This window comes from Triturus cristatus, chromosome 9 (assembly GCF_964204655.1).
Source record: "Triturus cristatus chromosome 9, aTriCri1.1, whole genome shotgun sequence".
NCBI lineage: Eukaryota > Metazoa > Chordata > Amphibia > Caudata > Salamandridae > Triturus > Triturus cristatus.
This window is the reverse complement of record NC_140592.1, coordinates 925,657,303-925,801,481: the sequence shown is the minus strand read 5'-3', so window position 1 is coordinate 925,801,481 and position 144,179 is coordinate 925,657,303. Positions and strand designations below refer to the sequence as shown.

At 45.5% G+C, this 144,179-nt stretch overlaps 1 protein-coding gene across 2 annotated transcripts; it reads left to right on the top strand.

The window, feature by feature from the left end:
• The first annotated feature begins 48,160 nt into the window (after window positions 1-48,160).
• Window positions 48,161-142,731, top strand: LOC146799074 (uncharacterized). 2 transcript variants are annotated; one of them, XR_014968841.1, is made up of 3 exons: window positions 48,161-48,259; window positions 49,412-49,669; window positions 142,516-142,731. XR_014968841.1 is itself a non-coding variant. In XM_085626479.1 (2 exons), the coding sequence occupies exon 2, from the start codon at window positions 50,535-50,537 to the stop codon at window positions 51,570-51,572; it is 1,038 nt and encodes a 345-aa protein (XP_085482605.1). In that variant the 5' UTR covers window positions 48,161-48,259; window positions 49,412-50,534; the 3' UTR covers window positions 51,573-52,621. The 2 variants fall into 2 exon arrangements, 1 of the variants encoding a protein (XP_085482605.1); XM_085626479.1 differs by lacking the exon at window positions 142,516-142,731 and having other exon boundaries at window positions 49,412-52,621.
• Window positions 142,732-144,179: the final 1,448 nt, after the last annotated feature.

Below are 144,179 nucleotides of genomic sequence, written 5' to 3'. Positions count from 1 at the left end.
CCCACGCACTGCTGTTTCTCCCACCGGGGTTATGCTAATGGAGCGAAAATGAAGCAGCAGCGATGGAAGGGATTTGGTGAGGATAAGCTCCTACACCGATCGTTCCGGGACCAGGACTTTTGAACAGGGAGGTCATGTCATTTCAGCATTTCGCTGGTAACTTTAATTTTCCGTGACTGTGTTCCATCTGGATTTGATTCACAAATATGCATTGGAAAGAGAAGCATTCATTATGTTATTTGTGCTATGGAAAAGAGAACTTTCGAAAAATACCAAAACTTACCTGATATTTCCGATGCATTGTGGGAGATATATGCTGAACAGTCATGTGATCAAGACCTTTAAAACTACATGCACGTACGCACTTTACATATTGCTTCTTTCCCGTGACCAAGGCAGAAGCGCCGAAACATGTAGGGGCTATTGGAAGCAAGAGTGCTGTTTTTTCCTTGATTAAAAGATTCCTGACCCCGGTAATGGGCCTCTGTTTGTTTGTTCACATGCAGTGATTTGGCGGACCTCTCCGTGTCCGCTGTTTGAGAGGCTTCCCTGAAGGGTTGGGGACTCCCTGAACGGAGGTTTGTTGTACGGATTCAAATCAGGAGTATGACCCACGCACTGCTGTTTCTCCCACCGGGGTTATGCTAATGGAGCGAAAATGAAGCAGCAGCGATGGAAGGGATTTGGTGAGGATAAGCTCCTACACCGATCGTTCCGGGACCAGGACTTTTGAACAGGGAGGTCATGTCATTTCAGCATTTCGCTGGTAACTTTAATTTTCCGTGACTGTGTTCCATCTGGATTTGATTCACAAATATGCATTGGAAAGAGAAGCATTCATTATGTTATTTGTGCTATGGAAAAGAGAACTTTCGAAAAATACCAAAACTTACCTGATATTTCCGATGCATTGTGGGAGATATATGCTGAACAGTCATGTGATCAAGACCTTTAAAACTACATGCACGTACGCACTTTACATATTGCTTCTTTCCCGTGACCAAGGCAGAAGCGCCGAAACATGTAGGGGCTATTGGAAGCAAGAGTGCTGTTTTTTCCTTGATTAAAAGATTCCTGACCCCGGTAATGGGCCTCTGTTTGTTTGTTCACATGCAGTGATTTGGCGGACCTCTCCGTGTCCGCTGTTTGAGAGGCTTCCCTGAAGGGTTGGGGACTCCCTGAACGGAGGTTTGTTGTACGGATTCAAATCAGGAGTATGACCCACGCACTGCTGTTTCTCCCACCGGGGTTATGCTAATGGAGCGAAAATGAAGCAGCAGCGATGGAAGGGATTTGGTGAGGATAAGCTCCTACACCGATCGTTCCGGGACCAGGACTTTTGAACAGGGAGGTCATGTCATTTCAGCATTTCGCTGGTAACTTTAATTTTCCGTGACTGTGTTCCATCTGGATTTGATTCACAAATATGCATTGGAAAGAGAAGCATTCATTATGTTATTTGTGCTATGGAAAAGAGAACTTTCGAAAAATACCAAAACTTACCTGATATTTCCGATGCATTGTGGGAGATATATGCTGAACAGTCATGTGATCAAGACCTTTAAAACTACATGCACGTACGCACTTTACATATTGCTTCTTTCCCGTGACCAAGGCAGAAGCGCCGAAACATGTAGGGGCTATTGGAAGCAAGAGTGCTGTTTTTTCCTTGATTAAAAGATTCCTGACCCCGGTAATGGGCCTCTGTTTGTTTGTTCACATGCAGTGATTTGGCGGACCTCTCCGTGTCCGCTGTTTGAGAGGCTTCCCTGAAGGGTTGGGGACTCCCTGAACGGAGGTTTGTTGTACGGATATATATATATATATATATATATATATATATATATATATATATATATATATATATATATATATATATATATATATATATATGTATTCACTGAAAAAAACATAGGTTTCAGGGACATTCTAGTTAGAAATTAGCATTTAAAAAACCTTAGAAATTCACTTAAAAAACCATAGGTTTCAGAGACGTTATAGTTAGTTGGACATTTGACTCATTTAAAACCAGAGAAATTCGCCTGTTGTAGTTAGTTGAGCTAACTATAACTCACACGCTTGCAATGCACTGCTGATGACGTCACATATTACATCACTCATGACATGGTCAGTGACATCACTCATGACATCACTCATGACATTTCAAATGACGTCACTGATGACATCATTCAGTAAATGTGTTTTTCTGTAAACTGTAAATATTTTTCTTATATATCTATGCCAAGGTCTATTGAAGAATGAGTCGATGTATAAATGCCTGAATGGATTATTTAGTAGATGCATGACTGACTCTATAAGTCACTGATTGAACGTATGTTACTGAATGCATGGATTAGTGACTAAACTGTGTGAATGTCTCTATTAGTCTCTCAGTTGGTGTGTAAGCAGGTGCATGCGATGGTGAGTAGCTACATCAGTGTCTATATGGGTTATTGATTGTTTGTATGAGTATCTCTATGGGTGTCTGAGTGTCTATCTGAGTGGGTGGGGGATGTCTGACTCTGTGCATACGTGTCTGAATAGCTGTTTGACTGGTTCTATACATTCAAAACTGCATCTCGGAAGGCCTGTATGGGTAGCTATCTGTGTGTACAGGTGTGTTGATTAGTGAATTGATGTCTCAGTTGTATATATGTGAGTAACTATATATGTTTTTAGACAGTATATGTGAGTGTTGGGGTGTATAATGACTACACATGAGAGAGAGTGATTGCAAGAGTGTCTACATACACGAATGTGTACTTGTCTTAGTGATTGTATAAGAGAGTAAGTATGTGATAGTATCTATATAAATAAGGGAAGTGGTGTGTGTATAAATAAGTCAGGTGGTGTGTATATATCTGCATAGGTGAGTACATGGGTGTGTGATTGATTTTTGGCATGACTGAGTAGATGTGTGAGTAACTCTATGGATCAGTAGCACTGTGTGAATGTATGTATAGGTGTATGAGTGGATATTATACTGATGTAATGATGAGTGACAGCATGTATGAGTGACTTTATCAGTATATGTCCAGCTTACAATATATAGATAGGAATCAGTGGATGGGCATCTAGTATCTGGTATTGGTGTGTCTATGGTTTCGAAAATGGTAGTCTGTATTTTAGAGTGGGTGTATTAAAGGTTATATTAGAGTGTGAAGAGGTGTGCCAGACTATCACGTGGATGATGTCATCAGTGATGTCATCAGTGATGTCATTTGAGATGTCATGAGTGATGTCATGAGTGATGTCACTGACCATGTCATGATTGATGAAATATGTGATGTCATCAGCAGTGCATTGCGAGCGCACAAGTTATAGTTAGCTCAACTAACCATATAACAGGTGAATTTCTCTGGTTTTATATCAGTCAAATGTCCAACTAACTATAACTTCTCTGAAACCTATGGTTTTTTTCAGTGAATTTCTAAGGTTTTTTAAATGCTAATTTCTAACTATATCGTCCCTGAAACCTATGGTTTTTTCAGTGAATTTCAAAGGTTTTTTTAAATATCGAACTACTATTGTGCTATATGTCATTACTACTGTTTTTTCTAACTTTTCAACTACATAAAAAAAACTGCAAAACCACTATGTAATGTAATATATTTCACAAATTACAGTGAGTTAAATAATACAAAATAATTTAACATTCAGAAAACAATTTTTCTCCCTTTTTTTGCTGTCATCAGCTACTACGTAACTTCACTATTCACAGTGATGTCAGAGTAGTTTCATCATAAACAGCAGGGAAAAAAACAATCAACTAGATTGTTAAAAAAACAAATGCCTAATTCTCACAAATATAATACAAAATCAACAAAAATAACACATCCAATACTATTTCCAATCTTCAAATCTTACCTTTACTTCGTAGTTTCTGTCAACATTTTCCCAATGCACCAAATAATGTATCAAAACTTTTGGTTTGAAAGCATCCAGTATGAATTCCTTAAAGTATCTTTACACCTTCCCACAAAGCCGAATGGTGTATCTAAAGTCTTTGTTTCAGAAATATCAAGTATGAGTTGGGTAATTCATAAGGCAATCTCGGTTTCATTTCCAAGTGCGTATCATTGCAGTGACTCCAACTATTATTACACTTTAAATAAACTGTATAATGTCCACTTGTGGTAGTACTTCCAGCATGGAAAACAATAGCAACTGTTGCAAGAGTTCTTCCAGAAATAGATACTTGACTAGCAACAAAATCTTTCATTTGGTCTACAGCGTTACAGCATTATAATCAAATATTTTCCATATCTTTGTAGGCATAATATAGATAGCATTGTTGATTTACAACAAGAACAGATCATTTCGTGATCAGCTTCTTTTACTAATTTGGAAAATGGTACAGATTTGCAGTCAGGTATTGTCAAATACAGAAATCATTCTCTGTCAACTATAGTGCTTGAAGTTAATGAACACTGTTCACATTTATGTTCCCATTTGTAACTGAGTCCAAATAAACTCTCAATCTGAATTCCTTCATCTTCTAGTACTCCAAGCATAACCATCAGAAATTCTTGTGCATCTTGTTATATATTAGCACTGAACGTTAAAGATCCTGTACATGTATCCAACAGTTGGCGAATACCAGAATCAGAATGGATCTTATTTCTATCAGTTCTCAATTTTTAGAATAATATTACCATAGCAGTTGACACCAGAAGCATTTTCTAATTCGGATCCGACAACACCATCACTTGTTTGTATTTTCTTCTTCTTTACATCTTTTCTTTCCTCTTGATTTTGTTTCTGCTTTCCAACTATAGTTGATTCTTTACCATGTTTGAGTTTTGATCACACAACACGTTTCTCATAAATAGGATATTCACCTAAACTTGGAGCATAAAGCCTTCTCAAACGATTATATTCTCTTTCACAATTAACATCAGCACTAACCTTGTTCTCATCAAAATCAATTAAATAAAAAACCAGACAACGTTCTAACTCGAGATAATGCAACATATACCATTCCCTCTTTAAACACAGTTCTTCCTACATTTATCAAAGCATTATCTACACTTAAACCTTGAGATTTATGAATAGTTATTGCTTATGCTAAACAGAAGGGAAACTGTTTTCTACAAACATACAAGTCTTTTACAAGCAAAAAATGTACAGCACAACGCACAATCTGTCTTACCTCTGTAATCTGATCAAATTTAACTTTCAAGACTTCAATTCCATTTCTATTTGGTATTTCACAAAATCAACAACTTTCCCCATTGCTCCATTCACTAAACATTCTTCTACATTCAGATTACGGCTCAAAATTACCCAACAGTTTAAACATACATCTAAATTCTTTTCTAAGCCAGCAGTTTTTGATACAGACTTTTCCAAAGAATCCAATTTAGTCTTTAGGTTTTCTGAAACAGGAATTGTTGTTCCTTGATGCTCGATTTTATCAATAGCTTCAATGTGAACTATTTCTTCATTTTCCAATTTCATAAGCTCTCTATTAAATGTATAACACTCTTCCACTGTAGGCATTAAGCACACTATAGACTTGTTTTCTTTCATTTTCTTGTACATTGCTTCTGCTGGTTTGTTTTCATTTGTAAACAAGTTCTTTAGTAGACAACTGTGAAAAGCTTCTTTACCATGTTTGCTTAGAACACCAATTCTTACATCTTTTAGAATATTTCCATAATCTTCATCACTTGCTTGTCGCATATTCTGAGTTCTTTATATTCAAAATGTAACCACAGATTCACATTTCCAATACTTCCCAGAGATTTCTTTGTGTCTTCATGTAGAAGAGTTTTAAACACTGGTTCTCCTTTTACATGTGTTTGTTGTAGCAGATCTCCAAATACAATTAAATGTTTTCCTCCAAAGAGAACATCATAATCTGTTTTTAATACCTGTTGCAATCTTAAGTGTACAAAAGCAAGCATTAAGTTTGAGACCATGCTCACCTCATCAATAATTAATAGTTTCATTTTCTTCAGCACTCTTGACACTTCATGAGAAGCTTCTCCAGACAACTTCTGATATTGTAATTTATTATCATGCTCAACTGGTAACATCAGTAATCTATGCAAAGTAACTCCTTTAACATTGTGTGCAGCTAATCCATTTGGAGCTGTTACCACAGAACATAAATGTGAACCAGTAGTTTTTTGAAGATAACTGGTCAAAACATTAATTAAAAAACTTTTACCTGTCCCAGCTTGACCACCGATGTAAATCAGAAGAGGTTTAAAAGATGAACACACATTCTTTTTTTCATGCAACAAACCATGTTCTATCTGTACTCTCACTTGTACATATATTTCTTTCTGTTCAACATTAGTTGTTCTTCTAACTTTTCCAATGTAATATTCTCCTCATGTGCTTGTTACATTGCAATTTCGACTTCATGCATAGCAATCGCTGCTTCATTTTCCAGTATTGGTTGTCCAAGAGGATCTTGACTACATTGACAACTACTTTGACTATCATGAGAACTTTCATTAGCTATTTCAGCTGCAATAGTCTTTTCCTGTTCAACTTCATCATTCAACATTTTTAAATATGTGGGGAAAATTGTACATGCAATGCTATCTTTACATGCATTAAAAGAATCTTCAAAGCAGTCAAAGTCTCCAAGTAATTCACTTTTGCTACGCCATGGTTTAAAGAGTTGGAGAAGTGCTAAATAGTAAAATTCTCGCTTATCTGGAGTTTCACAACTGAGTTTCTTGTAGTTTATAAGATTACCCTTTGCATGTTTCACTAAACAACCATGACATCCAACTACTGCATATTTTCCTTCTTTTAAATTCTGTTTAACATTTCTTTTGAAGCTGTAATGTTGAAGTACTTCATACAGACATAGCTGTTCCAGATGGCGACTCCTTTTCGGATAGTATGTGTCCAACATATTAGTTTTAAGAATGTCTGTACTGTCTGGTTCATTTGCTGCTAAGTATTCAATTTCTTCTAATGATTTCAACACTCTCTTCCGTGAGCAGGCAAGACCTAAACTTACCCAAATGATTCACTTTGAATATAAACTTGAAGAGCACAAGCGGTCTTAACATTCATAGGATCCAATTTCTCAGTGGGAAAGCATTTTCATAGTAAAGCTGTACAATTTTTTTCATAACGCTTTTCTCTTAGGCAATTTCTTCCCACATTTGATTCATCTCTGTTTTTTCTGATTTTGTTATGTACGATGTAACATAACGGGTAACAGCAATTGAGTTATCTGCAACATACTGGATGTCCGTGTTCGCATTCCACATTTTTAAAATGACTGGATTGTAGTCAATGATATGCTTTAACACTTCTGTTCTTTTTAAGTTGTAGGTATTCTTTGGAGATTTCCTAATTATTGTGTGCCTTACAGAAGAAAAAAAAGAATTTACTCTTCCTTTACAAATGACTGGATATGGAAAACCAAACCGACATTTGGTGTAAAATTTTCCTTTAGACTTGTATTTTCTTCTGCAGTACTTTCCACAACGGTGACTTTGGAAACGTAAAACTTGCTGTCTCAAGCTTCTATCTCCTTCTTCTCTCGGAATCTCACATGTCACATACTGTTCGATGAAAGACAATACTGTTTCATCAGAATCAGTTCCAAATGTAGGTACATCCTTGACCCATAGTAGCATATGAATGTGAGGTGCACCTCTTGCTTGGTACTCCTTTCTCCAAAAGAAATCGGTAACTTCTCCAATAGGTGGATTCTTTTTATTGCAGATAAAATACATCATACCTTGAAACCTATGATTAAAATATCTGCACACATTTACAGGATCCAATGAACACAGTTTACCAGGAGTCTTTATTTCAACATTTTTAATAATAGAATTCACTTCTCTTAGAAACTCAACCAAATCTTCCCATGCATACTCTGCACAGCTAAGTGTGACAAACCAAGTTGGTGTACCTAAGTTCCGTAACATACACTTGAGTTCTCCATGACGACGATACCAATCCTCATTTGTTCCACGTTGACATGCCATCAAATTGATTAACTGTGCTTCTAAATTTTCATCTATTTTTTCAACTTTCTCCACAAATTCTTTCGTAGAAAGAAGTGCTTGATGAACTCCAGTTTTAAGTATGTGGTTCACTGCATACGACAGAGAAGATAAATCACTTTCAAACAAAAGGTGAAATATGTATGGAATGCACTGTCGAAATCTAGGATCTTCAGAATATAATCTTGTTGACCGATATTCTGAATCTAGAATACGTACAGGTCGGTCATCATATCGTCCCCCTTCTCCAGTAGGAAACAGCTGTGGAAAACAACGAGCTTCCAAGCTCTTCTCCCATACACTCATTGGAGATCCTTGTGCTTTTTTCATTTGAAACAACTCAATGCTGCCTCCTATTACTTCTTTTGAATGCAAAGGACATATTGTGTAATGTTCATAAATCTCATCAGTCCACTTTCTCGATTTGACCACTTGAAATTTCACATTCATCTTCTAAACGTATTACCTGTTCATCCACATTTACAGTTTTGTAATAAATATTGTTCTCTATAAGATATAAGGTAGCCTTTTCAACTTTATTAACATCCACAAATTCTAGCCATATTTTCCAACTCTTTGTTGCTACACCATTTACTAGAATGACTACTGCCTCATTTTCCTCTTTCTTTCCAGCAATAGTTTCAATATTTTTCTTAAAATCCAAAGGTAAATACACCACTCTTCCTTTCAGCCCTCTTTGCAAGTCTGTTGGTGGCAGTTTACCTGTTTTAGGCTCCATCCGAATTATAGTTTGAAAAGGATGAACAGATTGAATTAGAACCGACTCATATGTATTCAATTTTGCCCGTTCCTCCGGAATAGCTACTAATTCTAAGTTATTATGTACTCCTCTAGCAGGCATTTTGTTCTCTTCTAATTTGTTGTAACAATATTTACATATACGTTGATCACTACCTAACTCAAATCGATCTTCCACCAACAAGAAATTTGTAAATTCTTCCCACTTACTAGTGTTCTCTTTTTCACTTTTCAAAGACAAATCAACATTCCTAGTTTGACTTTTATAATGAGTACGTCGACAACAAACACAAACATAGTTTGGTATTTCAGAGCACACTACATTAAACCTTCCAATTTCTTCTTCAAACTGATCAGTGCTAATCACTTTCCCATCTCCTTCAACATCTGTAATTGTCAAACTTTCACTTTCTATTAACTGCTCTTCTGAACCAAAATATCGCATTTCAATATCATCACACTTTTTTTGAACATCTGATAAAGAACCATATAAAAGAGCTGTATTCAGTTCACTTAAACATAATGCAGGACTTTTTACATAGTACAGTTTCCTTACAAACTTCCGCATTTCTGAATGGTGTACTGCTAACATCCTCAAGTGATGAAAAACACTTTTGCACACTTTTCTTGAAAGACAAGCCACAGAATGCCCATGTTTCTCAGTATATTTTCTTACATTACATGGATCTAGACCTTGCAACAACTCAATCTTCTGTTTAATACTTTTCTGTGTATATTCTCCTAGCAAATTTCACATTATATCAATAGATTCCTGTTGAATACTACAAATACTGCTACAACCCCACTTATACACAGGAGCTTGTTTATGTTTCCCTTGCACTTCTTCAACTATTAACTATTCTGCAATTTTGCCAACCAATTCCTCTTTTGGAAGGGGACAACCATCCTGAACTTCATAGCAATGACCTCCAGTACCAACTACAAATGGTAAACTATTTTCCTGGAAGTAACTTTCCTCATTAAAAAAAGGCTTACTACTAGAAGTATGTTTCCAATGTCCACTAAAGATTTTGCAAAAGTTGGTTCTGTTCACGGGTCTTTTTCTTCTACCTTTCTCTTTCAACACTTTGATTACTTTATCTAATACTTTGATCCTCTATAAAATCACAATGAATAACTTCTGTTTTAAAGTAAAAGCAGTATCCACTATAGTTTAATCGCTGCTTCTGTTTGAATTGCATCACTTTCTTTTTATATTTGCAGCATGTTCTCATTAAATTCTGAATCACTCTAGTTCGAAAAAGTCTCTGATGAATTTCTTGAAATAGTTTTTGTCTCCGGGTAACATATACTGTTTCTTTATCATGTTTTCTTTTCCTTTTATTTGAAATTGAAGTCTCCTTCTCCTTACTTGAAAAATTCTTCTTTTTCCTTTGTGTGATGTTATTTTCATTAAATGTTTGTAATATTTTTTTCAGAAATTGTCTAGTGTTTTTACCAGAAGAAACTGTTTGTGTAGTGCTCTCATTTTTTTGTAATTCAAATTCTTTTCATTTCTGCAAATACAAATGCTTCTTTTCTTGTCTTTTTTTCTCAGTTCTTCTAGGCATTTTCTAATTTTTATCCAAACGAAATATTTTTTGAAAAAAAAAAATAGATTCAATTATTTTTTACATCAGTTCAATATATTACAATAATAACATACAATTACATCAATTCTACTGACGGCTTCCAGAGGCAGTGCTGCAACGTGATGGAGCATGGAAGGAGAGCAGTAGGATGACGGGTAGTTCCATAGAACATACAGCAAGTATTTATTTAATTATTTACATACACCTTTACAATTTACATGTAACTGCGCTACCTCGTACTTTTTACCTCTCCACCGCACCCCACCACCTCACACACTCCCTCTGCAACCCACCGCAGACAACTTTATAGATAATATTTTTAAAAATTGTAATCTATATACTTAGGATGATATTATCAACCAAACGGCACACAGAAAAATTACCATATTTAGCCTAACAATTTTATCTACAACTTCGCAAACATAACACTGCACCCAAAGCTTTAATTGGAGAGGAGGGAGTCTGAGCACCGGCAGTTTATTTTTGGGGGCCTCGAAACGGATCTCTGTGGGGCTCTATTTTCGGGCCTCTCAAAGGTAGTCTGTTGTTTTTTTTTTATTGGACTGTAGTGAGACAGTGAGACCATGCACATTGCTCACTACTAAAAAGTGGAGACCACATGCCGGGTAAATTGCGTTGTAGGAGAAAAGAAATCCTTTAAAGAGAGCCATTTTCTCTCATAATTTCCCTTCTCTTTTTGCGGCGCAGGAGCAACATCATCGTGGCGTGATTAGCAGAGAGACCACCAGGCGCACAACGCCCATTGCCCCAGACTCCCTGAGACAGCTTCCCAATAGCGCACACAGAGCCGCACCCGAGTACTTCACAGATCTTCAAAAGACCATTTGCTTGTAAATGATGCTCTGTTTTGTTCCACCCCTTTTTAGAGCCCCTACATCCCCACTTTGCCTATTGCTGAAAGAACTAGCCTCCCCCGAAATTTTGCTCTTGTTGTGCCTTTGTAGACGACCACACGCAGCCAACTCCAATACAACCCTGCTCTCACCTTTCACAGGGTGTTGTTGTAGTGCTACGAAAACTCACGCTTTGCCTGGCTCACTTAGGTGCATATTATCAAGAACGGCGTTAAAATTAACGCCGCTTTAGCGGCAGGAAACTGCCGCCAAAGCGGCGATAATGAGCTTGATAATATGCCCTTGTGAATTCCCATAGAAGCCCAGCTTCACACCACAACCTGGCTGGCTATGGGAATTGACAAGGGTATATTATCAAGCCCATTATCGCCGCTTTAGCAGCAGTTTCCTGCCGCTAAAGCGGTAAAAATTTTAATGCCGTTCTTGATAATATGCCCCATTATCTTTCTAAATTAACGTCTTACACTGAAAAGCTGCTTTACATTTCTTTCCCTACGTCAACCTTTGTTTAAAACACCACCAGAGAAGGGTGGTGAACTCTGGTCCACAAAGAGCAACTCAAAGCTTTCTTGTTCTTCATCAGAAACTTCATCTGCCTCTCAATGATTATCGCCAGCCTTTTCGACCCCTTAAGAGGCTGGGTGGATGAGTATAATACGCAGTATTTAGGTTCGGCGGCGGAGAGTGCACAAAGATAAGGAAGGATAGTTGAATAAACGGCGACTAGATGGATGGCCAGATGGATGAATGGATAGCTAGATGGATGGATGAATGCATATATGGATGAATGGAAGGATAAATGTATGCATGGACCAGTACTTAGGATACACACGTGGGCTGATAGATGAGTAGGATTGGTTCTGGGACAGATGTATTTATGAATATATGGGCCTATAACTGGATGGATGGCACAGTGCTTACCATAGGCGAGTGGGCTGATAGATACTTAGAATAACTGCAGGGACAGATGTATGTATGTATGTAGGTAGGAATGTCTGAAAGAATTGAAAGATGGTTGGATGGCGCAGTGCTTAGGATGAATAGATGCAGGGCTTTAAGTGGGCCGGCTCTGAGCACCGGCAGTTATTTTCAGAAAAACTCGAAAAGGGTCTCTTTAGGGCTCTATTTTCGGCCCTCGCAAAGGTAGTCAAGTTTTTTTTTTATTGGACTGCAGTTAGAGCATGCACAACGATGTGCGCACGCTCATTTTGCTCACTACTGAGAAGTGGAGACATCATGCTACGTGAGCCACATTGTAGGAGGAAGGGCAATCCATTAAAGAGCGTGTTTCCCGAACGTAGGTTAATTCGAGGGGATTTTCTTCAGCACACAATGCTAGTTATCTTCATGTAGACCATGCCCATACTTGGACAGCCCACACCCCTTTAACAGGTTTACCCCACCCCTTTTAGAGCACCCCTAGTTTTTTTCCCACTTAAAGCCCTCACTGCAACATAGTAACAAAGAAATGGTCCAAGCTTCCATTTAAATGTACAATGGCACCAAGTTTCATAATTTGCCATCAACTCAGGCAGCCTTCTACTACAGTGCAAGAGTATCTATCAGCACGAAGATTTGTTATCCACAGAAATGTTGTGTGATTTGCGTAGCTGTATGCTGGAACACTCATCCCCAAAAGGTATTAAAACATGCAAATTTGCGAGAAAAACGTATACCATACCATGAACCGCTTCATAAATGGACCCAGTGCCACTACACCACCCTCATCTCCATTCTTGCTCAAACTTACGAAATCAAAGAAAGACCCCAGCAAACCTGGTAGAGTCACTACAGCAATACAGGGACTTAATTTGAACAAGTCTCTGCCGGAACGCCCAGCAACAAAAGGTATTAAAACATTCAAATTTCCGGATAAAACATATACCATGCCATAGAGCGCTTTATAAATTGACCCAGTGGCACTACATCACCGTTACTAGCTACACATGTGCACGTTACAAATGTCCGTGTTATAATCAGCAACATACCCACCTCTCCTACCCCCACCCCTTCCCTTGCTTAACCTTATGAAATCAAAACAACAAGCCCCAGCACTCCCGTTAGCGCCACTATAGCCATATATAGCCTTAATTTCAACAGGTGTCTGCCGGAACGCTTATCAGCAAAAGGTATTGAAACCTGCAGTTTTCCAAGTAAAACATACACCATACCATAAGGCGGTTCATAAATAGTCTCAGTACCACTTTACCACCTCCACACCCGCCCTTGCTTAACTTTACACAATAAAACAAAGAGCCACAGAAAACCTGGAAGGGCCACTATAGCCATACAGAGGCTTAATTTCAACAGATATCTCCCGAAACACTCATCAGCAAAACGTATTAAAACATGCACCTTGGTGGGTAAAACATATATAATGCCATCGGGCACTTTATATATGGACCCAGTGGTACTACATCACCTTTAGTAGCTAGACATCTGCATATTACTAAAGTCTGTGTTTTAATCACCAACATACCCACCTCCCCCATCCCCACCCCTGCCATTGCTTAACCATACGAAATCAAAGAGAAACCATCACCATTCCTAGTGGCGCCACTATACCCATGCTTGGGCTTAATTTTTAAAGGTGTCTTCCGTAATGCTTATCATCCAAAAGTATTCAAACATGCAAATTGGCGGGTAAAACATAAACCATCCCATAGCACGGTTTATAAATGGGCCCAGTGGCACTACACCACCTTTACTAGCTATACATCTGTATGTTAATAAAGTCGTTTAAACACTCTGTAAAGTGTATAGCAGAGGATGGGGAGAGTAAACAAAGTTGTAATTCCCAAACTTTTGATATACCGTCCCTTTACTGTATGTATATTAAGGACATTAAATTGAATGAAAAAATTGACGAGTGTCTCAAAAGAGATAGTGAAACTGAGCACCGGTAAAACCTGGATACCTACGTATATTCAGCACAGGAACACAGCCTGACAATTACTATCAATTGTAATGACATGTACTTTACTAATGTCTAGAAACATACAGAAAATATGCCGAACACTTTCATTTCTTTTTTATCTCTCGCACATTTATAAAACATCTCTTCTAAAGAAACACTCCCCAACCACTTCTATTTCATAAGAACAGACAATAATTAATACATTTACTACCATATATTTCAGTATATCTACCTTTTTATTATTCACTAGTCACAAACTACTAAAACTATTAACTATACCCAAATGCAAACCAGAAACCATGTTCATATTATATCTCAACCTATATTCAAATGATTCAAACTATGCGTACATATAAAAGGAACGTATCACTTTTACTATCTCCATCTCCTCTCCATGTAATCTCCAAACACTGTAGACGGCCTCACAGTACAACAACCTACCTCGACTTATATTCAAACCTACCTTTCACTGTCAAAAATGAGACCACAACCTGTCCACATAACATTTCTGGTTTAGGTTTTATCGCTTTTAACGTAATAACACATACATCTCCTACCCCCCCTTCCCCACTACTTCCACATAAAGTATAATTTGCAAACATGGGACATTTTGTTTATCTCGCCTGAATACATTAACAAACCCAAATTAACGCTGTACCTCATTTTGAAAACCATACAGTGCTTTAAAGATGACAAACTACATTTCTTCTTTGCGAAAAATTTCTAAACATATATAAAATACTTATATAACAACAGGTCAAACTTTATGATTATTTTATAACCAATATGAAACACCACACTATACTAACAGGATATTATTTTGAAATAAAAAATACTTTCAAACTTAAAAATATCACCTCCAATACTTAATCACTACTACAGAACACATAACACTCTTTGTTCATTTCTACCTCACCTTTGTAGTTGGTATGTATGCAGATTTCAAATGTCACACACACATGCCATTCTTTCTTTCTCACACAGTACATGTAATTCACCGCTTACGTCAAGAATAAAACCAGTAATGGCACAATTTCTCTGTCTCTCCACATATAAATACATGTAAACAACAAATCAGAATACTTCATTCCTTCATCGACATTCCAAAACTTATCTACGTGTCTTATCAATCTTACAACTGTAATAAAATGTAGCCGAGTGCGTCCATCATGTAATGATGTGACTTCACATGTCTGTCTCCGATTCCAGGCCCTACCCCAACCACAACCACATAATAGGGAAGTTTGACATTTGAGCCAGCACATAGTATTCAGCATTTCCCAAATTAACGTACCTCTGTTTAGTCCACGGGGCTGAGTAGACCTCTTAGAATCCTCATGATGTTTTCACTGTAACACAAATAACTTCCTTCTGGATGTTGAGGCAGTCCCGTCCTGAGTCCTGAGTAACAAATCAGTCCGACTCCCGATCCAAATGAGATTGAGAGAGATAGACCTGTAGTGCACTGCTGTTGATGAACTAGAATAGCAAATTTATTTGAGCATTTTGTGTAGATTTGTATTTGCTAACTAAACTGACTGGTCTGGTCTATGAAGAACCAGAAATACAAAATATAGCAAGGAGTGGACCATGCAAGTAAATCTAGCTAAGTGTGAAGGAGCCAACAACCTTCAGGCAAAATCACCCATCAGCCCCCAAACATTGCAAATAATCTAAATCAAGTGTACAAAATAGTTGAAAACCCTCACTGTCTGCCACTACATGAATCATCACTCAGAGTCACTCAAAAATATATCACTCATTGGTGCAATAGCTACCTGTTCCAATCCAACCTTGGTGGCACACAATTGTTGTATTTTATCTCCTCTTTTCCCATGGAATCAACAAATTGGCAGTCGTGTAAATTAAATGATTTTCACTGGGACAGCACTGCTAGGGAATTTAAAAAAAGGATAGGCATGGGACAGAGGCAAGCATTGTGTCAGATGTCCATGAGAGGAATGGGGAGGGTTCTTTACTGCACACAGGTCGAACTCCAATCCGCCCATACATGTGCCTAAATGGTGGTGCTGCATAAGTCAGACACAAATATATAATGTTCCTCTAGCTATAGTCATTTTTTGTTTTGGCAAAGCAGTTCAACGATGATCTGAAAGTTCTATGGTAGCCTATTCAGTCAGGGAAGTAGAGTTCATCCTCAAACTCATGTGGTTCACCCAGATTTTGGTCAGCTAACACATTTGAGTCTGACCAATTGCCCTCTTCCACCTTCTCCTGTGGTGTTTCAAGAACAGTGTAATTGTGTGGTATGAAGTGTTAGTTCATTTTAATCATGGTCCTTTTAAGTGTGATACCTGCACAAGCTTCACTGAACACAAGCTCAGCAGACACACTGGCTACCGGACAAGCCAGATACTTTATTTCCAGTCTGCTGAGCGCTGACGATTGACGCATCATCCCACACCAATAGACCAATGGATTTTGATCCAAATAGACTTACCACCCAGATAGTCTTGGAACATCCTCTGAATGGTCATTGGTGATGCTAGTTTCTTGACCTCTTTTGCCTTCGCCTTTGCACTTGACTTAAGCCATGCCACTTGAAACCAAGCCATTGCAGAGGTTGGGTCTGAATCTTCAGTTGCTGTTGTTGTTGTTGCCTGAGTTTTTGTTGATGGTGTTAGCTGCTGTGAGACAACAGCACTGCCCTCTCTAGAGGTTGAAGGCTGCACAGCCAGAACTTCTGCCCAGGACTCTAACTTCCAGCTGCTCTTCTTCCAGGTCTCTTGCTTGCTTAGCAATCTACATCTTGTATAGTGAAATAGCCCCTTCTGAAAAAGGAATTCAAGTGGGGAGCATTTTTTGTACAATGGATCAAATGTTGCAGCACAGATGTACTCTTTGGTTGACACTATGTCTCTTGTCAGCCATGGATTAACAGGCAATCAAAGGATTAAGCTCTCAACCAACTCATGTGCTCCTCTGTTCATACCAGTGAACCTTTGCGACACATTTTTTAACTAGTCCTGTAGCAGATGCAAAAAAGGCATAGCCTAGCTTGTCATATTGAACTCTTTGCTGACTTCGTATGTGAAAACCTCAAGAGGAAGTAGCATCTATGTCAGGCCTTTGACTAGGCCTCATTTGTCCATCTCCATGGTCAGGCTTTTCCCAGTTGCATTCCCTCCTCTTGGAAGGACATAGTCATTGATTGATCTGTACTGCTCAAACAGACATTGCAATATGTAATAGGTTGTGTTCCAACGTGTTGCCCCTTCTGGATGAGGGTTTTAACTGGTACACTATTACCAAGCTGAATGACCCTCAATTGATTCTGGGTTTTAAAAGAATGTATGAAATAAGTGCAGATTATTCTGTAGGTGGTCAGTAAGTTGCTGACTATGTCTTCTTATTTGAGCAAGTCCTGAACTATCAGGTTGATGCAATGCGCCAAAACAGAACTCTTAAATAGCCACCATCTGCCATGGCCTTGACTATATTACTGCCATTGACCGAGGCAACAATTCCAATTTTGAGACCTCTGGGTCACAGCCATTCAAGCACCTTGCTGTTGAAGACTTCCAAGATGTTTGCAGCTGTATGGGATTTCTCTATGGCAAGCAGCACTACTGTTGCATGCTGCCGAACGCCCTTAAATGTTTTTTCAATGCTGTGACATGGAGATATCTATTTCCTAACCCCCACAAAAGAGATTCAGTGTATAGGGATACACATGTAATCAGTTGCTTGACAACTTGTTCACATGTCTGTCATCAGGTGGATAGTGTGAATAGCACTCTGTTGCAAAGCTTGTCCAACCAATTGCAGCACATTGTGATGGATCACCGGAACAACAACTCTGGCAAAATAGGTCCGGCTAGGAACCTTCCATTTCAGGCAGATGGCCATCACAAATTCTAAAAATCACACTCCTTCCACAAAATAAAAAGAGAGGAGGCTGAGTGCTAACATTTGAGCCAGCTTTCCATTGTACAAATATGGCCTTGGGTGGTTGTGTTCATAGGGCCCCTCCTGTCTAAACATGCCAATAACAGTAGCCTCAATTTTTTTTGTTTTGTGGTGCCACTGATGCAGGCAACTTCCAGAGAGAACCAGGAGGAGCTAGACTCAATGTGTGTCTTGGGGCATTCAGTTCATGCAGTGGTGTCTCCATCTGACTCTTGTGCCATTTCGAGGTTGCTGATGTAGCGCACAGTTGGGGACAGGGCTGCTTTACGTAAAGCTGTCACCCTCTTCTTCCTCATCACATCCCATTGTGATCAAAGATGATTCCCCTCTCTCATCACCAAAACCACCTACAGAATTTTTTCAAGGTGGTCCTCCCACTGGATTACATGATTTTTACATACGGGTCATTTGGCCTTTTGTACCATAGTGTGAACCAGCCTTATCTAGACAAACACTGGTGTGGCAAATGGAGCACATTGTAATGTTATCGTCCTGCTTGCGAATTGTACTGAAGTCCCAAACTGGGGAGCAGAGATTTTTTAGTGTGCCACTGCTAATCCTTGAAGAACTGAGGGTGGGTGGGTTTGTTGATGATTGCCTCTCTGCAGTGTGTACCTCAACTGAGGTAGTAGTGGATGCAGGTCTCAGCTGGGGTCTTACAAATATGGAAGCTGGTGGTAGTGGTGGAAGCAGTGTCACATCCCTCAGAGCAGGATGAATAGGAGGGGTAAAGTCAGTATCCTCTGAGCCAGCTTCCATGACAATGACTGGCTCATCCTCCTCATCCCCTTCCATAATTCTAAGGCTTTCAGGTACTTTCCTTTTCATTTGCCTCTCGTGCTGGGTCTTGGACTCAGTCAGGGTCCAATCCGTGTCCAGATCATCAGAAGGGGGGCTTGGAGAAGATGGCAGAGTACACTTTTTCCTGGAAATCAGGTAGCCAATGGTTCAAGAATAGGTACATCTTGCTCAGCAGGAAGCTTAACCTCCTGTTCTGCTGCTACTTTATTGCTGGCTGTGACTCCTGCTGTCTACTTTGCTCAGTTTCCGTTGATGATTGGGTACTAGTTTGAGACAAATCCGATTCAGACTCACTGCTCATCGCCATGATTGCAATGGCTGCCTCGCTCAGAGACAATGGCTTAGATGTGGGAGTGCTGCTCCCAGCTTGTTACACAGAGGGTTGTGCGGCAGGCACACAAAATTTCCTGGAAAAGGATGTGGGCAGCAAGGCAAGGTGGCAATCTGTTCTTCTCTTCCTCACTAGCCACTTTCTTGGCAGCACCTTTGTTTGGGGTCATCTTCAAGCTTTGCCAGTTGTCAGTTGACTGTAGAAAAGGAAGACAGGAGGACTCACATGTTGTGGTCACATCACTTTGTGCCGGCCACAGTACTGTCTGCCAGTACTGTGGGTGATGTCCCTTGTGCACCTAAAACCAAACAAGCAAGAAACTATTTGGTGAAACATGGCATTTTTGCAGTTTTCATTATTCATAATACAGACAATATACTTTAGTGAGATTATCCCAAATAATTAACAACAATGGTGTATCCATTCCAAAGTCAAACCACACCACCATAACATAATATTTAAATCAGGATGACAACATACAGATGCAACTGTTTGCTTTACGTGTATCTAAGGGGAGACACCAGTGGCAGACAGTGAGGTTCAGGGGAAAATTGAATAATCCTTAAAAAATGATTGCTGGTGTACGCCTAAGTCAGGCAGTGGGTCCAGGGGAAAATTGAATAATCCTTAAGAAATTAATGCTGGTGTGTGCCTATGGCAGGCAGGAGGTCCAGGCGAAAATGAGTAATGACAATCCTTAAAAACACGAATGCTGGTGTTTCTCAGGTGCCTATGGCAGGCAGGGGGTGGAGGAAAAATGTTTTTAAAAAATTATTTGATTTAAAAAATAAATACAACCATAAATAAAATAAATAAATAATAATTGCTGGTGAGCTAGGGGCTATGAGAAATCCATTGGGAGGCCGGGAGGTGCAGGAGAAATAAATTTAAAAATCCATAAAATATTGAGTACTGTTCAGATATACATATACTACAATGATCTACGAGACATTAAACTGATGTCAGGAGAAAAAGTTTTTAAAAAAGGATCAAAAACAAGAAGGCAAGGCCCTAGCCCTCTTCTATCAATCTTCTTAGAAAATTGGTTTGAAAATTGGGCAAAAAGGATGTCACCCACAACCTGGCTGCACAAAATGGCTGCCGGCCACATGGTCAAACAACAAAAACAAGCAAGCAGGCATGGACACCACAGAGAACACATGCATGCCTAAGGAAAAAGCACACCGATTGCCTATACAAAATGGTCACCAGCCACATGTTCAAACACAATAAGCAAGGAGTCATGAACAACAAAGAACACATACAGGCCTATGGCAAAAGCACACTGGCTAGCTACACAAAATGGCCTCTGGCACATGGTCAAACAACACCAACAAGCAAGGAGGCATGATAAACAAACAATACATGCAGGTCTATGGTAAAAGCACACTGGCTGGATACACAAAATGGCTGCTGACCACATGGTCTTGCAGTAACAACAAGCAAGGAGGCATAAACACAACAAAGAACATATGGAGGCCTATGGCAAAAGCACACTGACTGGCTACACGAAATGGCCGTCGGTCACATGGTCAAACAACAAGCAAGGAGGCATTGATAACAAAGAACACATGCAGGCCTATGGACACTTACTACACAAAATGGACACCGGTCACATGGCTTGGAGAACAAAGACAAATGGAGGCCTGCGGCAAACGCACACACATACGCACACACACATTGGCCAGAAAAAGGAGGCATGGTAAACAGTGAAGAAAACACAACCAATAATTCAACAAGAGCCAAAAACGAAAATTAGGTGAACTATAAAGATTTTACAACAACACAAATATTCTCAAAGCATTAAATATTACCCCAGTAAAATACACTTTTTGCAACAACAACAAAAAGAAAATCCACATTTTTTATTCATTACAATGCCATCCCTGGACTTGATGATGTTTTGAAACAACATAAGCCACAGACAAAGTTGTTTCATGTAGCCAATACCTATTACTGGCTGGATACCCCATGGGCAGACTAGACTACATAGTAAAATAAATGAATGCTCCAAATTTAAAAAACATGGAGAAAATGTACTGGACTGTGCAACCTTTTTCCCTTAGAAAAGATAAAACATTAAATGCAAAATGAAATACTAGGGCCCTATTGCAACCCACCATAACTACAATCAAATTTAAAATCAAGTTTAAAAATTAAATAAAAGTACAAATAAATAATGGTGCATGCCCTTTATCAAACACATACGCCCTTGTACAAATGTTTTGAACTTACTTGTGATGTCACAAAAACAATGCCCTGAAAATCCAATGGTGTAAATGCAGCAGGAATTGCAGACATAGAGAATGATCCTTCACCCTGAAATCCAAATGAAAAGTGACCAGGAGAGAGACAGTGCACTGGGAGGAGCCTGCTAGACATACAGAGCAAGTTAAAATCTCTGGGGCATTTCCTTCTTATTGACAAACAAGTAACATTAAAAAATGCATTTCACGCTAAAAAATAACCTGAACTACCTGAAGTAGAATATTCACTCGAAAAGGTAGAAATCTCACTCGCACTCACTAGCAGCAGAAAAATCTCTTTGTGCTCGCCAGCATGCGCTAACAAAAGCCTTGTGGGCGCCACCGGGATTATAGTTCTACCACACGCCAGTTAGCAGAATTCTGCGAACTCCATGAGCGGAATTATAATACTGCCCCGACCTAATCAATGGTAGATTGTGTTATGTTATGTTATGTTATATATATATATACCACGCGCAGATACTCGGCAGACTATCCCAGCGCGTTCTTCTGAGAAGAAAACGCAAGCCAGAGCAACAGCTAGAAGAGAAGGGTTTTTAACTGTTTCTTAAAGATCACAGGGTCTTGTATGCTGCGCAGCACCAGGGGCAGGGCATTCCATGCCAGAGCAGCTTTCCACACAAAGGAACTCCCACCAAGCCTTTGGCGTTTGAACATAGTGGTCTGCACCAGGAGTTGAGAAGAAGAACGCAACTGCCTCACTGGATTGTAGAAAACAAATCTCTTCTGTAGGTAGGTAGGACCCAGGCCATGAACAGCCTTATGGGCAATAGCCAAAATTTTGAATTTTATTTGGGACTCCACTGGGAGCCAGTGCAAAGAGCATAAATGAACGCACACACTACACCTGCTAGATAGACCCAGCAGGAGTCTGGCAGCCAAATTTTGAACAACCTGCAATTTATTCAAGAGGTAGCCAGGGATGCCCACATAAAGTGCATTGGTATAGTCCAGGCGGGACAAGATCAGGGTGCAGACAACAGTTTCTTTAGCCGGTCTAGGGAGAAGAGGAAGAAACTTCCTCAGAGCTTTCAGAGTGCCAAAAAAAACGTCCCAACCACCTTCTTGACCTGGGTTGAAAAGGTCAAGTTCTCATTGAACCAAACCCCCAGATTTTTTGCAGCATTACCCATTGCACTAGGCAAGGGGAAGCCTGGGGACCACAGCCTCTCTCTGAAATTGGCAGGAAATACGCCAGCGAGCCAGCGAAAAACAGAAGACAGGCAGTGTTGAGCAGAGAGGACTGAATCATCGTCCCTTCCCCAAGAGAACAGAAGCTGGGTGTCATCAGCGTAGGCCATCACCTTAGCCCCTAATGTCTCCGCTAAATAAACCAGCGGGGTGACATAGATGTTGAAAAGAAGGGGACTAAGGGATGACGCCTGTGGGACACCTGTGGCCACCCACTGGGGCACAGAGGCACATGGTGGAAGCCAGATCTGCTGCGTGCGGCCTTCCAAGAAGGACCTGATCCAGCCCCAGACAGACCCGGATATGCCAATCTCCGAGAGGCAATCAAGAAGCAGGGAGTGGAGCACAGTGTAGAATGCCGCCAAGAGGTCTAGCATGACCAATGCAGCTCTCCCGCCGGCATCCAGACACTCACGGATTGCCTCTGACACCTCAAGCAATGCCGATTCCGTGCTATACGAGGCCCAGAAGCCAGATTGTGCCGGGTGTAACAAACTTGATACCTCAACGAGATTGGTGAGTTGATTTTTAACCACCTTCTCACAGACCTTAGCCAGACTTGGCAAAAGCGAGATTGGGCGGTAATTTCCAGGTATCAACAGGTCAAGGGACGGCTTCTTGAGGAGAGGGAGAATTTGTGCCTGCTTCCAGGATGCTGGGACAAGAGCCTCCCATAAAGACATGTTAACAATTTGATTAACTTCGGGATTAATGATGTCCGCAGCCGCGGCCAGAAGTCTTGCAGCACAAGGATCAGTTGGAGAGCCCGACTTCAAGGCCTTAAGAATTTTAAGAGATTAAACCAGATCTATTGACGCAAAGGTTGACAGCGTACTAGCAGGACCAGCTGCAAGCTGGCCAGACGGGGAAGCCGAACCGCCGTGGTACAGGAGGAGAAAGTAGCTTGTATAGTGCAAATTAGTACAAGAGTATTACACCAGGACTCCGAGACTGGCACAACACGAGCCTGAGCACTGGGAGACATAAAACTTTGCACAAGGGAGAAAATGTATTTTGAATTATTGTTGGCCTGGTCAATACGTGAAGTAAAGTAACGGCTTTTTGCAACCGCTATAGCGGTGTAATAGCTTTTTTGTTTGGATCTAAGTGAGTGTTTCGCCATAGGGCAATAGCCACTAGAACGCCATGCCCTCTCCAATATTTTACGCTCATGTTTCAGGGCTTTCAACTCTAGAGAAAACCACAGCTTGGAGGGGGAATCTCTTGCCAGCTTAGGCCGACAAGGTGCAGATAGGGCGGACACCGAGTCAGAGATCCAATCAGTGAACCTGGCCACATTCCCCTCCAGGTCTTGCTGAAAAGAAGGCCGAGAGGCAGCCAAAGTGCTGATGAACTGGAGAGGGTCAATTTTACTAAAAGTCGGAGGGCGATGGCAGCCGACCAGCCTGGAGGGCTGGGTGACTTCCCAGGAAAAACAAATAAGGAAGTGATCCGACCAAGAAACATTGTCACTTCAGCATTACATTAGTGTCAGGCTTTTCATGGTTAGAAAAAGTTAATTACTTTCGGGTCCGAAAGTCATGACATGCACTTTTTTTGTAATTTTGCCTTGAATTTATTATTAAGATATCAATTCCACTGAACCTAAAAGCCAAAACGTGTTTGTGTCAAACATCATATAATCAAGTTTGAGTGAAAAGAAACAGTTTTGAGTGAAGACAACTCCAGTAATTTTAACATGATCAAAGGTCTTGTGATATCAATTCCTGTGACATCACTACGATCAAAGTTCATATGATGTCACTTCCTTTAATTTCAATTAGGAGCACAGGGCATATAATGTCCTTTCCACTACCCCAGGCATTTTGATGAATCGATGTCCAGATTAGGACGAAACCCCATATCTGAGCAGAAGTGCAGAGGGAGTTCTAGTGACTGTTTTATATTGACCAGGTTCACTATATAAATATCACATACATTACATACATTCCTAGCATTTTTCCCTGCGAGAACCACATACAATTACGTTATGAGCACTGAACAATGCAAATATGGACTTTTCTCACTCCCCATGGCTGGGGATGCCTAGTTACCACATCGAGCGCTGTCCAAGTGTGCAAAATGTGGCAGCAGGTTTAAAACTTAGACTAGGAAAATTTGAATGAATTTCTCAGGCACTAGCAGCCAAACTGCATAGGTTTAACAAAGCATATACATCAAGATCCGGTTTTTGACTTGTAGGCCTGTCCATTGGTTAGGTCAATGCTACTTGATGAAAACAATGCATCAATATGTTCCAGGACAACAGTGTAGGTGATATAACCTTCAATTCCCTGCAAACTTGGTATAAATTAAGAGGACACAGGAGATATATAACATTGGTACTGCAGCTATAGAACGAGCTTCCAGGAGAAAACCCTGCTATGTGTGCCACATCAGTAAATTAGTAAAAATTCCTAAAACGTTTTAGTCATTATCTGATTCACGTTTCCACTTTCCACCCATCATAGCTGCCCCACTATTTGATTTTTTTAAAGAGCCAGGCGTCTCCATAAGATTTGCTTTCAGTGTGTCCCTTGTATGTATGAATAAATAAGTTCAAACTCATGTCTGAAATTCCCAGGAAGCTTGTGTGCTACAGTAGTGCTTAAACGAAGGCAATTGTCACTGTTATTAAGGCGCAATCAGCCCCCTGTGGCATGATAGAGTGCTGAGCACAGCCGGCTTTCCCGCATCCCCAGCAGAGTCGTTATCCACTCTGCTGGTATCTTATTGCCTCTGTGAAAATTACTTTTTGATTTTCGTGCCAACAAATCATTTGAATAAGTTATCATGATCTCGGGGAGCTGGAATTTAGAGTAGAAATGGATACTTTAATGTTTTTTTCACATGGATAAATCCTGTAACGTTCTGTCTGGGACCACCAAAGCGGTCTAGAATGAGCTCATTAGGCAATACCACATGGTGGCGTCCATGTTGCAAAACATGCTCACGACCTCTACACTCATTGCTCCCTGGAGAATGCATTAAGCAACCTTCATCATAGATTCAATTCTAGAATAACATTCTCCCATCCTCTTCTATCCCTAACCCCACCGCCTGCCCCGTTAACTTTCTCAGAAGACATTCCGTTTCAGAACAAGCTCCCACAGGGAGCCTTTATTCGAGACAGAACTATTTGGGAGATTCTTTATAGCAGTAAAGGATGTATTTTGGAAACTGGGCAGCCCAAAGCGTTGATGAACTAACGTCGGAAGTGCAAAGCCTTCTCTACGCGTCCATGGTCCAAACTACACCTAACTGATGAGTCCCAAGCAGGGCAAATCTGGACTTGGGCTGCTTGTCTTCAGCTTCAGGGAGGACCTGGCTGGCAGTTCGGGATGGAGTGTTCCTATTGGAGCAGCGTCCAACTGATTTGCATAGGCTGCATCCAAACCGAGGTGGCATGGTGGGAAAAAGAAGGATGGGTTGGAATACTACCCGAGCCATTGCCAGTTCTTAGCCAAATTGCAACCATTCCTCCCATCACCTGTGTGTTTACTGGATACCACGTGACATGCCCTTCTTGCTTTGCTAAACAGCATAGACTAGATTACAACAAGCATATGCATTTTAATCTGATCATGCCCTCAAGAAGTAAAGGTAAATTCGAATAACACTAAAATAAATATTCCTGTAGGCTCTCCTCGGAATTAGAGGTTTTTAGCGATTTTGTGGTTTTGTAAGACTAGATTTAAAGGCCTTGTGTTTTCCTATTTTTTTTCGAATAATGTTTTTTGTAGTATAAGAATGTTTTTTTAAAGCACTGGAAGCACTTTATTTACCTAAAAAAGCAGGTCTCCTGTGGCGAGCATATAGCAAGCTTTCACAAAGTGAACTCTGCACGATTTTAGCACAATCGTTTTCTTAGCCAGCTACCTAGGTTTGCAAATGAAACTGCATATTTTGGTCTGGGCTATTGTGCCAACATTTAACGAAATCCTCATTGTATGCAATTAGTGACTTTGTGGTTTTTAACTGAACTCTTTCCATTAAGTTACCCCGCTTTTAAAATGAATGAAATATGACGTCCTTGGAGAGGACACTGTACTGTTTGTAAGAAATGTATTGTTGCAGGAGAATAACTGCCCTTTGTTCTGTGTGTATTCGTGTGTCCTTTCTTGAGTGCTGTGTCTCCTTTGATGTGACGTGTGTGCCACTTGGAACGATGTGTGCTTTGATCAATCCATTCCCTTTGGCAGGGTTGCACTGCACGTTTAAGCAAAATGTGTCTTCCAGTCGGGACCCGTGTCTGCTCATGGGTTTCTCGATGTAGGGTGGATATCAGCATTTTTTGACTAATGGGTGACCTGTAGTCAGGCCAACTGCACATTGTTTGTTTGGAGTATCTGCAAAATATTGTACTGCATTTAGCAGAAGGCGCTGTGACCCGGAAAAAGTCAGGGGGTCTCGCGGCACTACACTCGCCTGACACCAGGCTGCAGGCCCTGCTGCCATCTCTCCATGTCAGCTCCACATTTGTCCCAGGGAATCCACACACTCAGCGACTGTTGCACCGGATTTGATCGTCTACTCGTCACATCTTCCTGAAAGAGAGAGGTTTGCACTGCACGCGCCCATTAAAACTGCACGTCGAGCACTGAAATGAAGGTGCCTCTTATGTCCGGGCAGCATAACATTTACTTTAAAATGTATTTCTTTTGGGAAATAAAAACATTGTCCTGCACATTCTAATGAATTAATATTTCCCCGAGCAGGGCTAATCTGAGCCATGTTTGCTTGTATTCTTGACACTGCCACTGTGCTCTGGGAGGCTAGCGGTCACAAGGGCAGGGCCAGAGGTAGCCAGGGGCAAGCCCAGGTTCCCAACTATGACCGCTGGCGTCCCCTAATAACGTCATTGGGAGGCAGTAAGCTATTCCCTTCTAGTTAAGTCATGTTATGTTTCTACTTCATGTAATACAATTATCACCACAAGTGAACATCCTTGAGCACTACAGAGTCCAGGCTGCAACGCTCCCAGGAGGGAGGTTTCCTGGCCAGACACGCGCTCAAAAGCGCCTGAAATCAACGCCGCGCGGGTCGCGCTCTTTGCCATTCCTCTTGGTTTTGTCCTGAATAAGGTACTGTTGAACTCTTCTAGCTTTTTGATATTCTAGGGTCATACTCCTGCCACATCTCTTAAACAATGGCGGCCAGGGAGACAAGAAGTAAAGCCCAGTCGTCTAGTACAATTATGGTGGGTACTTTGGACTGTTTTTTGCTTAGAGCTAATTCTCTAATATCAAACGAGATTACAATTCTGGAACGTCGTCTCTCGCAGGGTATTGACAATGCCAAAAGATCGTCGATCGGCCACATAGCTAATGTAATAACGCCTGATAGGTGTACCATGTTGTATCTAATAGCGACAATTGTGAAACAATGATGATGCCCGATCTTGGTGGCTGTCCTGGATCTAATAGAGATTCCATAATGGTCCCTATGAATCACAGCATTGCACCACCCCCTACTGTTACTGTGACGCATGCTAGTGGATCTATGGCTAGTACCGCTCAAATACGAGGCAACAGGGAGGAGGCTGTGCCAAAAGGAAGCGAGGGACACAGGTCGGGGGTGGCAAGAAGGCAAGGCTATCTAACTTCACAATTCAGACTAATCCTAAAGGACGGGCAAAAGTTAAGGTGTTTCCTCCTGCAGTCAATGAGCTTATTAACCTTCCTGATCAGAGCACTTTTGTACTACATCCTCCCACTAACCTTCCTGACCAAAGCACTTCTGTAATACACCCTCCCACCGCAACTATTACTGATAATATGCAAGCAAGGGTAGACTCTCAAATTCCTGATATTGGAAGTATTTTGAAATCTTTTTTGAACCCTCTAATTGCTAGACTAGATCAAATTGATACCAGGTTGGCAAACATAGAAAGGGCCATTGGGCCTAGGACTGATTACCCACAAACTATGGAAATTACTGAAAGGAGAAGGGATGCTAATGTAAGAAGTGTACACCTAGCCAATTCTTATCCTTCAACAATTCCTCCAGTTCTGGCAAATTCCTCTTCTCAACCACAGAATATTCCAAATAGGAATATTCACTCTGCTCTTCCCTCCTGTTCCGGGGTATCAGCAACAAAGTCTACTTTAAATATTGAGCATGAAAAAATGGAGGGTAATAGATTGTGAAAGGAGATGATAGTAAATCTACCCCCGGAAGCTGCTCCTTTGGTAGTGGTCCTAGTAGGAGCCCCCGAACTCACCATTACAAGAGCTGAGTCATTTGTCTCACTAAAAAATTAAGTATCAAGCTCGCTAAACAACCACAGACCTCTTCCACCACATATTTTTAGTGAAATTTTGATGGTCCGAAGAGTCTCATGGTTGCGATTAACCAAGAAAAATATCAGTGGTGATTGTATAGTGGTCAATTTTAGGGACCCAAAGACAGTTTCCCATATTCTTAGTAGCTCGCTTTCTGGGGAGGAGTCCTTAATTCGGACCCTCCCATTGTCCTTCTTTTATCCACCCCTTGCTAGATGTTCTGACTTGGGAGTGGAAGAGGGATGGACAAGGGTGGGCCGCAGAAGTTATTCTACAGGGAACAGGAATAAGCCTCACCCTGTTAATAGGGTACTGCACTATCTGGATCACAATTGGTTTAGTTGTCTGGATGAGGTGGATTGACTACCCAGTGACTTAAATTCACGGCGGTATTTGAGGCCAAGTGATATCAGCATTAATAAGCTTGTCCAGCATGATCGACTAACTCCATGTATGGACGGGGGTGGACAAGGGGGAACAGACAGTACCCAGAGAGCCCAGACAGGGGCTTCTTTTAGCACCATCATTCTCGAAGACCAGAGTGTAATCACAGCGATTGGTCGAATGTCGGAGAGTACATCGACGGATGAGGGTAACGCTGAATCAACTCTGAAACCTATACCTACTCCTGCCCCATTGACAATTTTGTTGTGGAATTTGGCAGGAATAGGTAATAAAATAATGTGCCCAGAGTGGGGCTCATTCATAGATAGGAATGATATATGCCTGTTTCAGGAAACCTGGGGTAGGGAGGAATATCATCGGAGCGGTTTTGCTTCATTCTCTGTCCCGGCAAGGTGGGGGGGGGAAGGATAGACCGTCTGGGGGCTTAATAATTTGGGTCCGCACTCATTTGGGTTGTCGAACCAGGGTGCTGAATACGACATCAGAGGATCTTCAGTGTGTGATTTTGGAATGGCTGAATAATTCCAGGCTTGCCTCGATAAACGTGTACTCAAGACCTGTGAACATTACATCGGAGGCCAGCACTATTGAAGAGCTCTCTATATTTTTAAATACGATTGCTCAGCACAACACTCTTTTGATAGGGGGAGATTTTAATTGCCACTTTGAGCCGCTTGTGGGTCTGACGGATAATGGTATCGTGGAGGAGGATGAGTACTGGAGAATTCCCCCAGTCGTGGGCCCTTCACCTAGATCATGGTCGCCCTTGGCTATCCAAATTATGGCCCTAACTTTAAAGCATTCAATTAGGGCATGCAACGGCCGTTCTAAATCAGACGTCCCCTCAAAGTGCACTTTCAACAAGTCGGGGCAAGAGTCACGCTTGGATTATATATTTGTTGAAAGTTGCGCATGGGACAAGGTCATTGATTTTAGGATAGATTCTAGGGTAGACAGTGATCATAATCCATTGATTCTAGAGTTCCTATTCTTGGGTAACTCCGAAGGCTCATCTAACTCAATCGATGACCCGGATATTAGGTGCCATTTGTCCAGTAATAGGCGCAGGGTCAGGTGGGACAAATTAGTCACTCATCCAGCGGCATTGGCAGAATTGTATGAGCAGGTAATTCCGGTATTGGAAGCTACTGCTTCCCTACCACTTCAGTGCCCCACTCCTGATATTTATAAAAAATTTGAGGATTTAAATTACGAGTTAACTCTTATACTGGCGAATATTCTCAATCCTATAGCGCCTATTGAGAGAAGGGGCGGCATTAGACCTACCTGGTATAATGCCGCCTGTAGGAAGTCAAAAACAGAACTTCTCAAGGCTGTGAAGCTTAACAGCAATAAGGCGCTTATAAGGCAAAAACGACTAGAATTTAAGCAATTAATCTATCATGCCAAGATGGAGTGGGATAGCGATAATTGGGCTAATTTAACCCTTGCATTAAAAACAAAAGACCCCCGGAAGTTTTGGCAAATTGTTAATACAGGGTCGTCTGATCCTCTATCGGTGTTCACACCTAACATTGCCGCTAATGTCTGGGAAGAACACTTCTCCTCCCTCTATGGAAGTGATCATTCTACTTATGATCCAGAGCAGGGGCTAGTACTGCCTAACTGTACTTTCAATTTAGATCAGGACGAGTTTGGGGAACATGAGGTCCTTGCCATATTATCTAACCTCCCAGCCGGCAAGGCGCCTGGCCTGGATAAACTGCCTGGTGACCTTTTTAAACATCAACCTAAGGTGTGGGCTCCTTACCTAACGGCTCTATTTAATGCAATCCAGAAGGGTATGGCGATCCCTAGTACTTGGCTGGGAGCTGAGATAGTCCCAATCTTTAAGAAGGGCTCACCTCTCCTCCCAGCCAACTAAAGGCCTATCAGCCTTATTGATGTATCTCAAAAAATCTTTGCGAGGCTGATCTTGGATCGCCTCAGGGACTGGATCGAAGAGTCTTCCATTTTGAGCCCCTACCAGGCAGGTTTTAGGAAGAATGTCTCTACTACGGATCAGATTTTCCGCCTGACTTTGCTATTTTGGAAAACTGTTAAAATTGAGGGTGGTTCACTATACACTGTTTTCGTGGACCTGCGTGCAGCGTTCGACCTGGTCCCCAGGGCCAAACTATGGTAAGTCCTTTTACAACTTGGCATTCCTGTTCCCTTATTGAATATGATAATCCGACTGCATAAGGGAAATTTTGCACAAGTCAGGTGTGGGAAAAATGGTGCTTCAACATCTAGATTTTCCGTTGACAAGGGAGTCAGACAGGGATGTGTGTTGGCTCCCACCCTGTTCTGCCTCTACGTCAACGGTGTTTTTTCACATCTGTCTGAGGTCATCAATAGTGACGCTCCCAAATTAGCTGGACTTCGGGTCCCTGCGATTATGTTCACAGATGATACTCTACTACTCTCGAAGTCCCCGATGGGTATACAACGAGTGTTGGACGGCTTTGAGAAATTCTGCCTCGAACGGGGCTTAGAAATCAATGCCCTTAAAACAAAATATATGATTTTTAACCCACCAGCAATGACCCGCCCTAACCCGAGCATAGGGAGAGCTACTCTAGAAAGGGTCCAGACTTTTGAGTACTTGGGGATCACTTTAAATGAATCCATGACATGGGCTCCACACCAAATTAAAGCCCAATTAAAACTAGCCCAAGTAGCTGGGGGGATCACAAGACTTATAAGTAAATCATGTGCCAAACCTATTGGCCCACCCCTCGAAATTTACAAATTACAGGCAAGGGGTGGAGTAACCTATGGTGGTGAGCTCTGGGGCTTTTATTGCCGTCCGGAGATCACACTCACAGAAAACAAATTTCTAAGGCAATTGTTGGCCCTCCCCCCCAGTACTCCCTTACTGCCAATGAGACTCGATTTAGGCCTCAGATCTATAGATGAGGAATTGGGTCTCAAACCTCTACCATTTTGGCGGAGGATCTGGACTACCCCAGAGCCTCAGGCTTATAGAAAAGAACTTATGGAAGTCCTGGGGCTTCCCAATGTAGGGAAACATCCTTGGCTGAGGTACGTGAAAGAGGAACTGGGGAAAATAGGCCTACCACAGTTGAGGTCTGATCCGGAGACAGCTTGTAATAGTGTCTCACAAAAGCACTTGGCTAATTTGTATTATGAATTTAAATTATCTGTCTTTATGCAGAAATCTCAATCATCCATTTTAACACAATCTTTTTTAATGTTCAAAGATTTTTACCATTTTGAGGATGTTTTAAATGATATTAGACCACAATTCACAAGAAAATTGTGTCTGCAGTGGAGAAACGGTACCCTACCTATAAGAGCCTTTACGACTAAATTGCTTCTGTTCTCCCCAAAAAATTGTCCTGGCTGGGACGCTGACCAGGAAAATGAACGACATATACTATTTTTCTGTCCTGCCTATAAAAAGATTAGAAAGCGTTGGATTATTCCCGTTTGTAAAAATTTGGGGTTCACCCACTGTATGCATGCTTATCGAATTTTTAAAATAGATCTATCGAGTGTAATAGTTTTTGCCGTGTCTTCATTCCTCGCAGCTATGTGGAGGAAAAGAAGGATTTGTGATATCCCTCCTTGATACTTTACCCTCTCGTAAGAGTGTGATATTTGTATGAGAAGGTCCTCTACAATATAATATACATCGTATGGAGAAACACTGCACTGACTATTGTTATGGCTATGATCTATGGGTGTGGCTATTATTTAGCTGCAATGTATATGGTCTTCTATAATTTTACCTATCATATTGTTTCTTTTATTCTCAATTGTATGCTTACTTTTATGACTTATGTCGAAATAAAGATGATGATGATGATGATGAAAGGCATATGGTTGGCTTTATAAGAAGATACAGGGACTTGCAATCCTCCCATAGCGTGCGGTTGGTTGGCTTCATTCTCACACTATTGGATGGCTTTTCTCCTTTCAGCCTGCTCATCTTGGTGATTAGACCCGATAACATCGCTTTGAATGGCTGCCTGCTATGCGTCCTCTGCTCAGTTTTAGGGAACTCCTTTGTTCTTATTGTTTAAGCATTCCATAAGAGTGCATGTTTTTTCCAGCTGTCTCCCCTATGTGCTTGTCTCCCTCTCTTCACATTGCTTTGTCTCACCCATGTTTTTTCTACCCCCATCCGCACTTGTGTTGCTCTCTTGGCCATGTGTGTCTCCCTAGGTGCCTCACATTGGACTCTTTCACGAATGTGTCTCCCTTTTCGCTATGTTCTATCCACCATGTTGCTTCTCCACCCACATGCCTTATTTCTTCCCTCCTGCCTTTTGTGCTACATTTTAGAAAACACTTTCACACTACTTTTTTTTTACTTATCAGTAAATAAAAAAAAAAAGCCAGTGTTCTTTTGTAAGCACACCTGCGTATTGTACCCAATATGCAACAGAGGGTCCCTGTAAAGCGAATATGTAAGGGGAAAACCAGGGAAGAACAACAAAATATACAACACTCAACCCCTTACTGAATATTCACATCCTACATTCCTTCATAAACTGTCCCACAGAAGAGAAATGCACATTTCTTTAATATTTTATTTTTATTGTCAAATCGTAAAACTATATTCTCTCTTTTCTTTAAATTTTAGATATAAATATATATTACATCACAGATAATGAATTCAACATATACAATATTGATTTTGTTTGAAATTCATCTCAGACAGAGGAGCCCCAATCTAATAGGGAGCAAACCACATAATTTCTGTACATATCTCCACACAGAACATCAACAGACAGAAAGAAGAAGAAAAAACATATACTCAAAAATCACAATATTACAAAGACTAAGATAATAACAATGCACTAGAAATCTGGAAACAATTACAAATCAAACAACATATTTCAAATATACAGTACACAACACATTTGTGCCAATGTGTTGTGTACTGTATATTTGAAATGTGTTGTTTGATTTGTAATTGTCTGAGATGAATTTCAAACAAAATCAATATTGTATATGTTGAATTCATTATATGTGATGTATTATATATTTATATCTAAAATTAAAGAAAAGAGACAATATATTTGTACGATTTGATAATAAAAATTAAATCTTAAAGACATTTTCATTTCCCTTCTGTGGGATATAGTTTATGAAGGAATGTAGGATGTGAATATTCAGTAAGGGGTTTAGTGTTGAATATTTTATTTCACCTGCGTATTGTATACATGGCTGCACCTATAAAATGACGTAGCTGCCAACCGGGTTGGATTGGTAATGCAAGCACTCCGGCCGGCAAAGGGCCGCAATCTGAGTTGCGGCTGTGAACCGCTTTTTTGGCCAGCTAGCTGGCCGATTTAAGTTGTTTATGTGCTGTTTAGGTGTCGCAAGAGACCCAGTGGGGGCCTGAGCAGCCTTTCCGGAGGTAGATGGGCCTTTATTACCTCCCTTTTACCAACGGGGCAGATGTGCCATTCCCAGTCTCTCACTGGTCCGGCCCATTAATGCATGCAGGGGGCCTGAGAAGAAGGGGCCTGGGTCACTTTTTTTTTAGGGTGCCTGGTCTCCTATTTTTGATCATAATTCAACCCTGGTTGACATGACTTTTTTCCACCACGCTGTACTACATGGCTAAAAAACGTTGGCAAAGCCAATGGGTCACATAGGGGAGACCTATCAGCTTTGCCAGCACTTGCTTAAATTGCAGGTGAGACACTCACCCCCTCCTCCTCCTCGTATCATGTAAACTTTTGTTAATTTTTGCCTGCTTCCCCATCTATCCTCATGGCCCGTCTAAATATTTTCAGGGCCCTCCAGGTGAAGAATCGTGGAGCCAGGCCTGTTGGAAACCATTTTGTATTGGGTTGCATGTTTCCAGGCTCAAGGACCCGGAATCAGAGAAGTCCACTGCCCTTGGGCCCAAGCTCTACTACCGACCAACCAAAGGCCCATGACATATTCCCAGAGGGATTGGTTCATCGTCCTGTTGCTCAGTTGGGATTGGTGAGGTTGTCCATAAAGCCTGTTCTGTCACTGTCCAAAATGGCAACGTTGACGTCATAGTTAGCCTATTCCTGTTGAGTAGCACTGGCCTGCGATTGACTGGCTGGCTTCTTCAGCAAGGTATTAACCACCAGGGCATGCCTTAGACATCCGTGCTGATAACTTAAGTACATACACACGTGGCTTATGGTAAACCCAACTACTGAAAATGCTCGCTAGAAATTCGCCTCCCTTAAAAAAACAGGCAGAGAATGAGAGACAGGGTTTGCTGTCGATTTGCTGTCACAGCAAATGGGACGTTCTTCCTTTGCTGTGTTAGAAAATTCTATTATATTTGAAGTCACTGTGGGCACCAGAGGTGTTGAGTTCCCCCAGCTGGGAGAGGCATTTTTCACTGCTGCCGAATAGCCTTTCAATATCTGCCCGGATTGCGTCGTACATCATCCCGCCTTCGGGCGCTGCAGTGTGTGGGTCGATTGAGGGATGAAGGGACAGCGTGATAGATGGGCAGCGCGGATTGGAAATCCCGTGCTCAGGTGAAGCGCAGATTGTTCTCTTCTTTGTTGTAATAAAGAATCGCGAAGATTGATAGGTGCGTCTCCCTCGGAGTGCAATATCGCTCCTCGCGCGCGGCGCCGCTCGATTTTCAACAGTAAACAAGGACTGGCTAAAGCTGACAATTTCTCTACTCTCGAAAAGCAACAGAAAGGGTGCACACATTTGTTTCTTAGTATAACTTTTCTTTTCACTATTCAGAGGAAGTTCAACGACTAGCCGCCTATCAGGATCCCAGATGTTAAAAAAACAAGGAGTTGCAAAAGTTCACCAACCTACTACGCAAAGGCAGGGGCGTAGCATCTATGTGTGCAGAAGGTGCAGTGGCACCGGCGCCAAGAGGTCTGCGGGGGCCTACTGAACTCTGATTATGGAGGTACTTCTGAGCGGTGTGGGAGGGGTGTGGGGGGCATTTTCTTCCTTGCACTAGGGTCCATGGCTCATTGGGTACGCCACTGTGCAGAACATCAACAAAAATATTTGTGTCGCAGGAGGCAGTGGGTCTGTAAGTTTTCCCAGATGACAGGTTCACTGATGTGCTCTGGAAACGCACAAGGAACATGTCTACTACCCTTACAGTCCAATGAGTGCAGCATTTTCTCTACCTGTGAATCCTTACAGGCTTCCATCTGTGCCTTCTAAAACCTAGAAAGACACTCAAAGATGGATGAATGTAGCTCAAGCCATTTAAGAGGCACAAGGTTGAGACTTTTACATTAGATATAAGAAAGTTAAGCGCTTTACTTGGGGTGGAGTACAATGTGGTCCAAGATGGCCACGCCATGTTAGAGATCTGCGACCGTCTCCTACAGCACAAGATGCTGAGCCCTGCTTAAGCTCTGTGCGGCAATTTTGGTGATGTGTTGTGAATCCTGAGTCCCTAAAGCAGCTACTGAGGTGTTCGCCGGCCACCCAGAACTATTGGGAGCGAAAGAACTACAGCGTACCTGACCCCAACATGGCAGCCCTATGGCCCTTCTCCAGACATAATGGCCCACAGTGGTAAATATGAAGCGCGGTGTCGGCGCGGCCTCAGATGGCCATGATGCAGTGGCCTATGGGGATCTGCTCCTAAAAGTTAGAAGAGCAGCCAGAGAGGCATTGGCTAAAATTCCCGAGCCTGGACTTTACTGCTGTGAGACAAAGGCACTGTGAGGTGATTGCAACTTCAGGGTGGCAGAGCCGTCTGCGCTGGTGATGGGGGGTGTAGCCTGATCCCTGGCCTGACACGGAGGTGAGCTACATTGCAGAGCTTCACCAGAGACTGCGGCACGTGTCACAAGGGCAAGGGGCATGTTGAGTGAGATACATGGAGGGGCTTGCCCTCGAACATCCCCGTTATTTGGCCTGTAGCCTGAGCCACCGAGGTGTATGCCAGCGGGGAACCCAAGACCTAGCCCTGATATCAAGATTCTGTCATAAGGCTCTGCGACGTGGGGAGGCACTGAGGGATGCTCCCATGTCCCCCAAAAACACAGACCCAAAGAAAGGTCACTGTCTTCTTTGGACCTGGGACTCCTCCACACAGAGATTTCCCTGAACAAGGGGATAGCAAAGGAATGGCAGACCTCTTGGATAGTCTCAAACCCTTCAAAGTGGAGCTACCGGATAAGTTGAGGGTGGATATTTTCAAGGAGATCTCTACCCATGACTATAATCTGGGGGAAAAGATTGCAACCCTGAGGTCGGATGTGGACACTGTGTGCTGTAGAGTGCTGAAAGCGGAAAGCCACATGGAGGCACTAAAAGAGAAAACCTCTATCCGTATGAACCACAGTATTACACTTTTGGCACAACAGGATGCCCTACAGAGAGAGGTGGAAGACCTAAAAAACCTTTCAAGGAGAGACAACCTCCTCATACCTGGCCTGCGCAAGGAGGCAGAGGGGTCTAACTTGAAAAACAATACACCCCGGGTCTCTTCTCTGAGGTAGCAGGTGTGGCAATAGACCATATCAACTTGGATAGAGTCCACAGGGTAGGGCAGCGATGTAATGAGGAGTTAAGTAGACAGAGAGATATCCTAGTGAAATTTCATAACTTCCAGTATAAGGCGACAGTACTAAAGGCTGCCAGAGCACTCAACCAAATCACATACAATGGGCACAGTTGCCCACTCCTCCAAGATGTGGCATGGGCAATCTTATTGCAATGGCAACAGCTGAGGCTGCTCACTGACTATGTGAGACAGTCCAAAATAAGATACAGGTGGCTCTTCCCTTTTAAAATCGCCTTTGAAAAGAACAACAAAGCATTTCAGTTCTCATATCCGGAGTCAGCAGCCAGACCCCGGGTACAACCCTTGAGTCATAGTCAACATAAAAGTGCACAGAAGGGAGGTCCCTCCCGGTGAAGAATAATGGGCAGACTGACCCATCACTACCGATGTGACAGCGGCCCAATGTGAGACAAACATCTGTCGCACCTAGGAACGCAGCCAATTGGTGATCTGGAGAGGCAACATATCACCACACCACCCGTAGTAATGTCTTAATGCTTAGATGAACTTTAATACTAAGACTACTTACACAGCAGAACCACAAGGATTTAATAAGAACTCATCCCAGAGCAGCTGGAGGGCACATCGCAACATGTTTCGACCCCACGAGCTGATGCGCATTAACCACGTTTGAGCATGGAGATGGAACTCTGGAACCCAGACCAAAGCCACAGATAGACCATGAGGATCTACTACAATTTGCTTTCAGTTTCTAGTTATTGAAGGGGGGAGAGTGGGAAGGGATGGATCCAAAGGCTTCAGCGGTCATGCTGGTGACACATTTCTCAACACGAGAGGAGACCACGAGAGCCTGCAACATACACATGAGCAACACTGCATCAAGAGCATTCCCTTATTTTGAACATTAGCTGCACTCACATTTACAGAGTCAAACACCAATGGTTAAGTTGCTCTCACTGAATGTGAAGGGGTTGAATACCCCTCAGAAGTGTGCCAAGATCTGGCAATACACGAAAAGCTCATACCACATTATAATTGCATTTTAAGAAACCCACCTACAATGCTCTGACAAAAAAAATGTAAACACAAACACTATCAAGCAGCACTATACTCCTCGACTGGCTCCAAACACAATGGCATAGCTCTGTTTATACACAAAACCTCCCTTTTGTGAAACATGACCACAAAAAGAATAGTGATGGGAGATACTTCTCTATTAGAGGCTCTTTAGAAGGGTGTCCCCTCACTCTTGCAGTATTTTACAGCCCCAAAACATATCAAGACAACTTCATTAAAAAAAATGATGTATTGGCGAATTTTGCAAAGGGACTGATAGTGTTGATAGGAGACTTCAAAGCTATATGGGTTTCCACCAGAGATATAATGTGCTCCCCCTCCGCCCATCCTAGGGTATTCTCTAAAAAAGTCAAAATCGAACCTCCATGAGAGGTAGAGACACGTTCATGAGCAGGACAGGGACCATACTTTTTCCTCACATGAACACAGGACATACTCACAAAAAGACTACTTCTTCATGAGTTCTTCCCTGCTGTTGTCTGTGACTGACTCTGCTATATGCATAATTGCAGTCTCCGATCACGCCCCAATCAGTATGACATTAGACTGGCCTTCTTGGAGACAATCTAGAGGCACATGTACTTTCGGCCCCCCCCCCTCGCTACGCGATTCGTTGTGCTGAAAAGAGCGGGAAATCCCACATAACTAGCTATTTGTCAAGTTCTCAACTCTCACCTGTGTTTCCGCAGGAACAATATGCAAGATGAGAAGTCCCAACTTTTCCTACCCACCAAATGTGCCCAACAAGGTCAAAGTAACAATGGTGAATTGGGAAAGAGGGGAAACAAGGAGGACAAAGGAAAATCACCAACAACGTCTCCCACTCAGAAGTAAGGTAAGGCACTCAGGAGTAATTCCTAAAGATATTAAGATTTAAAAAAATGTGAGTATAAAAAATTATGATAGTACTGATCTTTATGTATTGTAAAAAACATTTACTACCTGTATAATTCCCCTCTTCCACTATGGAGCATTTACTGTATGAATGGGAACTGTGGTTTAATCTATAGAGGAAGAAACATAAAACATAAATGCCTTTTGAGAAATACAGGATGCAGTACATAAGAGTAATGAACAAAATATTTAGAACAGCACCCACCTATATGGAATGGAAAAAAGGTATAGCCCAAAATAAAAGGAAGACACAAATCAAAAAGATAAGGGCCTAGCAACTCACTAGACTAAAATAAGAAAAGTCACTGTGTAAGGGCTATGTTCCTTAAGGTCAAGAAGCATTAATCGATTTGTAAGTGTTTTACAGAAAATACACAGGCATCACAGAGAAAGGAGATCTCCAAGGATAAGAGACCTATACTCAGATAAGTATATTTTTATATATAAACATATGAATTCAAATGTCAGCACTAAAAGCATTGTTACCGCATTTCAGAGTCACTGGTTTTTGGTTTCTTTCTTGTTTCCAGGAATGATGTGGCTTGCGCTGGAACAGGGCCACGAGGATCAGAAGGAGAGGATGACAGGAGTGGCTGATAGCACAAGGACTAGCAGAAGCCTACATGAGCCGCTGTTAGCAGGAGGACCAGAAGAAGGGCTGACAGGAGCCGCATAGAGTATCTGACAAGGAATGCTGAGATAGCGCCATGAGACAAAACTGAAGGATTCAGGTAAGTGAACCGGAAGAGCAATGTCTCCCGAAACACTAGAACGCAAAGCATTCAGCTACCGGCTTGTTTTTTTTTTATACATTTCCGCTGCGACCTGTGTTGAAGACGGAGCAGGCAGAGCAGGCACAACACTGTTTCCAAGATAATGACAAACACAAAATCTTGTCTTCAAGCTCTTTGGGACACCTTCAAGGCAGTCTTGAAGGGGATCTGTATCAGCAAGGTGGCACAACTCTAAAAACTGAGGCGCCAACACAGGGATCAACTAGAAAGGGGGTTGAAAAAGAGGGAGGAAGAATATTGACGTCAGCCTTCCCTTCAAAACTTATGAACCCTCACTTCCTCATGGTGCCAAATATGCATGCAAGACACTAACAAAACAGAGCTCTCACAGCTATGACTTAAACTAGCACACTATGAGCATCGCAACAAAGTAGTACCCCATTTAGCCTGTTTACTTAGAATAAAACAGGATACCATATTCTAGAAAGAATTTACCCAGAGGACATCAAGGCCACCAAAGAGAATGACAAATTATGTGCCTTACACTCTGACCACATGAAAGTGTACACTGTAGACTCCACGTTTGAACAGGCACAAATTGACTACATACAGAGCTGTAACTTACCATGAATCACACTAAACTAGAGGGCCAGGTGCGAAGTACCCTTGATGGAAGATGAAGTATCTAAGGAAACCAAGGCCCTTAATCTTAACAAAGCACTGAGGCCTGATGGTCTCACTGGGAACTTCTGAAAAGCTTACAGGCCATAGCTTGTTCCTATCCTGACTCCTTCCTCTTTATTGCAACAGGGACGCCATCCATGAATGAAGCCTTTTTTAAACTGATACACAAACTGGGCAAGGGAAGGTTGTATAGACCCATAGCTCTTTAAATATTGATGCCAATATCTATACCAAGACCCTCACCTCTAGACTAGTGAAGATACTACCAGGCCTTATGCACCTGGACCAATCAGGCTTCATCCAAAATAGACAAACCCATGACAACCTCAGAAAAGTGATCATCTAGTGGAGAAAGCTCAGAAAAAGCAAATTCCAGCAATATTGGTCACCGTAGATGCGGAGGAGGCTTTTGATAGGCCAGATTGGAGATTCCTTTCCTGAGTTCTAGATGAGGTGGGTATAGGAACCAACTTCAAGATCAGGGCCTTGGCATGCTAACAAACTCCTACCTCCATGACACTGCTGAATGGAGCATCTCCCCACCCTTGCAACTACAACGTGTTACTAGGCAGGGATGCCCCAAATCTACCCTTTTGTTTGCTCTGAGTATTGAACCCTTAGTGGCCAGTTTAAGAGGGGATACTAGAATCAAAGGCCTAGAGTTCGAGAGGTAGGAATACAAAGTGATACTATTTGCAGATGCTGTGCTACTGATGATTACTGATCCAGGGACCTCTCTAATACATTTACAACACCAACTTGAATGCTTTGAAGCAGTGGTGGGATTCAGAGTCAACCCGACGAAATATGAAATCCTCAATCTTACCATGACCCCGGCAGCTGTTTCTGAAGTAAAGAAACATGCATTCTTTAAAAGGGCAGCTAATTATATCAACTATCTGAGAGTTAAAATCACCCCTACTATAACAGGCTTATACACAAATAACATGATACCCATAGTGTTGGATTTACGCGGAGATCTCAGATGGGTTGCACTGCCGGTCTCGTGGGTTAAACACATCAACGATGTTAAGATTAGCATACCACCCAGACCCCTGTATCTCTGTATCTGTTTTAGACATTGTCCATTCTTCTCCAGCAGACATTTTTCACTGCCTTGAAAAGCATGATTCTAAAATACATATTCGACAATGGGATGCCTAGTGTAGCCTACAAAGTACTGCGTCGACCAAAAGAGAAAGGGCATCTGGCACTACTGGATGTAGCTACATACTACATAGTTTGCCAAATACATATACATATACTGGGCTGGCAAAGAGGAGCACCAGAGAATTAGAAAAAAACGGTGACTACACAAGGACAGAATGATTGCTGACCCCCCTATCTGTGGGACTTAGTATGAGGGCCCAAACTAGAGACACCACAATGCATACTTGAGCACACTGACAAACACAATTCTAAGGGTTTGGGACAAGGCTAACAAAAAACTTACATTAGCCACATATCAGTCCCCTCCACACACCATTGCATGTTAACCCCTCTTTTATGATAGCCTCAAAGTAGGGCGTGGCGGGCAGGAGACTGTCCACCGGGAAAAAAAGGCACTACATTTGTTTTGAGCTAGAAATGAAGCAGTCTAGCTGTCAACACTGCTGTGCTGTGTGACAGGGAGGGAGCAGGGGAGCGCCATATCTAGATAGATATCGCATTCTCCTCCTCTCTCCCTAGGGCTGGTGCAGAAGTTTGCTGCAGTGCAAGGGTCTTGCATAGGTTTTGTACTGGATGTTTACCCTTCCAGTGCAAAATACTATGCCAAGACATCTTCTAAAACTTTTCATACTTTGTATGTTTGCAGTTCAGTGCAGCACACATGTAAAATCGGAGAAGAAAGGAGAATTTTTTTTTTTTTCCTTTTAACGCCTGGTTTCAAAAGGAGTTAATTGTTTTATGCAAAAGCATGTCTCACATTTTTGGTAGATAGGATTTGCGTCAAAAGGGTTGGTTATTGCATGGGAACGCCCATGCACTGCCCCTTGATACTTTTTAACGAATGGCAGTGATTTGAGCTACTTTGTGTTACTTTTAGTCAGTTTCCAGCTTAAAACTAGTTTTGCGCTGGAAAGAAAGTGAAAATAAATTGTGTTGGTTTGCATCACTTTTATGAAGCTCACCCAGCACAAAATGTTAGTAAATCACCACCCCCCCTAGCGTACTGACCAACCCATATTTTATTTCATCAAAGGATAAATGTGTCGCAAATTAGAGATGTGCTATACAGACCGTTCTGGGAGTTAGAGGGGGGAGGAGAAAAGGCAACATTTGGTTTGTTTACAAGATGTTGATAAGAGAGACAGCTTATGAGGGTGTGGCAATAGTGTGAACATCAGTAGTAGGCCTGGGCAGAGTTCCGCGTAAGGGAACTCCGCAAAGCAACTAAAAAACTCTGCAGCTGTACGTGGAGTTCGGCAGGCGGCAGAGTGCAATACTTCGCGCTGCTCGCGATAATTTTTAGGACCGGGTGTTTGTCCCACACTGTAATATCAGCGCGTACAGCGCCATACACAGTGCAAGAGGGTGCTGCTTCTTTCTGCCACTCGAGTAGATGATCTACTCGAGCAGCAGGTTTCTTAACGCAAGCAGAAGGTTTCTCAATGTGAGTGGTAGTGACCAGCCTTGACAGCCTGCATTGAGAAATCTCGAAGGGAAGTGGTCTTGAGTATTATTTTCCTCGCTTATGCTTGCCAACTTAACATTGGTGACCCACGGGAGGAAAAACTCTGCTCCGTGCCGTTACACTGAGTTTTTCAGAACTCTGCACTCTGCACTGAGTGCGGAGTGGGAAAAATTCTGCAGACTCCAAAAGCTGAGCGGAATTTCATGCCTTGCATTAATCAGGACCCCAGATGCTCTTGCGCAACTAAATATCCAGACAAGCCTTCCAGGAGGAATAGGGTACATTCCTGTCAATGCCTCTGCGCTAAAACTAATTTGAAGTTTGTAGTGCCGTAGAGTTCGAGGCACAGACACATGGACTGTTTTGTATTGTGAAGTCAGTCCAATTGTTCTTTCAAGGCCTGTATCACAAATTTGATGAAGGGCACCTGAGAACAAACCTATTTATGCAAGGGGCAGAGGGACTAGAGAAGGTACGCAAAGGTGTATACGAATTCCCTAAATTTCTCCAAGAGGGAGAGTAGTATGAGTACTTAGGCCCTAATTACGAATCTGGCGGTCGGAGAACAGCCAGACTTGTGGGGCGCAATGGGAGCTGTCACCCTATTAGGACTTTGACAGTCATACCGCCATTGCACCACGGCAGCCACCAGGGAACTGCGCTTCCCTGGCGGTCCCACGGTGGTCTGAGGGCTGCAATATGCTTGTTGGTGCCCTGAGGCATCGCAAGCATATTACGACTTTCCTCACTTCCAGCGCTGTCATGGAGGTTCTTCCTCCGTGAAAAGGCTGGTGGTGAGGAAAGCTCTTGCCCCTGTGCACGGGAGTGCATGCAAGTGGGCACATGATGTGTCCCTCTGTATTTCTGCACCCCCAGTTCCTGCACAGAAAGAAATGCAGGACATGGTGCATTTCTTCCTATGCAGGAACGTGCACAAGCGGTCCCGCAGCATGCAGTTTCAGGCTCATAATTAGAATTTTGAACAGCACTGCCATGGGACCATCACGCGCCTACCCGCCTACCAGACTACAAAAAACTTGTAATCTGGCGGGCAAGCGGTGGCAACTCTTGGCGGTGTGGGGAAGCATCAGTGGCGAGCCGCCCACCCTCACAGCACCAAAGTGTAGTAACTGTTGTGGAAATTCTAGTTGACCAGTTGGACCTCTTAAGTGCTGTCAATTTTGAGAGGATTTCAGTTGCATATTCACACTGATTACTGATGTATAACGTGTCCTTTGATTTCGGTGACACTGGTGGAAAACTGTAGGAGCTGATCACAAAGTCAGTGATGGCTGGTGATATGTGAAGGCAATGGTATACACCTTACCACGAACTGCGGCACGCACATTTTCTTCTAGGAGGATTTGGGAAGTTTCTTCTCTGAAAACATTTTGAAAAAAAGGGCCAAATTGTGCTTTTGAAAGCTCAACTTTCACATAAATTGCTAAAAACTATAAGCTTTGGAATATCACTTATTAAATATTCAAGAACTTTCATGGTGTGCTAATAAAGCCTGATGCGCAGAGAACTTCATTGTGGTTTAGATTTTGCGATGGGTGCCTCTTCAAATGCATACGATTATTACCAATGTGCCGTGGTCAGCATTTTGTTATAGCTGCCGCTATATGTCATAATCATACCCCACCTTATGCAAGAATTACGTCCTATATGCCAACGACATAGTTTGCCAGGGGAGCCTCAATAAACCAAGAATTACCTCTAGTTTGCCAATGCCAGCTGCAGGCTTCCAAACATAAAAAGATACACACCATCCTATGCCCACTCATTCTCAAATGCTTAACTCTCTCACATGCTCACACTGGCTTACTCACTTTCTCACACTGTCTCACGTACTCTCACTCACTTCCTCATTGTCTAACACTGTCTTACATGCTCACAGTGTCTCACTTATTGTCATATTGCCTCATATTGTCGCACAAGCTCACACTCTGTCTCACGCACATGCTCACTCACTATCTCACATACATGCCTACACTGTTTACTTTGCTCTCACTTGTGCTCAAGCAGTCTCACTCACATGCTCATGAATTCTCATAAACTCACATACTGTCTCACTGTCCCACTCACATGCTCACACACTGTCTCAGTCACTGCTGCGACGTCTCCCTCCCATGCTCACACTGTCTAATGCAGCATGTTGTCCCTCACATATAGACAGCCACTGTTTTATGAATGGGGCTTGGTGTTTATTTCTCATCCTGATAGCGCACCCGTTCATGTTCCACTGACCAGAATGTGATACAGGATGCATAGTCAACGCATGTCTGTGAATGTGCATCCAAGGAGGACGGGACCTGCCACCCTGAATCATTCTGGCAGTACATGCTGAAGAAAGTGAGCTGAGGCATACAGAAGGGCAGCACGATGAGAGTGTAACTAAACTATAGCACTACGAGCACCTTCAAGTTTCTTATAGAAACATACATGATTTGATTCTTTGTTGAATTAATGCGGCATATAAAGGCGGTTGTTTTTTAACAAATGATTTTGGAAAATTGTGCTTAAAAAGGAATAGTCAGAAAGGAATCGTATCAGAAACCAGGTGCATACACTAAGAACAATGTCTTCCTTACTCATTCATTTAGGGCGCCATTACAAATTTCCTGATGTCTCCTCAAGAAGATCCAGTGGTCAGAATTTACGATATGGGCTGCTATCTCCCCTTGAGATAACACGGATTACCAAGTTGTCTCCTTTGAGCCAAGAATAACACGTGTAGGCAGGAACACCAGTCCAATCCTGTATGTTTTTCCACCTTCTGGGTAAAGCAACGGACCTAAATCCACTGGAGCAGGTGGTAAATCATGGTTTGGGGGCTTTTTCTTTTATCCTGGGGGTGGTGGGAGGGCTTATTTCCTTTTATTGTGCTGGGGGAGCTGCTTCCTCTGCTCTTCCCATAATGAAATACACAGAAGGACGGGGACTAGGATCAGCAGATACTTGTAGCCCACGCAGCTGTGTAGTGATGTCCATGCCAGGAATTATTGGGTCTTGGGTTTGTGGACCCGATAATTCTAGGCTCAAATATTCTAGGACACATACAGCTGCCCAGCTCTGTACAACTCATATGTCAGAGAATTATGACTTGTTGCCCTGTGTAAAGAGCATGCCCTGCAGTGGCAATGATTTCGGCTTATCATTTTTAACTTTGGAAGAGGAGCTGATGTGATTTGTTAATGAAGCCCAAAAACTGTAGAAAAGACATGTTAGAGATTTACTACTGACTGCAGATATCATCTTTGCCAGAGCTCACTTTCAGCTGGATCCCGTCTGCAGCAACAAATGTTTAGTACCATTAGGATAGGTACTCCATCCTCTCAATTTGCTCCTTTGTCCCAAACATCATCATGTATACTTGGCTCAAACAAATAGTTTTTGTAGGTCCCCTAATTATGAAGTGCTCCTTGACACTGCAGAATTGGTGTTCCAAGTGGATACCACTGATGTGCCCCTAGACTTGAAGACGTCCATTGGTCTCCCCATCTTGTAACCTCAAGGCGTAATTCCACTTAAGCCCTTCTGCAGTGGGTCTGACTATTGGCAGCATTACAAACTATGGGGTATGGTGGAGTGGGTGCACCCACGTGTGATGCCTACTGACCTCCCTTTTCTAAGTTAAGTGACCTAGGGCAGGTGGAGGTCCCTTTGTGTTTGTTTTATTTATAGGTGGAAATGCTTGTGAAGATTATGTGAATATATTTTGTAATAATTATCATAAACATTTGAACATGTGAGCTAGGGATATTCTTTGAGAGCACAAGCGGTGCACCTGTTAATAGGTTTATTCTTAGGGAATGGTGCACATCTTTATGCTCGTATGAATTCCAGTTACAAGATAGAAGGAGGATGCTGCCATCAGAGATATGCAATGAATTCTCATCATTCACATTTTTTCTTGCATGTTTCTTTGACTCCAGGACCTCTCTGGAGGGATACACTAGATTTTCCGAAGGGATACCCAACAACGCCCCGTCACATTATATCTAAATCAGCTCTAGTCATAAGCCAACATAGTGCATTCTGGGTAAAGCAAATGGGATGCTCATTTCAGGAGCCCCTGTCAAAAGAGGAAATCTCTGCCTCGACCAGGATAGCTAGAGTTTTGTATTGGAAAGAATGATCGGCACCACCCCACCTAGAGGGCGTGGTGCCTTTAGTGGCAACAAAGGGCAGAACCGGATGAAACTCTTCGGGGCAAGCTACCCGGAAGAGTTTGTGGGCTGCAGGGACCCCGGAAGCGCGTCACGCGGACCAGGGAAACCGAAACTGGCGCGGTGTTTATAAGTGCAGGGGAGAGGTAGAACCCCCTCTTTTGTCCCTTCGCTGCGTAGACGCCGACATCGCGGAGTATTGAAGTTGCCGAGTAAGCAGTGCTGGAGCTGTCAAAAGGTGAGGGGGCCCTCATTAGCGTTGTCATCGGAGCGAGTGAAAGTATTCGGGTAAGGAAAAGGGATTTAAATTTAGAGGAGGAGCATCGAAGGCATACCGTGGAGCGTTGGGTTGTTCTCCTGACTTCCCTTCGAAGTATATAGGGTAGCGGCGGGAATCGGATTCGCGCAATGTTTATGCAGGCGCATTTAAAAAAAATTATTATTATTTAACGCTTCGCGCCGCGTAAACGCAAGGAGGCGCGTTAGGGAAGTGGAGCGCGCATGTAACTGCGCAGCTCATTAGTTAGTAAAGAGAGAAATAATGCTGGCTTGCGGCCTTTGCGGCGATGTTAGGCGAGTACCGGTGATAGTTTGGTCGGTAGAGCGTGAGCGTTCTAACCTCTAGGTCGTGAGTTCGAACCTCAGGTTGTGCACTGTTTGTTTGCAGGCAGCGCCGAGCATCGGTCGCGTCTCCAGCTGCGGAGGCCCGAACCTGGAAATTGGCGTGCCTTGGTTTGATAAGCGGGGAATGAGGGGAAGAGTAATGGCTTGCAGGCTGCCTGTAATGGGAGGTAACTGGGGGCTTTGCATGGAATCGGTCGCGTCTCCAGCACTCATGGTCGACCCGATCACGAAGTAAAGCAGGGTTGGGCCTGGTGAGCACTCGGATGGGAGACCGCCCTGGAATAGTTTAAGCCACGCCTTTATAAGGGACTGGCCGGAAAAGGAGGAATGTGGAATAATTATTCCTGGTGAAGCGTATTTTTTAAAACCAAAGAGGAAAGAAGGGAGATTGTGCAGTTTAAATGTCAATCAATGGTAATGCTCGAAGGGGATGTTAAGCAGACCTCCCCCTCCCACCTTCTTTTTAGGCTATATTTCAGGATGGGAGCACGAGTCAGAGGGGCCCTAACGGAGGGGGTAGGGGGATGAGTGTTACATTGACATTGCTGGCTGTGGGGATACGGTGGTATGGCGCAGCATGCTGGCACAAAGGGTAGAGCGTTGGCGCAGCTTCACATCAAGCAAGCAGGGGGGTGCGATTAGGTGGCGTAGTAAACATCATGAGAGCACTGGGACAACGTGAAAGGGGGTTTCACTGGGGCCTTGGGTCACAGGAGGCGGGAGAAAAGGGGCAACAACTAACTGTATTTTGTTTCTTTAAGTGCAGAATGCCTCCAAAAACGGTCTCAGAAGGGTAAAGGCGCAACGGCCACCAAAGATGATTTCCGCTCACTGGCAGAGCTATGGGAGGTTGCAAAAAAAGGGGGCATCGACTGGGCGCTATGCACGTTGTCCGAAAAGGGTGAGACGAGCGGGCAGCAGGACGGCACGCGTGCCAAGCGGGCAAGGCGGACACCGGAGCGATTTAAGGATGCACAGCCAGACAAACGCAACAAAGTTACAGACTCTCAGACTGGTACCCCAGGTGAGGCAGGGGTGAAGGGACAAACGGTCTTTCCCGCCGACATTATACAAGCCTACAAGCGCGGCTCCCACAGCGCATTCAAACGGGGCAACCATACAGGCGGCAGTAAATGCGGCGTTAATCAATGCCGAGCTCACAGGGGTAGCGGGGCAAGGTATGAGGACAGGGGTAACATCACCCAGCGCAACGGCACAGCAGGGGGGAGCAGGGGCCGCAACGCCACAAGCCGCTCTTCCGGTGGTAGCGCACCAGGGCAGTGGGATAGCACAAGTGTGGGTCCAATCGGGAGGCGTGGCACAATCTCCAGTAGTGGTGGCGGCAACGTCCCAGGGACCAGCCATTAATAGCGGGATACCAGGGCCAGTGGTTCCCATGGCAGCACCCCCCCTCGCGGTGGGTGCAGTACCGGCAGGGCAGCCACTCCAAGCACATAGTCCACTAATGTATGGGTCGGCAACTCCTGCGGTGGCCCCATCTGCGGGGATCACTTGGCATGTTCCAGTGGAGACCAGAGAAAAAATATTCAGAGGTGAGTTTGTAGACGTTTTTGACCTAATTAACTAATTAATGCCGGGGTAGTTCCGGGCAAAAGCAGGACAGGGAAGGAAGGGGAGCTGAAACAGAAGAGAGTGTGGGTGGACTGGACCATTAAGAATTGGGTCACGGGGGTTCGCTATCTATGCAGCTATTATGGTCGAAAGGTACCCCCAAATGGCAGCCCAGTTAATCAGCTACATTTCCATGATTCATGGGGCCACTTCGGAGTTCCCAGGAACGGGTTGGCTTCAGTACGACAACAAGTTTCGGCAAATGAAAGCAGTCCATCCGGCGGTAGCTTGGGATCAGCAGGAGATAAACATTTGGCATGCGGTATTTTATTCAATGGGGTCATTTAAGAAGACGAGTCAGCCCTTTCGGGGGGACATTTGGACGGGGGACAAAAAACTGGCTTGTTGGCAGTACAACAAGAATGAGTTCAACCGGGGCACAGCATGCAAGTTTAAGCATTTGTGTTCCTTCTGTGGGAAGCTGGGACACCCAGAGAGTAAGTGCTATAAAAAAGGGGGAAGGCCACAAGAGCAGCCTACACAGAATCAACCCCAGACTAGGGGACGAAGTACACAAGCATCCTAAGACCCTACCGACTCCCATACAACTCCATGTGCTGACGCACCTCCTTAGTAAGTACGACAAGATAAAAGAAGCGCAGTTTCTACACCAGGGTTTTACATTTGGCTTTCGCATCCCTTCCAGCGCTACCCCATCAGGCACTCCACCACGCAATCAGCGCTCAGTCCTTCGAAACCCAGAGGTGGCTAGGCAAAAGATCAGGAAAGAAGTGTCCTTGGGGAGGGTGGCTGGCCCCTTCCATCAACTGCCTAGACACGACTTAGTATGCTCACCCCTGGGTTTAGTACCTAAGAAGGAGGAGGGTAAATTCCGACTGATTCACAATTTGTCAAGTCCACAAGGGTTTTCGGGAAATGACAAACTGGACCCAGACCTATGCACAGTGCGCTACACTACCTTTGATGTGGCAATACAGAAACTACAAGGGCTGGGAGCGGGAGCGCTGTTAGCAAAATCAGACATTGAGTCGGCCTTTCGCCTCCTGCCAGTTCACCTAGAGGGCACCAAGTTTCTGGGTTTCACCTTTGATGGAGAGTTTTACATTGTCCTTTGCATGCCAATGGGTTGCTCTATCGCATGTGCAGTGTTTGAAACGTTCAGCAGGTTTCTCGAATGGGCAGTGCAGGAACTCTTGCCATCAGCGGAGGTGGTGCATTACTTGGATGACTTTCTATTTCTTGGACCACCGGGCTCGTCGGCTTGCAGGAAGGCCCTGCTGGGCTTCCAGCACCTGGCCAAAGCACTGGGGGTTCCCTTGGCAGAGGAAAAATAGAAGGACCAGGGACACGGTTAACTTTTCTAGGGATAGAAATTGACACGGAGGAAGGAGTATGCAGACTCCCCCAGGAGAAAGTAGTGTCCTTTGGAGCCGCAATAGAGGCCTGTCTGACGGCAAACAAAGTGACACTTCACCAATTGCAAATCTTGTTAGGGCAGCTTAATTTTGCACTCAGGGTGATACCCATGGGCCGCGTCTTTTCTAGAAGCATAGCACGAGCGATGTCCGGACTGAGGGCGAAACACCACCACACCAGGCTTTCTGCCGAGGTCAGAACCGATTTGGGGATATGGAAGGAATTCTTGGCAGGCTTCAATGGAGCGGTAATTTGGCAACAACCCAGTCAAGCAAATGCGGAGTTAGAATTGTTCACGGATGCGGCAGGCAGTGTAGGATTCGGAGTGATATTAGGCACCAGGTGGTGTGTTAGACCTGGCACCTTGGCTTGAGTTTCCCTTCCACTTTTTGATGGTGTGCCTCAATTGTTTTGCTGGTGTTGTCCGCTCAGGGCACTGCGCCACGGCTAATCCGTGCCGCAGTGCAAGTGCTCCCTAGGTAAAGTGTACCTGTAATTGATGTTCATGATTGGCTTATTGGATTCACCGTCAGTCCCCAGTAGAGTGCACCAGGGGTGCCAGGGCTTGTGAATGCCAATGCTGCTGGTGGGCTTGCAGCGCTGGTTGCGCCACCCACAGGAAGCGGCCTTGTAAAATGTGTCTAGGGTCTGCCACCGCAGACCCTGTGCGCGGTCCGGGACCGTCGCGCTGACTGCGCAAGTGCCCCCACTTGCCAGTCCCTAAACCTTCCCTTACCTACATATTAGCCACCCCTCTGGTAGGCCCGAGGGCAGGGTGCATTGTAGGCATAAGGTAGGACATGCCCTGATGTGTGTGGCATGTCTTAGTAGTGAATTACAGCCCTTTCCGTTTTTCACTATTGAAGGCTACCTGCTCTCCATAGGCCAGAATGGGCTGCTGGGATCACGCCAACGCTGTGACCCCAGTGGACTCAGAGAGCATGGTAGAGTGTTAAGTTTAGTATGCCTGAACTCAGAATAATAAAATACTTCTTGTAGTCAACTTTATTTTAATATCCTGGGTTTGTAAATACTACTTTTAGAAAGTTAGTATTTACTGACCTGGCCATTCAGTCCGCCTCTGCTGTGTGTATGTGTTCTGCCTGGCAACAGTAAGGAGCAGGGTTGGGGAATCCCCAGAGGCAGGTTGGCTGCCAGGTGGTGGGTAGAGAGATGACACCAGGATGGGTGGGAGGAGTACACCTTGACTCTTGAATAGACCTGTGCTCTGCCACCACAAAGCCGGCGCCGCCCCCTGTGGGGCGGCTGATGTCTCTGCCCTGCTGCTGAAAGGAAAGAGCAGAGTCACCATAACAAAGTGCTCCAGAACTGGACTGAGCCAGGCCCAGGCCCCCTGGCGCTAAAGAACAAAAGAATCACGGTATAAAAGTAGGAGCCTGGCTCCTAAGAAATCAGAATCCTGTTTTACCACAAAGAACCTCTGCCCGACTAGAAGGAGAAGAAGACGCTGGAGGAGCTGGCCTGCTGCTTGCCTTGCTGAGAAAGGAGAGGAAGAGACTTACTGAAAAGACTTTGCTACTTTGTGCTTGAACATTCTCCAAGGGCTTGATCTGAGCTTGCCCCCTGAACTGAACCCCAGGACCAGTGGGTTCTCTGTGCTGTTGCTCGTCCTCCAAGTCAAGCCGTGTGTGCATCCCGCTGGAAAGAGACTGCGCCCCTCATCGCCCCTCCTAGGGCCGTGACACTCAGAAGCTTGCCTGCCTCAAACCCGTGAGAGCCCCGCTCCGTCCAGAGCCGCTCTCTGTCCCCGGGCCAGGCCGCCTGCATCCCTGTCACCGCCTGCTACTGGAGCGCGCTGACCGCGCTATCACCCCTCCCGCCGGAAACCGTCCGACGACTGATCTACGCCGGGTCATCCAGCTGCACTGACCGTGCCCTGCGACCCCGCTTCGCTATCCCCGGACCTCTCAGGCCGCGCCGCCCCCGCTGTGGAGACCCTCCGGCACCGCCGTGCTAAAGGGTCGCTGGCCGCGCCTGCCTACTTGCCCACACCTGCTGATTGAGGACCCAAGAACACTTCCCAAGCTGAGAGTCGCACCGACCTGTGCCGACTCTCCCCCCTCACGAAAGAAGTTCCAGTACCGGGCTCGGGGCCCGCAACGCCTTATTTCCCCGTTCGCAGGAGCCGATCTCTGTGAGTACTGGAACCACAAGTAACATTTGCAAGAGACTGCAAAGAATCTATTTGAGACTACGAACAAAGAACATTTGCCTGCTTTACAACCTGGTGGCCTAGCGAAAACGTTATTGGTCTTGTGATAAGTCTGCTGAGATATATTTACCTATTTTTACATAAAGAAGCGTATTTTTATATATATCCAAGTCTGGTGTCCGTTTCTGGGGGGATTGATGTATTTGCTGTGTGTATGATTGTAAGTGCTTAACCAACAACGCCTGAGGAATCGCCTTGGCTGCTCACGCCACGCACCTAGAGGGTGAGCAAGGGTCATTCGCAAGGGGTTATCCTGCGCCCTGACGTGGAGGAGAGGGTTCCTGCTTGACACAAGGGCAACCTTGCGCCAACCAGAGATCCCCGACTCTAACATTGTTGGCAGCGGCTGGGATTTCGGATTTGCACTTGTAATTTGCATACAGTGAATTATTAATCACCAGATAGTGAGAGCAGACCAAGTAACACAGCCACAGGTTTTCATTTTTGGAACTTTGTTGAGACATCTGCCATTACTGCAACCATGCCTGGCTCACTCTCTGCTGGAAGAGTGCTCTCTGTGATTTCTGGAATAGATGAGGTGGATTGGGAGAGACTGGAAGGCTACTCGATGGAGCAATTGAAAGGCTACAGTGTAAAATTCCGAGTCCCCCATGCTGGATTCAAGAGGAGGACCCAGTACGCCAAGGCGCTGAGAGCCTGGAAGGAGTCACGAGACCCACGGAATGCGGGGGACATCGTTCCACCCGACAACCTTGAGGAGTCCAGCAGAGTCCGGTCGCCAGAGGAGCTGGCAGACAGGGCAGCAGACAGGGCGCATGCAATGGAGATGGCAAAGTTGGCAGGACAAATGGAAATGGAAAAGCAGAAGTTGGCCCTGGAGGCACAACAACGCCAAATGGATCATGATATAAGATTGAAGGAGTTGGAGCTGAAGGCGAAAAGTTTGGACACCGCTCCTTCTGGTGGCAGCACTCCACCGGTGCAGGTAGAGTCCAAGGTGTACATCCCCAAAGATGTAGTAAAGGAGTATTTTAGAAAGGATGACATAGGGCAGTGGTTTAGAGCCTACGAGGTGGCCATGTCTTCACACCGGGTCCCTGAGAAAGACTGGGGAGCGGGGTTGTGGGGAAGGTTCCTTGCTGAAGGGCGTGACACACTGTTAGATTTACCCTTAGATCTCCAAGCCTCATACCCCCATATGAAGGAAGCTTTAATGAGCAGGTATGGGTTAACTCCTGAGCTATATAGACAGAGGTTCAGGGAGACTAAGAAGATCCCTGAGAGTACGTATGTGGAGTATGTAACCTTTTTCTGCAGAGCACTGGATGGTTGGGTGAAGGGTAGCAAAGTGAATGATTATCAAGGGCTGCTTGATTTAATTGCATGGGAGCACTTGTCCAGTCAATGTTTTCCTGAGCTACGCCAGCACCTGATTGATAGCAAGCTGTCCAACCCGAGGAAGCTTGCTGAGGAGGCGAACCGCTGGCTCAGCACCAGGGTCCACAAGGGTCAAGTGGGAGACTCCGCCAAGGGTGGGCAGGGTCCCCAGCAGAAGAGTGGGGGGGACAGGGGTAAACAGAAAGGGTTCCAAAAAGGCCCCCAAAGTAATCCCCAAGGGAACCAGCAGAAGGGTTCTCAGCCTCCCCCACCCCCGCAGCAGAACGGGGCCCTGACAGGTAGACCTGTTCCAAAGGGGCCCTTCAATTGTTATAGGTGTGGTGACCCGGGTCACATTGCCTCTGATCCTAATTGTCGCCTGTTTGGTAAGACCGCACCCACTGGTGCTCCACCCCGGCAAGTAGCTAGTATTAACTTTGGGGAGGAGGTAGCAGTCCAGGAGGGTGGGGGTCCCGGGCAGATGACCCTAGTCTCGCTAGGAGACAGTGAGATGGTCCCTGAAACCTACTTACCCTCGAACACTAAGAAATATGGGCAAGTAGTGACCATCAATGGAAAGAAGGTTGAAGCTCTTAGAGATACAGGAGCCAGCGTGACCTCGGTGAGGCAACACCTGGTGTCTCAAGAGCAGATTGTACCCAATGCCTACTGTAGGGTTGTCAATGCTGACAACATAGAGAGTCGTTGTCCAATGGCTCAAGTTCCCTTTGAGTGGGGGGAGGTCTCTGGTACTCTACAAGTCGCTGTGAGAACTGACATGCCTGTAGACTGTCTGCTAGGGAACGACCTGGAGAGCTCCCCTTGGGAGAAGGTGGAGAAGACCACGCATCTGAGGATGGTGGGTCTACCCGACCGGGCGTGCGTGACCACCCGGTCCATGGCAGCCAGTAGGGGTGTTGAGAGGGTCCTGGAGCCTGAGGGAGAGGTCCAGGAACCGGCCTTAGGGAGAAGGCGCAGGAGGCGCGGGAAACCGGCCCCCAAAGTTCCCACGGCCCAGGAGGAAGTAGACCCTGAGGGGGATGCTCTGGAGCCTACCGGGGAACAGATTGCCGAGCTGGGAGACCTGCCTGAGCTGACCCATTGGCAGCAAGAAGGAGGTCCCTCCAGGGAGGAATTCTGCAGGGAGCAGAAAGAATGCCCTTCTCTCGTGGGTATGCGGCAGCAGGCTGCAGACCAGGCCAATGGTGTTCAGGCCAAAACACACTACGTGTACTGGGAGAGTGACCTCCTGTATTCCGAGCCTAAGGCTGCTGAACCTGGGTCAGCCCGTGTGCTGGTGGTACCCCAGAAGTTCAGAACCTTCCTACTGGGGCTGGCTCATGATGTGCCGTTAGCAGGACATTTGGGGATGGACAAGACCTATGACAGGCTTGTCACCCACTTTTACTGGCCCCAAATGCACAAGAATTCAGATTCCTACTGCCGAACCTGTCAGACTTGCCAGGCAAGTGGTAAGAGCGGAGGGAAGCACAAGGCTCCTCTGCAAACTTTCCCTGTGGTCGGTACGCCATTCCAGCGAGTGGGTATTGATATTGTGGGGCCTCTGGACCCCAAGACAGCCCTGGGCAACAGGTTCATCCTGGTCTTGGTGGACCATGCCACCCGGTACCCTGAAGCCATCCCGCTGAGGACAGTGACGGCCCCCGTGGTGGGACAGGCACTGATGGGAATTTTCTCCCGAGTGGGATTCCCTCTAGAGGTGGTGAGCGACAGGGGGACCAATTTCATATCCACATATATGAAATCCCTGTGGAAGGAGTGTGGGGTAACTTACAAGTTCACCACTCCTTACCACCCCCAAGGAAATGGGTTGGTTGAGAGATTCAACCGAACCCTCAAAGGCATGATCATGGGCCTGGACGGTCCAATGAGGCGTAAGTGGGACGTCCTCTTGCCATGCCTGCTCTTCGCTTACCGAGAGGTGCCACAGAGGTCTCTAGGGTTCAGCCCCTTTGAGCTTCTGTATGGTCACCCGGTAAGAGGACCTCTGAGTTTGGTAAAGGAAGGCTGGGAGCAATCTCCCAGGAAACCTCCCCAGAATGTATATAGTTACATGCTGGCCTTCCGAAACCAGACTAGGCGTTTCAGGCAACTTGCTGAGGCAAATCTGGAAGCCAGCCAGGAGGAGATGAAGCGGTGGTACGACCGGAATGCCACTCTGGTAGAGCTTCAACCTGGACAAAAGGTGTGGGTCTTGGCCCCAGTGGAGCCTTGTGCACTTCAGGATAAGTGGACAGGTCCATTTGAGGTTGTGGAGCGCAAAAGTCCTATCACCTACTTGGTGGACATGCGGTCTCCCAGGAACCCTTTGAGGGTCCTACATGTTAACCGCCTTAAGCCCCACTTAGAGAGGACCGAAGTGGGCATGCTGCTGGCCACTGATGATGGAATGGAAGAGGAGACCGAGCCTCTTCCTGACCTCTTAGTGGCCTCTGAGAAAGATGGGTCAGTGGATGGAGTTAACCTCTCACCCACCCTGACGCCCGAACAACAGGAAGATTGCCGCCACTTGCTGGGGCAGTTTTCCGACAGATTCTCCCTGGTTCCTGGTGTCACAGATTGGTGCGTCCATGATGTGGACACAGGTGACAGCTTACCGGTGAAGCACAAGGCTTACAGGGTAACTGACAGGGTCAGAGCTTGCATCAAGGAGGAGGTCTCCAAAATGCTTGCGCTAGGGGTGGTTGAGTCCTCCAGCAGTCCTTGGTCCAGCCCCGTGGTCTTGGTCCCCAAATCTGCTGCGCCGGGAGCCACACCTGAACTCCGGTTCTGTGTGGACTACAGAGGACTCAATTCAGTGACGAAGACTGACGCGCACCCCATCCCCAGAGCTGATGAGCTCATTTATCGGCTGGGGGCTGCCCGGTTCCTCAGCACGTTTGATTTAATGTCTGGGTACTGGCAGATCGCCTTGACCGATGGGGCCAAAGAGAGGTCAGCATTCTCTACACCAGATGGGCACTTCCAGTTCCGAGTCATGCCATTTGGGATGAAGAATGCCCCTGCCACCTTTCAGAGGTTGGTCAACCAGGTACTGGTTGGGCTGGATGCGTTCAGTGCCGCCTACCTGGATGACATCGCAGTGTTCAGTGCCACCTGGCCCGAACACCTGCGCCACCTCTGGGAAGTGTTGATGGCTCTGCGCCGAGCAGGCCTCACGATCAAGGCAAGCAAGTGCCAGATCGGGCAGGGTTCCGTGGTGTACTTGGGACACCAAGTGGGGAGTGGCAAGGTGGCACCCTTGCAACCCAAAATTGAGACCATCCTGGCTTGGGAACCCCCCAAGACGCAGACCGCAGTGAGGGCCTTCCTGGGGCTCACTGGGTTCTACAGGAGGTTTGTCAAGGGCTATGGAACGATTGTTGCCCCCTTGACAGAGCTGACTTCCAAGAAGCAGCCCAGGAACGTGATTTGGACTGACACCTGTCAGAAAGCTTTCGACACCCTGAAGACTGCCATGTGCACGGCGCCCGTGCTCTTGGCCCCTGACTTCTCCAAGGAATTCCTAGTGCAGACAGACGCTTCAGAGCATGGTGTAGGGGCTGTTCTCTCACAGATGACTGAGGAGGGCTGGGACCAACCCGTAGCCTTCATCAGTAGGAGGCTACTTCCACGGGAAAGTAGGTGGAGTGCAATTGAGCGAGAAGCATTTGCTGTGGTCTGGGCGCTGAAGAAGCTAAGACCCTACTTGTTTGGGTCTCACTTCCGGGTTCAGACGGACCACAGGCCCCTCAGATGGTTGATGCAAATGAGGGGTGAGAACCCGAAGCTGTTGAGGTGGTCCATCTCCCTACAGGGTATGGACTTTACGGTGGAACACCGTCCTGGTACAGATCACGCCAACGCTGACGGTCTGTCCAGGTATTTCCGCCTTAGTGACGAGGAACCCCCTGGGCAAGGGTAGTTCTCCCCACATTTCAGCTGGAGGGGACACGTGTTAGACCTGGCACCTTGGCGTGAGTTTCCCTTCCACTTTTTGATGGTGTGCCTCGATTGTTTTGCTGGTGTTGTCCGCTCAGGGCACTGCGCCACGGCTAATCCGTGCCGCAGTGCAAGTGCTCCCTAGGTAAAGTGTACCTGTAATTGATGTTCATGATTGGCTTATTGGATTCACCGTCAGTCCCCAGTAGAGTGCACCAGGGGTGCCAGGGCTTGTGAATGCCAATGCTGCTGGTGGGCTTGCAGCGCTGGTTGCGCCACCCACAGGAAGCGGCCTTGTAAAATGTGTCTAGGGTCTGCCACCGCAGACCCTGTGCGCGGTCCGGGACCGTCGCGCTGACTGCGCAAGTGCCCCCACTTGCCAGTCCCTAAACCTTCCCTTACCTACATATTAGCCACCCCTCTGGTAGGCCCGAGGGCAGGGTGCATTGTAGGCATAAGGTAGGACATGCCCTGATGTGTGTGGCATGTCTTAGTAGTGAATTACAGCCCTTTCCGTTTTTCACTATTGAAGGCTACCTGCTCTCCATAGGCCAGAATGGGCTGCTGGGATCACGCCAACGCTGTGACCCCAGTGGACTCAGAGAGCATGGTAGAGTGTTAAGTTTAGTATGCCTGAACTCAGAATAATAAAATACTTCTTGTAGTCAAGTTTATTTTAATATCCTGGGTTTGTAAATACTACTTTTAGAAAGTTAGTATTTACTGACCTGGCCATTCAGTCCGCCTCTGCTGTGTGTATGTGTTCTGCCTGGCAACAGTAAGGAGCAGGGTTGGGGAATCCCCAGAGGCAGGTTGGCTGCCAGGTGGTGGGTAGAGAGATGACACCAGGATGGGTGGGAGGAGTACACCTTGACTCTTGAATAGACCTGTGCTCTGCCACCACAAAGCCGGCGCCGCCCCCTGTGGGGCGGCTGATGTCTCTGCCCTGCTGCTGAAAGGAAAGAGCAGAGTCACCATAACAAAGTGCTCCAGAACTGGACTGAGCCAGGCCCAGGCCCCCTGGCGCTAAAGAACAAAAGAATCACGGTATAAAAGTAGGAGCCTGGCTCCTAAGAAATCAGAATCCTGTTTTACCACAAAGAACCTCTGCCCGACTAGAAGGAGAAGAAGACGCTGGAGGAGCTGGCCTGCTGCTTGCCTTGCTGAGAAAGGAGAGGAAGAGACTTACTGAAAAGACTTTGCTACTTTGTGCTTGAACATTCTCCAAGGGCTTGATCTGAGCTTGCCCCCTGAACTGAACCCCAGGACCAGTGGGTTCTCTGTGCTTTTGCTCGTCCTCCAAGTCAAGCCGTGTGTGCATCCCGCTGGAAAGAGACTGCGCCCCTCATCGCCCCTCCTAGGGCCGTGACACTCAGAAGCTTGCCTGCCTCAAACCCGTGAGAGCCCCGCTCCGTCCAGAGCCGCTCTCTGTCCCCGGGCCAGGCCGCCTGCATCCCTGTCACCGCCTGCTACTGGAGCGCGCTGACCGCGCTATCACCCCTCCCGCCGGAAACCGTCCGACGACTGTGATCTACGCCGGGTCATCCAGCTGCACTGACCATGCCCTGCGACCCCGCTTCGCTATCCCTGGACCTCTCAGGCCGCGCCGCCCCCGCTGTGGAGACCCTCCGGCACCGCCGTGCTAAAGGGTCGCTGGCCGCGCCTGCCTACTTGCCCACACCTGCTGATTGAGGACCCAAGAACACTTCCCGAGCTGAGAGTCGCACCGACCTGTGCCGACTCTCCCCCCTCACGAAAGAAGTTCCAGTACCGGGCTCGGGGCCCGCAACGCCTTATTTCCCCGTTCGCAGGAGCCGATCTCTGTGAGTACTGGAACCACAAGTAACATTTGCAAGAGACTGCAAAGAATCTATTTGAGACTACGAACAAAGAACATTTGCCTGCTTTACAACCTGGTGGCCTAGCGAAAACGTTATTGGTCTTGTGATAAGTCTGCTGAGATATATTTACCTATTTTTACATAAAGAAGCGTATTTTTATATATATCCAAGTCTGGTGTCCGTTTCTGGGGGGATTGATGTATTTACTGTGTGTATGATTGTAAGTGCTTAACCAACAACGCCTGAGGAATCGCCTTGGCTGCTCACGCCACGCACCTAGAGGGTGAGCAAGGGTCATTCGCAAGGGGTTATCCTGCGCCCTGACGTGGAGGAGAGGGTTCCTGCTTGACACAAGGGCAACCTTGCGCCAACCAGAGATCCCCGACTCTAACATGGTGCATGCAGCATTGGCCGGGGGAGTGGGCAGTGTCTGGGCTCACCCGCAACATCACTTTTCTTGAGCTTTTCCCAAAGAATTAGTGGTAGGGTGCTTGCAGCGCAATGTATACTTTACAGCTAAACACGTGCCGGGGGTGTATAACACAGTTGCTGATGCCCTGTCCCGTTTTAAGTTAACAGAGTTCCGTGCCAGATGGCCGCAAGCCGACAAACAGATGACAAACTTTTCGGAGGGGTTATGGAAGCTTGGTGCCCCACAGCTCCCGAGTTGATAACAACGTCTTTGGCCCCCAAGACTAAGAGTATGTATGAGAAGTCATGGCAGGCATACTTGTCTATCGTTAGGGGGTCAGGGGCGGTAGAGAGGTGGTCACCGCATAGTGTCCTGGTATTTATTGTACGGCAGATGGAGAGCGGAAAATCCTTGCCCATGGGGAGGAGGCAGCTATCAGCAATAGCTTTTTATGCGGGCCTGGGGGGGGGGGGGGTGGCGGACCCCACAAAGGACCCAAGAGTTAAAAGGGCGATGAAAGGGTGGGAACGCTTGGCTCCAGGGGTAAGAGACAATAGAAGACCGATTGATGCTAGCAGACTGGCAAACATCCTGGAAGTGTTGCCTCGTATCTGCTTCTCAATGTTTGAAACACAATTGCTTAGATTAGCATACTCATTAGCCTTCTTTGGGGCCTTTAGAGTATCGGAATTACTTCCCGCGTCTAAGTCAGATAGGGAGGAGGGCTTACGCCTGGAGGATGTGATCCTAACCAGTGATGCTATGCAGGTCAGAGTTCGGAGGTCCAAGACAGACCCATTGGGCAAGGGGACGTGGGTCCATTTGAGGTCACTGACTGGGGTCACCTTTTGTCCAGTGACCTTGGCCCACATTTTTTCCAGATTAGACCAAGTGGAGGGGACCAGAGGGTGTTAGTGCATGCCAATGGCATTCCCCTGACTAGATTTCAATTTACCAGGGTATGCAAGTGGGCATTGGAATCCCTGGGGGTGGAGATGACACATTTCACATCCCATTCATTCCGAATTGGGGCAGCCACAACGGCCGCAGCATTGGGTCTTCCCGGTGACACTATTAAGAGGGTGGGGCGATGGAAGTCATCATGTTTCGAACGCTATGTACGCCCTCACCTTGCATGAATCCCAAGACTGTCCTGCTCCCTTCCCTGCAGCTGCTGATTCTGTCTCCTTTACGATTTGATCCAGGTGTCCTGAGTCAGAGAACCCAAGTATGCTGGTGTGGCCACTCATTTATACGTAGAGCAGGGCTCTTCTTCAACGAAACACACAGAGGGCAGAAGGTGAAGGGAGTCGACCATCATTGGGTGGGGGTCGGCGGACAGCGGCTAGTAGATGTGCCGAACGACTTAAGGCGGGCCTTGACCAGGGGCATGCCGGTCCCAGATGTGTTGGTGATTCATTCAGATGGCAATGATATGATCCCAGCGGGTAGGAGGGGAGTCAAGGAAGCGCTGTTTTCTGCCCTTTCAGTGGTTAGGAACATGCTACCAGATACAAAAATATTTTGGTCGGAAGTGATCCCACGCCAGGTATGGGTAAAGGGGGCGCCAGTTAAGGCAGTCAATAAATCAGTAAAGAGGTTGAATCAGTCTGTAGCGGAAATCCTGAAGAGGTCTAGCATCAGCACCATTAGGCACAAGCTAATATAGGTGACAAGTCCCGCACTGTATGCACCGGACGGAGTGCACCTGTCCCATGCAGGGCTGGAGTTGTTTGTACAGAACATTTTGGAAGCCCTCGCGCTGGAAGTAGAAGGAATGAGGGGGGGTGGGCGAATTTGCCTGGGAGCGCATCGCCCTGGGGCGGGGTCCTGGACAAGAGAAATGACAGGGACTCCGGTTGACGGCGGCTGCTTGGCCCCAGAACAGGGCGCACAGTCCAATGTGGGCTCGGGGCTGGCAGGAGAGGGGGCTGACCTGCTGGTGGCCCTGGACTCTCTGGCCCTACCCAGGAAGCCGGCGCTAGTTATCAGCAGTGATGAAACTACCTGCGACTCCGTTGGCCGGTGGGCGGTCAGCACAAAGGAGAGCAGGGTATCTTGGTTGTGGCCTGCTGGCACAACATGCGGCAAAGGTCCTGTGGAGAGTCAAATGAAAATACAAATAATGTAGAGATGTAAAGTATATAACCCTGATATCCTCTGGGCGTGCTGTGGTGTATTAAAATAAGCAATAATAAGTTGGTCAAGAGATTAACAGTGAGTGAGCCAATATGGAGATTTGCGGTATCATGTTGAAATTAGTAAAGACTACTCTGTGAAGACCAACTACCGTCTGGCTGGTTTTTACTGGGTTGTGACCCGCATGGCAAGGAGGGTGGTGAGAAGGGCGAGGGTGTGGTGAATTGCACGTTGTATGCCAACTATGATCGGCACCACCCCACCTAGAGGGCGTGGTGCCTTTAGTGGCAACAAAGGGCAGAACCGGATGGAACTCTTCGGGGCAAGCTACCAGGAATAGTTTGTGGGCTGCAGGGACCCCGGAAGCGCGTCACGCGGACTAGGGAAACCGAAACTGGCGCGGTGTTATAAGTGCAGGGGAGAGGTAGAACCCCCTCTTTTGTCCCCTTGCCGGGTATACCGCGACATCGCGGAGTATTGAAGTTGCCCACCCACCCATCCCTAAGCTTAGAGTTTTTAGTGTAGGCGGGGTCCTGGACAAGAGAAATGACAGGGACTCCGGTTGACGGCGGCTGCTTGGCCCCAGAACAGGGCACGCAGTCCATTGTGGGCTCCGGGCTGGCAGGAGAGGGGGCTGACCTGCTGGTGGCCCTGGACTCTCTGGCCCTACCCAGGAAGCCGGCGCTAGTTATCAGCAGTGATGAAACTACCTGCGGCTCCGTTGGATGGTGGGTGGTCAGCACAAAGGAGAGCAGGGTATCTTGGTTGTGGCCTTCTGGCACAACACGCGGCAAAGGGCCTGTGGAGAGTCAAATGTAAATATAAATAATGTAGAGATGTAAAGTATATAACCCTGATATCCTCTGGGCGTGCTGTGGTGTATTAAAATAAGCAATAACAAGTTGGTCAAGAGATTAACAGTGAGTGAGCCAATATGGAGATTGGCGGTATCATGTTGAAATTAATAAAGACTAAGCTGTGAAGACCAACTACCGTCTGACTGGTTTTTGCTGGGTTGTGACTCGCACCGCAAGGAGGGTGGTGAGAAGGGCGATGGTGTGGTGAATTGCACGTTGTGTGCCAACTATGCACCGAACCTTATTTGGAATGTGATCCTGTCCAACTACCTGGACTTTTAAATGTACCCTGGAGTCCCTCTCCTGCTTGTAGAACACATAGAAGATGACAACTCCTAATTTGCAATTGAATACCTCCCACTTTGAGCTGTCAGAATAAATTCAATGATGTAGGACGCCATTGGTTTGTCGTCACAAACCATTGATACATATCCTTACAATTTGACAGGAAGTTGGGCGCCCCTCTCATGCCCCCTTTTCATTGCAAATTACAAGAAGAGGCAATGTGAACACTATAATTCACAATCGAGTTTGCCAGTTGTAATGTCCCTTTGGTGCATTGTGACTGAGGATTTTGCACACCTGCTCATACATCAGTCCATTAATAGCTTTTTGCACACCTGCTCATACATCAGTCCATTAATAGCTTATTGTTTCTATTGAAGTACCTGATTGTCCATTGTTTGACTTACCAAGCCTGTATCATTAACATATGGCTTTAATACAATGCTGTACTGTTGTGGGTGTGGTAGGTGTAAGCCTTGTTGTTCATAGAGTTTCTCACATGTATGTTTTATTTATTTTATTGTTTTGAATTTTATTTTACAGAGTTTTATATAATGCAAACTTGACCCGAATCGGGTATCAGAGCGCTTTACATAGCACTAGTTGCGTTACATGAGGACACATTCATTTTTTGTTATGCATGGGGAGATTAAGTGATTTGCCCTGAATCACAGGATGTTCAGCGTCATTGCCGATACTCAAACCCAGTTCCCCAGATTCGAGGTCGACCGCCATAGCCATTAGGCCAACTCCTCTCCCCAATGTTGGTTGACTTAATGTGGCTGTACTCTTGAGGTGCAACACTTTGTCAACTAAACAGCTTTGTTGTCATGTTGTGTGCATGATGGTGCCTGGGGTTTGTTTCTAATGTGGTCTTTTGGGCATATGGTTAGGCACAATTAGAAATACACCTGGATAAGGATGTGCATAACCAAATATTTGAGTTGAAAGCCTTGCTATTCTGATGCTACTGCTGGGGATGTGTTCAACGTGTTGATAAAGAAAAAAGTATACATAAACCAACCACATGATTCTGGTGGTGGATGGAGGGAGGAAGGTACCAAGTGTGCGTTTCTAATGTGTTCGGTTAGTATTGGGCAAAGTAAAAATATTGGCTACAGATGTGCTCGTGAAACAGGATGTACCCAGTCCAATTCAATTTCCGGGAAATGAGCGGTCCCAAGGAAGAGTAGTACTTACAGAAATCAATGGCAAATATTACAGTCAAAGGAACATAGATCACATAGGACTCACTTATCTAACACGAGAAAATGAGTAGGCAAGATGGTAGGTTGATAGTCCCTTCGCATGAAGAAGGCGAGATGAGGTGATGCTTCGGTGCTGGAGAGCATTGATAACTCTAGCCTTGACCTCAGTTATCCTCAATACAAACCTCATCCGCAGGGAAGCCTCGATATTTAAGGTCAAGCAGTTAAGTGGCTACACAAGGGCTTTGAGTCCCTCTTCAATATTTCATTTTTATTATACTTTTATATTCCTATTGCTCTGCTACACATGAAAGGCGTTTTACACACAACAGTACATAAATTACAATTGCTCTTAAGATTTTTAAGATTAAATATTTAATGACATATGGCGTAGTCAACAGGAGGTATTGTAGAGGCTAAAATTAAATAGCAATGTTTACATATTAGCTCAGGTGAGAGAGGAATAAATGTGGTTTTAAAATGTTTCCCAGGGAGAGGAGCTCTCTTTGAGTTCTTGATTTAGGACTCGAGGGAGTTCCATATCCTGAATGCAGCACCATACAAAGACCCTGGGCCCGATTCACAAAAGTAATCTGCAACAAAATCCTAGCTTTACGACTTTCGATATTCACAAAGGGCATTTAGGAGTAGTAAAGTTAGTATTCCTAACTTTACTACTACTTAATGCCCTTTGTGAATACCGAAAGTCATAAAGTTAGGATTTTGTCTCAGATTACTTTTGTAAATCCAGCCCTGAATGAGTATCTAGGATGTTTAAAATTTCAGAATTTCGAAGTAGTCTTTTCTTACCCCCGGATATGGTTAAGAGTCTCACCAGGTATGTGGGAATGTACTGATGTTGAGTCAGGCAGCAGATTTTGAACTGGGCTGAAAGACAATGCAGTTACTTCAGCAATGGTGTAATGTGATCACATTTTCTCTTTGAAGAAATGAGATGTGCTGTTTCATTGAGGATTCCCTTGGTTGGCTCTGAAGATGTTTACTGAACACAATCCAAGACAGCATTTCCGAAGTCAATGACTAGTGCATGAACGGAAGTTTTTAGCTGATTCATAGTGAAGAAGTATTCAATTTTTTTAACACTTGTAGAAAAAAACTGTTGGAATTTGTCTAAATTTTTTATGTGTAATGAGAAACATAACGAAGTGCTGATGGTAAAACTGATAGACTCACTGAGCGAGAGAGATATGGTTACAATTCATCATATCTGAGGTGGTTCAGCAAGGTATAATTACAAAAGCCCATTGTGGATTTGAGTACATTCAGCAGTTTGTGGTGATGTCATCAACAGCGTCAAATGCTGATGATAAGTTGAGCAATACAAGAAGACATTGTATCACCTGTGTCTGTCATACAGTAGACTTGTTTTGGCCTACTTAGGTCCCATAAGTGAAGTCTAGTTTGCCATAGCAGGAATAAAAGATGGCATTCAGTGCAGCCTCAGCAATTATCAATGGCACATTCTACCAATTATGTTTTGTTTGCCTGAGTGTGGTACCCTAAGTAGTACAGTAGGTCTCCTGATTGTGGATGCCAAGCTCAATGTTCCATAGTAACCAAGCTATACATCAATGGTGAGGCCAAAATAACCCAAAATCTGTTTTGGGTTCCTTGGGTTCAGTAAGAAATTGGGTTATTGGTTGAGGGGTGGATGCCTCACCCAGACAACAACAACAATCCTTATCAGGGTGAACCACAAAAATCACCAAATTAACATGTGCTTAACCCTCTGATAGCTTTGCACTAAGCAGTCGGGATTAGCTTCGGGGCAATGAGAAAAATATTTATGCAGCACATAAACAGTAATAAAGTGAAAACACAACTCAAGGAAATACACCAAACCAATTAAAAATCTAGAGGACATATTCATTAATAAAATTATACCAGAATGGCAAAAATCCAATTAGTAGAACTGGAGATATCCAGTGTTAAAGAGTATAGGGAAAATAGGGCCTAAAAGAACAAAGGGGCATATTATCAAGAAACGGCGTTAAAATTATCGCCGCTTTAGCGGCAGAAAACTACCGCTAAAGCGGCGATAATTTTAACGCTGTGCTTGATAATATGCCCCAAAGTGCTGCTCGCGGTCATCTGGTCATACTAGATTGGGAGAAAGTCACAAGTTCAGGCTAACTAAGATGATGTGTGGGTCAGATACTGGGACCATGTAAGTCCTGCTAAATAGTTACGTTTTAAGTCTGGTGCAAATAGTTCCATTCGCATTGGAGGAGGAGGCCTCAAGGAGCTGGTTCAGCTTCTTGTATGATCATTGCTGTAGGGTGGAAAGCAGGTCGGACATCGTGACCGGTCAGCGCTGTAGGACAAAGAGTGAAGTTTGGGTCTCATGGTGCAGGTCGTCACTGGTGTCTCTATCAATGCGAAGAGCAGGTCTCACCGGAGCTTCATTTTGGTGATAGTCGCAGGAGGCAGAGTCTTGGTGTGTACAGAGTCGCAAGGAGTCCAAACTTCTGGATTTTCAGCATGTCTTGAGGGGGCCTATACTCTGATCCCAACCAAGGGTCTGGCCCCTTGGGAAGCACTCTTGGAGATTTGGGATTCACTTCCACAGAGAACAGCAGGGCTCAGGCAGGTACATTTGAAGGCCGAGGCAGGTCCGGTTGCAGTATGGTCGATCCTTTCCTCACCTAGCGCCCTTTGTAATAGTGTCTGGAATACACAAACCCCAACAGTGGGGCCATGCACTGTCATGTGGCCAAGGGCACTGGCTGAAGGCTCAAATGGTTGGGACAAGAAAATGCTAACTGTCTAAAAGTGTCACTTTCAGAACTGTGACTTGATAGCCTACTTTACAATTAAAGATGATTTTAAATGACAATTAATTTGGGTGTAAGCACCATATCTCAATCTGCTCACAATCTAAAGCTATCAATTATTCAATGTAATAAGGTATCACATGGTTAGTCAATGGGAGAGATTGGCCCTGCAACAGTGAAAAAAGACTTTACATGTCGAAACATGTACAACTTAAACACACATGTCCTACTTTTTAAATCCAATGTGCCCAGTCATATGAGCCTTTAGTCCCTACCTTAATGGTGACTTATAAGTATTAAAAAGGAAGGTATAGGCTTGGCAAAAGGTTTATTTTGCCAGACCGAAATGGTAGTTTAAAACTGTACTACAGGCTGCAGTGGCAGACCTTAGACATGTTTTAAAAGGCTACTTTAGTGCATGGCCCTACCTGTACATGTAGTACAATTTACTAGGGACGTGCAAGTAAATTAAATGTGCCAATTAGGTAGATGCCAATTGTACTTTGTTTTAGAAAAACAACACACACACTTTACCATTAGTTAGCAGGGAAAAAGTGCACAGAGTCCTAATGCCAACAGAAACAGGTCCGGCAACAGAAGGCAGAAATCTGGGGGAAACCCTAGAAAAAAGGGCCAGGGTTAACATGTTGACATCTGGAGGGCACTTGGTCTTGCAGATCAAGCCAGACTCTTCTCATTGGAGCAGGACCATGGCTGATCGCATAAAGCTGGTCTCTGTCTAGGGTACCATATGAGCAAAAACAATGGACTGGAATGTGGCACAGAGTAATTCACAGTGGCTGAAATTAATTCAAGCATTCCACCTATCACTTTCTTTTCTTCAGTATGATGCCCTAAACGTCAGCCATGTGTTCACTGTGCAATAGGAATCAAGCAATGCTTTGCTGCCTAAAACAGTTGAAACCAGTAGGATGTTGCTTATGTTCCCATTTAAAGGAACCTGATCTAGCAAGTCATACTGCACTCTTCCATGGCACTGGAAATGAGGCCCATTTGCATATGGCCGGTGTTTGTCACGATATGACATAGAGGGCTACAAATGTTTGACTGGAATTCAGCCTGAGCATTTACCAGTGGCTATAGTTAATTGAAGCACTCCACACATTATTTTTTGTTTTTAACTGCAAGTGGGGAGCACATTGTCAGTGATCACTTTCTGACTATGAATCCCTAAATATTTGTGGTTTCCAGACCAGAAAAGTCAGGTGGAAATACTGAGGTAAATAGGTCTTGTATAGGCAGGTTCATGGGATTTTCACACACACAAACACACACACACACACACATGCATACCCACACACACATATGCTCACACACACACACAAACGTACACACACTCTCTCTATTCCTTCAAAAATACCCTAAGTCCCTAAGGGAACAGTCAAATATCACAGAGGTCCTCACACCTATAGTGTTTGTCAGTGTTTACCAAAACTATAAGCAGAAGTCTGGGCCACACCCTATAATTTAAATATACAAGCACATGCACATTTTCGCACACGCACATGTACACACAGACACACACACACATGTGCACACACACATGCTGTTGGGACAGAAATGTACGCTACATGGAAAACAGGCTTCTTCCCCTGCGCTAAGTGCTCAACTTCATATACATGCAGTATTCATACTTGTGTTTTTTGGCACTGGCATCAATATAATCTAATCATTAACAGAGGCCTAGACCTATCCATGACTGTGTGAGGTCCAGGACCTATCCTCTGATGTGGAGAGACACACCAAGTGTTCCTTCATTGTGGATAGTGGACTATTGTCACTGTCTTGAGTATAGCACAAAAAGAGGTGGTGGCAGATTATTATATCTTTAGAGGAGATCAATAGTGTGACTAGAACTTTTTACCTCTGCCACTAAGGGTTGATGCCTACTTTCCCATCTGTGCAAAGTTTTCACTATTACGTGAATGCTCATAACCTTGCACTGACATCCTTTGTGTCAAGTGCATGTGTGTAACACGTGTAGTAATACGTTCTGCATATGAGTGAGCCTGAATACGGAGGCTAATGGAATTGCATTTTGGATGCCCCTAGCCTAGCATAAGATGGGAGACTGCGGACGGTGCTCCTAAACATTGGAAGTAGATTGCCTGGCTTGCTGTACTTGGAGATAAGAGATACTAACACTTAAATTAGGAGGAAAGAGACAGGGCTAGCTTTAGAAGTTCCTTATGAGGCCTTTTATTATCAAGGAGCTGTTGATTAGTATTCCTGAGCACTGCCTTTTGGAAGATCATCAGGGTAAGGTTTTGAACTGCAGACTCTGTTACGAAAGGTGACAAAATATATAGGTGAGGCTTGTCTTTTTTTCTGTCGCTGATTACTCCTTCAGTTGGACTTATGACAGCTATGTGCAGAAACCCCAACACCTCTTTGTGCCTTTGTTGTGGGTGTCTCTGGTTGGAGACAGTTCCAGTGCTACCTGCTGTGAGAAGCATCACTCTACACAAAAGCTGTCTGGAGAGCAACCTGAGGAGAACACTTGAAAGAAGTACCATCCCAAACCGCATCTGCAGTTTGAGACAGTGGATCCGTATCTCCTGCCAATGAGTTGTGTATAAAAGTGTGGACTCAAACCTCCTCACTTTGTTCCAGTTCCAAGGCCTTTATGGTCAAAGAAGAGAGTGGTCCGCACAGTAACCAAAGGACTACTGCTCAACCAGAGCTGGTGTCTGTGTGACCGCAAGTCTCCCAAAGGTGAGCGTACAACACCTGAAGACTACTTTTTTGCTTGATGACTAGTAGAACTGTCCTGAAGCACCTAGAATCCTGCCAGACTACTGAGAGATGAAAGGATTCTACCTAGCCTTTTCTGGTGGCTGTGGAACGTCCAGTGAGAGCTGACTTCACAAGAACAAACTTGGAAGGACCAGTGTGTCATGTGGGCCTATCCTGGCCTTTTACCTTGATTCCTAGTGAGAACCATAATTCTGTGTTCTTCGTCGATCCAGTTGGGCCTGCAATTGCTTGATTGTCGTACGCCTGGTTGGTGACTGCAATTGCGTGATTGTCATAGACCTGGATGAAGGCTGAAACTGTGTGATTGCCAAAGGTCCAGATGAGTGCGGCCACTGCATCTTGGGTGTAGTCCCAGGCAAGCGTGTAACGGGGTGAATGCCTCAAGCCCAGATGAAGGTTGCAACTGCCAGATTGTTGCAAGTCCAACCCGGACTGCATCTACCTATGGTCCAATTAGGACAGCTCATTCCTTTACTAAATTGAGCTGCATCTGTTCTCTGCGAAGGCGACTTAAAGTCCACCAGGACCAGGCCTGTAACTGCACCGGTCCCGGTGCCACAGCTTTGCAGGCTAAGTTCGGTCGGGTGTTCTGGCAGGCACAGCACGTATTTGACCTCCAAAGCATTCCAGCAGAGTTTTTGGTTAGCTGCACGCCCCACAGGAGATGCAGGAGGGCCACCGCTGATCACAGGCGGCAACTGAGGACTCGAAAGACATACCATTCATATCTTGAAGGGCTAAAGATTAATAAAGGTGGGTGCACATTTTACTGTGGTATGATACTGCACCAGAGCTTGATTCCTGCTAACTCCTCATTTCCATAAGAGGGAGAACCAGAGATAGGGTGTCCACCTGGGAGGGAGTATAAGAGGAAACGAGACAGGAGTGATGACTGGAGAAAATTGCACTCAGAGACACTGGCATATACAATGGATTTATGTAGTATTTAGTGCAGCTGTGTGATTAAAGTACTTTAAAAATCTCGAGTAAGGGAGGAAAGGTCACTCCATTTGGTGATACAGTTTAGAGCCAATTGTAATCACACCTGCCTGCAGGAAAGTTAAGCTATTAGGCATTACAGAGGGTATTAAAAAACTACTTTTTGTAATCATAAGGATTCCTAAATTAAAAGCATAACCTGTTAAGAGTAATTAGCCCCATATTCGTTTTGACACAGGGAGCATGTATGTAAAATTGTGTTGTTTGATCTTAGAGGAATCGTTTATTCAAGTATGCACACATTTAGGTCAGTGGGAAGAACTATTGGTAAAGAGCTTGGTGAATGACCTTCAAGCCATAACTTTCCTGTCCCAGAACAGAGGACACAGCTGTTCACCTTTCTGAGGTAATAAATAAGTGATGATTGTAAGATAGCCAGCAGTCTAGTAGCTGGGGAGGGCGGAACCAAGGGGTCAAGGGAAGAGGAGGAGTCACAGGGAGAGAGGGCAGTTAGAATAGGGACAGCGGTGGTGCAAGAGATAAGAATAAAGCTCCATGATAGTATTCAGAAGTGTCTGTGGTTTATTCAGTAGCGCGACGCTACAGCTGGCGACGAGGGTGGGATCACCCAACCCCACTGACCACAAGACTGTGTAAGGCGAGTCGAGCTGATCGCGTTGGAGCGCGCTGCACGCGGGACGCGTGTAGCTGGGAAGGCGCCGTGAGCGCAAAAGTCGGGAGCCCACCCCGAACCTGTCGTGCACCCCAGCTGAGAGAGGAGTGCCCCAGCACCTGAGACGCTGTCCCCAGGAGACTGGCAGCGAGCGCTGTCGAGCGCGTTGAAGAGCGAGCTGAGAAAGCTCGATGCCGGCAAACCTCACGCTTGATGCGTGAGTTTCGGCCCGCCAGTGTGAGGAAGATCGCGGGAAACGACAAGAAAAGGCGGGAGCCCACCCCGATCTCACCTGAGCGGTAGCAGTAAATGCTGAGCAGGACTGGAGGTGTGCCATCAGCCAAAGATGACCGCTGGTGAGTCCGGAATGAAGAGGGCTGCATGTGGGCACTGAGAGGAAGCCTCGTGTGTGCAGGGACGGCGGCCATCTTGGAGTCAGGCAGGCTCTCGAGACAGACCTCTAAGACGTGTGAGAGCGGCCATTTTGAAGTCAGGCACGCCACAGTAGAAGCAAGCACTGGCAAGGCCAAATAAACAAGCATTGGTGCAAAAGGCACAAAACAAGCATTGGCAAGGGAAAGGCAAACAAGCATTGACAAGAGCAAGTAAGCACTGGTAAATGTAAACGAACAAACACTGATACAACGACATAAACAAGCATTGGCACGAATAAATAAACAAGCATTGGCGAGAACACCGCACGAAATTAGATCCATCAAGGAAGTAAGAAAAAGACATCGAGGAAATGGCAACATCACCACGACGGAAGCCCCAGGCGGTGGGAGGATCGCACCTGCGAGCCCCGGAATACCTGACTGTGACCACAGGAGGGAGCATGGGCCCCAAGTGGCAGGAGTGGTTAGAGGATTTCGAGGACTACATTGAGGGATCCAAGGTGACGGAAGACGAAGAGAAGCTAATTGCCCTTCGCAATCTCGCAGGTCGAGAAATAAGCAGAATAATAAAGGATCTTCCGTCTGCTGAAACAGGAACATATGACGATGTGCGGGACGCACTGAACAAAAAATTCCTTCACAAAAGAAATGTCGATTATGAGCGCCATGCATTCCATCAAGCACGCCAAGGAAAGGAGGAGGCGATGTGTGCGTTCATCACGAGGCTGCGACGGTTGTCGAGATACTGCGAGTTCGAAAGGTTCTCGCCGGAGGCGGCCATCAAATCGCAAATTATAACAGGTTGCCACTCAGAGACACTTCGGCGACGGTTGTTGAGGAAGCCTCATGACTTAGAAGAAATTGAAGAGATGACTCGCATCTACGATCAGGCGGAGGAACACGCCGCCACCATTGAAACAGGTCACAATGTCAGCCATGAGCAAGCGCATCGTGTTCAGGCACGCCCGAGTGACAGAAGAAAATACTCCCCGGAGAACAACTGGAGGTCCAGCACATCGTCTCACCAACGGCGCCCGGAGTATGGAAGAAGAGACACCCGGCGAAGAGACAGGAAGACTGAAAGGATTAAGCGATGTTACCGGTGTGGACGTGACTATCCTCATGTGGGCACCTGTCCGGCCATGGGTCAACGGTGCAGGAAATGTGGGCGGTCCAATCACTTTGAGGCAATGTGTGGGGACTACCACCGAAATAAGCGGAGCGAGCAGACAAGGTCATCCCGATCAGACACCCGCAAACATCACATACGGGCTGTTCAAGGAGAAACTGTGCGGTCCCCAGGCTCATCTCACTCTAGCCGGGAATCACGCCGGTCATGTTGGGAACGACGATCTCCGTCCCGGGACTCGAGCTCTTCATCATCCTCCCGAGACTCCGCATACACAGTGGAGTACCTGAACATGATTGCGGATCCCGATCAGCTGAAGAAATATCCGCGACTAGACATTAAAGTGGGGAATCACAACACTAAATTTGTCATGGATAGCGGTGCGTCACTGAACTACATTCCAGTCACAGAACACGACAAAATGGTTCCGAAGCCTCCACTGACGTTTGCACCGGTCCGCGTGTTCACGTGGATGTCTGACAAACCACTTCCTTGCCTGGGCAAATTTCACACAACGCTCACGCACGGCACCATCACCATACAGGTGGTCATACACGTCATCGAAGGGCCTGAGGCCGACTGCCTCCTCAGCCTCCCCACGGCCGAACGACTTCGCTTGGTGGAGATTCTTTTCAAAATCAACAACACACAAGACTATGTCACCAAATTTCCTGAACTCTTTCAGGGTCTGGGCAAGCTGAGAGGTTGCCAGGTTCGGCTGCACATCAATGAACAAGTCAAGCCTGTTGCGCAGCACCCGCGACGGGTTCCCTATCACCTACAACAGGCGGTTGAAGAGGAACTTCAGGATCTGCTCGCAGCGGACATCATCGAGCGCACTGATGGACCGACGCCATGGGTATCCCCAGTGGTCATCGTGCCGAAAAAGGGGACCCCCAACAAAGTGAGACTGTGCGTCGACATGCGATTGCCAAATACCGCAATTGAACGAGAGCGACACCCTGGACCACACCTGAGCGATATGATCGCTGCTCTAAATGGCGCAAGGGTGTTTTCAAAGCTGGACCTGAATAAAGGTTATCACCAGTTGGAACTGAATGTCAAGTCTCGCTACATCACCACGTTCGCTACGCACCTAGGGCTGTTCCGGTACAAACGGCTGAGCTTTGGTGTCTCGTCCGCTGCGGAGATTTTTCAGGAAGCTATCCGCCAGGTCATCCAACACATTCCGAACACGCTGAACTACAGCGACGACATCCTGGTCTATGGAGCGGACGTGACCGAGCATGACATCGCTCTTGATCGTGTTTGCCATGCCCTGCTGGGCGCAAATCTGACACTGAACAAAGAGAAGTGTGAATTTCACAAGGCCACTCTGAAGTTCTTCGGTCATATCTTCTCTGATGAGGGCATGAAGCCTGACCCGGATAAGATTGCGACATTGAATAACACCAACAGCCCGCAGGACGTCAATGATTTGCGTTCCTTTCTAGGGATGGCCAGCTATTGTGACCGCTACATCCGGGACTACGCGACCATCAGTCACCCACTTCGAGTCCTGACCAAGCTCGGTCAGCCGTTTGACTGGACACCTGAGTGTGAGAGGGCGTTCAAGGAGATAAAACGGGCGGTGGAGTCGGCCGACAGCCTGTCCTATTTCAATCCACGACGGAAAACAGAGATCACTGTCGATGCCAGCCCCGTTGGCTTAGGTGCCATTCTGGCCCAATATGATGATGACGCTGACCAGAGGCGGATCGTTGCATATGCTAGCCGCAGCCTGTCGGATCCTGAGAAGAAGTACTCACAGCCGGAGAAGGAAAGTCTTGCTGTAGTGTGGGCGTGCAAACATTTCCACGTTTTCATTTATGGCAAGCATTTCACCCTGATTACGGATCATCAGGCGCTTCTCACCATATACGGCAACCCCAAGTCCAAGATGCCGCCGAGAATTGAGAGATGGGGTCTCCGGCTTCAGGAGTACACGTTCACAATTATTCATAAACCAGGGAAGGCGGAGAACCCGGCTGACTATATGTCTCGTCACCCTCAACCATCTGTGGAATCGAGCCCATCGATTGCCGAGGAATATATTCACTTCGTGACTGATCGAGCACTGCCGCCGGCCATCCCCATGGAAGCCATTCGGGAGGCCACTGCTCAGGACGCCATTCTGCAATCAGTGGTACACCGGATCCGCATGAATAAATGGAGACACACGACGCCAGAAGAAGACGCTGATGTGACCATCCGGAAAGAGATACAGGCATTCCGGCACGTATGTGAGGAACTCTCAGTCACCACGGAAGGAATAATCCTAAGAAGCCACCGACTCGTCATCCCCAGGAAGCTGCGACAGGGAGTCATCGACTTGGCTCATGAAGGCCACAGAGGGGTGGTGTCCACGAAGAGAGCCCTACGGGAACGTGTCTGGTTCCCTTTCCTGGATCAGATGGTAGAATCCACGCTAAAGGACTGTCATCTCTGTCAGCTAACCAGCCAATGCAATCCACCGGCACCGCTGCAGATGACCACTTTACCCAGTGGAGTATGGCAAGAGATCGCCATGGACTTTTATGGGCCACTGCAGTCTGGCCAATATGTGATTGTCATAATTGATGAATACTCGCGTTTTCCCATAGCTCAAATGATTTCATCTACTAGCGCCTCTTGTACTCTAAAAGTACTAGACGATGTATTTGCAACATGGGGTGTCCCCAGAGAGGTCAAAACAGATAATGGGCCCCCATTCAATGGACAGGAATTCAGCGCCTTTGCAAAGCACATGGACTTCAAACATCGGAAAGTCACGCCGCTCTGGCCCCAAGCAAATGGCACCGTTGAGAGGTTCATGGCCACGATTAAAAGGACATTTCAGCAGGCGTCCGCCGAGAAGAAAGAACTCCAGGTCGCTCTGACGGAAGTTCTCAGAGCATACCGGACAACACCACACTCGACTACTGGACAATGCCCTGCCACCCTCATGCTAGGGCGACCAATGAGGAACCGCATCCCAACATGGGAGGGTGCTTTGCAAGCTGTATCACCAAGCCTCCTACATCAGGAAATAGTAGTGACGGACAAGCACCACAAAGACAAAATGAAATCGTACGCTGATGCAAAACGAAGGGCGAGGTCTCCGTCCTTGCATGAAGGTGATCTTGTTCTCGTCAAACAGGAACAGCGGAAAAAAACTGACTCCCGGTTCCGTGATGAGCCACTGGTAGTTACCCGCCAGAAGGGTACCATGTTGACCGCGGAATCTGAGCACCACAGAATAACAAGAAATGTTTCCCATTTCAAGAAGTGTCTGCAGGACACAAATGGACCAGGGAAAGACATGACTCTCTCACCGGAAGGTGAAGAACATGACCTTATCAATGCTGGGGACCGAGGTCAGCAAAGTGAGCCAGTGGCGAGTGCGCCCACCGGGACCATGTCGCTGCGGCCACGTCGGGAGATCCGGCCACCCCAGAGACTCATTGAAGAGATGGACTAGAGCACTGTTGCTCTGTTATTTTATGAAGAAAAGGGGAGATGTAAGATAGCCAGCAGTCTAGTAGCTGGGGAGGGCGGAACCAAGGGGTCAAGGGAAGAGGAGGAGTCACAGGGAGAGAGGGCAGTTAGAATAGGGACAGCGGTGGTGCAAGAGATAAGAATAAAGCTCCATGATAGTATTCAGAAGTGTCTGTGGTTTATTCAGTAGCGCGACGCTACAATGATGTAGGTAGGGTAATAAAACACATATTAATCAGTACTTTATATTGGCGCATACTATTGGGTAGTGAGTATCTACACTTCTTACATTTGAAAGGGAGAGCTGCAGGGTAGCATTACTATTAACGGGAGTACAGCGGCATTTCTCCGTGCTCTTGGGAAGTGAATATTGTCACTTTTGTATTTCCATTCCAAAGCACTGCCATTAATTTCAAGGGTACAGCCAATTTAAAGGAAAGCAAAAGTACTCGTTACCCAGGCCTGCATCTCTAACAAGCACCCATAGTAGGCATTCTAAAATGTTCCATTTGTTTGATGACATCAGCTTGTGTTTTTTAGATCTTTGTGACATCAGTCACTGGATGGCCCTTTAAACTTCAAGGTTCAATTACAGTGCATGCATACATTCACACATGAGTCTTATTTTGAAGGGCATTGCTTTGACTGTATTAAAGGACCGTGACTAACTCATGGCTGGCAGCAGAACAATAGACAAGAGCGCATAGCAACTTGAATTGTAAATGTTCTTCTTTTGAACATAAACAACCGCGCAGTATTTTCCTGCCTGTGAGTTATCTCGGTTGCAAGCATTTGGCTGATATACTTTTTGCTTTTTGGACTATTTCCACTGCTCTACTGACCTCAAACGAATGGGCTAATTTTAGCTTCCTTTTAGCTATTTTTCGCTATAAATGGCAAACGTTGAATGATTCAGGAGGAGTGCAGGAGCCTCTGGCAACTGCTAATTCTGACAAGAGGGCCTTTGTCTGCCTTTTTGTGCGCTCTAATCCAGATGCACGACTCTGTTGCTGTGAAACACTACCTCCGCAGCCCTTTGGGCCCAAACACCGCCACGTGTCTTTTAGATGTGATGCCAGGTTGGCAAACGCCTGCACAGCGACGTTTTGAGCTTCAGACGTGCATACCCACTGAATGAATGAGCCCTCCATTAGAACAAGCACGTGTTTCTGAAAGCTGTTCTGGTGTTCGAATACCAAAAATCACACTGACCCGTGCATATTACTGTGGTGTTTGAAAGAGGGAACATCTGGGACTTCAGAGCCACCCCACCAAACCCCTCAAACTCTGTATTACTCTTGAAACGTGCAATAGAAAAATCCCCTAACAGGCGGAACGGGAAGAGCAGGTCTGTGTTGATGTTGAATCACAGCAGTGACGTTTTACAGATCAAACATTAACTGTATGTGTTTTAACATTTTCCTCCAATGCTTTGCATGGCCTTTTAACACATGTAAATCCATCGTATTGCTCAGCCACAGTGTGCAGGGTGAATTATATGACTCTGTGAACTAAATTATTTCAAGGAGATACCTTGCTAAAATGACCGAGCATGCAAAGGATCTAGAAAATTTACTTTTTTGATTTTTTAGCTGTCTCACTAGCCTCGTGTAATCAAATAAAAAAATAAAGAATTAAAAAATGCATACAAATATACTTGTATGGAGTGGGCTTTGAATGAACCCACTTGATTAATTGGTCTGTTCAAACTGTAATTCATATTTTTCTTTCTTCCTACTGCAGCATGGGGCAGTAGGTACCCACTTTAGCCAAATTATTTCTTATGCAAAAACAATATTTTTTACTAATCACATGCACATTCACCTAAAAAGAAGTACACGTCAGGGCTGGATCTGATTGGCCAATACTTAACTTTACCAATTGGAAGAAAGTGAGTTGTTGGTTGACTGGGGTGTGAGCCCTGTTTAAGCAGCAACCACAATCCTTGTCAGGGTCAGGCACAAGACAACCCTCAATTAAACTGTGTTCAACCCTTTGGTAGTTTGGCACAAAGCAGTCAGGCTTAACTTAGAGGCAATATGTAAAATATTTGTGCAACATTTCATACATTAACAAAGTAAAAAACACCACACAACAAGGATCCCACACCAGGTTAGAAAAATAGAGTAACTTTTAATAAATAAAACAAAACCAAAATGACAAAAATCAAATTAGAAGAACTGGAGACATGCAGTTTTAAAGATTTTAGTGAAAATAACACCAAAAAGCACTAAGCGCCAATTGTGGAAATCTTGTCATGCTGGACCAGGACAAAGTCACAAGTTCAGGCTGACCACGATAGAGCACAGGCCAGCTACAGGGACCCAGTTAGGCCTGCTGAACAGGGTACTTTACATCCTGGTTTGCAGAGCTTTGCGAGGATCTACGCTGAAGATGAGTCAATTACAAGATAAGGTGAAGCTGCGATGAAAGAGTCTGCATCATTGTTGAGGATCCTTTGGATGGGGCTTGCAATGCAAAGTCTGGCACCTAGGATGCGGCATGCAGTCAGGGCAATATGTCGGTTCGGAGGGGCTGCAATGCAGTGTCTATCGTCAAAGTTGCCATCGACGAGGGATGCAAGGATCTAAGCCTCGAATGCATCGCACAGTGGCGGTTCTACTGAGGCTGCAGAGGTGATGTGGGTCTTTGCGACTGGTCCATTCCACACAGCAGCAGAAATGCATCGCTTCTGATCGGGTTTGCGCCGCGCAGCAGAGGAGATGCGTCAGTCCTGCTGGATCCACAGAGACTAGCAAAGCACATTAAGCCCACTTCCACAGGTCCAGGACTAGGGTGGCACCATTTGACCGGGTAGATTCACAGATGGCGGAGCCCAGGTGCAATGCAATGTTGTTGGAAGCATGTTTTGTCCCCAAAGCCAGCAAACTAGCCCTTTGGGTCACTTTGGTTTTAAGAGATGCAGGTCCAGTCCTTCTCACCCAGGCATGCAGACATCAGGCAGCAAGGCAGCAGTCCTTCAGAGCAGCAGTACAGCAGAGTGGCAGTCTTTTCAGCAGCACAGCAGTCATTCTTCCTGGCAGAGTATCCACAAGCCCTGAAGTGAACTGAAGAGTTGGTGTCTGAGGTCCAGTATTTATACACAGTGTGCCTTTGACCTGGGCAGAAGCTTCTTGAGGCATGGCTTTGAGGTGCACAGGTGCCCTGCCTTCCTGGCCCTGGCTCCAGACTAACTGAAAAGGGTCTGCAGGACTTTGTGTGGAGGCAGGTTACAGCCTATTCAAGTGTAAGTGTGGTTAGGCCCAGCTCCTACCTCCCATCCTACCAGTGATGGTCCATCCAGTCACACCTGAGCTCCCCATTGTGTGTTTCTGTCTAAAACGAATATGCACTGCCAGCTGCCAACTACACCCAGGCACGTGTCCCAGAGACAGAATGCTGGTACTAAATGGCTAATGTAGGAAAATGTCAACTTCTCTAATTTCTTTGCAGCGTAAACATCTTTGATTCATTTTGAACATTCCATACAATTTTTTGATTCAAAATGTTGTTATTGTAATAGAGAGAGAATTAAAATACCAATGCATACAAATATACAGATTTACTAATGTTCTAAATATCCAAAGACGAAAACTAATTTTCTAAACAAAAAAATCACGTCCCTCCATTAGCTCGCTACAACATTAGTCTTGCAGGGCCTACATTTTGCAATCCTACAAATACAATTCATTATTCCATAAACGGTTTTTAATTCCAAAGCAACATAAGTATATGAACCTGACAGCTGACTCAATAAAGTGACAGATACAGTACTTGCATAACCAACATATTAAACCACTAACTCAAAAAAGTGACAGTGAGGGTAAAGTGCTTACTTCCCTCTATCAAATAGAGATCAGAATGTGCCTGTTCTAAATGCTAATAAAGTGCAGAAAAACTAAGGTTCCTCCACTGCAAGAGCTTTACAAATCTTCCTATGGCATTGTAGTTTCTTCACCCAGGCATAGTGCTACTATTCCCTTGTGCTGACTCTTCATCTTGCAAAGCCATTCCTCTGTTCCGGGATTGACTGGAGATTTCAAATATTGTGTAATAATGGATCGAGCCATCAATGTAGAAATATAAATAAAATTGCGCACACCTTTTCCCAAACTGTGGTGGGATGGCGAGGCCTAAAAAGGATATGCAGGGTGTGGGCTTAATCAAGTATCCTATCTTTAATTAAATATATTCAAAGATCTGTATCCAATATTCGGAAACTGCCTTACATGACCAAAATACATGTTCCCAATCTCCTACTCCTTTACATCTGGGGCATTTTTTTATTGGTAGTTGTTATTAAATCCCTTAGGGGTATAATGAAGCATCTCACAAGGCATGATCTGGCCACCACTGAAGATGGCCACCTTCTAGAAAAGCTCTGCGCATCAGAGCAAACTTGGGGATGACGGTGCTTTCATCAGAGCTGTGAAACCATGGTTAATCCAGGCCCTACTACCCCGTATTCCCCTCTGACCACCTTTGGGCAAACAGTGGTCCGTCGACCATTTGCAATTTACTGGGCTTCCCCTGTCTGTAGGAGGGCCAGCAACATTACAGATGGAGTCACACTCAAACGGAAGCGGGCCGCATGGCTTCATCGTAGCCTGTGGCACCGCTCTGACTCCTCCTCCCCGCATCTGACCCTGATGGTGATGTCCCCAGCCTTGTAGTTGCATGCCATGGACTCCCACCCAATGCATTTTCCCCCCACCAGCAGGCTCCCTGCATTGCCAGAAGGCACAGCAGCAGTCATGGGTGGGGGTTTGAGGGCCGCAGCTCTGACCTGACCACCTTTTTTACTTGTGGCCCCTGTGTTGAGATGCCCCTGGCCCCTCTTCTTGCCGTACTCCAGGGGCCTTCCAGAAATCCACCAGCGAAGACCTCTCCCCCCTCCTGGGGATTCACTTCCATGTACAGTGGCCCTGCTGGCCTGTGCTTCTCCATGCTGTGGTACTGCTTCCCCTCTCACCCTTTCTGTACACCCTTGGCATCCTGAGCACTGTTGACTTACCAGCCCTGTTTTCAGCAGACTAGGTCTGTTCTTCAGCCACCTGGGACTTGCATCAGCTCTGCCAGGTAGCTGGGCCTATTCTCCACTGCCCACCAGCTCAGCGATGCCATCCAGTTAGGCAATACGTCAGCTACTCTTCACTGGGATCGTCTTGCACCCTCACCTTTTGGCTGTGCCACCTGCGATGTTCCCCGTTCCATCCACTGTGACTACCTCCTGCCCACCCCATGACGGACTGCATCCTCCGGGAGGTCTCTATTGTCGGGCTCTGCCTTAAGGGAATGAACGCCAAGATGTTGGATTTCACTGCAGAAAAAAGTTCAATCCAGGCAGACATAGCAGGCTTTCAGGACCGGGTGGAGTGCCGCCTTTCGACAGTGGAAGAATGCCTCATTTGCAAACCAGATCGGGGCAAGGAGCTCTAGTATCTGTGTGACAAAATCACATGCCTGAAGGACCGGAGCTGCAGGGACAATGTCCATTTTTTTGCTTTCCTGGAGTGCATCGAGGGCTTGGATATTTAGAGCTTCCTTAGAGATATTCTCCCCCACGCTCATGGGGCTGACTTTTTCTCCCCCCTTGGAAATTCAGAGGGCCCACTGCTTAGGTCCTCCATGCCCAGTGGCATCTGATCGGGCGTACCCCCAAATAGCTGCATTCTCCACCACAAACAAGTATGGCAACTCCTGACCGGGAAACAACCATTACAACACAGTCATTACAATGCACTACCTTTACAATCAATCAATCAGGGAATTGTAAGCACGCTACTCATCCTTGAGAGTCTCAAGGTGCTGGGGGGGGGGGGTTAGCAGATCTATTTAGCCGAAGAGCCAGGTCTTGAGAGTCTTCCTGAGGGTGTTCAGGAAGGGGGCATGCCTGATGTCTGCCGGGAGCTTGTTTCAGGTGTAAGAGAAGGAGCTCCCGCCTACTCTGGCTCTGTGGATGCGCGCGGTTTCGGCCAGTGCGAGGTTGGCTGATCAGAGGTTTCTTTTGGGTACTTGGAAGATGATTCTGCCATTGAGGTATTTGGGTCTGGTGTTGTATAGGCATTTGTAGGTGTGGGTGAGGATTTTGAATGTGACTCTTTTTTCTACGGGGAGCCAGTGGAGCTTTCTTAGGTGTTGGCTGATGTGCTCATGCCGAGGGATGCCCAGGACGAGTCTGGCGGCGGTGTTCTGTATCGTCTGGAATTTGCGGAGTAGGGACTTGTTTATGCCGGCGTAGAGTGCGTTTCCATAGTCCAGTCTGCTGGTGAAGAGTGCGTGGGTGACTGTCTTTCTTGACTTGGGGGTATCCATTTGTACTTCTTAGGAGGATGCGGAGGGTGTTGAAGCAACTGGAGGTGACGGCGTTGACCTGTCAGTTCATGGTGAGGGATGAGCCGAGTACAATACTGCAGTTTCTGGCATGGTCTGAGGGGGTTGGTGGGCTGCTGAGGATGGTGGGCCACCAGGTGTTGTCCAATGCTGAAGGAGTGGTTCCGAGGACGGGGGCTTCTGTCTTCTCGGCTTTGAGCTTCAGGCAGCTGTTAGTCATCCAGACTGTGATGTCCTGCATTCCTTTCAGGAAGTTGAGTCTGGAGGTGGTGGGGTCTTTGGTGAGGGAGAGGATGAGCTGGGTGTCGTCAGCGTAGGAAACGATGTTGAGGCCGTGTTGTCGGACGTTGGCAGCGAGGGGGGGCATGTAGATGTTGAAGAGGGTCGGACTTAGTGATGACCCCTGTGGGACGCCGCAGGTAGTTTCTGTGGGATTGGAGAGGAAGAGTGGCAGTCTGATCCTTTGGCTTCTTCCGGTGAGGAATGATCGGATCCAGTCTAGGGCGATTCCTTGTATGCCACATCGTGTAACCTGGCGACGAGTATGCGGTGGGAGACGGTGTCGAAGACTGCTGATAGGTAAACCTGGGTGGTAAATTGCAGAATTTGGGTAATTTCGCGTTCTGCGGAGAACGCGGAATTGCTCAAAATTCTGCGATCCGCGGCTTCGCAGAATTTTTTGCTTGTTCGCGCTTTCAAAATGCGTGTTCGCAAGATATTTCTCCCCGAGCACGCAAACAGCGTTCGCGAACAAGAAAAAAGCCACGCGAACTGGCAGATCAAACAATTCCACATGTTCGTGGAACTTTTGTGTGCTAGCGGAGATTTTTTACCGTTTCGAGGAGCTTTGCGTAGCGCGACTACGCAAATTCTGCCCCCCTTACTGATAGGTAGAGTAGGATCAGGGCTGCCGAGTGGCCTTGGTCCAGGAGGGTGTGGTTGTCGTCTGTGGTGGCGAGTAGGGCGGTCTCAGTGCTGTGGTTGCTTCGGAATCCGGATTGGGACGGGTCGAGGACGACGTTGTCTTCGATGAATTTTGTCAGTTCCCCATTGACCGTTTTCTCCGCAACTTTGGCCGCGAAGGGGAGGAGCGGGAAGGGTAGGTAGTTCTTTAGGTCCATGGGGTCAGCTGAGGGCTTCTTGAGCAGGGGCCTGATTTCTGCATGTTTCCAGTTGTCTGGGAAGGGGCCTGTTTCGAAGGTGGTATTAATGGTGCATTGTAGTTACAACGCAGTTTACAACGCAGCTGTTACAACGCAGCTGCCTTTACATCGCATGCAATTACAACGCATGCCATTACCACACATGTCACTACAACGCATGCCATTACAACAAATATCATTATAACGCATGCCATTACAACACATTATAAGGTAAGTAATGGGGACTTTTTAGTTTTAGGGTGGGTATGGGTTTTGGGTTAAATGGGGATAGTATTTTTACCCCTACACTATCTAATATTTAGCCTACTGTTGCACTCACTGGAGTGGGAATAGTAATTTTTACCCCCTACACTATCCAACACTTATCCCATTGTTGCCCCAAAAGAATTATGCGTTGTAATGGTGTGCGTAGTAATGGTATGCGTTGTAATGGTAGCTTCTAAAAATGCGTTGTAATGGCATGTGTTGTAAAAACATAAGTTGTTATGGTAGTTGCGATGTAAAAACTGCATTGTAAAGGCGTGCATTGTAATTGTTTGCATTGTAACGTCATATATTCCTCCTGACCTTAGCCTGCTCCCTTGGCTCCTGTGACTTCGAGGGACATGACATCTGCATTACTGTAGTCTTCTCCTGGGAGGGCAATGGCAAGAGGAAAGCGATTATGGCCCTTCGACTCCAGCTAAGAAACTGGACATCAAATTCAGCCTTTTTGAACCGGCACGCATTTGGATTATGAAGGACGGCAGATCCAAGGACATCCTGGACCTGGAAGATCTTCGCTCGTTCTTCCATGGCCTCACGGAAGACGGAATGGACATGGTGCCTCTGGTTCCCTGGCAGTCTACCTACCCCTCCCCAATGGGTAGAAGGCAGTATTGCAGAGGGGGGCGTCATAGGGATAGGCTGGTCACAGGACGGCAAGTACTTGGTCTTCAAAGCGGTTTCTGACCTTACTCACAATTGAGGCCGTGATAAATCCTGATCCCCGCTGAAACCCAGAGACCTGAGGACTGAGATGAATCTCTTCTCGCTCTGGCTCCTGCCCCCACTCCTGGTCTGACCGCTTTTCCACAGGACAATCGGCTCCCTCCAGATGAATGGCTGAGTATATATATGGGTGGCTACCTGCTGCTTGCATTGTGGCTCTGCTATGTTTTGCCATGCCTTTACATGTGTTGTACTGGTTTGCACTATGTGGCTCTGTTGCGTGATGTTTTGCACTGTATTGCACTGGTTTGCCACAATTTTGCCTTGTCTTACACTGTTTCACTGTGTTTTGCCATTCCTTGGGCGGATTTGCTATATATTATTTGGCTCGGCAGCTTGTTGTTGCACTTGCTGCTGCATTTCCCCCTCCTGTGCTTTGGAGACCACCTGGTGGGGCCTCGATCTCCGGCCCATGCTGCTCAGTCCAACTCCCCTCTTTTCACTTACAACTCCCTTGCCCGTAGTCAGGACTATATGCTAACACCGCCGCAGGTCTTCGAGCCCCTGGGACCCTGCAACTCTGTGCCCCGGGCTTCGTCTCTTTCCGGCCCCACAGCTCCTCTACTGTACTGGTAATCCTTCTTCCCATTCTTTCTCCTCCTCCCCTTGAGACCTCCGGCATGCATGGACTCCGAGGTTTAGACTCTCGGTACACAGTTTCTGGCTTCCGCTAAGGCCCCAACCTCGGCTCCATGTGAAGTACATCCCCCCTTTCCCTCTTGCTAACTCCTCCTCATGTTCCCTGGTCGCATCCTTCCATTTGAGTCTTTCTCCAGTCTTCAACCGGCCTTTACTCTTAATTGTCTCTCCTCCTCCCACCACCCACTGCTTTTGACCCCTTCGCCTGGGGTCTTCACCCTCTCTTTTCTTTCTTTCTTTCTTTGTTTGTTTCTTTGTTTGTTTGTTTGTTTGTTTCTTTCTTTCTGTCTTTCTTTCTTTCTTTCTTTCTTTCTTTCTTTCTTTCTTTCTTTCTTTCTTTCTTTCTTTCTTTCTTTCTTTCTTTCTTTCTTCCTTTCTTCCTTTCTTTCTTTCTCTTTCTTTCTACATCACTTACACTTACTTCATCACTTACTATTTCTCTCCTATTCTCCGTCTTCCTCCACTTCTTTCTTTCTCCACTGGCTCCCTACTCTTAAGTGCACCCTCTTCATGATGGCCGTCACTGTCACCAAGCCCCCATGCCCTTGCAGGCGATCTCCTGAACAGTCGAAGGCCTCATGCACTTCATTAAATGCAAAAACGTCTTGTCCTGCTTGCAGTCTAAATGCTTTGAAATGCAGGAGACCAACCTCTTCCATCTTGCTAACTCCTCCTCATGTTCCCTGGTCACATCCTTCCATTTGAGTCTTTCTCCAGTCTTCAACTGGCCTTTACTCTTAATTGTCTCTCCTCCTCCCACCACCCACTGCTTTTGACCCCTTCACCTGGGGTCTTCACCCTCTCTTTTCTTTCTTTCTTTCTTTCTTTTTTTCTTTCTTTCTGTCTGTTTCTTTCTTTTTTTCTTTCTTTCTGTCTGTTTCTTTCTTTCTGTCTGTTTCTTTCTTTCTTTCTTTCTTTCTTTCTTTCTTTCTTTCTTTCTTTCTTTCTTTCTTTCTTTCTCTTTCTTTCTACATCACTTACTCTTTCTCTCCTATTCTCCATCTTCCTCCACTTCTTTCTTTCTCCACTGGCTCCCTACTCTTAAGTGCACCCTCTTCATGATGGCCGTCACTGTCACCAAGCCCCCATGCCCTTGCAGGCGATCTCCTGAACAGTCGAAGGCCTCATGCACTTCATTAAATGCAAAAACGTCTTGTCCTGCTTGCAGTCTAAATGCTTTGAAATGCAGGAGACCAACCTCTCCCAGTAGGGATCAGATAAATTGTGACTTGATTCGGTGGGGAAGGCGGTTCATAGTAGCTGCCCGGCCGCTGTGGCCAAAGGACCGGGACCTGGTCAGCCTCGCAAAAGCGGCATGGTGATACTCCTATGCAAATCTTTGACTTTCATTATCCTTAAAACCTGGACCAACCTGAGGGCCGCTACACTTTTGTTAAACTCCGTATTGGCAAGCAGATGCTCTGCATTGGGTCGGTGTACACACCGACGGGACTCAAGTATCAGTTTTTCCTCTGACTCAACTGCCTTTTCATGGAAATTGGGGCCACCCACTGCCTATCGGTGGGGTACTGGAACCTAGCCCGTCATGCGGTTCTCAGTCACACCGGCCCGCTGGAGGTGGGCAATAACGCAGACCAAGCCCTTCTGGGGTATATCATTTTGCACCATGGACTGGTGGATCGGCATACACTTTCTTATCTCCTGTACACATTTCCCAATCCTGTTTAGATTATTTCCTGGTCTCCCAGTCGATGGTAACCTTCTCCCGGGAGACACAGATCTTGGAGAGTGCGCTTTCGGAAGATGCCCGTCTACCCTCGCCCTAGACTTGGAATTATCCTCCCCAGGCCCAAAGACCAGGCACCTCAACACCACTCGCTATTGCACCCCCCAGGGATTGTCTTAATTATGAGCCCATGTCTCCACGTACCTAGAGCACTACAAGGGGTCAGTCGACTCCCCTCGCGTTCTGTGGGTAGCCGCCAGAGCAACCATCTGGGGTCAGCTGATGAGAGACACTGCCCTCGCCAACGCGCATAGGGTGACGCAACAGAAAGCCCTCACCTCTATATCGCCAACCCCTCGGCCCCACCCTGGCATAATTTGGAGAATACCCATTTAGACCTTAATGTCCTGTAGACCTCAAAGGTGGTGTATGGGCTCCAGCAGCTGAAGGGTCATCACTACGAGCAAGGCAAGAAAGCAGGGAGGCTGCTGGCAGCTCAACTGCGCAAGCAGGTGGCACCACTGGCCATACCGGCCATTACATCCACAGATGGCTCTATTCTCATCTGGCCACGGGATATTGCGGTTAAATTTGCGTCCTTATACTGGGCCCTGTATACTCCGGAGGTGGTGATCAATTCTGCCCACTGGAGGCCTTCTCTGATGCTGTGCATCTCCCTAGCCTCAAAGAATCCAATAGAGAACTGCTTCAGGGAAAAATCGCTAAAACAAGATGGCGTGGGCCATTTCTCTGTTACCATACCACAAACCCCCTGGGGAGGATGGCTTCCCCGTGGAGTTTTATAAATGGGCGGGCGAGGACATGGTGGACTCCCTCTGAGTTCTTCTGGAATGCAAAACACAGAGTCTATTTCGAATTGGACTGTCATCCCAGGTCTCCCCAAACCTGGGAAGTCCCCCAACTCTGCAGGAGCTACAGGATCATTTTCCTGCACAACGGGGATCCTTATGAGGGTCCTTGCTGCCCATCTTTGTGCAGTAATTCCACCCATGATCAATAATACAGAGGTGGGCTTCTTCGTTGGGTGCTCCTCCAGGAACCACCTCCGTACTCTGGCTCACTCCCTGTGGTCAGCCAACAATATGAGCGAAGATGCACTCACCCTCTCCATGGACGCAGAGAAGGTGTTTAACAGGATCGAGTGGGAATACCTGCTTGGAACACTCTAGAAGTTTAGCCTGGGAGAGGACTTTATTACCTAGGTTCGGTGGCTATATGACTCTGCCTCCACCCAACTTTGGAGGCTTCCTCTTGGATCCATTTCCTGTTTGCCAGGGAACCTGGCAGAGTTGTACACTGTCACCCCTCCTGTTCCTTCTCGCCATGGAGCCTCTTTCAGCCTCTCTCCATCAATCCCCAGGAGTGATCGGCATTCCGATCCCCTGAGGGACCATCTATCTCTCTGCTGACAACATCCTGCTCACACTTTCAGACTTATCCCGCACCCTCCCAGCCCTCTTGGAAATGATCTTTGACTTTACAATGCTCTCGAGATACCAGATCAACTGGGACAAAAGCGAGACGTTGTCAATGTCTTGAGTGACCACCCAGTCTACAACTATCCTGTTCAGTGGAAGTCCTTGCATTTAAAGTACCTGGGAGTCTAAATCAATCGAGGGCTGGACCGCATGCTGGCAGACAACCTCGACCCTTTGTTGGCACGCACAAAATCAGACTTTCAGAAGTGGGCCCACCTCGGCCTAACGCTCAGGGGCAGGGTGCAGGTGGTCTGGATGGTGATGTTGCCGTGTTACACCTAAGTCCTTGGCATGCTCCCCTTGCTGGTGCCCCCTCACTGCTGCAGATAGTCGGCAAGGGCATACAGTCTTTCTTCTGGGGGTTGTCTTCGCCCAGGGTGGCCTGCAGCAAACTCTAGGCCCATCGCTTATGTGGAGGCCTGAAGGGTCTCCCCTCTGTTGAACAGCATGCCCCGGCCCTCCACTTGGCACAGCTTATCTACCTGCTCCCCCTGGATAACAGACCCCCCTGTTGTGGATGACGGGGTACAAGACTCTGCTGGACTGCCTTACCCTCAGTTCCAACAACTTCACTCTCTTTAAGATGTCCAAATCTCTTTGGGGTGGACACCCACCTCTATGAGCATGCACCTCTGTGGGGTAAATCCAGCCACCACATTGGCAGTGAGGTTTTGAACTGGGGCGTGTGGCTTGATGCTGGTATCTACACTCTCCAACAAGTCCTTGACCAAGGAGCCCTCAAATCCTTTGCTGCTCTCCGTGAGGAATTTAGCCTACCTTCCTATCAGTCCTGGCAGTATCTTAAGCTGCAGCAATGCCTCGCCTGCCGGCTGGGCACCTGCCCTTTGTCCCTTCTTTCCTCTCCTGTGGTTTCCTACCTCAGAGTCTGGAGTCATTTCTGGGGGGTTATGTCTGGCTTTTATAGCCTTATGAGGGGGAACAACCTTTACAACGCAACTTTTACAACGCACTACACTTACAACGCATTTTTTACAACGCAAAATCCATTACAACACATGACATTACAACGCATGACACTACAACGCATTTTTAAAAACTACCTTTACAACGCATTCCATTACAACGCATACTACCTTTACAACGCATACCATTACAACGCATAATATTACACTACACTATCCAACACTTACCCTACTGTTGCACCCCCTGGAGTTAGAATAGTAATTTTTATCCCTATACTATCCAACACTTACCCTACTGTTGCACCCCCTGGAGTTAGAATAGTAATTTTTACCCCTATACTATCCAACACTTACCCTACTGTTGCACCCCCTGGAGTTAGAATAGTAATTTTTACCCCTATACTATCCAACACTTACCCTACTGTTGCACCCCCTGGAGTTAGAATAGTAATTTTTACCCCTATACTATCCAACACTTACTCTACTGTTGCACCCCCTGGAGTTAGAATAGTAATTTCTACCCCTATACTATCCAACACTTACCCTACTGTTGCACCCCCTGGAGTTAGAATAGTAATTTTTACCCCTATACTATCCAACACTTACCCTACTGTTGCACCCCCTAGAGTTAGAATAGTAATTTTTACCCCTATACTATCCAACACTTACCCTACTGTTGCACCCCCTGGAGTTAGAATAGTAATTTTTACCCCTATACTATCCAACACTTACCCTACTGTTGCACCCCCTGGAGTTAGAATAGTAATTTTTACCCCTATACTATCCAACACTTACCCTACTGTTGCACCCCCTGGAGTTAGAATAGTAATTTTTACCCCTATACTATCCAACACTTACCCTACTGTTGCACCCCCTGGAGTTAGAATAGTAATTTTTACCCCTATACTATCCAACACTTACCCTACTGTTGCACCCCCTGGAGTTAGAAAAGTAATTTTTACCCCTATACTATCTAATACTTACCTTAAATGCAATTTAATATTATGCGTTGTAATGGTATGCGTTGTAAAGGTAGTATGCGTTGTAATGGAATGCGTTGTAAAGGTAGTTTTTAAAAATGCGTTGTAGTGTCATGCGTTGTAAAAGTGTGCGTTGTAACGACATACATCCCCATATGAGTTGCCTCCTATTCTGCTTGCCCCGACTGAACAGTCTCTGCATTAAGTGACAGGCCAGACTTTAGAAGGAATTTGAGATGCGGGACTGGCCAGATCTTGTGGAGGCTCTATGTCTTTAAGTCCCTGCATGGCTGGCACTGGATTCCGGGGAAAATACAGGTGGTGTGTTTGCTGCCTAACATGGAATGCTGGTGCTGCAATAACGATTGATGTGACCAGGTTCAAGTACTCTATGAATGCCCCACAGTCCAGCCCTTCTGGGAAGTGGTTGTTGTCACTCTCAGTGAGACCCTTCCTCTCACAACCCCTCTGCCCCTTACTATGATCCTCCTGCATGACCTCTCAGGCTTCCCGGACCTCTTGTGCTCAGAGAGCTTGCAACAGTGAAGAAATGCATCCTCCGTCACTGACGCTCTCCCATACCACCCTGTCGCGATGAATGGTTCACAGCTATGTACCGGACAGCCTCCTTTGAGCAGGACAAGGCGGAGACATTCCTCCTCACTTGGGCACCTTTCCTCCAGGACGATGGGCACTGGGATTTGCCGGCCCATGGTACGAGGGCTAGCCACTCCACTACTGTCTATTTTTTCCCTATGACATCATCTCACACCCCGCGGGCATCCCTCTCTGCTCCTTCCATCATCTCCTCAACTTCCCCTCCTCCCACTCCTGTCTGCATCCCTTCCCTTCTCCCCCTTCTCCCTTCACCCCTTCCTTCCCCCTCCTTTTCTCCTCTCTCTTCCTTGTCCCTTCTACATCACATGTTTTGCACCCTGTGAGGCACCTGTTTTGCAGTGTTTGTCTATTTCAGATATCATATGTTTCCCCCACTGTACCCTTTACCCCATGCTATATTTTGAAAAGCTAAAAAAGAAAGATGAAACACAAAAGCATAATTCTATGACAATTCCTCACTCTGAACAACGAAAACACATTATCAAATAGCTCGACCAGGTGTCCCTGTCAATTTCTATCTCTGTACACTCCCGCCACTTCATGCATATTTTTAGAGTGGTCAGACAATTATCCTGTTGAAACTCTTTACACCAATACCTTACAGAATCTTTCACTTTTTTAAACCTGACTACTTTTCTAACCAGCCCAGATGTTTTGTGAACTTTGTGTGAGAGGAGACTATTAAAAACAGAGACCATCTGCCTATCAGAAAAAAAAACATGTGAAGTGTTACTTGGACAAATATCAGCTTTGGACTTAATTCTGTTTTGATTGAAAAATCTCTGATTTTATTAATGTTGGTATTTTTCCATCTCTTGATGGCCGCCAATGAAAGACAGGGAGAAAGGTGCCTACAGCATACCAGGGGCTTCTCAGTATGGATCGGTATTTTATATTTTTTAAGAAACTGCCTGTAAGCCCAAACATTTTGCAAGGCCTAATACCACACTTTTTTGGTATTTTGTGTACATTAATGTGCCTCACCAAACTGGCTATGCCGTAATTACGAAGCATACAAAAGATAATAATATTGTCAAACTTGGTGACCTGCATCGAAAACCGGCAAATCTGCAAAGCAAAAGAAGCTGAATAGTAAATTCTGTGACTGGGGGTGAGTGTCTGAAAAGTTTCAGCGCTCCGTCCATCATCTCCTTGTGTTTGCTTTATTCGCCTTTAGTTGGCAGGGTATGTCCAGACGTGGGTCCCTTGCTCACTGTGCCATTGGATTCAATTTAACCTGGCTGATGAGGGGTGTTACCCCAAAACTGGTCCCAGGATGCTTGTTTCCAGTTCAGGGAAGACCTGGCTTGGCAGTTCAGACTGGACTGTTCCCATGAGGCACAGGGTCAAGACTGATCTGCATATAGCTTGGTCTGAACTGAGGTGGCAAAGTAAGCTAAAGAACGATGATGGATTCAACCCAGATCTGTGACTGGGGGGTGAGTATCTGAAATGTTTCAGCGCTCCATCCATCATCTCCTTGTGTTTGCTATGTTTGTCCTAGTTGGCAGTGTATGCCCAGACGTGGGTCCCTTGCTTACTTTGCCACTAGATTCAAGCTAGACTGGCTGATGATGGGTGTTACCCCGAAACCAGACCCAGGATGCTTGTTTCCAGTTCAGGGAAGACCGGGCTTGGTAGTTCGGGTGGGACTGAAAGGTTTCAGCACTCCATCCATCATCTCCTTGTGTTTGTATTGTATGCTTATCTCTGCATGAAAAGTATGAGGTCCTTGCTGGTCTATAATTGGAGCTATCATGCTTTTGGGACCATATTCCGCTCCCTTAGATCTTTGCAAACCTTACGGTACCAACAGGTAAAGAGAGTGAACAGAATTTATTTGTATACTCTTAATTTGTGAACCTTTCACGGAATGTCTGTCAAAGATTGGATACTGTGGCAAATCCATTAAGCTGCAATTTTGGAGAACACTGGGCAGAACAGGACTCACTTGAACATTAGAGCTGGTTAGGGCCTTTGTCACTTCTATAACAGTAACAACTCTCCAAGTTTGCCTGGATTGTGGGGGTAACCCCATCCTCGTCCGAATGCTCAGGGCCCTTGAATACTGAGGGTCCCTGGGGGCCAACAAGCCCACCAGGTACCTCAAGTATATGCCATAGAGCTGCGTTGCAGAGAGGTGGTCCGAGGACACACCCCTTTTCACACCACTCTGCAAACGCGCCTCTTGGCGCACTGCTGGTGGGGTGATGAGGTCCTCTTGTGTCCTGAGGACCTCAGGACACAAGTTGACTTCATCCCCCAAGCAGCAGTGCGCCAAGAGGCGCGTTTGCAGAGTGGTGTAAAAAGGGGGTGTGGCTTCAGACCACCTCTCTGCAATCCAGCTGTGTGGTGCTTACTTGAGGTACCTGGTGGGCTAGTTGGCCCACAGGGACCCTCAGTATTCAAGGAGACTTAATCCCCCAACTTAGGACATGCCCGGGGGCGCATTTGCAGAGTGGTGGAGAAAGGGGGCGTGGCCTTTGTCCACCTCTCAGCAATCCCACTGTGTGGGGCTTACTGGAGGTAAGAGGTAGGCTAGTTGGCCCCTAAAGGACCCACAGCAGCGAAGGGGACTTCAATCCCCATCCAAGAGGGCGCCAGGGAGCGTGTTCGTAGAGTGGTGGTCAAAGGGGGCATGGCCTGCTACGAGTACTTACCAAAGCTGCTGTTTTGGACTTACTGGAGGTAATAGGAGGAGTAGTTGGCCCCCAAGGATGTCCTTGGGGCCAACTACTCATCTTGTTACCTCCAGTAAGTCCCACATAGTGGGATTGCTAAGACGTCTTTGGAGACCATGCCTCCCTATCTCCACTACTCTGCAACCGCGCCACCTGGCAGACTACGTGATGGGGGATGAAGTCCAATTTACTCTTGATAGAGTTTGAGGGCCAAGAAGCCCTCCTGGTACCTCCTGTAAGTCCTACGTAGCGAAATTCCTGAGCACTGGTCGGAGGCGCAGCACCCTTTCTCTACCACTCTGCAAACGCGACTACTTAAAGAAGCATCTTTCTGAACATCTGACTTAGTGATAGTTTTAATCCCCCTGCCCTATTATATACTAGGGCCTTACAGAGGAGGTCATGCCAATCACAGGGGTACCCCCACCCATAGTGTACCCTAGTGTATGTAGGTGTTTTCACTGTATTCTAAGAGTCTTTTAGCATAGCACTGGCTCCGGGCCTGGTTAGGCAGAGTCAGTTACCACCAGTACCAGTCAGTAAAAAGTTGGGGGCACAGAAGGACTTTGCAACAAGGCCTCTTTCTGCACCTCTGTTGGTTCTTTCTACATAACTCTCGCTTCTTTCTGCACCTTTCGTCGTCTTTCTGGACTTCTGTTGCCTCTTTCTGCGTTTCTCTTGCTTCTTTCTGCACCTTTCTTCCTCTTTCTGCCCATGTCCTACCTCTGTAGGCATAGTTAGAAATTAGCATTTAAAAGACCTTTGAAATTCACTGAAAACCCCATAGGTTTCAGGGGCGTTATAGTTTGAAATTAGCATTTAAAAAACCTTTGAAATTCACTGAAAAAAACATAGGTTTTAGGGACTTTATAGTTAGAAATTAACATTTAAAAAACCTTAGAAATTCACTGAAACAACCATGAGTTTCAGGGATGTTATAGTTAGAAATTACCATTTAAAAAACCTTAGAAATTCAGTGAAAAAACCACAGGCTTCAGGGACGTTATAGTTAGTTGGACATTTCACTTGTACAAAACCAGAGAAATTCGGCTGTTATAGTTAGTTCAGCTAACTATAACTCACGTCCCCGCAATGCACTGTTCATGACGTCATATATTACATCATTCATGACATGGTCAGTGACATCACTGATGCCATCTCAAATGACATCACTGATGACATCATCAACGTAGAAATCTGATGCATCTCCTCACACCCTAAAATACAGACTACCATTTTCGAAACCATAGACACACCAATACAAGTTACTACATACCCACTCACTGATTCCTAGGCCTATAAACACATCCACTCATTCATCCATACAGTCACTCATACATGCAGTCACTCATCAAAACAACTCTATCATATGCACTCATACATCTATACAGACACTCACACACCACCACTCATCCAGTTACCAACACAGCAAGTCAGTCATGCAAAGAATCAATCACACTTCCATTTACTCACCTATACAGTTATAAACACACCACCTCACTTATTCATACAGATACTAACACATACTTACTCTCTTATACAATCACTGCTACAAGTACACACTCATCCATAAAGCCACTCTCACATTCACTGACTCTCACGTACAGTCATTTATATACTCCAACTCTCACATACACTGCCTTTAACATATGTAGTTACTCGGACATGTACCACTGAGACATCTATTCACTCACTAACACACCCATACACACACTCACCCACCCATACAGCTGTTTACACATGCACTCTTGAACCCATACACCCAGTGAATCAACGACTCATATCTATGCACAGAGTCAAACACCTCCCACCCATCCACGCAGACACTCAGGCACCCATACAAATACTTAGATAACCAATCAATAACCCCTATACATACTCATGTTGCTACTCACCAACCAATGCAGCCAATTACACACCAACTGATAGACTGATACCGACATTTACACAGTTTAGTCACTAACCCATGCATTCAGTAAGACACGTTTAATCACTCACTTATACAGTCAGTCACGCACCTACTAAATAATCCATTCAGACACTCATACACCCACTCATTCTTCAATACACCTTGGCATTTATATATATATAAAACATATTTAACCTTTACAGAAACACACAGTCACTCGATGATGTCATCAGTGATGTCATTTGAGATGTCATCAGTGATGTCACTGGCCATGTCACGAATGATGTAATATGTGACATCATCAGCACTGCATTGCGGGTGCGCGAGTTATAGTTTGCTGAACCAACGATAACAGACGAATTTCTCTGGTTTTGTACGAGTGAAATGTCCAACTAACTATAATGTCCCTGAAACCTGTATATATATGTATGTATATATATATATATATATTATATTCACTGAAAAAACCATAGGTTTCACACACGTTATAGTTAGGCCTGGGCGAAGCACTACGCTACGCTCGCGTAGTTTGCGAAGTTCGCGCTACTTCGCGCTACGCGAACTGCACGTAGCACAGTGCGAACACGCGTAGCGTAGTGTTGCGTAGTGCTGCGGTCATTTTTTGCTTGCTCGCGGTCCTCAACGTCAAGTTGGCGACCGCGAGCAAGCAAAATGACATCCTGGCGAGACTTTTTCCTTGTTCGCGATCGCGAGCATGTAAAATAAACCTCCCGGCGAGATTCCCAACGCGAGAAGGTCAGGTTTCTCATTGCGAGGGGTCGCGTATGCTCGCGACCGCTCGCGATGAGAAACTACCAGTTCGCGTTGAGAAAGCTGCAGCTCGAGTAAAAATCTACTCGAGCAGCAGAAAACTACAGCTCGCACTGTGCAAGATGCCATTTTCAATGATTGCACAGTGCCGGTTGCTTGTCCGCACTGTGCAATCATTGAAAACAACATCTTGCACAGTGCGAACATGTTACTTCGCAGTTCGCGAAGTGCTACGCGTAGCTCGCGTAGTGCGAACTTCACTTTGCGTAGCTTCGCGAAGTGCTACTTCGCGAACTACGCCCACCCTTAGTTATAGTTAGGAATTAGCATTTAAAAAACCTTGCAAATTCACTTAAAAAACCATAGGTTTCACACATGTTATAGTTAGGTGGATATTTCACTCGTAAAAAACCATTGAAATTCCCCCGTTATAGTTAGTTCAGGTAACTATAACTCGCGCGACCGCAATCCACTGTTGATGACGTCACATATTACATCACTGATGACATCATCCAGTGAATATGTGTCTTTCTGTAAAATAAATACTTTTTATATGTGTATATCTAAAGGTTAATGGAAGAATAAACGGGTAAATAAGTGTCTAAATGGATGTTTTTTTTTGTAAAATTAATTGTATAACTGACTTATTAACAGTATCTTAGTGAATACAGTGATGTAATATGTGACGTCATCAGCAGTGGATTGCGGTCGCGCGAGTTATAGTTACCTGAACTAACTATAACGGGGGAATTTCAATGGTTTTTTACGAGTGAAATGTCCAGCTAACTATAACATGTGTGAGACCTATGGTTTTTTCAGTGAATTTGCAAGGTTTTTTAAATGCTAATTCCTAACTATAACGTGTGTGAAACCTATGGTTTTTTAAGTGAATATATATATATATATCAAACAATCCTTCCTCCACTCCAGAGAAAGGTCCTGCACTCAAGAAAGTAAGTAATCACTGTCTTTATTCTATAAAGGAACAACATGAACATTTACAAAATCTTTAATTATTGGATGTCATCAGAGCAAATCACATTTTTATTATTACCTGACTTTGGCTGCAATCACTGCTGACAGTTGCCATTTTTTATTTTGCTGATTTTTTGTGATGTTTGACCTTTAATACTGCTATTCGACAATTGAGAAAGTATATTGTCTATGTTGATCTAATTAACATCACATGGTGAATATAAATTGTTTTCAGAAAATTGCGCTTTTTGGTCGTGACGATCCATTCCACCAACTGCTGCCGAACACACGGTGGATCTCACGATGATTATACATTGCAGCATAAAGAAGTCACTTCTTGCTGTATAACTGTATATGCCAAACCACCCAATATGTATATCGTATTGTTTTTCTATTGAACCATATGTTTAATGTTTAATAAAAAGATTTTTTTTTAAAAATCGCTTCTAGGCACTCATGGAGTCCTCAATGTATTTATTTAAGCAGCAGACACATTTCGGTGAAATCATCCCCTTTCTCAATGCTATAAACGCAAGAAGCGCACAGCATTCTGGGTTCATTTAAGTCCTCTGAACCATGTTTTCACTGGCAGGAACCATTTGCATGATAATAGAAGAAAGAGTTCATCAGCTTCATAGACATCACGATTGCCACAGCAATTCAAACCATATATAGCATATATAATGCAGTTCTTAAAGCTTGGATGCCACTAATATGCTCACCCTGATCGGTAAGTATTTATGTAAAGTCACTGCTTCACAACATTGATGCATCATTATTTACAGCCACTCTCATGGCTCCCTTAGGCTGTGCAAATCAGGACTCATTGCCAGCCACTGGATTTTACATGGATAACTCCGCAGGAGTCAGTCGGATAACTGCAATCCATGAATTTATATATTTCACAACCTTCGCTGGTCAACGGAACATCCATTCAGAGGCGGTTCTGGCAGCTTTACGATTACATGACGCTCCGTTCTAGCAACTACTGCCGAACTCACGGCAGGTACCTTCACGCGCGACAGTGGACCTCACCATTACACATTGCAGCTCAAAGTAGTCACTTCTAGGCACTCATGGAGTCCTCAATGTGTTTATTTAAAAAACAGACGTGTTTCGGCGAAATCATCGTCTTTCTCAATGCTTTAAACACAAGAAGTGCACAGCATTCTGGGTTCATTGAAATCTTCTGAACTATGTTTTAACTGGTAGGTTCCCTTGCATGATAATAGAAGAAAAACGTCATTAGCTTCACTGACATCTCGATTGCCACAGCAATACAAAATATATATAGCATATATCATGCAGTTCTTAAAGCTTGGATGCCACTAATATGCTCACCCTGATCTGTAAGTATTTATGTAAAGTCACTGCTTCACCACATTGATGTCATCATTATTTACAGCCACTCTCATGGCTCCCTTAGGCTGTGCAAATTAGGACTCATTGCCAGCCACTGGATTTTACATGGATAACTCCGCAGGAGTCAGTCAGATTACTGAAATCCATGAATTTACATATTTCACAACCTTCGCTGGTCAACGGAACATCCATTCAAAGTCGGTTCTGGCAGCTTTACGATTACATGACGCTCCATTTTACCAACTGCTGCCGAGCATTGAGAAAGGTGATGATTTTGCTGAAACGCGTATGCTATATAAATAAACACACTAAGGACTCCGTGAGTGCCTAGAAGTGACTTCTTAGAGCTGCAATATATTACGTGTATAAAAGCAGGAACTTACGCCGCAGTCACATGAAAACTCACCTATGATCAAGGCTGAATGGAGGCCGAAACGCTTCAGGACTATTGGGATTTTAAGCAAGCTGTCATCGCTGGTATGCGTTAATAAAGCACCTTATTGTTGGAGGTCTGGTGTGTGGGGTGCTTCTTTGAAGAGTCTGCAAAGGAGTTTGTGATGGATTTAGGTGGGGTGCTCCATCCCAACACACCCTCTTGAGGTCGAGGATCTCTAACACGGAGTTCAAAGTGGTGAATGTTTAGCCGGGAGAGCCTGACCTACCCGTACTGCACCAGGAATAGGTATGGGATTGTCCTAACCACTGAATTGGAGGTGGAAGCGTGGCAAGGGAGAGTGAAGAGATTGTGTCCTTCACATGGACTTTCAATCATAAAGTGTTGCAAGAAATTATTTTAAAGAGGCAGCAAGTCTGATAAACAGCACCTTGTGAAGTACATATTTTGGTGTTGACAGGATCCCGGTGCATGCAAGAGGGGTAGACCGAGGATGCAAGTTGAGGCGCATGGAGTCCGAATACATCATCCAACTTCACAGCAAATACCCCAGTGGCCTCAATCATGATGAGGAGCTCCACGTGCACTTAGGGTAGTGGCCAGGTAGAAAACCTACGGTGGCTTCCTGTTTTTAGACATAAACCATTTTTTTTATGTGCGGCGTAATAGGGGCAGAGAATGAAATCCGACAGCATATGCCCTTCATTTTTGCTTTATTTTCGACTATTCTGATTAGATTAATGTATATTTTCTTTTGTACTGAGCTTAGATACATCTAATGATAATTAGGGGGTGACAAGGAAAGGACTTAATCCCATGTTGGAATGAAATTCACAGTGAAGATCTAGGACTCTGCCACTTGGCAGACACCAGTGAAATGAAATCAAATTAGACGCCGCTTTATTACATTTGTGTAGGAAATATGCATAACATTGTTGTGTGCTATGATCATGAAATGGTTTTGAGCAAACACATTTTCACTTTTGTTTTGAAAGGCATGTCCTAATAACCTTGATACAAGTGGCAGTCAACTGTCTCTTAATAGAAGAGTGCATTAGGCTCTTACGAGTTGACCTTCCATGAATTGCTGTTAGAAACGCCATTAGTGTGTAGGAATCAGCCACTGGGCAGAGAACTATATTACGGTGCCGCTAACATGCAACTGTTCCCTTTCAGAATGCATCTAAAAATTCATCTCAAATATGCATAATAATGTCAAAAGTAACACTAATGAGAAAACAATGATGAAGTTAAAATATATGTAATGTTTTAGAATGTCCTTGTCATTCGGGGCAGTCTGTTTTCCCACGAACTGTAAATGTATCATGCTCAGAAAAGTCTTTTTTTCATGTCTATCACCAATGCAATGAATTGTTGTTAGAAAATGGAGCACTTCCGAGTGTGCAAAGTGACTTTGACAAAGACCGTGCTGGTTGAAACATGTCAGTCATTAAATACTTTTTCTCCATATAATCCCAGAGTGCGGCTTTTCTTTGTGCAGCAGCACGAGGGCATTTGGATATATGTATGTATATATCTCTCAATGCATAACTGCCTCATTAATACAGACCACATGCCATCACCCCGGCATACTACATATATATATATATATATATATATATATATATATATATATATATATATATATATTATCTACTGGCAGTCGCCAGTAGATAGTTATAGTTAGGACCGTGTTTCCATAGGAAATCCGCAACATTCTATTTGGAATAACTTTGGCGCCGGTTGACGAATCCTCGTGAAATTTGCAAAATAGGTGGGGCGCTCCGCTCCGCTCCTACCCTGAAAGTCTCGGGGGGATTCGTCAAGCGGGGGCTGAGAAAAAAGGGGAGTCCCAAAACGCGTTTTCCCCATGCAATTTTCCATAGGGACCTTTAGTCCAAGGTACAGCCCGAACGGCTGAACAGAATTACTTGAAATTTGGCATAGAAGTAGTCCTCAGCTCAGGGAAGTGCCTTTTGCAGGTCTGGTGTCAATCTGTTCAGTAGTTCCTGAGAAAATCAAAAGTAAAATCATATATATATGTGGGCGGAGCCTAACCACACATCTCATCCTGAGATCTGATTGGCTGTCAGCACTTCATCCAAGAAGTGTTGGCAGCCATCTTGGGACCAATATACATGATAGCACCTCATTAAAAAGCATTGCAGTTAATAGAAGGTTTTAAGACTTTAGTTACATTATAAATCATTGTTGATGGTACCATACTCATTTTAGGAATTGTGGTATGTTCTAAGGTGATTTCACCATGTGAAAAAGCCTTCTGCTGGGATATCATGATTGAGAGAAAAATATTTTCTCATGCTTTTCCCACAGAGGTTTGGAAGGTGATCTATAAGCTAAACTGAGAGCTTATTTTCTGTAAATTCACATTATCTTTCTCAGTCATGTGAGAATAAAGTCTGACATTCTCAGTAAAACATGTACATCCAACAAGGGCAGAGACTGTCAGTTGATTCCTTTGTGTTCTACTGCAGCTTCCCAGAGTGTTCCAAAGAACAACTAGAGCGCTAACAGTCCTACTTATGATAAACGTATGGCACACCTGAAGCCATCTTGCTTGGATTAAAGTGGTAACTCTTAAAACATTTAATTTAAAAAGGAAAAAAATGAGGGGGTTCATTTTTCCATAAAAAGTATGATTAGTGCTGCAGAAAGAAAAACTAGGGCACATTTTGACTTCTGAAATCCTCTTTATTTCATTAAAAAATTCTGACATGCAGACTGAAACATGCACTTTCAATACCAGCAGCAGTTTTCCCTGGTGAGCAGTAGCTTTACTACAGTGATCTAATGAGCAAAAAGAGTGCTAACATTCTGAATTTATGGCAAATGTGTGACACATCTGAATGCCTTCTTGATGGACTCAAAGTAAAAAACTGAAAGTATTTCCTACTGAGGAGACTGCAGTAAATGAGGAAATTAGGAAACTTCATAACAAATAAGTCTCCCAAGATGGCCACCAGAGACAAAAGAGCCCAAATGTAGCCCAAATATCACCCAGATGTAGTCCAAGTATAGCCCAATGACAGAATGTCCCAGAGTGTTCTTAAAAACAACTAGAGCGCTTACTGTCTTCATTATGACAAAAGTATGGCACACCTGAAGCCATCTTGATTGGAATAAACTGGTAACACTTAAAACATTTAATTTAAAAAGGAACACAATGAGGGGGTTCATTTTGCCATAGAAATTATGATTAATGCTGAAGAAAGAAAATGAGGGCACATTTTGAGTGACTTCTCAAATCCTCTTCTATTTCATTAAAAAATTCTGACATGCAGACTGAAACATGCACTTTTAATACCAGGAGCAGACTTCCATGGTGAACAGTAGTTTTACTACAGTGATCTAATGAGCAACTAGAGTGCTAACTTTCAGAATTTATGGCAAATTTGTGACATATCTGAATACCTTCATGATGGAATCAAAGTAAAAAACTGAAGCAAAGTACATGAGGAAATTAGGAAACTTCATAACAAATAAATCTCCCAAGATGGCCACCGGAGACAAAAGAGCCCAAATGTAGACCAAAATCACCCAGATGTAGCCCAAATAAAGCCCAATGACAGAAGTGTGCAAAACACTTATTATTTTGTGTTTTTGCAGTGTTATATAGTGCAGAGTTGTCAGGTATTGGAGTGCTTTACATGAGCATTGGTTACATCACACAAGAACAAATTCATTTTGGTTGTAGACATGGGGAGACTAAGTGATTTGACCAGAATCACAGAATGTCGAGCTGAAGCAGAAACTCCAACCTGGTTCCCCAGTTGCAAAGTCTGCAGTTCTGGAAGTAACACCACATCCTCTCCCCTAAGTGCAACATTTAATCAAGTGGTCAACTGGATAAAAAAACATAAAGATAACAAATAATTTAAAAGTGCTTTGTCGCTCTTTGAAAACTCAGAAAATATGTCCTTATTTTAGTCTTTTAGAGCACTAACCATAATTTTGATGCCAATAAGACCCTCTCATATATGTAATTTCTAAAGGAAATGTTCTAGGTATTACAGTTTTGATTACATCAAGATGACGTCAGGCGTTCCACACTTTTGTAATAAATATAGAATGTTAGCAATCTAGTTGTTCATTAGGATACTGTTGAGAGGCAGAGGCCAGGGGCACGGACTCTGAAAATTGAAGGCAGGTAGGAGGGTGCAAAGGCAACAATTTAACCACACTGAGCAGGCAGGAAGGGCCGTGGCAGCACAACAGACTATGGAGGGCAGTGGAAAGGGGGCAGGGGCAACAAACCAACAATACAGGACTTGCAAGAGAGGCTGTGGCAATGTAATAGACCATTGTGGGCAGAAGGAAGAGGCAATGGTAGTACAACCATACATGCCAACAGACCCGATTCAGCCAGGAAACGTCCAATGTTTTTAAGCTCAAATGGGCTTTATTTGATCTGTCTCCTGTCTACAATCTCCTCTTTTTCAATGTAACTCAAAGGGGAAAATCAATACCCCAGTTTTTTTTCAAAATCTCCCTCTTACCAAGTTCAAAATGTTCGCAAGTATGGTACATTGGATCATGGAAGGAAATGGGGTAGGGACATGGACTTGGATAACAGAGGACAGGAGGGACATGGAGAGGTGCACCAAACTGACCCTGCAGGGCAGGCATCAGGGTTTGCAGCAGCACAATACACCACACAGGGCATGCGGGACGGGAGTGCAGCACAACAATCCATAGAAAGCAAGAGGGAGGGGACAGGACCATGCACATGGACAACAGAGAACAGAGGGGCAAGAGGCAATGGTAGCTAGCTGACCACAATGGACAGACAGGAGAGAAAACTGCAGCATAACAGACCATAAAGGGCAGGAGGGACTGATAAGGGGCATTACAATGGAAAAGACAAGCCAGGAGGGAGGGAGTAGGGGTCTGCACATGTAAACAGAGGGCTGGGGGCAAGGGGGCAGGGCAGGAGCAGCAAGATAGCCATGGAGGTCAGGCAGGATGGGCACTAGAAGCAAGACACACCATGAAGAGCAACAGTGAGACTGTGATGGCATACACACAGACCATGGAGGGAAGGTGGGAGGGGGTCAGGGGCAGCTAACTGACCACACAGGGAAGGTGGGAGGGGCTATGGCAGCACAGAAGACCATGCATGGCAAGTGGGAGGGTTAGTGGCAGCACAATGGCTATGATGGGCAAGAAGGATGGTGCAGGGGCATGCACACAGGACGATGGAGGATAGAAGGGAGGGTCAGGACCTGTGCACAGACAAGAAAGTTCAGGGGAAGGGGCCTCACAACAGACCGCATGGGGCAGGCAGGAGGAGCAGTTGCAGCACAACAGACCAGGGAGGGCAGAAGGGTGTGGCAGTACAATGGACCATGTAGGACAGGAGGAAGAGGATAGGGGCATGGCATGTGGACAGGCAGGGTGGAGGTGGCAGGGACAGGTTACAGTCATCTGACAATGCTAGGCAGGTGGGAGGGGAGTGGCAGCTCAACAGAACACTCAGAGTAGATAGGGGTGGCAGGTCCATGGAACATGGTGGGCAAAAAGGATGGAGCAGGGGCATGCACAAAGAAAATGAAAACTAGATATAGTGTATGGTATAAACTATGCACCAAAAAGTGTGATATAAGATGAACCGGGCGTGAAATATAATATGCAATACATTGTGCGCAATGACAGATTCATTGGAGAGCGCGAGATAGCACAGGCACTAGCGCGTGCTATGCGATGTGCGTCTTGGAGTGTAATATGCACAGGGCAGTGTTGTGTAACCTAACTAGTCTCTAAAGTTGTAATATAAAATATGTGCTGGGGAGTGTAACGTTGCATATGCACTGTGACAAAGATATGGATCCCAGATTGTAATATGTATGGCATAGCACTGTGCGTTATAACATAGGCATCGAGGAAGGCACGTTAGATGGGGCAATATAACCCGTGCAAAGACAAGTGTGGCATGACATATTCACGGGGTGGTGTTACAGTGCACATGGGCTAGAGAGTGTCATAGCATATGCACTAGCTGGTGGAATACAACACAGAGGTGTGTGGCACTCGGCAGGCAATGGTGTGTGTAACACAGCATTGGGCTCTGCCAGGAGCGCGCTGTGACTCTCAAGTGATGTTCGTCCCCTTTCCAGAGAGTAAAATAAAAAGTATTACACATCCGGCAGTGGATGTGTGTTTTATTAACCGTGAGGGGGGTTTCTTACATAGTTTTGGTCGAATTTTTGTCAAATCCCCTTTGAATGGCTTGGTGTGCATGTGTATTAAATGTGCCCGTCAATAGCTAATCATGTTTGTATAAATAAACGACAAGGGTGTCTACCGGGATTAGGCACGGTAGGGCATCAGACATGTCAGAGCTTCACTAGTGGTGTAAATACATTCCACGTGGATTCATTGTATGCATAGTCGCCTTTTAATGAATATCACTCAAATCGTCATGGTGATAGGTACGTACGGTTTGTCCAGCATGTCCTAGGTGTGTCTATAAATATATATTTTTAAAAAATAATAAAAAACAGTGGGCGGCCCTGGGGATTGGGGTCAAAAAAATATAATTAGGAGACAGGCCCTGGGGGATGGGGTCATCAGGGCCAATAAATTAGAATAAGAAGGGGAACCACACAGCCCCCCTTCTTAAAAAATTAAAATAAATAAAAGACTGGCATCTTGCCGGAGGCCATGCCCCCTCCTTGCAGCACTCTGCAAACGCGCCCCCTGGCGAGTTGTAAGTTGGGGAATTAATTCCTCTTCAATACTGAGGGTCCCTGAGGGCCAACTAGCCCAACAGGCATCTCCAGTATGCGCCAGGGAGCTGCGCTGCAGACAGGTGTTCTGAGGCCAAGCCCCTTTTTACACCTCTCTGCAACGCAGCTCTGTGGTGCTTACTGGAGGTACCTAGTGGTCTGTTTGACCCTAGGGACCCTTGGGATTCAAGGGGACTTAATCTCTCAACTTAGAACAGCCACAGGGCGCGTTTACACAGTGGTGAAGGGAGGGGACGGGGCCTGAGGTGACGTATGCAAACACGCACTATGGCACGTTTTAAATTGGGGATATAATTTCCCTTCAATACTGAGGGCCCCTGGGGGCTAACTAGCCCACCAAGTGCTTCCAGTAAGCACCACTGAGCTGCATTGCAGTGAGGTGGTCCAGGCTGTGCCACTTTTTACACCTCTCTGCAACGCAGCTCTGTGGCACTTACTGGAGGTACCTAGTGGGCTAGTTGGACCCTAGGGACCCTCAGGATTCAAATGAACTTAATCTCCCAACTAAAAACGGACACAGGGAGTGTTTACACAGTGGTGAAGGGAGGGGACGGGGCCTGAGTTAACGTGTGCAAAAACGCCCTGTGGCCTGTTTTAAGAGGTAGTTTTAATCCCCCTGCCCTATTATATACTAGGGGCTTACAGAGGAGGTCATGCTAATCACAGGGGGACCCCAACGCATAATGTTCCCTAGTGTATGTAGGTGTTTTCACTGTATTCTAAGTGTCTTTTAACATAGCACTGGCTCTAGGACTGGTTAGTCAGACTCAGTTACCACCAGTATCCGTCTGAAAAAGTTGAGGGTACAGGATGATTTTGCAACAAGGATTCTCTCTGCTCTTCTTTTTGTTCTTTCTGCACGTTATCCTTCTTCCTGCACTTTTCTGCGTCTTTGAGGACTTCTGTTGCTTCTTTCTGCACTTTTTTTTTTACTTTATGTGCATTTTTTCTTCTTTCTTCACATGTCCTATCTCTGTAGGCATAGTTAGAAATGAGCATTTAAAAAACCTTTGACATTCACAGAAAAAACCATAGGTTTCAGGCACGTTATAGTTAGGAATTAGCATTTAAAAAACCTCAGAAATTCACTGAAAAAACCATAGGCTTCAGGGGTGTTATAGTTAGCTGGACTACTTGTACAAAACCATTGAAATTCCCCCATTATAGTTAGTTCAGCTAACTATAACTCGCGCGCCCGCAATGCACTGCTGATGACGTCACATATTACATCACTCATGACATGGTCAGTGACATCACTCATGACATCACTGATGACATCTCAAATGACATCACTGATGACATCACTGATGACATCATCCTTGTGATAGAGTGGCAGACCTCCTCTCACCCTAATATAACCTTTGATACACACATTCAAAAATAGAGACTAAAATTTTCAAAACAATGGACATACCAATACCAGTTACAACAACCTCTTCAGTAATTCTAAGATCCACATACACATCCACTCATTCACCAACAGTCCTATACAGTCACTCATACATGTACTCACTCATCATATGTACTCATACACCTATACATCCTGTTACACAATGCCACTCATCCATAGAGTTACTCACACACATAGTCACTCATGCTAATAAAGAACCAAACATACATTTACTTGCATATACAGTTATACACACACCACCACACTTACTTCTACGGAAAGTTACACATACTTAGTCTTTTAAACAATCACTTATAGAAACACATACTTATTCATACAGGAACTCTTTCAATCTCTCACTCTCACATATACTCACTTATATACACCAATAGTCACATATACTAGTTTAAAACATATGTAGTTACTCATAAAGACACTATTGAGACAGTCATTCCCTCACTAACACACCCATACACACACTCATCCACCCATACAGTCCTGCACACATGCTGTCTTCAACACATACAAACAGTGAGTCACTCATTCATGCACCTATGCACTACGTAATACCTCCACCAAACCATGCAGACACTCAGACTGATACTCAAAAAACCAACTAATAACCTATATAGACACCCATGTAGCTACTCACCAACCCATGCAGCCACTTATACACAAAGTGAGAGACTGATACAGATATTTACATATTTAAACATTACTCACTAAGCCATGTATTCACTATGATACACTTAATCAGTCAGTTGCACAATCAATTTTTCAAAAACAAATCATCCATTTAGACACTTATATTCCCATTTATTCTTCCATCGACCTTGAGATATACATATATAAAACATATTTAATTTTCAGAAAAACAGACATTCACTGGATGATGTCATCAGTGATGTCATCAGTGATGTCATTTGAGATGTCATCAGTGATGTCATGAGTGATGTCACTGACCATGTCATGAGTGATGTAATATGTGACGTCATCAGCAGTGCATTGCGGGCGCGCGAGTTATAGTTAGCTGAACTAACTATAATGGGGGAATTTCAATGGTTTTGTACAAGTGAAAAGTCCAGCTAACTATAACACCCCTGAAACCTATGGTTTTTTCAGTGAATATATATATATATATATATATATATATATATATATATATATATATATATATATTCAGTTCCACAGTTTGTCCAAAACTAACAGCTCACTCCTCACCAGGACAAAGTTCAAAGGCACATCACAGCAGAGGTAAGCTCGTCCCATCTTTATCCATAAATTTGCCCAACGCATTTCAGAAAAACTATTTCCTTGGTCACGGGCAGCAGCAAGATACAAATTCTCATCAGACTGCGCTAGGTTTGCTTTATATCCTCTTTAATATCCTCAAGTGAGTGTCACATGGTAAAGCAAAGCATGATGGTCAATGCAGTCCCAGTAATACAATCAACTTATCAATGCCGCTCAATTAGCATAATTATATTCAAAACCCATAATAAGGTAGATGAAAACGAAGCATCCCCATACACATCAATATTGCCTCCCGGCGTTCCGTATGGCTCTACAATCCTTGAACTGCAGACCCGCCCTAAGTAACGGGCGGTGGTGCGCTGTGTACGGCTGGACCGCCGTCATTATTCAGTTCCACAGTTTGTCCAAAACTAACAGCTCACTCCTCACCGGGACAAAGTTCAAAGGCACATCACAGCAGAGGTAAGCTCTTCCCATCTTTATCCACTTGCATTGCGCGCACTGAGCGCGGAACGTGAATAAATATTGAAATGAGAACCACCTGTGTTTTTCAAATTGCAGATGACCTTCGAGAAAGAGGCAGGAAGCCTCGAAACGCGTCAGGTCGGCGACAGGTATCAGAGCAGCATTGCAGGATATTGTCAATGTGTGAATGCCGGATGGTACAGCCTGTTGAGAGTGCGCCCCTAAATGCTTGGATGCTTTGATGGATTATTACTACACGGTCAATCCTACCGTGGGGGGCAGCAACATTCCAGAGATAAAGGAAGGCCGTGGGTCGGAACTGTCCGAGACCCCCCTTTGCGGCACAACAGACTGTGACGAATTATTCCTGTCTGCTGCTCCGGAGCCCACTTAGGGTAAAGAAAATGCTTTAAAAATTGAAACTATCACAGGACCTACTATAGGTAAAATGCTTGTTCTCAGAGACTACAAAGTCCAGGACTACAAAGTCCAACTTGCATTGCGCGCACTGAGCGCGGAACGTGAATAAATATTGAAATGAGAACCACCTGTGTTTTTCAAATTGTAGATGACCTTCGAGAAAGAGGCAGGAAGCCTCGAAACGCGTCAGGTCGGCGACAGGTATCAGAGCAGCATTGCAGGATATTGTCAATGTGTGAATGCCGGATGGTACAGCCTGTTGAGAGTGCGCCCCTAAATGCTTGGATGCTTTGATGGATTATTACTACACGGTCAATCCTACCGTGGGGGGCAGCAACATTCCAGAGATAAAGGAAGGCCGTGGGTCGGAACTGTCCGAGACCCCCCTTTGCGGCACAACAGACTGTGACGAATCATTCCTGCCTGCTGCTCCGGAGCCCACTTAGGGTAAAGAAAATCCTTTAAAAATTGAAACTATCACAGGACCTACTATAGGTAAAATGTTTGTTCTCAGAGACTACAAAGTCCAGGACTACAAAGTCCAACTTGCATTGCGCGCACTGAGCGCGGAACGTGAATAAATATTGAAATGAGAACCACCTGTGTTTTTCAAATTGCAGATGACCTTCGAGAAAGAGGCAGGAAGCCTCGAAACGCGTCAGGTCGGCGACAGGTATCAGAGCAGCATTGCAGGATATTGTCAATGTGTGAATGCCGGATGGTACAGCCTGTTGAGAGTGCGCCCCTAAATGCTTGGATGCTTTGATGGATTATTACTACACGGTCAATCCTACCGTGGGGGGCAGCAACATTCCAGAGATAAAGGAAGGCCGTGGGTCGGAACTGTCCGAGACCCCCCTTTGCGGCACAACAGACTGTGACGAATCATTCCTGCCTGCTGCTCCGGAGCCCACTTAGGGTAAAGAAAATGCTTTAAAAATTGAAACTATCACAGGACCTACTATAGGTAAAATGTTTGTTCTCAGAGACTACAAAGTCCAGGACTACAAAGTCCAACTTGCATTGCGCGCACTGTGCGCGGAACGTGAATAAATATTGAAATGAGAACCACCTGTGTTTTTCAAATTGCAGATGACCTTCGAGAAAGAGGCAGGAAGCCTCGAAACGCGTCAGGTCGGCGACAGGTATCAGAGCAGCATTGCAGGATATTGTCAATGTGTGAATGCCGGATGGTACAGCCTGTTGAGAGTGCGCCCCTAAATGCTTGGATGCTTTGATGGATTATTACTACACGGTCAATCCTACCGTGGGGGGCAGCAACATTCCAGAGATAAAGGAAGGCCGTGGGTCGGAACTGTCCGAGACCCCCCTTTGCGGCACAACAGACTGTGACGAATCATTCCTGCCTGCTGCTCCGGAGCCCACTTAGGGTAAAGAAAATGCTTTAAAAATTGAAACTATCACAGGACCTACTATAGGTAAAATGTTTGTTCTCAGAGACTACAAAGTCCAGGACTACAAAGTCCAACTTGCATTGCGCGCACTGAGCGCGGAACGTGAATAAATATTGAAATGAGAACCACCTGTGTTTTTCAAATTGCAGATGACCTTCGAGAAAGAGGCAGGAAGCCTCGAAACGCGTCAGGTCGACGACAGGTATCAGAGCAGCATTGCAGGATATTGTCAATGTGTGAATGCCGGATGGTACAGGCTGTTGAGAGTGCGCCCCTAAATGCTTGGATGCTTTGATGGATTATATATATATATATATATATATATATAATATATATATATATATATATATATATATATATATATATGCCACGAAGAGATCCTTTTTTTTTCTTCAAAGAACCGGAGGGACCCCATGGGGTACTTCAAACAGGGGATTTATTTCAAAGAGCATGGGCATGACGCGTTTCAGACATTGCCTTTCTCAAATGCCCGCTCCTCCCCCGATCAACCACAGTTCCATTTAAATTCCTCCAGTCGTTCCGCCATTGGTGGCTCTCTTGATAGGCCAGTTAAAAGTCACACACAGACCTGCAATCCCAGTAGTAAACTGCAAGTCCCAGCAGGCTCTCTCACTGCATACTAGGCAAGTGACTTCAGCCGGCAATGTCTGTAAAACAAAACCATCAGGCCAACATTAAGAACGCTGTTCAGGGCTGTGGTAGTCGAAGCAGTTTAAAACAAATACTCCTCCCGAGCCCCTAAAACGCCTCAAACCACACTGATCCACTCCTTGGGTGGCCTGGAAAACGCGGATACAGTGATCCGGATTCCTTCGTGGAGTCACGAACTACAGTTAACAGCGGCACAGATACCGCGGGCGGGTGTGGTGGGTTAGAGCCTATCCATTACCATGAATACAAAGAAAGTGCCGAAGCTGCCCCGGATGACTCTGTCCTCTTGTTGAGACGGGCCTCCTCCATGTGCGCCCAGGACTTGCACACAACAAATGCCATGAAGAGATCCTTTTGCTTGAAAAAACCGGAGGCACCCCATGGGGTACTTCAAACAGGGGATTTATTTCAAAGAGCATGGGCATGACACGTTTCAGACATTGCCTTTCTCAAATGCCCGCTCCTCCCCCGATCAACCACAGTTCCGTTTAAATTCCTCCAATATATTTATATTCACAGGCCTGTGCTCTAATAAAGCAGTCATTTACTCTCTCAAGCGGGACTCAGTTTTTTCTGCTCCATCTCGCCAAATATAGCCTATCAGAACTGATCGATACCTGTGAAGTCAGATGTAACTGACAGCTAACCACTATTCCAAATCATATGCGTTAAAATGTTGGAAATAAACATCGAAAATATAACAAAAAGTACAAAAGCGTATATTTGGACAAGAGAATTTGTTTTGTCAGTAGTTGTGTACAAAATTGTAAAGTTTTTCTCTTGTGACTTTGCGATAATTGTTATAATACTTCAATCACTACCCATAGTTCTCAAAGTTTTCAATGGGTCTTTTATATTAAAATCTGCACGTTCGTAAGCTGTTTGAAAAAAAATTCACCCTTCATCCATCCAGTTACAAAGCAGCACGCAAAACGGTTTTAAAGATAACTGTTAAAAAAACAGCATATCTATTTTCAGTGATTACTAGAAATAACAAGGAAATATTTACAATTTGTGGGGATTAACTACACCATGGATAAATGTAGGAAAATTAGAAAACCCCATGAACCATAGTTAAGACAGTAATCAAGGTTTGATGAAGTCTATGGTCACGGAAGAAGCACTTTGCACATCTGTATTTATCACAGAAGGGGAGAGGCCTGGAGGCAGTATTAAAAAGTGTCAGAGGAGTCAAAGAGAGAAAGAGGAGGGGAGCAGAGAGTTTCCCATAGCCGCATTGAGATCAGCCCACAGGAAAAAAGTAGGCTAGTTTAAAAGAAAGGAAATGGAACAGAAATGGCTGACAGTATTTGCCTTGAAAAGAACAATGCCAAACTATGGAGATACATCAATCGCTTGAACTCCCAGTCTAGGAGCAGGGAGATTAACATCGCAAGTAACAAGTGGGAAGTGTATATAAAGGGACTATACACCAGAGGCCTACCGGCTGCCCAGTATGCCCTTCCCAAGAAGTTCTCGGAAACAAGTAATTACACGGAACCCCTTCCAAGAGCAAACAGGAGGAAGGATTAAAGACGATTGAGGGAAACAGCTTCTCAGAATCAGAGACAATAAGGGTGATCAGGATAATGCAAAACAATGGGGCTCCAGGACCCAATGGCATTCCAGCCCTGGTATTTAAATTAGCTCAAGCATTTGTTGCCTCAACTCTTACCCACCTATAAACCATGCTTACTCAACAGCAATAAAACCACAATCATGGAAAGGATCTGTTCTTTTCCACATCCATAAAAAGGTGATCACGCCAACCCTGCCAACTATAGGCTAGTGGCCAAGCTTGATGTAGAAGCCAAAGCCTATGCGAAATTACTACTGAAAGAGCTGGAGGCTTGGGCAACTAACAACGAAATTTTACCATTCTATCAGACCGGCTTCAGGGCAAACAGCTCAACAATGGACAACATCATGGCCCTGGCCTACCTCTCCAAACAAGCTGTCAAAGACTGGCATCCACCACTGTTTTGCTGTTTCATAGATTATAGCACAGCCTTTGACAGAGTTGATAGGGGCAAACTTTGGGGAAAATTGACAGCCTGGGGGATTCCATCAAAGCATTTGAAAGCAACCATAGCTCTTTATGAGGGGACCTGGGTTCAAGTCAAGATAAGCCCCACAGCCTTATCATCAAGAGTTGATACCAACAGTGGCCTGAAGCAGGGTTGCGTCCTGGCCCCACTATTATTTAATCTTTATACAGCAGACATGGGGAGTGCCCTGAAAGAGGCCAGTCTAGTTCCCCTGAGACTAGGCAAGGTAAGAGTGGCAATCCTCCAGTACGCTGACGACACAGTAGTGTTGGATTACACCAGCGTGGGTCTTCATAGAGCTTTAAAGGAGCTGGGAATGTACAACAAGGAAATCTGCCTGACAGTCAACCAGAGCAAAACGAAGATAATGATATTTAGTAGTTATCCCCACAAAAAACAAGCTACTTGGAATCTAGGAGACCACCAAATTGGGACAACAGCAGCTTATGATTATCTTGGGGTTTGGCTATTCGAAAGGGCTTCTCCGGCAAGACATACAAAACATCGAATTGCCAAAACCAACAGCGCAATCCTAACATTGAGATGCCTAAGCCAATGCCTGTCCAGCCAGACAGCAGATCCTATGCTGAGGGTGCTAAGGGCAAAATTAATACTGGCTATTAACTATGGCCACCTGGCATTCCCTGGTGCTTTAGACAAATTAATAGCAGTCACTCAGGTCAAAGCCCACAAGTCTGTGTTACAAGCAACTAGGCATGCAAGGAATACCAGGCTATGATTGGAACTAGGGCTCTGCAGACCTGAATTGGCCCTTCAGGGAGACCTCATTAAGTACTACATCAGGTTCCTCAAAGCCTCGAATAACACTCTGAAATATCACCTGGCAACAATCTTTAGAGAAGAGGACTCCCCCTGGCATATCAAGTTGGGCAAAGCACTAGGGACACTAAATATGGATGCTGATAGTCTTTCTCTACCTGATTTCTCGCAAAAGGCCTGGTCAAATACCATGAAACGGCAAGTCCGCTGCATTTCGTTCAAAAAGGATCGAGCTGCAGACCGCCATAATACCATCACAATGGCACTGGACGAGTCCTATACTTTTAATGAATATCACTCAAATCGTCCTGGTGATAGGTACGTACGGTTTGTCCAGCATGTCCTAGGTGTGTCTATAAATATATATTTTTTTAAAATAATAAAAAACAGTGGGCGGCCCTGGGGATTGGGGTCAAAAAAATATAATTAGGAGACAGGCCCTGGGGGATGGGGTCATCAGGGCCAATAAATTAGAATAAGAAGGGGAACCACACAGCCCCCCTTCTTAAAAAATTAAAATAAATAAAAGACTGGCATCTTGCCGGAGGCCACGCCCCCTCCTTGCAGCACTCTGCAAACGCGCCCCCTGGCGAGTTGTAAGTTGGGGAATTAATTCCTCTTCAATACTGAGGGTCCCTGAGGGCCAACTAGCCCAACAGGCATCTCCAGTATGCGCCAGGGAGCTGCGCTGCAGACAGGTGTTCTGAGGCCAAGCCCCTTTTTACACCTCTCTGCAACGCAGCTCTGTGGCGCTTACTGGAGGTACCTAGTGGTCTGTTTGACCCTAGGGACCCTTGGGATTCAAGGGGACTTAATCTCTCAACTTAGAACAGCCACAGGGCGCGTTTACACAGTGGTGAAGGGAGGGGACGGGGCCTGAGGTGACGTATGCAAACACGCACTATGGCACGTTTTAAATTGGGGATATAATTTCCCTTCAATACTGAGGGCCCCTGGGGGCTAACTAGCCCACCAAGTGCTTCCAGTAAGCACCACTGAGCTGCATTGCAGTGAGGTGGTCCAGGCTGTGCCACTTTTTACACCTCTCTGCAACGCAGCTCTGTGGCACTTACTGGAGGTACCTAGTGGGCTAGTTGGACCCTAGGGACCCTCAGGATTCAAATGAACTTAATCTCCCAACTAAAAACGGACACAGGGAGTGTTTACACAGTGGTGAAGGGAGGGGACGGGGCCTGAGTTAACGTGTGCAAAAACGCCCTGTGGCCTGTTTTAAGAGGTAGTTTTAATCCCCCTGCCCTATTATATACTAGGGGCTTACAGAGGAGGTCATGCTAATCACAGGGGGACCCCAACGCATAATGTTCCCTAGTGTATGTAGGTGTTTTCACTGTATTCTAAGTGTCTTTTAACATAGCACTGGCTCTAGGACTGGTTAGTCAGACTCAGTTACCACCAGTATCCGTCTGAAAAAGTTGAGGGTACAGGATGATTTTGCAACAAGGATTCTCTCTGCTCTTCTTTTTGTTCTTTCTGCACGTTATCCTTCTTCCTGCACTTTTCTGCGTCTTTGAGGACTTCTGTTGCTTCTTTCTGCACTTCTTTTTTTTCTTTATGTGCATTTTTTCTTCTTTCTTCACATGTCCTATCTCTGTAGGCATAGTTAGAAATTAGCATTTAAAAAACCTTTGACATTCACAGAAAAAACCATAGGTTTCAGGCACGTTATAGTTAGGAATTAGCATTTAAAAAACCTCAGAAATTCACTGAAAAAACCATAGGCTTCAGGGGTGTTATAGTTAGCTGGACTACTTGTACAAAACCATTGAAATTCCCCCATTATAGTTAGTTCAGCTAACTATAACTCGCGCGCCCGCAATGCACTGCTGATGACGTCACATATTACATCACTCATGACATGGTCAGTGACATCACTCATGACATCACTGATGACATCTCAAATGACATCACTGATGACATCACTGATGACATCATCCTTGTGATAGAGTGGCAGAACAAAGAGCTTACCTGGCTGGTGGACGCTCCGCTGCGCTCTCTGCATAGCCCGGGGGGTCCGGTGGTGTTCTGCTCCTCATTTTTGCCGCCACAGACCTTGCTGGACGACGCGTGGGGACTACAGCCCCCAGAAGCCCTAGCGGCACTTCCTGTTTCCGATCCCCTGCGCGCCCGGAGGCGCTTAAAGCTGCGAGGCTCCCTCCGCGTCGCGGGACGCGCGCGGGCGGCGCCGGGCTAAGCCCGGGCAAAGGGCGGGCCCTCTGTGGCCCTCAGAGGCCTGAGGAGACTGGACTGGGCCAGGGACGCTGGTCCTGGTCACAAGAACTGGATGAAGCAGCGGGGGGTGACATTGAGGATTTGCCAATCATTGCTAGTGTGTTTTACAAATCGTCATTTTAATAATTACTAACAGATATAACGTACTATCAATTCAGGCTTGTAACGAGGGTGAGACTGTTCATAATATGTCTAGATCTAAAGCCTCTTCAGGGCCACGTACAATGGATAATTATTTGGTTCAGAAGGTTAATAAGATAAATTGTGAAAGACGACAGTCATTAGGGAAAGCTGGTACCCCTCCCGGAGCCAGTCCCTCACGAGGTTTATTAACCTCCAGTATGGAGGATGTAAACAATCCTTTTGATATTACCACCCCGGAGGTGGTTGAGTTAATGGAGCTGGGGCACCTTGATCCTGTACAAGATAGCCCCAATGAGTTAATAACAGATGACTGCCATGACAGGGTGGAACAATGTTCACCTCCCTTAAAAAAACGTTCAGTAAGAACATGCAGGAAAACCCAGTCTAAAAAGGGGACATCATATAATGGGAAGAAATCTGCAGATCAGTCATATAAAGATATTGAGAATTCCGCCTTGAGATCAGTGAACAAGACGGGAACAGAGGATAATATTGTTAGTAACATCAAGGAGATTATTAGTACAAAGATTAGGGACACAATAGATCCGCTGGTTTTCAAAATAAAGGAGCTAACGGAAGAAGTTGCCAGATTGAGCGGTCTGCTAAATCAGGCATTGGGCAAACTGGGAGAAGTGTCTGCTGCTACTCCGGTTATGGAGGTGGTAGCCGACACCACTACTAATACCCAAAGTAAGAATCAAGGACAGGGAGACCCTACTAAGGAAGCCACAGGGACCAAAGCGAATGGTAGTGCTACTCCGGTAGTACCACAAATAGGCACAAACCAATCAGGAAGTAATTTGCCTGTTTTAGATAATACAAACAGCTGGGAGGGAAATAAAATGAAGGGTGCTGTTAACCTACCACCTGAGTGTGCTCCCTATGTGGTGGTGCTTACAAATGTGCCACCGCTAGATAACAAGGCTCCCCAAGAGACTCACGATTCTTTAAAAAACAAATGTTTGTCGTGGTTAAATAGGCAATGTGGTTTCCCACTGAATCTTTCTGACTGTATTCTGACAACCAGAAGAGCCAATTGGATTGGGAGTGATAAGAAAAGGTTAAAAGGGGACTGTGTAATTATTAACTTTAAATATCCGCAGCACGTCTCTACCGTCCTCCTAAGAGCGGCATCTCTCCCAATCTTAGATGGCAATGTATGCGCAAGAGCGCTAGGATACTTTTATAATCACCTCAATGCTAATGGGAGGGTCAACAATAGAAATGTTACTTTCCCACCTGTTTGCAAACCCCATTCTGATATCCCAACCCAGAATAGATTTCTTGCACTTAGTACTCTGGACTCTAACGATTGACGTATAAAGGAGACGGAGATATGTGCGGGAAGGGAAGAGGAAGCGAACTTGGAGGATCACAGAGTTGACTGCATATCTGTAAGTTCTGGTATAACAACACTGACCCCCAGACTGACGCCTGAGCAGGATGAAGTTGAGACCACACCAGATGGTTGTATGAATTCTGGCGATTTGGGCCAAATTGCTGAGGTTGCCATTATGGAGGATGTTATACAAGGTGTCCCTAGAGGGAATATGGTCAGAGCAGGTATATGTTCCAGGTTGGTGTGCTGGAACGTAGCTGGTCTGAAATCCAAAAGTAGGGACCCGGGTTGGAACTCCTTTATTAACAGGTTTGATATCCTATGCTTTCAGGAAACCTGGTGCAAAGATAATATTGATTATGAGGGATTCATTTCATATAACCTGCCAGCATATGGAGATGGACCAGGTAGAGCCAAGGGAGGTCTACTCACCCTTGTATCGGTTCATCGACAGATGACGGTGATAAAATATGTGCCGGTAGGAAATTTAATACAGATGATTTGGATCCAAGAAGGTAAAAATCGTAATATCCTTCTGATCAATTATTATAATAACATTTTTGATAGTAGCAGGGGCAGAATTGTTACTGATCTGAACAATGCTATTGAGAACTTAAGTTCGATTTCTCATGAAGTATTTGATATCATTTGGTGTGGGGATTTCAATGTTTCATTATGTGAATTACTATCCACTACAGCTTGTGGGGTTACAAATAATGCTGGATGGGAGGCTCCACATTTTGCCCATGATATGTATGGGGAAAAAGTGAATGCACTAATGGGGGGCCTTGACTTGGAAATTTTGGACTGTTGCAGGGATAGTAATGGTGCACCTATCCCCACATTTAGGAATTGGCGTGCGAATTCTGTAATTGATCATGTGTTGGTTTCGTCCAGTATTGCCGATTGTTTTGGCCCACTTGAAATTGAAATAATGGATACTAGTGATCACAACTGTATTATTGTCCCCATGACTTTGTGGGAGGAGAATGATGTAGAGGTAGGGGTTACAGTTGGAAACATTGAAGCACACAGGGTTAATGGGGTAAGGCTGAGGTGGATAGGTGCTAAAGCATCTGAATTAACTAAGTCTATTATCGTGAAGAATTTAGCAGACATTGTCTTTATTTTAGATAATAGATTAGATCATGAGCGGGTCTTGTCTAGTTTTAAAGATATCAACAACGCCATTAACGACAAGTTCACAAGTGGTAGTAGGGGCAGTAAGAAGCCTGGCTTCGTTTGGTTTGATAAAATTTGTTCGGATGCCCTGACCGACCTTAAGCAAGCCCTAGCAATAAGACCTAGGGATAAAAAATTAATAACTACTCTGAGGCTAGAATACAAAAAGGCTATTAAAGATAGGAAGAAGGATTTGCAGCTACAGGCGTGGGAATCTCTTAACCAGGCCGCAGAATTATCGAATTCTGTTTTATTTTGGTCAACAATTAATTCTCCGTTCCTCAAGGAAACAAATACCCCGGAGTTAACAGCAAATGTCTCCTGTGAAGGATGGATTACCCATTTTTCTAGTATCTTTGATTCAAATAAAAATAGTAATGTTGGGCCAGAAAGATGGCCTATCATACCACTTGATATTACTGTGGAAGAAGTGGAAAGTGGGATAAGAGCAAGTAAGGGAGGAAAGGCCCAAGGCCCGGATGGGGTCCCAAGTGATGTATATAAGGAGACTCCGGAAGTATGGGGCCCGTTGTTGGCTGTTGTTTTTAATGCCGCGGTATGTATAGGCCCTCCACAAACTTGGGAGGAGTCTATAATTGTACCTATATACAAGAAGGGATCTAGGTCCGATGCGAAAAATTATCGACCAGTCTCACTATTGGACGCCTCAGTAAAAGTAATGAGTAGGATTATGTTGGTTAGACTGGAAGAATGGGTAGAACAGGACCATATTCTGACAGATAGCCAATATGGCTTTAGGAAAGGCAGGGGTACACTCGATCAATGCATTAATTTAGAATTACTGATCGGGAAATACAGCGAAGCCAAACATGGCCATATTTACATGTGCTTTGCTGATCTAAGCAGCGCCTTCGACATGGTCGACCACTCTATTCTGTGGAGGACCCTGTTAGAATTAGGGGCGCCAAAAGCCATAATTTATTTTCTTGCCAGAATGTACGAGAGATTAAAAACATGTGTACGTTTCGGTAGGAAGGGTGAATGCACTAGGAACTTTAGCGTTAAACGCGGTATAAGGCAGGGTTGTGTTTTAGCTCCTCTTTTATTCATTTTATTTATAAATAATGTTGATGCTATTTTAAAAAAAGTACCAGCAGATGTTCCAGTGATTAACGGTACCCCCGTTCCGGTGTTATTATACGCCGATGATGCTGTATTATTGTCAAGAACTCCGATAGGGTTACAACGATTAATGGATAGTTTTGCATCTTTTATTAAAGATAAAAAATTAGTTATCAATAAAAGCAAAACTTATACAATGATCTGTGGCCCAAAGAAAATTAAACATGCAGCGAAAGGGTTTTTTATAGATAAAATAAAAGTGCAGCAGGTGGACAAATTCTGCTACTTGGGTATAACCTTCGCTGAAGATAAAAAGTGGACACATGAATTTAATAATATTCGCAATAAAATGGCTAGAAATGCACATGGAATTTTTAGATTTGCACAGAAAATTGGGGATCGTAGGACCAGAGACATGGTAAAAATTTATCAGGCTAGATGTGTTTCGATTGCATTATATGGGGCTGGAATTTGGGGTTACAGTAGCACACACGAGGTGCAACTGGAACAGAATTCTTTCCTAAAAAAGGTGTTGTGTTTACCCACCTCGACCTCTAATGCATTATGTCATTATGAACTAAATGTCAATTATTTATCCGATCTTTTGTCACTGAGACCTTTAATGTTGTGGAGATCAATATATTTGAATGAAGAAAAATCTTTCACTAGGTCTATAATCCAGGACTGTATGCGATTAGATAAAGTAAAGGCAATTCCCTGGATTAAATACATTATTATGTGCTTTTCGGATATTTTTAACCTGAATATTGTAACTGATCCAAAAGCTGTCTTATTAATCCCCAAGACTGAGATGAAAGTGACTTTTCTAGCCTTTGCCGAGAGGAAAAGAAGAGTAATTGCAGGTTCTCTGTCCACTGTCATGTTCTATAACAGATATTTGTCCATGGATGGATTCCCCGTCTATCTAACTTTAGTCACCAGACCTACACACAAATTTGTACTAACAAGACTGAGATTTGGAATAGTGCATCACCTGGTGGCACATCCTGTAATGAGAAAATACCCTATAGGCCCTTGTAGATGTGACGGTTTTTCCAAGCAGAGCACAATGCACTTTATATTATTTTGTAAACTGTACTCCAACTACCGTGTTATTCTGTTAAAGCCCATGTTTGTAAAATATGGCACACGGACGGTTGAGCAGGCTATGAAATTGATTTTTAACTTACAATCTGCTGATATCTGCTTTTATACAGCTTCCTTTTTAAACAAATGCATTAACCTGAGGAAAAGTATGTGTTTTTTAGATGTAGATATGTAATTTTAAGATGTATTATGTTTTTAATGATTAATATTGTATATGAATTGTGATTATGTCTGCTATAAGTGTTCATGTTTGTATTTGTGATTATGACTGTGTTTGCTTTTATGGACATTAACTTGCTCCGAATAAAGCTGAATTGAATTGAATTGAGAGTGGCAGACCTCCTCTCACCCTAATATAACCTTTGATACACACATTCAAAAATAGAGACTAAAATTTTCAAAACAATGGACATACCAATACCAGTTACAACAACCTCTTCAGTAATTCTAAGATCCACATACACATCCACTCATTCACCAACAGTCCTATACAGTCACTCATACATGTACTCACTCATCATATGTACTCATACACCTATACATCCTGTTACACAATGCCACTCATCCATAGAGTTACTCACACACATAGTCACTCATGCTAATAAAGAACCAAACATACATTTACTTGCATATACAGTTATACACACACCACCACACTTACTTCTACGGAAACTTACACATACTTAGTCTTTTAAACAATCACTTATAGAAACACATACTTATTCATACAGGAACTCTTTCAATCTCTCACTCTCACATATACTCACTTATATACACCAATAGTCACATATACTAGTTTAAAACATATGTAGTTACTCATAAAGACACTATTGAGACAGTCATTCCCTCACTAACACACCCATACACACACTCATCCACCCATACAGTCCTGCACACATGCTGTCTTCAACACATACAAACAGTGAGTCACTCATTCATGCACCTATGCACTACGTAATACCTCCACCAAACCATGCAGACACTCAGACTGATACTCAAAAAAACAACTAATAACCTATATAGACACCCATGTAGCTACTCACCAACCCATGCAGCCACTTATACACAAAGTGAGAGACTGATACAGATATTTACATATTTAAACATTACTCACTAAGCCATGTATTCACTATGATACACTTAATCAGTCAGTTGCACAATCAATTTTTCAAAAACAAATCATCCATTTAGACACTTATATTCCCATTTATTCTTCCATCGACCTTGAGATATACATATATAAAACATATTTAATTTTCAGAAAAACAGACATTCACTGGACTATGTCATCAGTGATGTCATCAGTGATGTCATTTGAGATGTCATCAGTGATGTCATGAGTGATGTCACTGACCATGTCATGAGTGATGTAATATGTGACGTCATCAGCAGTGCATTGCGGGCGCGCGAGTTATAGTTAGCTGAACTAACTATAATGGGGGAATTTCAATGGTTTTGTACAAGTGAAAAGTCCAGCTAACTATAACACCCCTGAAACCTATGGTTTTTTCAGTGAATATATATATATATATATATATATATATATATATATATATATATATATATATATATATATATTCAGTTCCACAGTTTGTCCAAAACTAACAGCTCACTCCTCACCAGGACAAAGTTCAAAGGCACATCACAGCAGAGGTAAGCTCGTCCCATCTTTATCCATAAATTTGCCCAACGCGTTTCAGAAAAACTATTTCCTTGGTCACGGGCAGCAGCAAGATACAAATTCTCATCAGACTGCGCTAGGTTTGCTTTATATCCTCTTTAATATCCTCAAGTGAGTGTCACATGGTAAAGCAAAGCATGATTGTCAATGCAGTCCCAGTAATACAATCAACTTATCAATGCCGCTCAATTAGCATAATTATATTCAAAACCCATAATAAGGTAGATGAAAACGAAGCATCCCCATACACATCAATATTGCCTCCCGGCGTTCCGCATGGCTCTACAATCCTTGAACTGCAGACCCGCCCTAAGTAACGGGCGGTGGTGCGCTGTGTACGGCTGGACCGCCGTCATTATTCAGTTCCACAGTTTGTCCAAAACTAACAGCTCACTCCTCACCGGGACAAAGTTCAAAGGCACATCACAGCAGAGGTAAGCTCGTCCCATCTTTATCCATAAATTTGCCCAACGCGTTTCAGAAAAACAATTTCCTTGGTCACGGGCAGCAGCAAGATACAAATTCTCATCAGACTGCGCTAGGTTTGCTTTATATCCTCTTTAATATCCTCAAGTGAGTGTCACATGGTAAAGCAAAGCATGATGGTCAATGCAGTCCCAGTAATACAATCAACTTATCAATGCCGCTCAATTAGCATAATTATATTCAAAACCCATAATAAGGTAGATGAAACCGAAGCATCCCCATACAAATCAATATTGCCTCCCGGCATTCCGCATGGCTCTACAATCCTTGAACTGCAGACCCGCCCTAAGTAACGGGCGGTGGTGCGCTGTGTACGGCTGGACCGCCGTCATTATTCAGTTCCACAGTTTGTCCAAAACTAACAGCTCACTCCTCACCGGGACAAAGTTCAAAGGCACATCACAGCAGAGGTAAGCTCGTCCCATCTTTATCCACTTGCATTGCGCGCACTGAGCGCGGAACGTGAATAAATATTGAAATGAGAACCACCTGTGTTTTTCAAATTGCAGATGACCTTCGAGAAAGAGGCAGGAAGCCTCGAAACGCGTCAGGTCGGCGACAGGTATCAGAGCAGCATTGCAGGATATTGTCAATGTGTGAATGCCGGATGGTTACAGCCTGTTGAGAGTGCGCCCCTAAATGCTTGGATGCTTTGATGGATTATTACTACACGGTCAATCCTACCGTGGGGGGCAGCAACATTCCAGAGATAAAGGAAGGCCGTGGGTCGGAACTGTCCGAGACCCCCCTTTGCGGCACAACAGACTGTGACGAATCATTCCTGCCTGCTGCTCCGGAGCCCACTTAGGGTAAAGAAAATGCTTTAAAAATTGAAACTATCACAGGACCTACTATAGGTAAAATGTTTGTTCTCAGAGACTACAAAGTCCAGGACTACAAAGTCCAACTTGCATTGCGCGCACTGAGCGCGGAACGTGAATAAATATTGAAATGAGAACCACCTGCGTTTTTCAAATTGCAGATGACCTTCGAGAAAGAGGCAGGAAGCCTCGAAACGCGTCAGGTCGGCGACAGGTATCAGAGCAGCATTGCAGGATATTGTCAATGTGTGAATGCCGGATGGTACAGCCTGTTGAGAGTGCGCCCCTAAATGCTTGGATGCTTTGATGGATTATTACTACACGGTCAATCCTACCGTGGGGGGCAGCAACATTCCAGAGATAAAGGAAGGCCGTGGGTCGGAACTGTCCGAGACCCCCCTTTGCGGCACAACAGACTGTGACGAATCATTCCTGCCTGCTGCTCCGGAGCCCACTTAGGGTAAAGAAAATCCTTTAAAAATTGAAACTATCACAGGACCTACTATAGGTAAAATGTTTGTTCTCAGAGACTACAAAGTCCAGGACTACAAAGTCCAACTTGCATTGCGCGCACTGAGCGCGGAACGTGAATAAATATTGAAATGAGAACCACCTGTGTTTTTCAAATTGCAGATGACCTTCGAGAAAGAGGCAGGAAGCCTCGAAACGCGTCAGGTCGGCGACAGGTATCAGAGCAGCATTGCAGGATATTGTCAATGTGTGAATGCCGGATGGTACAGCCTGTTGAGAGTGCGCCCCTAAATGCTTGGATGCTTTGATGGATTATTACTACACGGTCAATCCTACCGTGGGGGGCAGTAACATTCCAGAGATAAAGGAAGGCCGTGGGTCGGAACTGTCCGAGACCCCCCTTTGCGGCACAACAGACTGTGACGAATCATTCCTGCCTGCTGCTCCGGATCCCACTTAGGGTAAAGAAAATGCTTTAAAAATTGAAACTATCACAGGACCTACTATAGGTAAAATGTTTGTTCTCAGAGACTACAAAGTCCAGGACTACAAAGTCCAACTTGCATTGCGCGCACTGAGCGCGGAACGTGAATAAATATTGAAATGAGAACCACCTGTGTTTTTCAAATTGCAGATGACCTTCGAGAAAGAGGCAGGAAGCCTCGAAACGCGTCAGGTCGGCGACAGGTATCAGAGCAGCATTGCAGGATATTGTCAATGTGTGAATGCCGGATGGTACAGCCTGTTGAGAGTGCGCCCCTAAATGCTTGGATGCTTTGATGGATTATTACTACACGGTCAATCCTACCGTGGGGGGCAGCAACATTCCAGAGATAAAGGAAGGCCGTGGGTCGGAACTGTCCGAGACCCCCTTTGCGGCACAACAGACTGTGACGAATCATTCCTGCCTGCTGCTCCGGAGCCCACTTAGGGTAAAGAAAATGCTTTAAAAATTGAAACTATCACAGGACCTACTATAGGTAAAATGTTTGTTCTCAGAGACTACAAAGTCCAGGACTACAAAGTCCAACTTGCATTGCGCGCGCTGAGCGCGGAACGTGAATAAATATTGAAATGAGAACCACCTGTGTTTTTCAAATTGCAGATGACCTTCGAGAAAGAGGCAGGAAGCCTCGAAACGCGTCAGGTCGGCGACAGGTATCAGAGCAGCATTGCAGGATATTGTCAATGTGTGAATGCCGGATGGTACAGCCTGTTGAGAGTGCGCCCCTAAATGCTTGGATGCTTTGATGGATTATATATATATATATATATATATATATATATATATATATATATGCCACGAAGAGATCCTTTTTTTTTCTTCAAAGAACCGGAGGGACCCCATGGGGTTCTTCAAACAGGGGATTTATTTCAAAGAGCATGGGCATGACGCGTTTCAGACATTGCCTTTCTCAAATGCCCGCTCCTCCCCCGATCAACCACAGTTCCATTTAAATTCCTCCAGTCGTTCCGCCATTGGTGGCTCTCTTGATAGGCCAGTTAAAAGTCACACACAGACCTGCAATCCCAGTAGTAAACTGCAAGTCCCAGCAGGCTCTCTCACTGCATACTAGGCAAGTGACTTCAGCCGGCAATGTCTGTAAAACAAAACCATCAGGCCAACATTAAGAACGCTGTTCAGGGCTGTGGTAGTCGAAGCAGTTTAAAACAAATACTCCTCCCGAGCCCCTAAAACGCCTCAAACCACACTGATCCACTCCTTGGGTGGCCTGGAAAACGCGGATACAGTGATCCGGATTCCTTCGTGGAGTCACGAACTACAGTTAACAGCGGCACAGATACCGCGGGCGGGTGTGGTGGGTTAGAGCCTATCCATTACCATGAATATAAAGAAAGTGCCGAAGCTGCCCCGGATGACTCTGTCCTCTTGTTGAGACGGGCCTCCTCCATGTGCGCCCAGGACTTGCACACAACAAATGCCATGAAGAGATCCTTTTGCTTGAAAGAACCGGAGGCACCCCATGGGGTACTTCAAACAGGGGATTTATTTCAAAGAGCATGGGCATGACACGTTTCAGACATTGCCTTTCTCAAATGCCCGCTCCTCCCCCGATCAACCACAGTTCCGTTTAAATTCCTCCAATATATTTATATTCACAGGCCTGTGCTCTAATAAAGCAGTCATTTACTCTCTCAAGCGGGACTCAGTTTTTTCTGCTCCATCTCGCCAAATATAGCCTATCAGAACTGATCGATACCTGTGAAGTCAGATGTAACTGACAGCTAACCACTATTCCAAATCATATGCGTTAAAATGTTGGAAATAAACATCGAAAATATAACAAAAAGTACAAAAGCGTATATTTGGACAAGAGAATTTGTTTTGTCAGTAGTTGTGTACAAAATTGTAAAGTTTTTCTCTTGTGACTTTGCGATAATTGTTATAATACTTCAATCACTACCCATAGTTCTCAAAGTTTTCAATGGGTCTTTTATATTAAAATCTGCACGTTCGTAAGCTGTTTGAAAAAAAATTCACCCTTCATCCATCCAGTTACAAAGCAGCACGCAAAACGGTTTTAAAGATAACTGTTAAAAAAACAGCATATCTATTTTCAGTGATTACTAGAAATAACAAGGAAATATTTACAATTTGTGGGGATTAACTACACCATGGATAAATGTAGGAAAATTAGAAAACCCCATGAACCATAGTTAAGACAGTAATCAAGGTTTGATGAAGTCTATGGTCACGGAAGAAGCACTTTGCACATCTGTATTTATCACAGAAGGGGAGAGGCCTGGAGGCAGTATTAAAAAGTGTCAGAGGAGTCAAAGAGAGAAAGAGGAGGGGAGCAGAGAGTTTCCCATAGCCGCATTGAGATCAGCCCACAGGAAAAAAGTAGGCTAGTTTAAAAGAAAGGAAATGGAACAGAAATGGCTGACAGTATTTGCCTTGAAAAGAACAATGCCAAACTATGGAGATACATCAATCGCTTGAACTCCCAGTCTAGGAGCAGGGAGATTAACATCGCAAGTAACAAGTGGGAAGTGTATATAAAGGGACTATACACCAGAGGCCTACCGGCTGCCCAGTATGCCCTTCCCAAGAAGTTCTCGGAAACAAGTAATTACACGGAACCCCTTCCAAGAGCAAACAGGAGGAAGGATTAAAGACGATTGAGGGAAACAGCTTCTCAGAATCAGAGACAATAAGGGTGATCAGGATAATGCGAAACAATGGGGCTCCAGGACCCAATGGCATTCCAGCCCTGGTATTTAAATTAGCTCAAGCATTTGTTGCCTCAACTCTTACCCACCTATAAACCATGCTTACTCAACAGCAATAAAACCACAATCATGGAAAGGATCTGTTCTTTTCCACATCCATAAAAAGGTGATCACGCCAACCCTGCCAACTATAGGCTAGTGGCCAAGCTTGATGTAGAAGCCAAAGCCTATGCGAAATTACTACTGAAAGAGCTGGAGGCTTGGGCAACTAACAACGAAATTTTACCATTCTATCAGACCGGCTTCAGGGCAAACAGCTCAACAATGGACAACATCATGGCCCTGGCCTACCTCTCCAAACAAGCTGTCAAAGACTGGCATCCACCACTGTTTTGCTGTTTCATAGATTATAGCACAGCCTTTGACAGAGTTGATAGGGGCAAACTTTGGGGAAAATTGACAGCCTGGGGGATTCCATCAAAGCATTTGAAAGCAACCATAGCTCTTTATGAGGGGACCTGGGTTCAAGTCAAGATAAGCCCCACAGCCTTATCATCAAGAGTTGATACCAACAGTGGCCTGAAGCAGGGTTGCGTCCTGGCCCCACTATTATTTAATCTTTATACAGCAGACATGGGGAGTGCCCTGAAAGAGGCCAGTCTAGTTCCCCTGAGACTAGGCAAGGTAAGAGTGGCAATCCTCCAGTACGCTGACGACACAGTAGTGTTGGATTACACCAGCGTGGGTCTTCATAGAGCTTTAAAGGAGCTGGGAATGTACAACAAGGAAATCTGCCTGACAGTCAACCAGAGCAAAACGAAGATAATGATATTTAGTAGTTATCCCCACAAAAAACAAGCTACTTGGAATCTAGGAGACCACCAAATTGGGACAACAGCAGCTTATGATTATCTTGGGGTTTGGCTATTCGAAAGGGCTTCTCCGGCAAGACATACAAAACATTGAATTGCCAAAACCAACAGCGCAATCCTAACATTGAGATGCCTAAGCCAATGCCTGTCCAGCCAGACTGCAGATCCTATGCTGAGGGTGCTAAGGGCAAAATTAATACTGGCTATTAACTATGGCCACCTGGCATTCCCTGGTGCTTTAGACAAATTAATAGCAGTCACTCAGGTCAAAGCCCACAAATCTGTGTTACAAGCAACTAGGCATGCAAGGAATACCAGGCTATGATTGGAACTAGGGCTCTGCAGACCTGAATTGGCCCTTCAGGGAGACCTCATTAAGTACTACATCAGGTTCCTCAAAGCCTCGAATAACACTCTGAAATATCACATGGCAACAATCTTTAGAGAAGAGGACTCCCCCTGGCATATCAAGTTGGGCAAAGCACTAGGGACACTAAATATGGATGCTGATAGTCTTTCTCTACCTGATATCTCGCAAAAGGCCTGGTCAAATACCATGAAACGGCAAGTCCGCTGCATTTCGTTCAAAAAGGATCGAGCTGCAGACCGCCATAATACCATCACAATGGCACTGGACGAGTCCTATACTTTGGGGAAAGCTCAACAGTATCTACGGGAAGCACTAGGGGTCCAAGCTCGCAGGAAAATCCTTTTTATTAGGCTCACGGCCCTTAGAATTTCAGATTTTGACCCAGTATGTGTGTGAGAAGATGGTGCATTCTCCTGTCGGCTATGTAACTATCACAGGGAATCCTGGTTTCACCGTTCATGTTGCTGTCCTAAACTGATGAGTGAACGATAAAGGCTGCTTCGTCCTATATTAAGGGACTCTGGCACCAGATCGTGTAAGGGTGCGTCAGACTGGTGTCTTTCGGAAACAAAAACATATATTCTCGCAGGAGTGGCAAAGTTTATCCATTTAATTAGACAGGCCTTAGAAGCGAGTTTAAATGCACTATCCTCAGCTCTTGAAACTCAGAGACTGTTTATTGGACAATAAGGGATCGGCAATAACATCAATGGGCAAAGAAGAGACAGATAGTTATTTTTAATGTGTTTTATTGTAATATTGGTGTAACATGAAACCAACCTCCAGTCTAAAGGCAAAAAGGATCTCGTAACAAGAAGGGGGAGGCATGGAAAGTATCTCGTAACAAGAAGGGGGAGGCATGGGGGTGGGCATTGATTGATTTTAGCTACTTTTACTGTAAAGATTTTAAATAAACGAACGGTTAATAAAGATACTTCATAAACTTCATACTTCATAAATATTTATCACAAAAGGGGAGAGGCCTGGAGGCAGTATTAAAAAGTGCCAGAGGAGTCAAAAAGAGAAAGAGAAGGGTAGCAGAGTGCATGCGAAGTAGAGGGGACATGTGGGATAGGAATAGGGCAGTGCAAAATTAAGGCTTAAAGACAGAGCTCAAAAAAATATATATATTGAACATTAAGGATTGCAATGCAAATAAATTACTTTTTTTGCAAAGTTAGTTGGATTCAATTCAGATTTCAAAAGAGCTCTGTTGTACCAGCCACTGAGTTGTAAAATCTGGATAGAATAACAAATGTGCCAACACATGTGCATATAATCTCTATAGGAAATTTTGTTTATTTTTCGGTTGAGTGTTGGCCAAACCCTTTTGATTTTGATAAAATCAATATGCATGTAATCTGCGTGCTTTAACCCCTTCGCTGCGGCGGAAATTCCGCCGCAGCACTGGGGGGTGCGGGGGGGCAGTGCGGTGGCGCGGTGCTCATGACGGAGTGGTTCCGTCATGACTCCACCCACGGCGCTAATCGCCCGCACAGGCGGGGAATTAGCGCCGCGTGGGTGGCGCGGCCGCCAACGGCCGCAGCATGACGGAACCACTCCGTCATGAGCACACGGCAACCGTGGCTCATGACGGCGTGGTTCCGTCATGAGCACGGAACGAGTTAAACCAACTCTGTTCTTCAAAGGTTTTGTTAGTCATTCGCATTTTTACTCTGCATACCACACCATACACCATGTGGCACGGGGTCACCCCATTTCAGTTATTGGCTAACTGCTCTGTGAGTGATGGTATTTTACTCTTTCACACAAAAAGTAATCCACATGTACAAAACATTCACAAGCATTTCCAAATATAAAGGTATGCAGCCTATTCCTTAGCATTTGTTTTTGCCAGTGCTTGTTTTATCATGGGTAGACGTTGTGGATAATCTGAAACCTGACTAAATGTTACTATTCAGTAGGCCAATGAACCTAAGCCCTAAATGATAAATTCTCCTGTTAGGGGTTTAGTGTAAGCAATCTTCCTTCAAACTTCACTTTTCAGGGATTCACTTAATTATTTTTTTGATAATCAAGTTTATTAAGTTTTTGCAGATCAAAAAAACATTGGTAGCAATCAGACACGTCATACAGATACATTATATTAAATGGAATATGATGTAGACTCATTCAACACTTGTGGGCGAAACCCTGTCCCCGCCGGTTGCTCACCACATACACGACCATTTGGACCCTTCACACTGGCGATAAATTAAACCATTTGCCCCATATTTTGCCAAAGAGGTCTGAGCAACCACGGACCTCGAAGAGGGGCTCCTCTTGGGTACCACACCAGTCCACCCCCCGCCTCCAGCTCCTCATGGTGGGCGGCCTGGTCTGGGACCAAAGCGTAGTGATATCACGCTTTGCCACCGCCACTGCCGTGCCCAGAAAGCGCTTGTCGGCCCGTGATCCATCAAGGCCATCGAACACTCCCAGGATCTGGCGTAGCGGGTCGTGAGGGACCTCTCACCCTAGAGCTTGTGTAAGTTCACATTCCACCCCCGGCCCAGAACGGCGCAAGCGCGGGGCATTGCCACACCATGTGGTAGAAATCGGCTGGGGCGTGGCTGCAGCGCGGGCACGCTGGGAAGGGCCGCAGGCAGGCACTGAACATGCGTGCTGGAGTGACGTATGCCGTGTGGAGGTAATAGAGTTGGACTAGACGCAACTTGGAGGAGGTCATCAGGGTCTTGGGTGCCATAAAGGCCTCCCTCCAGTCCGCGTTTTCCAGGGGACCCAGCCACCCCTCCCACCGGGCTCAGAGCGAGTCTAAGGACGCGGGACCGTTGTTCACCAAGGAGTGGTAAATCCATGACACCCCCCTCTGCCCAGGTTCCCCATCATCACTTTGGCCTCCAGTGGACTATATTCGGGGAAGGAGGTGGGAGACGGAATGTGGGCCTGGAGAGCGTGCCTCCATTGCAAATATTTGTAGAATTGGGAGGAGTGGAGGGAGTGGCGGTGTTGTAGGTCTGCAAACGATCTGACATGGTCCCCCACCCAAACGTTCCCAAGCAGCGAGATCCCGATATGGTCCCATTTACGGAAGTTTTGGAGGGACGAGATCTCCTCTAGCTGGGCCCCGCTCCACAGAGGCGTCTGTCTGGTGAGTTTCTGATCCCATTTAATGTACCGTAGGGCAGTTCACCATGTCATGAGTACCATTCTAGTGATAGGGGGGAGAGCCAGTGGGACTGGGCTCCCATACAGGTAGGAATGGATTTGCGCAAAATCCATCGACCAGAGCTCCACTCGGTACACCGGGTCGGACCAGCCTCCCACAAACCAGTCGTGGTTCACGATCAGCCTCGTGGCCAGATAGTAGAGTTGGAGATGGTCACCCCCATTCCTCCATCATAAGGAGGTATGCGGCAATGCGCTAGGGACACACGCAGTCTGCCTCCTCCCCATAGAAAGCGGATGAGGACACCGTCCAACTCCCGAAACCAGCCGCCGGGGAGATGAGTGGTCATGTTTTGTAAGATGTATAGGAAGCGGGGGAGGACCATCATTTTGAAAAGGGCACTCCTACCAAGGGAATTAAGGGGAAGGGTCTGCTATCTTCTGAGGTCTGCCTTGGCTTTAGTGACCAGGGGCATGATGTTCAAGGCCCACTCGAGCTCCGGGAGGAGGGCCACCCACACCCCCAGGTACTTGAAGGATTGCCTCTGCAGGGTATGGTCATCTGCCAGTCGAAGCACGCCCGGGACGAGTGCAAGGGAACTAGGGTGGACTTCGCCGGGTTGAGCCTGAGGCCAGAGACCCGTTCAAAAGCCAAAAGGGTGTCCAGGCATCGCGGGCCAGAGCTCTCCGGGTCTGCCAGGAAAAGGAGGACGTCGTCAGCGTACAGGGCAATTTTGTCGATCTGGTGTGGATCCCAGGCCCAGCCGCAGATGAGGGGGTCCTGACGGATGAGGGAAGCTAGGGGTTCCATTGCTAGTGTGAATAGAAGCGGCGAGAGCAGGCAGCCCTGGCGGGTGCCCCTCCGGATGGGGATGGGGAACGCCTCTGAAACCCTCGCCTTGGGGGCATAGCAAAGGACCCGGATGAGGCGTCGGAAAGGGAGGCCAAAGCCTATCCTCTCCAACACGTCCCCCAGGTAGCCCCAGTCCACCGTATCAAATGCTTTTTCAAAGTCTATGAAAAGCAGTGCAAGATATGGGGTGAGGAGATGGTGATGCGCAAGGGCGAGATGGAGACGGCGTATGCAGTGCCGGGTCCCTCTGTCAGGCATGAAGCCTCATTGATCGGGGTGCACCAGTTCTTGCAAGTGGGGACGTAGCCGTTGGGCCACCACAGTGGCGAAGAGCTTTACTTCCGTATTGATAAGGGAGATGGGATGGTAGTCCGTACACACGAGGGAGCGCGGCTGCATCTTCGGGAGGACTACAATAGTGGCCACATCGGTCTCTGGTGGGAAGGCCCCCACCTCGACTACGTGCTTAAACAGATCTTGTATGTGCAGGACCAACGTGTCTCGGTAGGCCGCGTAGTATTCTTGGGGGTAACCGTCGGGCCCGGGCATTTTGCCGGAGCGCAACAGTGAGATAGCCCCGTCCGGTCCAGGGAGTCGGAGTCCGTTTGGGAGAGGCAGGGCAGCTGAGTCCCAGTCTCAGACAGCAAAGCTGCCTATGAGGTCCGGGGATCTCTACAGGTTGCCATAGGGTCACTTTTTGGCTCGATATATTCTGTAATTGAGGGCAACGTAGCGCCTAAAGAGCCAGATGGTTGTAGGTATGAGTTGCTGTTTGGGTGGAAAGTTATGGACTTTCGGCGCTACAATTGTCAGGGCCCAATTTAATTGTGGCACATTCCTCGTAAATGGCTACACCCAAGAGCCATTGTAGAGTTGAGTATGAGGAAAGATAGAGGGTAGTGCCCTCTTAATTTATCAACGTTGATAAATAATAAACGTCAAAGGATTTTTCGAATAATTATCACGTATTTGGTTTTATTTGTATTTCTATAGATAAAGTGCAGATATAAATTATAAAGAGAAAAGCCGACACGTGTTTCGCCCTAGTGGCCCATTGGCTGTGGGCTTTTTCAAGGCTAAGTGGTAGAGTTGCAGAAATAGGGATTAAAGTTTGATTGCGATAGTTAGATGGAGTAGAGAAAAATAGGGACACAGTGTGAGAGAGGGAGAAAGGAAGAAAAATTATTTACCAAAGAGAAGAGATAGTGGTTTGGGAAGAGAGAGACATGAAGGGGGTAAGGACAAGGGAGAGAAGGAAAAATTGAGAAAAGAAGAGAGAAAAGAAAACATAAGAACAATTGAGAAGGGAAACAAAAAAGGGGGATTACATGATTAAACTTATTAGCAAAGACATACAACTGTTATATATAACATTGCATAGGAGAGAATATCATGTTGAGTATTGATATACATGATAATTGTAAAGCCATATATAGAAACAGTATATTAATGAACAACAGATACAGTTACCATATTAGATACATGTGGACATGAGTGGGAAAGTAAGAAAAACAAAACAAAAAACTTTACAGTGATATCACCAGTATTGTCGAGGACATGTTAGGTGCAAGGTCATGTATGGAGCAAATATATATAAACAGGTAAAATAACATATTGCAACAGGTATGGTTTTAACCATAGTAACAGACTTGTACCGTTTTTTGATGTTTCAATTAGGAAGACAAACCTCGATTCATGTTCATTTTGCCACTTGATCTTGGTTGCGTTACCGTGTTTTCTTTTCTTTCTCACCGTTTTTTGAGGTCTTAATTAGGAAGGCTAACCTTGATTTATGTTCATTTTGCACTTTGACAATACACTTGACCTTTTTAGATTTTTGATGATAGTACAAGTCTGTTACTATGGTTAAAACCATACCTGTTGCAATATGTTATTTTACCTGTTTATATATATTTGCTCCATACATGACCTTGCACTTAACATGTCCTCGACAATACTGGTGATATCACTGTAAAGTTTTTTGTTTTGTTTTTCTTACTTTCCCACTCATGTCCACATGTATCTAATATGGTAACTGTATCTGTTGTTCATTAATATACTGTTTCTATATATGGCTTTACAATTATCATGTATATCAATACTCAACATGATATTCTCTCCTATGCAATGTTATATATAACAGTTGTATGTCATTGCTAATAAGTATAATCATGTAATCCCCTTTTTTGTTTCCCTTCTCAATTGTTCTTATGTTTTCTTTTCTCTCTTCTTTTCTCAATTTTTCCTTCTCTCCCTTGTCCTTACCCCCTTCGTGTCTCTCTCTTCCCAAACCACTATCTCTTCTCTTCGGTAAATAATTTTTCTTCCTTTCTCTCTCTCTCACACTGTGTCCCTATTTTTCTCTAATCTATCTAACTATCGCAATCAAACTTTAATCCCTATTTCTGCAACTCTTCCACTTTAGCCTTGAAAGAGCCCACGGCCAATGGGCCACTAGGGCGAAACACGTGTCGGCTTTTCTCTTTATAATTTATATCTGCACTTTATCTATAGAAATACAAATAAAACCAAATACGTGATAATTATTCGAAAAATCCTTTGACGTTTATTATTTATCAACGTTGATAAATTAAGAGGGCACTACCCTCGATCTTTCCTCATATCGCAGAGACCCAGGGCCGAGGACCAGTCAGATAGGCGTTTTGCAGAGGCAAGGCGGGCTGCCGATGGGGTACCGGTCGTGTCGCGTGAGGGCTGTAAGTCGGCGTTGAAGTCACCTCCTAGTACTGTCAGGACTTGTGGGAAGGAGGAAAGCACCAGTGTGAGGCAGTGGAGGGCAGGGGCCATGACGGCGGGACGGATGTATGTGCATAGAAGATTAATGGGGTGTCCCTCAATCCTACCCGTCAGGGCCACATAGCGGCCTTGTGCGTCTGCGTCGACTTGTGTCAGGGTGAAGGGCAGCCCTTTCCGGAGTAGAATGGCCACCCCCCGGGAGCCCCACGTGAACCCACAGTGCCAGACCCTGTCGAACCCATACCGGGCGAGGAAATTGCATTGTGAGCCCAGGAGATGTGTTTCCTGCAGAAAGAGGATATCCGGTGCATTCCGGTGGGCGCTTCGTAGGACAACAGTGCGTTTTATGCGATCCAGCAGGCCGTTGACATTCCACAAAAGAACGTGGAGGGACCTAGGTAGGGTGGTCGCCATCGTGGTGGGTGATATAGGGAAGAGGAGGTGCAAGCGTAGGCAGTGTCAGGTCCCGGTGGGAACATGTTCCCTTAGCCGGGGCTTCTGGGCAGGCGGTGTGCTTCGAGGTGAGTCTTGTGTCGTCACCAGTGGCGTGTATGCATGTGTGGCTACCAGAAGGAACAGAGAACATTGGCCCGTGGGCGGCTAAAAGCAACAAACGAACTGGAGACAATGGTCTGCCCCCCCTTGTCCCCCAACTCCCCCCACCCTACACTTCCGAACGTGAAGCATCTGTCGCCCTGAAAAGGAAAACAAGTTAAACAACAAGAAGTCTGGTCGCTAAGCTAGAACGATTAGTGGAACATGACTGTGGCAGAGACGGACCCCCCTCCATGTGATTGGATAAGAGAATCGTGAACAGCTGCAACTACGCATTGGGCAAATAAACACAAAGAATGCAAATTGAGTCCAGGGAGTGAAGGAGGGAGTAGTTCATGAAACTATTGGTTTCGAGGAGAGTAGATCACCCCCTCGTGGGAAGTTCGAAGACCATCGCCTTTTTGGCGCCTCAGAGGGTTATGAGAAAGCGCTCTCGCCATGTGCTAACGTTCAGGTGAACTCAGATTCTCTGGTTCCTTGGATCATCGGGCTCCTAGACAGGTCAGAGTCGGAAATGGTGTGGTGCAAATTGTTCGAGGGACCTGGGCGGTCACTCAAGTCAATCAGTGAGGTGGCCGGGCTGGGAGTGTTGGAACCTCGGGTCGAGGCTCGGGATGGAGGGTGCTGGGATGTCGCACCCGGAGAGCGGGATGCCTTCCTATGACGGTCGGTCTTCCTGCGGGACCTTGTCCGGCACCACTGGGGTTTGGGGAGGGTCGAGTGTGGCTGTTGAGGAGCCCATTGGGTGGAGGAGGAAGCCGGCCAGGGCAGAAGGGGCCTTTCCTCCGTGAGCCAGGTCCACGCCACCTGAGGGTTATCAAAGAAAGGGGTCTTGTTTTGGAAGATGACCACGAGCCGGACCGGGAAGAGGAGACCGTATCGGAGACCCATGTTGTGAAGCTTCTGTTTGACCTCATCGTAGGTCCGACGCTGGGCCTGCACCTCCCTGGTGTAATCCGGGAAAACCATGATCTTGCCATTCTGAGAGTGCAGTGGCCCCGTGCCCTGGCGGCCCCAAGGATGGCGTCTCTGTCTCGAAAGTTGAGGACACTCAAGATTATGGGTCGGGCAGGGGTCCCAGGCAGAGGCCTGGGCACCAAGGAGCAGTGAGCCTGTTTAACAGCAAACCATGGTGACAAGGCATCCAAGAGCATCCAAGAGCACACCCAGGTCTCCACGAGCGTGTCGGCGTGGCCTTGCTCCACTCCCTCGGGAAACCCCAGGAGACACAGATTATTCCTCCTCGATCTATTTTCGGCGTCCTCAGCCCTACGGTGGAGCTCCGAGGTCTGGGTCTGGAGACGGGCCACCTGAGTCTTAAGTTGGCTGATGTCGTCATCCGCCGCGGAGATACGGGATTCCGCCTCCGTGATGCGCGCTGTTGTGTTGCTCAGATCCTGACGAATGAGAGCCACATCCACCCTCACCTCGCCGATCTTAGATTCTACTGAGGCCTGAGAGATGGTTATCGCCTGAAGGATGGTTGGAGGGATCTCCCCCGGCAGCGCCCGGCATGCCTGGTATTTCGCCTCCCGGGTCCCGGTCCGACGTGGTGATTGATTGATTGATTTATGATTTTATATAGCGCTGAATCACCTCAAGGGGTATCTCTGCGCTTGTAACAGTCCTACTGCATCGGCGAACTGATTAAAAGAGATAGGTTTTAAGGAGCTTTCTGAAATGAAAGATAGTCATGTCAGCACGGAGATGTTGTGGTCGTTCATTCCGGAAAACCAGAGCCAGATAAGAAAAAGCTTTACCGCCAGTACGCGATTTTTTGATTCTGGGGATAGAAAGTAAACATTTACATGGTGAATTGATCCATTTTCGTTTGGGTTTGAGGGACCAGATTCTGGACGGGTGGTTTCTGCCCATCTCGGGTGGGTGGCTGATCCATTGGGGAGCAAGTGTGGGAGGGGGGTCCACCGGACACCTAGGCCGTCAATGCTCGGGCCCAGGCATCCAAGTCCAACCCCTCGGGTCCCCGATGGGGGCAGAAGTGAGCCGTGTCTCCGAACCACCCTCGGGGTCAGGCAGAGCTCCTCAGCGAAGGGTGACCAGGCTGGCCAGACACCCACCACCACCACCTGTCTCCAGCCTGTCCCCAAAGTCTGAAGCAGATGACTTCACCTCCGATGGAACCACCCATAGCAGTGAGGGGCCCCGGGAGGGGCTAACGCTCGCAGCGGAGCCTGTGGCCCACACAAACTATCCAGAGCAGATGGGGCAGAGTGCGATCAAGGATGGAGAGGGCACCGTGCCCCCCCTCATAACAACCTCTGCCGGACCCAGGCCTCCTCAATGAGGGCAGTCAAGTGGCGGGCCACGGTCTGTATGGAACGCCCGTTGCAGCCCCGGGGGCCAGCGAACCCAGGAGCCGGCGGGCCCAGCATCAAAGAGGAGGCCTCCACGGCGCTCCAGTACAACAGTGGCAGATGGAGGACTCAGTTAAGTACAGGGGGGGCCAGTCCAAGGCGATGTAGTCCCAGGCCGGTGGATTCGCGAAGGCACCCCCAGAAAGAAGCGTGCCACTGGAAGGGGGGGCCAGGCCACTGATGTCCTTGCTCCTCCTGCACCTGCCACCCGACCTGGTGGCCGAACCCTACCCCCAGCATCTCAGCCACCAGGGCCACCACCTCGGGCAGGACGCCCCCAGAATCCAGGGCCCTAGGGAGGGCAGCCGCCCCGACCAGTCTGACTTGGCCAATAAGGCAGCGCGGGATAGCCAGGAGAAGTCGCCCAGCAGGGCCCCCACCTCAACACCACCGGAGGCGCCCTCAGGGGAGGAGGAAATGGGAGGGGGGCGAAGCACTGTCCTGTCACCTCGGCCGCCACCCGACTTAGTGGCCGATCCCCTCCACTCACCGTCTGTGTGGGGCCCGAGGGCCGTTGCTGAAATCTAGGCGGTCCCACAGCAGCTGCTCCACTTCGCCAGTCAGGTCCCTCAGGTGGAGAACACAGCAGCCCCAGAAGCAGAGCTGTGCCCCCCGCGGCCTCAGGGGGTGATGCGTGACTCTCTCCCAGTCACAGCGGCAATTCCAGGCCGCAAAGAACGGTCTCGACGAGCGCCACTGTCCGGAGGTAACAGCCGAGGCGCGGCGGGCTTCACTTGGTTGCAGTCCGCTCAGCGCAGCGGGGCACCAGTGCAGGCCGCTGCGGATGGCAGCACCGACTCCCACGGTCACCTAACGCTGCCCCAGCACCGGAGGGTCCCTGGGGGTCCTGGGAGGAAGGCGTCTTTGCTGAGGGCTCCGATGGCGGGTTTGAGCAGGCACGGCCGCCAGGCAGGGGAACGTCCTTTTAAGCGCGGTGAGCCGCCAGTGCGCCATTTTGAAGAGCTGGGGCCGGCGGAGGAGAGAAGACCGTTCACAGCAGAGTCCGATCCGCTCGCGAGAGGGATCGGAGCGGAGCGGACAGTGCGGAGGATCAAGTTCCTCATCTGGAGAAGGTAGGTTGCAGTCTGAGGACTAGAAGTGCTGACACACCATATTTACACCTCCAACACTGCGATGCCTGATTTTAAGCACACTTATTGTGTCACTGACAGAAATACTACTGACACTAGAGTGGTCCTCACTCTCAGGATGTACTACCTGACTGCCACCTGCTATCTTAGAGGTTTGTAATGTCTATGCAGAATGTGCTATCTGTATCAATCCACGGGCCACATTACAGCTGTAGTGCCCCATTTCCACTTGGAGTTTGACAGTACTCCTTGAAAACACAGATGTCGCATGTGCAAGTCTGATTATTGACCTTGTCAATCTATCAATGGAGGCAGACTGTTGCCATTCCCTACGTCTCTGATGTGCATGGTCTTTATTAAGATCTGTGCATAGAGGCTTTAATGCATCTGCAAGATTGTCAATCTTTACATTCATGGTAGTGTGATTTTCAGCTAGGGTTGTGGCAACATTTTCTAATCCTGTGGTTATACTATGTCCAATAATTCTACTTTTGTACAAACAGCTGTTTTTGATTCTGTTGCAGGTGCTGAACTTTGAGCATCGATGCCTCCAAGCCACCAAACTACAGGTTCCTGGATCACATTCTGTATGCTTCCTGCACCCACTATATTTGCTGACTGTGGGTGTACTTGCACTGTGGGGCACATGTTATGCAATTGGGGGGGATGATGTCATGGCTGTCATCATCTATTAGGTCGTCAAGTTGCATTTGGGAATCCTCAAGCCCCTCGCCTTCAAAAGCATCACTCCCATGGGCATCTGTTTGAAAATTGAATCATTATTATGTTTTGTACTATGGCTATGTAAGGTGTGTTTCCTTTTGTTGTGTTGGAACAATAAACTTTAGAAAAATCACATCAGCCTATAGTGAACGTACTACGGGGCATATCAGCAACACCCGGCGATAATTATCGCTCAGCGCTCTTAGCGTGAGGATAATTATCGCCGGGTAACGTGGATTTTTATCGCTGAGATACCGTGCTATTAGCAACGCTTATCTCCTCAGCGATTAAAATCCTCACTCTAACTGCCTAAAGTGAGATTATCGCTGGAAACCCAGCGATAATCTCACGCAATGTGGCGTTAGCTTGCTGATAGGGACTCACAAACTTAGCTATGATATCCACCTTCCATAGGATATCATGGCTAAGTCAGTCCTGAAGCAGGTGTAAGGAAAGTAGCGATAACAGGGGTTATCGCTACTTTTCCTGCCGCTATGCTTCATAGCGTGGGGCTTGATGATAGGAGAAATGTCGCTTAGCGACATTTTTCCTGTCATATTAGGTCAGGAACGCCCACTTTGCAGCTCATTAGAGATGCAAAGCTGGGCGTTAGAAATCCCCACGCTATAGCAAGGTTTCACGCGTTAGCGTGGCCTTGCTAATTAGGCGATAAAATTATCGCCGCTTTTCGGCCGAAAACGGCCGCAAAAGCGGCGATAATTTTTTATCGCCAGCTTGTAAATATGCCCCTACATCTCTCATGATGCACTGTGAATGAGCAAATGTTATTTAGTTCCACTGCAATTTATATGCCATTCTTGTTTGATATACACACATGCACACAATCCTATGCTATATTAATGTGTATCTGCAAAGCCTATCAAGTCTTGTAGCAAACTTACCATAAGAGGTACTCAGAACTTCTGATGTGTCAATTTTGCCAAAGCCTTTCACTGACGCAGGTTCCAAAGTTTTTTCCACAAGTTCCTCAAGTGCAGTGGTGGGTAGGAAAGTGGGGTGATGTCCTCCAGTTACTCTGGCCTCAGTTAGATGGCTTGCTACTTTCTACTTTGTTCTGGATCTGAGGTCATGCCATCTTTTACCGATTTCCTCGATGGATCCCTGTGTGACTCACGCTGTCTTTATTTTCTGCTGCATTGCCTTCCGTATGTTTTTTCGAGAATCTGGCACTGCGAGGGATACTTTTGAAAACAATTCATCACTGTGGGAGACACATTGCTCATTAGGTATCTCCAGTTCCTTTTTCTGAAATTGTAGCTTTTATTTTCTGGCCCCAACCTCCTTGCCTTTATCCTTTCTTGACATTTTCAAGAACTTTAAGGGTGGATGGCAAACCCTCAGGGAGATTAAGAACAGATTCTCACACACACTTCCATCAGCAATCCTCTCCACTGTTCACTGGTGAACTACTTTCTGAATGTGATGTCATGAGCAGATGTATCAC

Excerpts from the sequence above, each read along its gene's own strand:
- LOC146799074 (XM_085626479.1), top strand. The coding sequence starts at position 50,535 with ATGCGGTATTTTATTCAATGGGGTCATTTAAGAAGACGAGTCAGCCCT.